The sequence below is a fragment of the Rhinopithecus roxellana genome, chromosome 17, assembly GCF_007565055.1.
Source record: "Rhinopithecus roxellana isolate Shanxi Qingling chromosome 17, ASM756505v1, whole genome shotgun sequence".
NCBI lineage: Eukaryota > Metazoa > Chordata > Mammalia > Primates > Cercopithecidae > Rhinopithecus > Rhinopithecus roxellana.
The window spans coordinates 5412495-5550944 of NC_044565.1; the positions used below are offsets into that span (position 1 = coordinate 5412495).

General features: G+C 58.2%; 2 protein-coding genes across 3 annotated transcripts; both read left to right on the forward strand.

The window, feature by feature from the left end:
* The first annotated feature begins 6677 nt into the window (after positions 1-6677).
* Positions 6678-109352, forward strand: ZC3H3 (zinc finger CCCH-type containing 3). Of its 2 annotated transcripts, none has more exons than XM_030921559.1 (12): positions 6678-6771; positions 8888-10205; positions 11753-11949; positions 39814-39967; positions 67976-68163; positions 75134-75179; positions 75257-75412; positions 75509-75578; positions 77989-78120; positions 106106-106290; positions 106858-107189; positions 108923-109352. In XM_030921559.1, the coding sequence occupies exons 1-12, from the start codon at positions 6684-6686 to the stop codon at positions 108952-108954; spliced, it is 2898 nt and encodes a 965-aa protein (XP_030777419.1). In that variant the 5' UTR covers positions 6678-6683; the 3' UTR covers positions 108955-109352. The 2 variants fall into 2 exon arrangements, with proteins under 2 accessions (XP_030777419.1, XP_010383806.2); XM_010385504.2 differs by having other exon boundaries at positions 75137-75179.
* Positions 109353-116883: 7531 nt separating this feature from the next.
* Positions 116884-119554, forward strand: MAFA (MAF bZIP transcription factor A). Its single transcript, XM_010385503.2, has one exon. It carries the CDS (start codon positions 117199-117201, stop codon positions 118261-118263), a length of 1065 nt encoding a protein of 354 aa, XP_010383805.2. The 5' UTR covers positions 116884-117198; the 3' UTR covers positions 118264-119554.
* Positions 119555-138450: the final 18896 nt, after the last annotated feature.

Sequence of the window (138450 nt, forward strand, 5' to 3'; positions counted from 1 at the left end):
CAACCTCCTGAGCTTAACCAATCCCCCCACCTCTGCCTCACTAGTAGCTGGGACTACAGGCATGCACCACCATGCCCAGCTGACTTTTGGTATTTTTTTTATAGAGACAGGGTTTCACTAGGTTACCCAGGTTGGTCTTGAACTCCTGGGCTCAAGTGATCTGCCTGTCTGGATCTCCCAAAGTGCTGGGATTCCAGGCAGGAGCCACCGTTCCTGGCCCAGCTGTCATCTTGCTGTGTTATCACATGGTGGATGTTACATATAAGTTTCGGTGCTACAAAAGAAATAGCACTCGACGCGGTGGCTCAAGCCTGTAATCCCAGCACTTTGGGAGGCTGAGACGGGTGGATCACGAGGTCAGGAGATCAAGACCATCCTGGCTAACCCGGTGAAACCCCGTCTCTACTAAAAAATACAAAAAACTAGCTGGGTGAGGTGGCGGGCGCCTGTAGTCCCAGCTACTCGGGAGGCTGAGGCAGGAGAATGGCATGAACCCAGGAGGCGGAGCTTGCAGTGAGCTGAGATCCGGCCACTGCACTCCAGCCCGGGTGACAGAGCGAGACTCCGTCTCAAAAAAAAAGAAAGAAAGAAATAGCACTCGAATATAAAATTTTCTTTTTTAATTCTCAGCAAGGCAAGGTAGTTCTATAGAAGGGTGCACCCTTACAGATGGAGCAATGGTGAGCATACACCTAGACAAGGGAGGCGAAGGGGTTCTTATCCCTGAGGCACGTGGCCCCTGCTGCTATGTCATTCTCCTGTTGGCTAGAGTTAGACCACACAGGCTAAACTAATTCCGATGGGCTAATTTAAAGAGAGTGATGAGGTGAGTGGTTTGGCTGGAAAAATGGTTATGACAGAGTAGGTAATTGGAATGAGTCAGGGTGGAGCAGGTGATCGGAATGAGTCAGGGTGGAGCAGGTAATCGGAATGAGTCAGGGTGGAGCAGATAATTGAAAAATGTTGCTTTATGAGGAAGTTAAGTTTAAAAGTAGAAGGCAAATAATTGAACATACTGACATATTGATTCTTTGAAAAGAAATTTCAAAGCACCCATATCTAACAGCAGAGAAAAGAGAGAGGTAGTCTCTGACTGCTTCTCTTTTTTTTTGAGATAAAGATCAGCTCTGTCACCCAGGCTGGAGTACAGTGGTATGATCTCGGCTCACTACAACCTTTGCCTCCCTGGTTCAAGCGATTCTCCTGCCTCAGCCTCACAGTAGCTGGGATTACAGGTACCCACCACCATGCCCGGCAATTTTTTTTTTTTTTTTTTTTGAGATGGAGTCTTGCTCTGTCGCCCAGGCTGGAGTGCAATGGCGCAATCTCAGCTCACTGCGAGCTCCACTTCCTGGATTCAAGTGATTCTCTTGCCTCAGTCTCCCAAATAGCTGGGACTACAGGCATGTGCCACTATGCCTGGCTAATTTTTGTATTTTGAATAGAGATGGGGTTTCACCATGTTGGCCAGGCTGGTCTTGAACTCCTGACCTCAGGTGATCCACCTGCCTTGGGCCTCCCAAAGTGCTGAGATTACATACAGGCGTGAGCCACTGCGCCCGGCCACACTGTCCGCTTTTTTTTCTTTTCTTTTTTTTTGAGAGAGAGTCTTGCTCTGTCACCCAGGCTGGAGTACAGTGACGCCATCTCAGCTCACTGCAACCTCTGCCTCCTGGGTCCAAGCGAGTCTCCTACCTCAGTCTCTCGAGTAGCTGGGACTAAAGGTGCGTGCCACCATACTTGGCTAATTTTTGTATTTTTAGTAGAGATAAGGTTTCACTATGTTGGCCAGGCTAGTCTCGAAGTCCTGACCTTGACCTTGTGATCTGCCCACCTCGGCCTCCCAAAGTGCAGGGATTACAGGTGTGAGCCACTGTGCCCAGCCTCTGTATTTTTTTTTTTTTTGAGATGGAGTTTCGCTCCTGTTGCCCAGGCTGGAGTGCAATGACGTGATCTCGGCTCACTGCAACCTCTGCCTCCTGGGTTCAAGCGATTCTCCTGCCTCAGCCTCCTGAGTAGCTGGGATTACAGGTGTGTGCCACCATGCCCAGCTAATTTTTTTGTATTTTTAGTAGAGATAGGGTTTCACCATGTTGGTCAGGCCGGTCGCGAACTCCTGACCTCATGATCCACCTGCTTCGGCCTCCCAAAGTGCTGGGATTACAGGTGTGAGCCACTGCGCCCGTCCTATCTGCTTCTTATAGGGCACTAGTCCCATTCACGAGGGCTCCACTCTCATGACCTAACCACCTTCTAGAGGCCCCACTTCCTGATACTATCACACTGACAGTTTGGATTTCAACAGATGAATTTAGCATGTGGGGGCGCAAACATTTCGTTCTCAATGCTCTGCATGTGTTGGGCATGGTCCAGCAGGCCATCCCCGGCTGTCACAAGGTAGTGGTCACAAGAGTCTCAAGGGAAACGAAACAGGGCTAGTCCACTGCACAAGTGCTCATCAAGCCTCCCGGTGGGAAATTTCATCCCATTCATTCTCAGAGTCCTCTCATGGTCACCCATGTCCTGGCACATAGGTCACTCCAGCGTCACCCACGGGCTTGTCTCCAGGCCACTCGCAGGCTGCCTGGAGGGATAGAGGCAGACACTCTAGTGAAATGATCAGCTGGGAGAGTTGCAGTGGGAGCGAAGGAAGAGGAGGGAGGAGGGAGGACAGACAGGACTGGGTGGTGCTTGGATGGAGTCTGCAAGGCAGCGGGAAGCAAAGATGGTTTCACATGGATTCCGCCTCTCCTAGATCCATCTGGGCTAGGTGGGACTCCTGGCTGGGGCTCCCATGGCCTGAGTCGGCCTGTTCTACTGCCTTGACTTCCCAGCCTCCATTCATTTGCCCTTCTGCTTGGGGAGCCAGCCCTCTCCAGCCAGCAAGCTGCCTTTGCCACTGCCACTGCAGAAGCCCTCACAGTGCCCATCACTGTATGTGGGGTGGAGTCACACTAGCCTGGCTAGTGCTGGCCTTAGGAGCAGGACAGAGGCAGGCTGGGTGGAGGCCATGGATCGCGTCCTTACCTACGTGCACAGGTGTCTCTTCAGAGGCACCATGCACGGGAGTCCTCTGCTTCACTGTTGCCATGTGTTTCATGTCTACGTATGTTAGAAACCTCGATATCTTATTTTTGCTGCAGCTCCTTGTGTTTTACAGAAAACAAAGAGAAAAAATTTTCATTTTCTTTTTTTTTTTTTTTTTTTGAGATGGAGTCTCACTCTGTCGCCCAGGCTGGAGTGCAGTGGCCGGATCTCAGCTCACTGCAAGCTCTGCCTCCCGGGTTTACGCCATTCTCCTGCCTCAGCCTCCTGAGTAGCTGGGACTACAGGCGCCTGCCACCGCGCCCAGCTAGTTTTTTGTATTTTTTAGTAGAGACGGGGTTTCACCGGGTGAGCCAGGATGGTCTTGATCTCCCGACCTCGTGATCTGCCCGTCTCGGCCTCCCAAAGTGCTGGGATTACAGGCTTGAGCCACTGCGCCCTGCCAAAACTTTTCATTTTCTAACACACTTCTCATTTCCTACACTCTTTCTTCTTGTAGATCTGAGTCTCCATATTGTATCCTCTTCAGCCTGAAGAAATTTCTTCTTTTATTTTTATTTTTTTGAGATAGAGTTTTACTCTTGTCGCCCAGGCTGGAGTGCAGTGGTGCCATCTTGGCTTACTGCAACCTCAGCTTCCCAGGTTCAAGTGATTCTCCTGCCTCAGCCTCCTGAGTAGCTGGGATTACAGGCACCCCCCACCGCATCCAGCTAATTTTTGTATTTTTAATAGAGACAGGGTTTCACCATGTTGGTCCGGCTGGTCTCAAACTCCTGACCTCAGGTGATCCACCCACCTCAGCCTCCCAAAGTGGTGGGATTACAGGTGTGAGCCACTGCAACCGGCCTGAAGAACTTTGTTTCTTTTCTTTTTTTTTTTTTTTTGAGACGGAGTCTCACTCTGTTGCCTAGGCTGGAGTGCAGTGGCGCGATCTTGGCTCACTGCAACCTTCGCCTCCCGGGTTCAAGCGATTCTCCTGTCTCAGCCTCCCAAGTGGCTGGGACTACGGGCATGTGCCACCACACCCAGCTAATTTTTTTGTATTTTTAGTAGATGGGGGTTTCACCATGTTGGTCAGGGTGGTCTTGAACTCCTTACCTCGTGATCCACCCGCCTTGGCCTCTCAAAGTGCTGGGATGACAGGTGTGAGCCACTGTGCCTGGTCCTGAAGAACTTTAACATTGCTTATTCCTTATTCATTGGTGTAAAATATATACAGCATAGAAGTTGTCATTTTAGCCTTTTTTTTTTTTTTTTTTTTTTTTGAGATGGAGTCTTGCTCTGTCTCCCAGGCTGGAGTGCAGTGGCACGATCTTGGCTCATTGCAACCTACGCCTCCCAGCTTCAAGCAATTCTCCTGCCTCAGCCTCCTGAGTAGCTGGGATTACAGGCACCTGCCACCATGCCCTGATAGTTTTTGTATTTTTAGTAGAGACGGGGTTTTGCCATGTTGGCCAGGCTTGTCTTGATCTCTTGACCTCGTGATCCGCCGTCTTGGCCACCCAAAGTCCAGAGTGCTGGGATTACAGGCTTGAGCCACCCTGCCCAGCCTAGCCTTTTTTGTTTGTTTTTATGAGATGGAGTCTCACTCTGTCGCCCAGGCTGGAGTGCAGTGGCGTGAACTTGGCTCACTGCAAGCTCCGCCTCCTGGGTTCACGCCAGTCTCCTGTCTCAGCCTCTTGAGTAACTGGGACTACAGGCGCCTGCCACAATGCCCGGCTAATTTTTGTATTTTTCGTAGAGACGGGGTTTCACCATGTTAGCCAGGGTGGTTTCCATCTCCTGGCCTCGTGATCTGCTCACCTTGGCCTCCCAAAGTGCTGCGATTACAGGTGTGAGCCACCGTGCCTGGCCCAGCCTAGCCATTTTAATGTGTATAATTCAGTGGCATTATTACCATCACAATTTTGTGTAACCATCACCACTACTTTCAAAACTTTTTCATCACTCCAAACAGAAACCCTATACCCATTAAGCAACACTTCTCCATTCCTCCTTATCCCAGCCACTGAACCTCTAATCTACCTTCTGTCTCTAGGAATCTGTATTCTAGATACTGCATGGAAGTGGAATCACACAAGATTTGTCTTTTTGTGACTGGCTTATTTTACAGAGCATAATGTTTTCAAGGTTTATCCATGGTGTATCCTGTGTTAGAATTTCCTTCCTTTTTATCTTTTCTTTCTTCTTTTTTTTGAGACAAAGTCTAGCTCTGTCGCCCAGGCTGGAGTGCAGTGGCTCGATCTTGGCTCACTGCAACCTCCGCCTCCCAGGTTCAAGTGATTCTCCTGCCTCAGCCTCCTGAGTAGCTGGGACTACAGATGCGCACTACCACGCCTGGCTAATTTTTTGTATTTTTAGCAGAGATGCGGTTTCACCATGTTGACCACGCTGGTCTCCAACTCCTGACCTCGTGATCCGCCTGCCTCAGCCTCCCAAAGTGCTAGGATTACAGGCGTGAGCCACCGCGCCCGGCCGAATTTCCTTCCTTTTTAAGGCTGAAAAATATTTCATTGTTTGTATGGACCACATTTTGTTTATCATTCCATCCACCATGGACACTCGGGTTGTTTGTCTTTTGGCTATTGTGAAAAATGCTGCAGTGAACATGGGGGCACACATATGTTTGAGTCTCTGATTTGCATTCTTTTGGGAATATAGCCAGAAGTAGGGTTGCTGGATCATACCGTAGTTCTGTTTTTGTTTTCTCCTTGAAAGGCAGATTGCCACATGCAGCGCCTCATTTGGATGTGTCTGGAATCTTGGAAGCTTGACTACCCTACATTCTCCTACAAATGGACCTTGAGAGCTTGTTTGGAGGTTCTAGCAGGGGAGCCCAACTTCTCTCTCGGGCATGGTCGTCCCCTTCCATTGAGCCGCAACTTTGGGAGGGAGGTACATGAAACAGTGAGGAAGGAAGGGGACACTGGCCTAGCCAGCCAGATCAGCCGAATCAACCCTGGCGATCAGTGGGATGACAGGTGTCGCAGCCAGATCGCCCTCATATCCGGTAGTTCAACTTTTAACCTTCAGTGGAATCTCCAGTTTTCTGCGGTGCTGCGCCATTTACATTCCCACCAACAGCGCACTTGTACATGTTTCTACTGACGAACCAAAAACTTTCATGTTTTCAGAGGTTCAACATGTCTATCCAAGGAAACTTGCTCTCCGATGTCTTCTCCTCTGGCCACAGTAAGAGATTTCACAGACCCTCGTGGGTCAAGAGTAACTGTTAACTGGACCTTCTCCCATGGGGTCCCCCCGTAGACCCCCAACTCTCAACTGGGGCGAAATGAAACGCAGGGACTGTGGGAAGGAACTGCGGTATGGGCTGGGAGGGCCTCAGGTCTCGCCCCTCGCCCAGTCTCCCAAGGGGACCCGATCCCGGACTGCACAAGCTGGGCCGCGCGGCCTCCCAGAGTCCGAACCGCCCCTTCCCAGTGGCAACCGGGCTACTTCCCGACGCTCACTAGTGACGTCCCCGCCTCGCTCTGCGCGTGCGCGGCTCCGCCTCTTCGCTGCCGTTGCCAGGGCGACGGCGGGTCGTCTGCGGCCGGCAGACATCCGGGCCTGCTCCCCGCGGCTCCGCCCCGGCCCGGCCCGCCCCGCCCCCCCAGCGGGAAAAAGGTCGCGTAGCGATGACGTCGCGGGGGCTTGGCCGGGCGTCGCGGACTTGGGAGATGGAGGAAAAGGAGATATTACGGCGGCAGATCCGTCTCCTGCAGGGTAGGTCCGTCCGGGGCCGGGACGCGAGTCCCCTTCTTTGCCCCTCACCTCGCGGCGGGTCTCTGTCCGCCTCGTCGAAGGGGTCGCTCACCGCCCTCGTGTTCCTGGTGGCGGCTGGGGTGGGGAACGGTAGGGTCTGCCAGGACTTGTGGGCCGGCTCAGGGCCCGGGTCAGTCCCCGGCTCCAGCTTTGTGGAGGGAGCGGTGCCGGCCCTGCAGGGGCTGCATAGGGTGGAGGCAGGGCTGTCGCTTAGTACCCCGCGGGAGGCGGTGGCCCTCCCCACCACCATGGTCTGGCGAGTCCCTCCGCGCCCGCTCTCGCTCCCCGCGCCCCACTGCGGGACTGGGACTGGTTCGTAGCTCATTTCGGCAGAGCAGGCTCCGGGCGCACGCGGGTTCCTTCCTTGACGCCCGTTTTGTTTTGTTTTGTTTTGTTTTTTGTTTTTTTGAGACAGAGTCTTGCTCTGTTACCCAGGCCGGGGTGCAGTGACGCTATCTCGGCTCACTGCAACCTCCGCATCCCGGGTTCAAGCGATTCTCCTGCCTCAGCCTCCCGAGTCGGTGGGATTACAGACATGCGCCACAATGCCCGGCTGATTTTTGTATTTTGAGTAGAGACGGGGTTTCACCATGTTGGCCAGGTTGGTCTCTAACTCGCGACCTCAGGTAATCCACCCACCTGGGCTTCCCAAACTGCTGGGATTACAGGCATGAGCCACCGCTCCCAGCCTCGACGCCCGGTTTTGATGCCCCGTTTCTCCAAACAGTCACACCTCCCTTGCCATTTCAGGTGCAGACTCAACAGGCTTCAGCTTCCACACTTAAACATTAAAAAACCCAAATTGGTGTTTCTAAACTTAAAAAAAAAAATCCATGTACGGACGCAATGGCCCACGTCTGTAATCCCAGCACTTTGGGAGGCCATGGCAGGAGGATGGCTTGAGCCCGGGAGTTTGAGACCATCCTGGGCAACATGACGAGACCCCGTCTCTACAGAAAAATTTTTAAAAATGAAATGGGCATGGTGGCTTGCGCCTGTAGTCCCAGCTACTCAGAGGTGGAAGGTTCACTTGTGCCCAGGAGGTTCTGGCTGCAGTGAGCTGTGATTGGGCCACCGCACTCCAGCCTGGGCAGCAGAGAAAAGCCACATCTCAAATACAAAGCCAAAACCAACCAAACAAAAAAACTAATAAAAATTAAAATTACTTTTTGCATTTACTCTCACAAAGGGAAGACTTAAGGATTGGGAAAGTGTGTATGGATAAGAGGCCAGGTGGACTGCCTCCCACTTGGGGACACTTCTTGGGCTCCCATCACACCTGCTCTGGGATGTCACCACGTCTGGACATGGCTTTCTGTGTCCCCAGGGGCAGGGCCTGTGGTGGGGGAGTGCTGATAACTGGGAGGCTGGCTGCTGCTGGTTTGCTGGTTGAGTCGGAGCATCCCTGGCTGCTGCTGCCCTTGCCTGTGTTCCTGGCCCTCCTGCACCGGGATAGCTATCCAGGGACTTATTTGGAAAGTCCTGTGATTGTGTCAGTTTACTGCAGTAAGACTCTAGCCCATTGCTCTCTCCTCTTCTGCAGGGAAGACTATGACATCTGGCAGGGCAATGGCCTCTGCTCCTAGTATTCTTTTTTCCTGTTAGGCATGGCGTCCTCAGGAGTGTCAGTTCTGTTACCCTTAGTGGAGTGACTCCTTTCCATCTGTAGGCCAGCCAGAGGGCCTGTGCGGCCGACTTGTCCCCTGTGATTCAAAAAGTGCAGAGGGGATCGTTGGGATTCTCTTCAGACTGAGTGATACTTTTCATCAAAGGACTGTGGACTCAGCAGACCAGCAAATAAGGGTTGTACCACATGGTTCATTTTTGTGTTAAGCAGGTGGAAGTAGGATTGAAGTGGAGCTGTTGGAGAAAAGGCTCATAGAAGTGACAGGCCCAGGTGATGCAGACTGAGTTGTCAGTGAGTCCCAGGTGCTGGGGGCTGTGCCTCTGGAAACCGGCAGGGGCTCAGAAGTGAGATGAGATCTGGGGGTATCTTGCCAGCTGATGCTCTTCCAGGGCAGTCATGATTGTTACGGTTACCCTCTGGCTAACTGAGCCTGTGGTTCTGTCTTCTCAGGTCTAATTGATGACTACAAAACCCTCCATGGCAATGCCTCAGCCCCTGGTACCCCAACAGCTTCTGGGTGGCAGCCACCCACTTACCACAGTGGCAGGGCCTTCAGTGCCCGCTACCCTCGTCCAAGCCGGAGGGGCTACTCCTCACACCATGGGCCTTCATGGCGCAAGAAATACTCCCTCGTGAACCGGCCCCCGGGACCCTCAGACCCACCTGCTGACCCTGCTGTGCGGCCGCTGCACGGGGCCCGGGGGGGCCAGGCTCCTGTCCCGCAGCAGCACATCCTTGGGAGACAGGTCCAGCTCAGTAAAGGTCAGAACGTGGTCATCAAAGTTAAACCACCATCAAAGTCTGGCTCTGCCGGTGCTTCAGGGGCCCAGCGGGGCTCTTTGGAAGAATATGAGGACACCCCCTGGAGTGACCAAAGGCCCCGGGAAGGTGAAGGTGAGCCCCCTCGGGGACAGCTGCAGCCCTCGAGACCAGCAAGAATCAGGGGGACCTGCAGTGTGGAAGATCCTCTTCTGGTCTGCCAGAAGGAGGCCAGTAAGCCCAGGGTGGTGAAATCAGTGGGCAGTGTGGGCGACAGCCCCCGGGAGCCCCGCCGGACAGTCAGTGAGAGCGTGATTGCCATCAAGGCGAGCTTCCCATCCTCCGCTCTGCCTCCACGCACTGGCGTGGCCCCGAGCCGGAAGCTGGGTTCTCATTCCGTGGCCAGCTGTGCTGCACAGCTCCTTGGGGACAGGAGAGTAGATGCTGGCCACGCAGATCAGCCAGTTCCGTCAGGCTCAGTGGTGGGCCCAGCCAGACTGGCCTCAGGACCCAGGCAGGCCCGGGAGGCCTCGCTAGTTGTGACCTGTCGAACTAACAAATTCCGGAAAAACAACTACAAATGGGTGGCTGCCTCCGCGAAGAGTCCCCGGGCTGCTCGGAGGGCCCTCAGTCCCAGAGTGGCTGCAGAGAATGTGTGCAAGGTCCCTGCTGGCACGGCAAACAAGGTGGAGAAGCCACAGCTCATAGCTGACCCAGAGCCCAAGCCCAGGAAGCCAGCCACATCCTCCAAGCCAGGTTCTGCCCCCAGCAAGTACAAGTGGAAGGCCTCCAGTCCCTCTGTCTCCTCCTCTTCCTCCTTCCGTTGGCAGTCAGAGGCTGGCAGCAAGGACCATGCCTCCCAGCTCTCCCCGGTCCTGTCTAGGTCCCCGCCAGGGGACAGACCAGCCGTAGGACTCAGTGGCTTGAAGCCCGTCTCTGGGGAGACCCTGCTCTCGGCTTACAAAGTGAAGAGCCGCACCAAGATCATCCGGAGGCGGGGCAGTACAAGGTGGGCATCTCGGCCGGCTGCGGTGGAGTGTGAGGGGCTGTGAGGAGGGTTTGTTTGGCACCCCTGATGGATCTGCTGAGCTCGGAGCTTTGCCTGCAGTTGGGTTCACATTTCCAGCAAGAAATGAGGCAGGAAGTGCTGCTGTGGTGGTTTGGGCTAGCCTGGGGCACAGACTTAGGGGGCAGGTTTCCCGTCCCTCACGCTGCTGGCAAGCCCATCCTTACTCCTGCTGGTGAGAGACGAGCAGCTTCCATTTCAGTTGCACAGAGTTCACAGAGTGAAGGCTTTGTGCCAGGCCAGGCGCAGGGGGAGTAGCTCCCAGGGACCAGCCCAGGGTCCATGTGTCCCCAGGGGGATGATGAGACAGTGAGAGCAGGTGTCTGCCCCTGGCCTGGAGCTGCCAGCCACAGGTCTGTGTTGGGAGGTGGACCAGGGCTCTGGGCCCTGCCAGGGGTGTCTGGTCTTTCCTTCCTGCCCTGTGTCTAGGGCTTGGGCTCCAGGAGACCTGGCCTTTGCTGGCCCCCAGGCTGAGGACTGCTCCAGCTGGGCTGATGGGCGGGGGCCAGGGGCTGCTGGTAGGCGGGAGCCTCCTTGGGCATTCCTGGCTTTGGGCTCTGTGGCCTGCCTCGCGGAGTGCTGAGGCTGCGGTTGGCCTCTGGTCCCAGGGCGAGCAGATTGGTGTTAGGTCCCAGCCCCCTTGGCCAGGCAGCCAGGCGGAGTCACTCGCTTGCTTGGCACACTTCTCTCCCAGCCTCCACCCTTGCGGACTTGTGATGAGACTCAGATTTGGTGTCATGGTGCAGTGCTTGGTCTGGGCTCAGGGACTCTATCAGCTTGGCAGCTAAGGTGGCGGCTGCACCTGCTGGGCAGAGGGTGGAGGTCCTGCCTTCGTCATCAGACACAGTGGCGCGCTGTCTCGGAAGGCACCTCCTCGCTGCGCACCCCTGCTGTCTGGTCTAGGTCGCTGGGTCGTGCAGCTCATTCTCTCTGGCCCTGGTCCCCCAGACAGGTGCTGTCTTGAGGCACGTGGGCACCTGGCTCCCACTCCTGGCTGTTTCTCGGTGGCAGCTCTGCTCTAAACCATGCTGGCAGCTCCCTCTGTCCAGGAAGTGTGGAGAGGGAGTGTGGAGAAGCTGCCCCTTACTGAGGGCTCGGAAGGCCACGTGGGGCCGGTGGCCGCTCTCCTCAGGGATGTTGGCTCTTCCCTTTGCCCCATGCTGGGCTCCTCTGGCCTGGGTAGATGGGGAAGGGGTGGACGTGTGTGGGGACAGAGCGCTGAGGCCCCTCTGTTCTCCCTGGGAGCATGGTAGCCTGCCCTAGTTCTGGGGTCATCTGGGATTGTGGATCCAAGCCTGCCGCCTCAGCCTGGCTGTGGAGGGTGGGCAGAGCTGCCAGGGGGTGAGGGAGGCAGGGTCCAGACAGGACCCGATGTGGCCGGGTCCTGGCCTTCAGGGGCTGCTCCCATGCTCCTCGGGTCCTGGTGACGAAGGGTAGGTAGGCAGAACCCCCAGGGCTTGTTGAGAGCTGCCTGTATTTTGTCTCCACAGCCTTCCTGGAGACAAGAAAAGCAGCCCCTCACCTGCCACCACCGCCAAGAGCCACCTCAGCCTCCGGCGGAGACAGGCCCTCCGGGGGAAGAGCAGCCCTGTCCTGAAGAAGACCCCCAACAAAGGCCTGGTACAGGTCACCACACACCGACTGTGCCGCCTGCCACCGAGCCGGGCCCACCTCCCCACCAAGGAAGGTATGCTGGGAGCAGGGGCGCTGGGTACTGGGGCTGGGCATGCTTGCACTGGATCTGCTGGCCTGTTAGGAGCCATGGGCACCTTCCCTGCCTCATGCTGTTAGAGGCCCTGGCTGGGAGGGCACTGCCTGGCAGACGGTGGTGGTGGGCTGGCGGGTAGAGGAGAGGGCCCGGGTGCTGCGCCCTGGAGTCTGGGTGTGGGATGTGCTGCTAGGCAGGCGCTGTGGCCTCTTCTGTGTGTCTCTTGGTATGGACCCAGCTGCGTCCCTCCTGAGGGAGGAGAGGGCGGCGGCTGCTGAGCCCTTAGACAGGGGTGAAGCCCTCACTTGTGCTGCACTGGGCACCCCCAGGCCTCTGCCTCCTCCAGGGCCCTTCTGTGCTTGGCTGGCTGGGGCTGCAGGTCTACCTGCTCTGCCCTTTCTGAGTGTCACATGGTACTGCGTGAGTGTTTTGAGTGGCCTGAAAGAATTGGTCTGGTCTCCCGCTGTACCACTCTGAGTGCACCCGGTCCCGCCTGGAGAGAAGTGGTCTGAGCTCCTGAGAGCTCCTGTGGTGGCCAGGGAAGGTCCTGTCCTGCAGAGAAGTGGTCTGAGCTCCTGTGGTGGCCGGGAAACGTCCCGGCCTGCAGGGAAGTGGTCTGAACCCCTGTGGCGGCTGGGGAAGGTCCCGGCCTGCAGAGAAGTGGTCTGAACCCCTGTGGCGGCTGGGGAAGGTCCCGGCCTGCAGGGAAGTGGTCTGAGCTCCTGTGGTGGCCGGGGAAGGTCCCGGCCTGCAGGGAAGTGGTCTGAGCCCCTGTGGCGGCTGGGGAAGGCCCCGGTCTGGAGATTGTGGGGTGTAGCCCCTTTGAGGTTGACCCCCACTGCGGTGATGGTGCCGACACACTGGGGGAGCAGCCTCCAGGCGGGCACGTGGTTGGGGGTATGTGGTGAGGGTCTAGAGCCCTTGGGTGTGGCACCCCCCAGACACTGTGGGGGTCGGCGTGGAGCCACGTTTGTCTGTGTGCACCTGGTCCCGTGCGACTCTGTGGCTCCCCTGGGCGCATTAGGGCAACGGCATCCTGAGCTTGTGTCTGTGACATCTGGAGAAGGTGGGATGTTGGGGATTGAGCAGGCTTGGACCTGGGCACTCCGACTGGGAACTGGTGCTCAGAAATCTAGCCAAGGCTGGCGCAGTTGCTCATGCCTGTAATCCCAGCTCCTTGGGAGGCCAAGGTGGGAGGATCACTTGAGGCCAGGAGTTTAAGACCAGCCTGGCCAACATGGCAAAACCCCGTCTCTACCAAAAATACAAAAATCAGCTGGGCATGGCGGCACATGCATGTAATTCCAGCTACTCGAGAGGCTGAGGCAGGAGAATTGCTCAAGCCTGGGAGGCTGCAGTGAGCTAAGATGGTGCCACTGCGCTCCAGCCTGGGCGACAGAACGAGACTCTCTCTCAAAGGAAACCCATTCAAGCATACTGTCATCTAGGGAGGCTTCAGAAGACCTTGGAAGGAGCTGAGCCTGGGCAGAGCTAAGAGTCATGTGGGGGCTGCCACGGGAGGGCAGGGCGTGTGGTCCCAGATGGAGGACTGAATGGGGCGATGCAGCCGGGTGTTGCAGCACGGGGAAGGGGGGGCAGGCGAAAGTGAGGCTGGGGGTGCTGGTCGGCTGTCCTCTATTAGCAGACACCTGCTGCATGCCAGGACACGTGGATTTCATCCTGGTGACAGAGAGCAAGCAGAGACCCATGTGGTCCCTGGTGACCACAGTGAGGTGGCCGGATGGGGGTTAGGTCGTGGGCTTGTCTGGGAGTGGATAGTAGGATTGGCTTGGACAGTTGGCAGTATCCCCTGGTCACCTGGGGAGGAGGGGTTGAGGAGGCGTCCAGCTCTGGGAGGCCAGGAGGGGCTGCTGAGCCCTAGGAGGCCAAGGCTTGCAGATGGCATGGTGGTTGGGGTGAGAGGCTCCCCACTGGGTGCAGGGTCAGCCCTGCTCACCTGGCCTGCTCCGTCTTCGGGCCTCTAGTAGAATGGGGCATAGGCAGGGGATGGGGGAGGCTGCTTCCTGCCGATGGGGCCTTGCTCGGCGCCCCCTGGACTCCTGCCAGGAGGAGTGTGGGCTTGGGAGGCCACCGGCTTCACCGGCTGACCGTTGCGGAGTGCACAGCTGAGGGCTGCTGCGGTCCTGTGTCTCTAGGGGGAAGGGTGTAATTGATCTCATCTGTTGTTGTTGTTTTAATGTTTTTAGAAACAGGGCCCTGCTTGCCTCCCCGGCTGGAGTACGGTGGTGCAATCACGGCTCACTGCAGCCTCAACCTCCTGGGCTCAGGTGACCCTGCTGAAAAGCTGGGACTGCAGGTACAGGTCACTATGTCTGGCTAATTTTTACTTTTTTTATAGGGACAGGGTCTTGCTTTGTTGCCTAGGCTGGTCTTGAACTCCTGGGCTCACGGGATCCTCCTGCCTTAGTCTCTTAAAGTGCTGGGATTACAGGTGTGAGCCACTGTGCCCAGCCAAACTCATAAAGACCAATGTGAAGCTGGGTGCGGTGGCTCACACCTGTAATCCCAGCACATTGGGAGGCTGAGGTGGGCAGATCACCTGAGGTCAGGCGTTCAAGACCAGCCTTGGCAACATGGCAAAACCCATCTCTACTAAAAATACAAAAATTAGCCAGGCATGGTGGCAAGCGCCTTAATCCCAGCCACTTGGGAGGCTGAGGGAGGAGAATCTCTTGAACCCAGGAGGCAGAGGTTGCATTGAGCAGAGATCTCCAGCCTGGGTGACAGAGTGACATTTTGTCTCAAAAAAAAAAAAGACCAGTGTGACAACTGCATAGAGGGAGAGGAGAGGGTCCTGTGTGAGGAAGGGGTGGGGGTGGGGAAGGCGTCCCCCTGACTTGCCCACCACTGGCCCATCTGGCAAGCACGGTTGAGTTACTGTGCCTGGCAGCCTGCTGGCTCCTAGGGATACTGCAGTGAAGGTGAAGGGAGGATGAGGCTGGAGCCGCCTTCCAGTGGTGGAGACAGGCAGCCACCGGAGTGCTTGTACATCAGCCAGAAAGGTGCTTCTGGCTGGAAAATGCCTTCTGAGGAGCAGGCAGGGGGATAGCACAGGACCAGCTACAGAGAGGTGGTCTGCGAGTGGGAGGGCTTCTCTGAGGAGGTGACCTGAGCAGAGAGGAGCGAATAGGGCTCAGCTCTGTAGGCTGAGATGGAGGTGGGAATGAGCTTACTGTGTTCTGGAGCACAAGGAGGCTGTGGGGCCGGTTCACCGTCTGGGAGTGTGGCTTGAAGGGGTTGGAGCCAGTGGGGCAGAGGGACCAGGTCCCGGGAAAGGGTCTTGTAGGCCATGGGAGGGAAAGGGGGGTTGGTTCTGGTTACGTTGGGAAGCCAGGGAGGGACAGGGGAGGACCCTGGGAGGGGAAGGTCCAGGGCCCCAGGGTGTCTGGTAGGCCTAAGCAGGCAGTGAGTCTGGAGGGCCTGTGTGCGAGGCTGTGGACGCCAGGCCAAGGAGCAGAGTCCACACGCTCTCAAGCGGGCAGGGAGCCCATGGAGATGTGTGCAGAGGTGAGACGCCGAGCCTGCATCTTGGCCTGGTCACTCAGGCAGCTGACCCCAGAGACAACCACCGCAAGACTCCAAGCTGGCCGCAGGGGAGATGGGCATGGCCGGGGCATCTGCTGAGGTGGGAGGCTGGGGCCCGGGAAGCTGGTGAGTGGCTCCCCGAGGCTCCCTCCTGCAAGGCCCACCATCTCCTTCCCTGCCTGCCGAAGAACTGAGGCTTGCCTGTCCTCAGCCTGGTCAGGTGGGCTTCTGGGCAGGGCCCAGCTTTGTTTGCAGTGCCCTGGTGAGCCAGTGAGCCCTTCCCGGGCCCTCCCTCAGCCCTCCTGTGTGGCCGAGGCCTCCATCGGCTGGGGCGGTTCCTGGATGCCGGGGTCGTGTGGGCTGTGGATGGGGCCGCCATGTGGGGCTGCTCCTTCATTTGGCTGTTTGGAGTTTTCTTTCCCCATTTTCTGCCCAGCAAAAGCTTCGTTCCAGCTCCACCTCTCCTCTTCAAGGAGAGGGCAGTGTCCCAGTGTCCAGGTGGGGACGACTGCCCTGTGGGCTTCTGCACTAGGGACGGGCTTCTGAAAGCTGCCAGGCAGCCCTGCTGCCCCCTCCCTCACCCGCCTCACTTCAGCCTTGCCATGCGGCCCAGTGGCCAGCAGAGGGCATGCTTGCCCCTCCTATCCCCTCCGTCCACCCTTTTTTGGTAATTGATCGCCTAATTTTCTCTTTATGTGAAAGAAAGCAGATATCAAGTAATTTGCAGCAATAACCTGCTAATGCTGGGCCAGTATCGAAACTCCCCTGTTCATTTCAAGTGGCAGATAAAACGCTAATACATAATTATCCTTGCAAATTGGATTATTTTAAATAACCAAAAGGCTACGGCCAGGAGAAAGCGATCCCATCTCCCCTGAGTTACTATTGCAGTGTAATTGCCGCGTTCAATCAATTTCCCTGGCATTAGAAATTCCATCACAATCAACATTAAGCTTTATTCATTGTGATGGCTAAGAGCCGGGCCATTTCTCCTCTTTTTCTTAACTGGCAAAATTAATCAGGGAAAAGATTTTAAACATTTACCCGTGCGAAAGAGGTCAGCCCTGCCACTATACTGCTCAGCAGATAAGGGGGCTAATAAAAAGAAAATTGAATTACTAATGATCACCAAGAACAGAGTATATAAAACCTGGCCATCGCCAGTTCAGGAAAAGGGAGAATCAATTTTCTTGGGACAAGGTGCGTTCATTTTTTATTTTGGCGCATATTATCAGCAATTTAATTTGAGAGGCATAAACAGGAGGAAACAGTTAGGGAATAATGAGCCTGGAGGTGTAAAGTGCCGCAGGATATATGCTGTACACAATTTATTTGGCACAACAGATAATCGCTTTAATTGAATTCAAAAGTGCATTGTTCAGCAGCAGCGTGGCGGCTCACGCCTGGGGACTGAGACTGTTAGGAAGGCTCCAGTCTGACTCCTCGGTGCCTTTCCTCCCCTCCCCTCCGAAGTCCTCTGGGCCTGGAGTCAGACCTCGGCTGGGGTGGGGCAGGGGATTCCTGGGTGTCTCTCCCTCTGCCGTCAGTGTGCCCCTTGCCTTTCATTTCTTCCTTTCCTTTTCTCCTGGGGATGGGTCTGTTGGCAGCTAGGGGATGAGAATGTGAGACACTGGCCGGGCGCCGAGGCTCATGCCTGGAATCCCAACACTTCGGGAGGCTGAGGCGGGTGATTACTTGAACCTAGGAGCTCAAGACCCGCCTGGGCAATGTGGCAAAACCCCATCTCTACAAAAAATGCAAGAATTACCTGGGCATGGTGCATGGTGGCACATGCATGGAATCCTAGCGACTCGGGAGGCTGAGGTGAGAGGTCTGGGAGGTTGAGGCTCTAGTGAGCCATGATTGCACCACTGCACACTGCAGCCTGGGTGATAGAATGAGACCCTGTCTCAAAAAAAAAAAAAAAGAAGAAGCTAGAAGACAGCCCCAGAAGGGCGGCCTGGGCGAGTAGCATTTGCTGGAGGCTGCAGTAGAGACCTGCCTGGGTTGATCTGTCTCTGGTGGACCGAAGCTCGAGACGGCATTTGGGCAGAAGAGGTGAAAACCTTTTCAGAGTCTGAAAATGGTGTCCTGTTTGCCACTCATGTAACTGTGGCAATTAGTGCTCTTGGTGTGCAGTGTTCACAGAACACACAGCTGAGCCCTGTGACCAGGCCCTCACTCTGGTGCGGGGGATGCGGGGCCAGCTTCGTGGTGCGTCCTCCTGGGGCCCGTCGCTGTGCTCGGCCACCCTGGGCTGACAGGCATGAGTCCCTAAGCCTAGTCGGCCTGCGCAGAGGGACGCTGTCCAGGCTGTACACTCCAGGCCAGGCCAGAGTGAGGGCCAGCTCTCCCACCCACCCCGCTGCGCCCAGGCTGAGGAGCTTCTTGGTGGCGGGAGGTGATGGAACTCCTACCAGCCACATGGAAGCGTCTGCTCTTTTATGCCAAGGAAAAGTCGTGGTAGGTGGGTAGGCAGTGGTTTTGTCATCTGCTGGGGTGGGAGAGCCCCCTCTGCTTCACCCACCCAGGATGGTGGATGCATGCCAGTGGCCTGCCCCCTTACCCCATGGCCTGGAATGAGCCCAAGGCCCTGCCTGGGAAGCAGCCGCCTTCTCAGACTTGTTGCCAGGGTGCTGGGTGAGGGTGTGGGCCTGACAGGTCCTGGGCACACCTGTGGTGGACAGAAAGGGCCTAGCTTACATGGTGGTCTCGTGTGGACAACCAGGCTGGGTCGAGGCCTGCTGGCTGCCCAGGCTTGGACAGGTGTCAGGCCAGGCATCTGCCTGTGGCCCAGAGCTTGCTGCACAAAAGGCGATTCCTACCCGTCCCTCAGTCCGCCGTGCCGGCCCCAGGGCGTGGAGGAACTGCTGTCAACATTCGCAGACGAGAAGTGGAGTCTCCACTCACCCCAGGTCCCTGGCAGAAAGGGCAGGCGTGGGTCTGGGACCCTCCTCTGGTGTCACCAGGTGCCAGGGCTGCCCCACCCAGGTGGGTCTTTTGAGGCCTGGATGCCCATTCCCTGAGTCCGAGTTTCTCCGAGGAAGTGCTCAGGGATGCCCCGCGGGAGCTGTTGGCCTCAGCCCCTCCCTGCCACCAGGTGGTTGTCGTGGCTTCCCCCAGCCCCAGAGCGGGACCCAGAGCGGGACCCGAGGGGCTGGGGTCCCTCAGGCACATGGGCTAGAGGGTGAGCATCCTGGGTCTCACCCTCTAGCCCTGGCAAAGCCAAAGGCAGCCTCCCCAGAGCCCTGGCCATCCGCCCAGTCCTTTGTGGGGCCTCCCCTGACTGTGGTGCGACATTTCCTTGAACGCTGCCTCCTAACTGCTGGCTCTCGGAAGGGCCTGCCTTGGCGGCTGTTCATGGGACCCCTCTGAGTCCTGGGGCCCTCCTGTGTCCTTGGGTCCTCCCTGTGCATGTGGCCATTTCTGTGTCGCCTCCCGGTACCTTGGAGAGGGGGTGGTTTGCCAGGCAGCCCTGGCATCAGAGGCCTGGGTGGGTTCTGCACCCGGCCCGTGCTGTGGCTTTGCACTGTTTGGCCACAGATGCTTACGGGGATGTCACTGAGCAGGCACCAGCTTGGGAGTGTGGTGGCTGGCCCCTCTGCCCCTCTGTTCCCAGCGGCTTCTCCCAGTGACCCCCGCAGCCTGTGGATTCCAGTGCATGGGAAAAACCCAACTGCTTTCTCTCGACTGGCCCTGCCCCCACCGAAGGCCGTAGCTCCAGCCAGGCCCAACCTCTGGCCAGGCTCCTCCCCCACCCTTAGGTGTGCACAGTTTGCTCCCCTCGTTCGGGAGTCTGTGCGGTGGGCCATGGGCCACCCTGCCAGGCCAGCTCCTCTAAGATTGCGTCCCAGCCGCCCCGCCACCGTGGGCATTCCTTCCTCCTGCCTCATGTTTTGTATTGCAGGAAATGCGGAATTAGTGTCCGTCCTGCCCGTAGGAAGGTGCTGTGGGCAGCACCCTGGCTGCTCTGCGTGCACTTGAGCCTCAGGCTGTGGCAGTTCCTGGTGTAGGTGAGGCGCCCCCCTCCCAGAGGACTGGACCTGGGCAGAAGGGAGGGCCTTGCTCCCTCAGAAGACCCCATGGGCAGGCCTTGAGCAGGAAGGCGGGGCAGTCACCATGCTTAGTGGGCAACCGAGGGGTGAGGGCCTGGCAGAGGGCTGCCCACCAGGAGGAAAAGCCACAGGGCTCCCTGCCCCGACACTGTCCTGCCCCCTTTGAGACTCATAGGCTGGTGGAGGTTGGCAGCGGCACTTGGAGGCCCAGTGAGCAAGTGGGCAGGGTGCCACCAGCCTCGAGCCCCGGCCTCCAGCAGAGGGGCTGGTTTCTGTGCCATCCGAGCTGTAACCTCCTCTGCCAGGCTGCTGGGAGGCCTTTCTGAGCGTGGTGGTCTCCCCCGGAGGCTGGCTATGGATGGGACGTGAGGCATTGGTGGAGCCCTGACCTGCCGCACAGAGCCTGAGAACAGAAGCTTGACCGTGGAGGGTGTCTGTCGCTGCCTGGCCCAGGCATGGGCGCTGGCCCCACAGCCCCTCGGCAGTGCCGCCTGGCTTCTGTGGTGAGCTGGCCGGGTCTGGGTCCCAGCCTTGTGGGGAGCTGGAGCGCTGTGGTCAGGAACAAGATGGCTCCCGTGCCCTGCGCAGAGACGAGTGGCGGCCCCCGAGGAGGCAGGAGCGCCCAGGGCCTGAGGTGCACCACAGGGTGGGTGCCAGGGTGGGCTTACTGTGTCTTGGCAGTGGGGGAGGGTGCCAGGGCCAGAGGGGCCGGAGACTCTCCCATGGCCCCAGCGAGAGTGAGGGGCAGGCACCCTGCCCCATGCTGCTAGGTACTGGGGAGCAGCCCTGTGTCCGGTGCTGGAGGCCTGAATCTTTGCTGGATGCCAGGAGGCAGGGTTATGAGCCCCCAGGCGTGATGCGGGCATGGCCTGGCGGGAGACTTTGGCCCTGTCTGTCCATTCTCCTTGCTGGTGCTCGGTTCCATATCTGTGAATGGGGTCGAGAGCGTTTGCCGTGGGGCTGAGCGTTTGCTGTGGGGCTGGGCATTCGCCGTGGGGCTGGGTGTTTGCTGTGGGGCTGGGTGTTTGCCGTGGGGCTGAGTGTTTGCCATGGGGCTGTTTGCTGTGGGGCTGGGTGTTTGCTGTGGGGCTGGGTGTTTGCCGTGGAGCTGTTTGCCGTGGGGCTGGGTGTTTGCCGTGGGGCTGGGTGTTTGCCGTGGGGCTGTTTGCCGTGGGGCTGGGTGTTTGCCGTGGGGCTGGGTGTTTGCCGTGGGGCTGGGTGTTTGCTGTGGGGCTGAGCGGTGCTTTCGGGTGCTGTGGCCCGGTGTGGTGTTCCAGCTGGGCTGCGCTAGCGGCCAGCCTTGCCCACCTGGGAGGCTCTGCCTGGCGCCTCTGGGGTATGTGATCCAGCATTGCTTGCTGTGTGCAGCGGGGCTGTTCGATTTTACTGTGGTGAACCCCGTGAAAGGGCATGAGAGCAGTTAGATCTGGAGTCCTGCTTTCATAAGGGAAAAAGAAAATGCTGAATTAGGCTTCAGGAAAGGCAGCCACAGCGATCCTTGAATCTTGCATAAATTATCAGGCATGCCGGAGGCCTCCAGTTTTGCGTGTGTTGTGGCTGTGCTAATTAATGACTCCACAGAACTGGCATGGGGTTGCGTGTGTGCCGTGGTGGTGCTGCACTGCACTGTGGGCGCAAAGCTGAAGACCTGGGCTGCCCGGGCAGGGTGGCGTTCTCAGGAGAGCCAGAACTCACACTGCTGTAGGACTCTGAGTCCCCAGACTGGGGACAGCTTGGGCTGGTCCTTTTGTTGAATGGATTGAGATAGTCCTCTTGTCCCTCTCCTCCCAGCCTAGGGCTGGCACGTCCCCCTAATCACGTGTCTTGTCAGACTTTGAATCAAGTGCAGGACACCCCGGGTGGGTCCCTCACCCTGGTGGCCTGTCTCAGGAGTCCACCAGGCAGTGGGTGTTGGGGTGCAGGACACAGGCTCTGTCGCCACCTGCCAACCCCAACCAGGCAGCCAGGGGCACGCTGCCAAGTGCTTGGGTGACTGGTGGGCATGGCACAGGGCCGTTCCAGTGGCCACCCCTGCTGGCCTGGTTCTCTGCCCACTCTGCTGGCGTGTGCTCGTCCTGTGGCCGGCCTCTGGGGTCTGTCTCCGGGCACAGCCAGCAGGGCTTATGCTGCTTGCCTCCTGGCGGTGTCTTTTCACCAGCTCTCGGTTCTCCCACTGGAGTAACGGGGGCATGGCTCTGCCAGCCTCAGCTGGCCTCCTGTTGAGGGGCTGGGGAGTGGGTGTGGCTCTGGGCACTGAGGCGGCTTTCCACCTGGGGACGAGTGTGGCCTGTGCCTTCTGGGATTTGGCCCCTTCTCCACATGGGGTCAGGATGTTGCTGGGCCCCTGTGTAGGCCCCTGCTGGGGCTGTAGCCTTCTGCGCCCCATCTGCTGCCCATAAGTGGCCCCTGCCAGCCTCCTCTGTCTCTCCACCTTGACCCTTGCCTGAGGGCACCTGCTGTGGTCCCACAGGTGGGTCGTGGCAAAGCTGGTTGTGGTCAGAGTCCATGTGGACTTGGGCATCGTCTGGGAACCCTGTGATCCCCACTGGTTGTTTCCCCTGCACCAAGTCTGATCATGTTCTGGGCGGGGTCCTGTGGGGAAGGAAGTCCTGGTTCCCCAAGGGGTCTCCTGCCCGGCACCAGCAGCAGTACTGGGAGAGGAAGTAGCCCCAGCCCAGTGTCTCCTGCCCACAGGCACCTGGTCTTCCTGCCACTCATCCTCCAGAGCTGGCCCTGCCCTTGCTCACTGGGCATCTGCTGAGCTCTGGGGCTATGTTGGGACCGTGACTGGTGGGCCAGCCCGGCGAGGCCCTGATGGCACGGGTGTGACTCTTGGCGGGAGGTGCTGGGCTCTTGCCTGATGGCAGACAGAGAATGTCCAGCCAGGGTCTCTCCAGGGCCTCTCCCACTGGACCCCCACTGAAGTCAGTGCCCTGTGTGGCCCCATTGGGGCAGCAGCCTGCATCCTAGCATGGGTTTCAGTGTGGCCCTGGGTGGACTTGAACTATGGTGGCTGTGGGGTTCTCCAGGTCCCCCACATCTTCAGCACCAGTGCCAGCACCCTGGGCTGTGGGCCAGCTGCAGGCTGATGCCACTGAAGCGGGGACAGTGCCAGGCCCTGGCAGAACGTCAGGCTTGGGGTTGTGTGGCAGGCGTGGCATCCAGATGGGTGGGGAGGCCTCCTGGGAGAGTGGTGCACAGGCACTGCCTGCCCCCGTGGCCTGGCCCATTCCCTGTCCTCCTGTCCCATCCTGTCCCTTGGTACAGATCTGCTGCAACCAATGGCCAGCTCTGGTCACTGCGTGTGTGCTGAGTGGCGGAATCCCAGCTGGCCAAGCTGTGCTTCCCGTAGAGAGGTGCATGGGAAGGCATAGCAGGAAGACCAGGGCTGTCTTTGGCACCCTTGATTGGAGCCCCCTCTTTCCAGGGCTAAGTCCGGTGACCTCAGTCTCTGGTCCGTGTCCTTATGGGAGCAGGGCGACATGCAAGGACCCCCCTCAGGATGGGCCCCAGGGACGCTCCTCGCCCGACTCCCAGCTGAGACCTCTTCTTTCCGTGCTCTGGGGTCCCTTGGGTGGCTCTGCCTTGGGAGGACACAGAGTCTCTGACCCAGCTGTTCTGGAAAGGGCTGGGCCGCATGTCTCTCTTCAGGGTTTCTAGATGGCCACGGGAATCCTGAAGAGGGACCGCGCCCATGCCCGTGCCTGCGCCACCTGCCACCCCTCAGGGCCCTCCTTTCTGGTCCGCTTGCCCGTGGCTGTCCAAGGCTGTGCCGACCCTGCTGTTAGGAGCTTTCACTCAGCAGGAGGCTGGCACTGTCACCAGCTCCTGGGGTAGCCTCAGGCCGGGCCGACCGCTGCTGGGAGGTGCCACCCAGGCCAGAAGAAGCCATGGCGAAGTGTGACTGTGCATGGCCTGGGCCTCGGGGCTCGCAGAGAGAGCAGATGGAATTCCAGAGAATTCTGTAGCTAGATAGGATGACCGTAAACTTAGCAGCTTCTAGACGTTAAGTGTCCAGTTGCCTGTTGGTTTGCTTGAGTGTGTGTTATGGAGCCCTGGTCTCGGAGCTCAGCCCTGGGGCCCCAGGCTCCCTCTGGTGCTTTTGATCCGGGGCTGGCCACGGTCTACACCCAGGCCAGGGACTGGCGTGGCACCTGGCATGGCACGTGTGCGGCTTCTGCCACTGGTCGGTCTGTGCAGCATGGCTCAGAGCTTGGGCTCGAGGCAGAGCGTGGCCGGCAGGTCCCCTGCTGTGGGGTTTTGTGTGCAGAAGCAGCAGCTGCCCTCCCTATTCCTCTTGTTCCCCCAGGGAGCTGAAGGCCAGGGCCAGGCAGCCACCAGTGCAGCACAGCGCAGCTCACTCCCCTTTGCCTGGAAGGTGCTGCCCAGTGCAGGTGTCATGTGTGTGCCTGGAGCTCACAGGGGCCAGTCTCCTCCCCCAGGGCCAGGGACCAGCTGCTGTTGGCCCCTTCCTTGACCCACCTTTGTGTGGCTTGCCTGCTGCTAGCGTGATGGGTTGGGGGCCCGGCTCTGAGGCCGCGGCCTCATGGCCCAGCTGGGGTTTCTTTGAGGCCGACGACTGGCGGTGAGCTCTGGGCCCTTCAGCCGGGTGTGTCTGAGCAACGCAGTCAGGCACGAAGTACCAAGACTGCCCCGCGCTTGCAGAGCATGGCTCCTTGCAGAGCATGGCGCATGTCGGGGCTCTGGGCCAAGGCTGCCCCGCGCTTGCAGAGCATGGCTCCTTGCAGAGCATGGCGCATGTCGGGGCTCTGGGCCAAGGCTGCCCCGCCTTGCAGAGCATGGCTCCTTGCAGAGCATGGCGCATGTCGGGGCTCTGAGCCAAGGCTGCCCCCCGCTTGCAGAGCACGGCTCCTTGCAGAGCATGGCACATGTCGGGGCTCTGGGAACCTTAGCCCAGACCCTCAGGAGCTCTCTCCTAGGGCCTGGTGTCATAGACTGTTTGGTCTCAGCAGTCATAGACTGCTGAAGTTGTGGGAAGGGCTGAGGGAGTGGGGATCAGAGCCCACTAGGGTCTGCTCTGTGCCAGCCATGTGGTTCCAGGGCCCATCCTGAAACAGGCTGTGGGCACCGCAGGGGCACTGTGCCCAGTGTCTCTCCCAGGCACACTTGCCCCTCCTGCCCATTGGGGGACGGGAGGCTGCCCAGGAGAGACAGACCACCTGGGAACACGGACTTCTCTTCCAGGACTGCGCTCATCCAGGACTGGCTAGCTCTGTCTGGGAGACTCCTGGCATCCAGGCAGTCCTCCAGGCTGCCCTCGGTGCTTGGCTGGCCTTGGGTACCCCGACATGGCCCTGTGGGGCCTGTAGTGAGACCGCGTCCTTCACCCACCCCCAGCCCATGCCAGCTCGCTCTCCGTCATCCCGCGGCCCTGCTCTGACTCAGTTGGCCCTGGAGTGTTGTGCTCACTCTGTTGCCCAGGCTGGAGTGCAGTGGCACGATCTCAGCTCATTGCAACCTCCGTCTCCTGGGTTCAAGAGATTCTCCCACCTCAGCCTCCTGAGTAGCTGGGATTACAGGCTCACGCCACCACGCCTGGCTAATTTTTGTGTTTTTAGTAGAGACAGGGTTTCACCATGTTGGCCAAGCTCGTCTTGAACTCCTGACCTCAGGTGATCCTCCAGCCTCGGCCTCCCAAAGTGCTGGGATTACAGGTGTGAGCCCCTGTGCCTGGCTTCCAGTACAGTTTTAATGAGGCGAAGGAAATAGGCCTATAGTCAGGTCAGGGAGTCTTCTGTGCTGTGCGGTGCTGCGGCCCACAGGGTTGTGTGTGGCCCATGCAAAGACCTGTCAGGAGCAGCATGACGTCTGCAGTGAGCAGCCAGGCTCTGCTGAGGCCACGGGTCATCAGTTCTATTTCAGAGGTAAACTTGGATACCGAGGGAAGGCTGGCAGAGGACCAGGTGTCAGGGGGCTCAACACTGGGCCACACATTTACAGGGTGACCAGTGGCAGAGGGACCCCAGAGACATACCTGGGCAGGCACACCCCTTCTAGTCTGACCCCTCCATAGAGGGCACTTTGTGGGGATCCCCTGAGCCCCCAGCAGGGAGAACTCCTGTGACAGCCGTGCCCACTGATGCTGGCTCTCCTTTCAATATGGGAGCCACCTCTGTGGCCAGAGGCTGGGGCTGCATGGGTGGGGTGGGGGGCTGGAGAACAGGAAAACCCTCCCTCCTGTTCCAGCACCTCTGAAAGATGCATGGGTGCTTGAGTTACGTTCTTCCTGGGGACCCCTTCTGGGGGCCTCAGGCTCTGAGAGCCCCAGACAGGTGCACTGGTGGGGGTGGGGCTGAGTCCTGGCCTCACGGCTGTGGGGTGGTGAGAATGAAGTAAGGTGGTGTGGGGAGGCTGCTTGGATGGGCTGGCCTCCCAGGAAGTCCTCCGTGCCTGTCCCACCTCCTGCCTGCCCTGGCGGGTGCCTGTGGATGGTTGCAAGTGTGGCTTGTTTCTGGGCCTTTTGAAAACATAAGTAGCAGATGCCCCGTGTACAGGAGGCCCGGAGCTGCTCCAGCCTGGGCTTCCTGCTCACAGCCAGTCCCCCTGCCTGCTGGGAGCTCCCCACAGGCGGACATAGTGCTGGGGGCAGGGCCTGCCCAGTGGGGCACCAGGACTTGAGGAGCCCTCAAGGCCTGGGAGGGGGTTCCAGTGGGTGGAGGGTGGGGTCAGTCCCTTCAGACTTCCGAGGCTGTGCCCACATATCACCACTTTCACGACCTGGGTCTTAGTGTGCTCAGTAGCCTCGTGACCTCGGGCCAGTGCCACCACCTGTGCCTCCGCCCTATGTCTCCAGCGTCCTTGCCTCGTCTCATTGAAGACCTCTTGGGAGGAGCCAGGCTGCCCCTGGGGTGGCTGTGGTTTTCTTGTTGAGAACCCTCTGGGCTGGGCAGGGGCTGTGGCAGGCCCGGGCTTGCCCCTCCCAGGGTCTGTTTCCCTGTCCCAGGCCAGCTCTTCGCAGCTGAGAGCCCTGTGGGCTGGGCAGGCCGTCTGCCTGTGTGGCTGTTAGTGTGTGTGGGAAACCTGCCACTGTGAAGCCTGATCCCCTCTCTGGGTAGACGGTCCAGAAACCCAGCCATGGGGGGTGTTGCTGGGTAGAGATCACGGTTCCCAGCCAGCAAGGCTGGAGGATGAGGGCAGGGAGGGGGCAGTTCCTGGCCTAGCTCCTGGGCGGGGGTGGGCCCTGGTGGGCGCCGTGAGCTGCCCTCAGTGGGAAATCAGATGTTCTGTCCCGTGGGGCAGAAGGACGCTGTGAGATTCAGCCCCACAGCCCTGTTACAGGGCGGTGCCAGCCGGCTGGGATCTGGGCACATCCCTGACCTGCACCCCGTGCTTCCCAGCCGGTTCCCACTGCGTGGGCCTGGGAGGACGAAGCAGCACTAGGGCTGTGTGGAGGCCCGGGGTGGGCAGCTGGCCATCGGCTCCACCCACCCAGGCCTTCCTGGTGGCCTGCAGCTGCCCCTCCCACCGCATGCAGGGCTGGAGTGGCCCGGGAAGGGTGCTCTTATCTCCTCCCAAGTCAGGGGAGCCTGCCCCCAACCTGCCCTCTCCCAGGAGACGTCAGTCCCCTGCCAAAGAGTTCTCAGCCTCTTTTTTGTTCTGTTGAGGAGGATACCCCACCTGCCTCTTCCTCATGGTGGCCCCTGGGAGCATTTTCATGATGCTGGCCATGCATCCAGGACTGGGGCTGCCTTGCAGAGCTCTGGGCACCCCCACTGCTCCTGCCTTCTGCCAGGGCTCCTCCTTGGGCCCTGAAGAAGCCTACCCAGCTCCATTGTGCCTTCGTGTGGGAAGGAGGTGGGTGGGGCGAGCAGTACTGTTTCAGTCCTGCCAGGCCTGGGGGGCGGCCCTAGGCAGGCTACGGAGTGGGTTGCGTCTGTTGGGATGGCATGGGGCTGGCGGTCTGGCTGCAGCTCCCCTGTGGCACCATCGGGCTCTGAGGTGCTGGGCCGTGGCTTCCCACACGGCAGGGCACCTCTGGACTGCGGGGGTGTTCTGCGTCCCCTGCAGTGCAGCCTTTGGGCCCATGATGAGTCCTGTGCATGGGATGGAGTGGTGGCCTTGGCTGCCCTGGGGTCTGGTCAGGTTATTGTCCCCAGGTGGCCTGCCCGTGGGGCCTGCGACTGTGAAAGGTGAGGTGGGCTGCTCGCCCCATGCTGCTGTGTGGGCCGCTGTGGCCCATGTGCACACACAGCATGGCATGCTCACCTGTCCTTCCCGTGGGTGCCAGTGTGAGCACACGTGCACACTGGTCAGATCTTGCCCGCCGCGTGGGGCTGCCTCCGTGCCCCCTGAGCCTCTGTTTCTGCAGCTGTGAGGTGGGGTGCTCAGGACTGGGGTAACGAGGCACGTGAGGCTTAGTCATTCTTAACCTTTGCGCTTCAAGACACATGAGCTCATCTTACCGAAAGATGAGCTCCCAACCCCAGGTCCTGCCCACTGCGCCACGGTCTGGGCCTGAAGGCTGGTGCTGGCCCCCGTGGTTCTCACCCACCCTGCCCCGTGCTCTCCCGGAAGGCTGGAGCCCCAGGGCATTGGCCAGGAGTCTAGTTAGGGGGAATGGAGCTGGTCGGGGACCTGTCTGCAGCCTGCCTCCTCAGCTCCTACCCTAACCCACATGCGGGGCCACTGCCTGCTGGCCCTGTGCCCCACTGCCCCCGGTCAGCCGTCAGCACACTCGCTGCTACCCCTCCCCCCCCCCTTCAGAGGGTCGGTGAGTCACCTTCCTGGGAGGCTGGCATCGTGCTCGCTGCACCCTGGCCTGGCCTTAGCCCCCATAGGGTCCTTTGCTCACTGTGCACTGGGGAGGCATCACCGGGAGGCAGGCATTGCCGCTGGGGCTGCACCCCGTGCTTGGGGATGGAGGATCCAGAGGAAAGGGGATGGGCTTCCCTCAAAGGCAATGGGCTGCCTGCCAGGCTGGTGCCACCCCAATCAAGGCCAGGGGAGCCTCTGTCCCTTGCCCCTGTGGCCCCCGTTGAGTCGGCTGAGGGCAGGAGCCCCTTGCTGCCTTCTCGGGGTCCCCAGTTGCACGTTTGTGTGTCCCAGAGGGAGCACAAGCTGTCGAGCCAGTGTCCCTGAGACTGCGATTGTGGCTCCCACGCACCATCTCCAGCCTTGGTGGGCCTGACCCCAATGCTGTGGCTGCCAAGACCAGCCCTGGAGGAGGCCCTCAGGGCACACCTGGTGCCTGGCACCCACGACCTCCCCTCTGCGGCCTGCCCACTGTCCCACAGCCATAGGAAAGGCCCGGAGTGGCCCAGAGGAGAGCAGCATGTGGCCGGGGAGTCCTGACAGCCTGCAGTTTCTGAGCTGGACACGCGGTTTCTCTCAGGGGCTGCTGCTTTCTGTAGAGGGTGTTGCCAGGACTCTCTCCAAAGAGTCTTTCTTGGGCTGTGCTCAGAGGAAGCAGAAGAGGATTCCTGAGAGAAGGCCGTGCCACATGGCGGAGCTGGGTCCTCGTGCCACCCGGCAGCCCTTGGCCCCAGATCTGTTCCACTGACCTTGGGATCCAACCAGGCCCAGCCATGTGAAGGTCAAGGGTGGGCTGGGAGGGAAGGGCTTGGGACTTCCTGGGTTAGGCTGAGGCTGTTTCCAGTCTGGCCTGCCCAGTGGAATCTCTGGGGTCCCCCCAGGCAGGAGCCTGACTCTGCGCTAGGCACCCTGGCTCTGGAGCTGCCTGCTGGCCCACAGCACCAGCCCCTCTTGCAGCACCAGGGCCATGGCGTTCATGCAGAAGGGCTGGGGGCCCTGGGGACCAGAAGACCTGAGGCTCTGCTGAGTGGCCGCCTCCAGGTCCAGTACCCTGAGACGTGGTGGCCAGGGCCTTGGGGCTTGGCCGTGCCTCGCCCAGAGCCTGGAGCTGCTGTCCTGGCCCAGAGCAGGTCTGTCCTCTGGGGGCTGCTCTTTTGCCCTCGAGTGTCTGGGTGCCCCCAGTAACTACGTGTGCAGGTGGGGCAGGGAGCACAGGTGGGTCTGGAGATTTGGGGAGGGAGCTCAGGTGCGGGGCAGGCAGGAGCTGGGGATCAAAGCAGAGACAAGGTGAAGAGGCGTTCTCAATCCAGTCAGAGCTCCCAGCCCTGGGAAGGGCCCGTCCCAGGTGCCTCTTATGGTGAGACGGGGAGCAGGTGAGCTGCAGGCCTGGGGTTCTGGGCACACAGGCTCTCTCCAGGCTGGCCGGGGCTGCAGGCCGGTGGGGAGAGCTTGGGGAACATCGTTCACAAAGCACGTGCCCTGGACCCCAGTCCCCTTCTTTGTGAAGTGGGGATGGAGCCTGGGTGCACGCCTGGCCGCACACACGTGGCCGGGCCCAGGCCCAGCTGTCTTTCGCTGCAGCCTGCATACCCTGAGCCTACCCCACCTGCTTGGAGCGTGACCTGGGGTACAGGCCCAGCTTGGTCCAGTTTCCTCCTGCTCCTCTGCACCCCTGCCCAAGGCCTGCGTTCACCCTTTTTGGGATCTCCCTTAGCTGCCTGCTGCACTGTCTCCTCCAGCTGTGGAGGGCAGGGAGGCCCCCTTTCTTCCCCTGCACCTGAGGCTAGGTAGAGCTGTGGGGAAGAGGGGAGGAAGCCCCACTCTCCATAATCTATAGCGACTGTCACAGAGCAAACTATTCTCATTTCATACAGGCGGGTCAGGTGCCGGCGTGCGATCGATGGCTCGCGCGCAATAATTACAGGAACTAGTAGCTTGTGTTGCTTGAGTGACTTTAAGAAGAGTAGGGTCTCAATCTTCCCTTTAATAGGGCTCTGACAGTCCGCGGCGGCGGCTTTGGTGGTGCTGCATCTTTGGCTGACAGTGTTGTCATTAAACACCAGGTAGTGTGGAACAACAGAGAGCACGGATCCCACATGGGGGGACCGGGCGGCTGACAGCGGTCATTTGTCATCACCGAGCTGCCCAAACTCAGACTGCACTGCGAACGGCTGCTTAGGGTGACTTATGGCCCTGTCGGGCTGCTGTTGTGATTTGATAATCCGTAAATGTTTGTCAAAGATGAATTCCCAGATCCCACGGGGCTGTGGCCCAGGGATGCGAGGCCAGGGCATGAAAGCTGAGGGGCCATTCTGTCATGTGGCCGGCCACGTGCTGCACCCACCTGGTGAAGTGCTGGGGCCCAGCCTCCAAGGCAGTCCTAGCAGGGCTCTCAGGAGGGGCCGGATGCGCCTGCTCCTCCTCTCTCAAGGCTGGAGTCCTCTGCCGTCTCTGTGGTGGGGTGAGCATGTGCATGACAGCGAGTGTGTGTGTGTGTGTGTGTGTGTGTGTGTGTATATATATGTATATGTGTGATTGCAAAGTTTCCTTTCGTGCTGACGAGGCTTTGAGGCAAGTTTTTCTGCCAACGTGGGATTCTGGCAGGGAGGGCCTAATGGCGGCAGCGAGCAGGTCTCTGTGCTCCACCCTGCTGAGCAGCCTCAGGGCGTGGGGCCAGAGGGTGTGAGGTTGCCCAGGACGACCCCAGCAGCCCCGTGGCCCTGCTCCCGGCCACCACCACACACAGGAGCTCCTGCCCTCCGTCTGCAGCGTTTGAGGTCCTGGGAGCCATCACGCACAAGAAAAGTGAAGTGATTTATTAGACTCATAAAAATTCATACTTTGTGGTTCCAGTCATCTCACATCTGAAGCTTGTTAGAGCACGGTCCTGGCAGCTCCCACCGCGCCAGCGTGGGGGCAGGGCACTCACCAGCCGCCCCCTGCCTCGGCTGCCATTGTGACACATTTAGACAAATGGACGGGCCTGAAGCACACGCAACCACGCAAGGGGAGGGCCGGCAGCGGTGGAGGGCCCAGCCGTGTCACCAGCATACTCCCCGAACCTGCAGGGCCTGGGCTGGAACCAGCAGGGATGGCTAGATGCCAGGGTGCTGAGTGTGGGTGGCCCCTGGGGCTGACTCCAGATGGGCAGTGAACCTGTGACAACACAGCCAGGGGTCTGCCCACATAGATGGTGGTCCGGGTGCGCAGGTGGAACGGCCAGTGTTTCCAGCCGTCTTGAGTGACACAGGTGGAGCGCCTGTGCAGGGGCAGGTGTTTCCAGCCATCTTGAATGACACAGGTGGAGCGCGTGTGCAGGCGGAGGGGGCCGGTGTTTCTAGCCGTCTTGAGTGACACAGGTGGAGTGCCTGTGCAGGGGCTGGTATTTCCATCCTTCTTGAGTGACAGGTGGAGCACCTGTGCAGGGGCCGCTGTTTCCAGCTGTCTTGAGTGACACAGGTGGAGCGCCGGTGGAGGGGGCTGGTGTTTCCAGGCTCCATCCCTTCCAAAGGCACCCGCAAAGGCTCCTTGGCCCAGCACCTGCCTGGCCCAGCTGTGCCATCTGTGGGCATCGTGGGCTGGTGTCTTCCTCTAGGCCTTGGCCACATTTCCACTGCCCTCAGCTATGGCTGGCATTGTGGGTTCTGTGTAGTGGCCAGGGGGGCAGAGGTACCTCCCTTCTCGTGATGGGGATGTTCTGCCTGACCTGGCCAGAATCAGGCAGGAGCCCTACCTGGATCTTTGCTTCCAAACAGTGGAGGAGCCTGGGAGGCCTGTTTGTGGGGAGAGGCTGAGCCTCCCGTGGTGCCCACTTTGATTCCACTTTTCCGCACAACTGCAGGGTCCCCACAGCCTACCAGTGCTGTCTGTGGGAAGCTGATGTCACGCATGACCAGCCGGGTTGTGCGCTCATCAGCACTAATCACTGCAGCCCCTCGCTGCGCCCCAGGAGCCCTGCCGATGACCCGCCTGGCTGGCGTGATGGAGGGCCGAGGCGTTGCAGGCCGGGGAGTGTGTGTGCGCCACAGGCTGGCTCCTTCCTGCCCTTCTCGGTGTCTAGGTGAGAAAAGCAGATGGGAACTGCCCATCTGTGGTCAGGGAAGAGAAGAGCAGAGGCTGGGCTTCTGGATCGGGGAGCGGGGCAGGAGCCCCGTGGCAGGCCTGGGCCCCAGGGACTGACCCTCATGTTTCTCAGAACCCAGCAGTAAGGACTGGTGAGTCCAGACAGTGGGTGCAGGGCATGGTAGGCTCCCTGAGCTCCCAGCATTCACTGAGGGGTGTGTCTACAGGATGGTGGGGGGCACTGGCCGGGCACAGGCCTCGTCCTGCGGGAGCAGACACCCAGGACCACAGTAGTTGCGGCGGCCGGGCCTAGCTGCACATGGGCCAGACAGGGAGGGGACTGAGGAGGGCAGAGAGAAGAAACAGACAAAAAACCAGGGAGGCTTTCCTATCCTGCCTTGGAGAGTGGCCTTGGAGAGTGGCCATGCAGCCCCTAACTTCACCAGGTGTCAGTAGAAATGAGGCTGTTGGTCCTGCAGATGGGTGCCCACAGGTGCACGTCCAGGCGGTGAGCCCAGCTCCTGGGTTGGGCCGCATTTGAGCTGCACAGCCTGGCTCAGCACGAAACTCAAGGGCCTGAGGGGAAGCGAGAGCTGGGTACAGGTTTGTGGGGTGAGCAACCCGGCCCTGTCCTGGCTGCTAGGGGTGAGAACCACAGGATCGGGAGTGACCATGCACGTGTGCTCACACCTGTGTGCATGCCCACCGCCCACCATATGCATGTCAGTCTCTGCGCGTGTGCTCCTGAGTGCACTTGTGTGTCCTGGCAGGATCAGGCTTGCTGTGTGGTGACACTAAGTGGACGCTGGCAGGCAGGCCTTGGGTGGGCCAGTGGCTCCAGGCCAGATCCACGGTAGATGCTGCAGACACTGGGGAGACAAGGGCCCGAGCCAGGGTGGGGTCTGCAGTGGCAACCCAGGTGGGAGTGGTGGGGACCCATGGCCTGAGGCTCCTGGGAGAGCAGGCAGTCTCCTGTGGACCTCATGGTGGCACTTGAGGGCCAGAGACCTCCTGTTTGACCTCACTGCCCCCTGCACATGGTGGACCTCGGGGAAGCCGCTCCTGATGGCCCCTGGGGTCTGCCCACCCTTCCTTAGAGGCCAGAACCTATGTCACCCCCAGTGTAGCGTTGGCCTCGCCACCTTCAGGACCTAGTGCGTGGAAGTGCTGGGGGTGAGCACCAGGCTACCAAGGTGGTGACCGTGCGGCCCCAGGGGACAACTCAGACTGGGCCAAACTTCAGAAAGGGCCGGTGGAGGGACCCTCGGTGGTCAGGCCCTGGTGAGCTTCGCTGGTTTCAGCTGCTCCACAGGCCTTCACCTTGGCAGGGCCACCCTGTCCACCCCCATCAGCCTTAGCAAAGGCTGTAGGAGCTGCCAGGCCCAGGTGCCTTCCAGGAGGTGCCCTGGACTAGTCCTGGGCTGTGCAGGGAAGGGCATCTGCACTCATGATGGGCAGAGCCTCCTGCCCCAGGAATAGCGAGAACTGTTACCTGAGCTGCCTTCAGCGAGAGACAGTTCTGCGAACGCTACCTCTGATTGGCTGCAGTAGCAGGCGCTGTGCCCCTACCAGGCCCGGGGGTCTGCACACCACTCAGACATACGTCACAGACATACGTCACAGTCTGAAATGCAAGAGCCTGGGGCTCTCGGGAACATGGGCCACATGCTGTGTTGGAGTTTTCATGGCTGTTTCTCCAAGAGCGCGATCAGCCGCTGTCAGGGACACTGCCTGACGGGACTCCATGAGCCTCCAGCGTGGGGCCTGGTGCTGGGTGTTCAGCAGCCTTGGTGGGGGCAGGATCACCTGCCAGCTGCAGCAGAGGAAATGGGGCCTCTGGGCTCACCTGCCCTGTCGGCTGGTCTGGAACTTGCCTGCCCCGTTCCCTGGGGCTCCCCCTGCTCCCCTGCCTTTGCCCCTCAGCAGTCTCCTAGCCAAGTTGGGAGGGGTGGGGGTGTGAGGGGCCTTTGAGCTGAACCTGCAGGGGTAGAAGGTGGGGCCTGCGCTTGGCAGGTGCTTCCTGAGGGCGGCGTGGTACCAGAGGCTGTGGAGCCAGCTGAGGCCGCGGGTGTGAGCATGGTGCCAGCCAGGCAGGAGTACAGGGTAGACCTGGCCCTGACTCCCAGTGCCCCCAGCTCTCCTCCCACACTCCCCGCCCCGACTTCCCCACAGTGCCTGGGCACCCCCTGCCCAGGCTGTCCCAGCCTCTTGCAGCCCCTACTCCTCTAGTCCTGGGCCTGTGCCCTGCTCTCTCCTTCTCAGGAACCCCAGGCTCTGCTCATTCCAGGCAGGCTTGGCTCTCCTGGAGGGGCACTTCCCGGGGTTCCGTGCGCCGCGTGGACGTCCCCGCGCCACTGAGCACTCTCCGTTGTAATCACAGCTCTAATTAGGCGATTAATCGTGGGAACTCTGCTCTCTGGGAGACGTTGCCTCGTCCCTGGCGCCCTCTTGCGGCTGTGGGGCTGAAGGCGCAACCCCCGAGCTCTGGGTTGGTCAGGCAGTGCCGGAGGGAGAGAGGAAGAGGCCTGGCCAGTGAGTGGGGCGGGGAGCGTGACTGGAGCTGTGTCGGGGGGCCTCGTGAACTCAGGTTTCTGGGAATGGCACAGGGCCTCCTGCCCTCTCTTTAGGCTGTGTCCTGCTTGGTTGTGGGACACTCAGAGCCCTACTGGAAGGTGCCATCCCTAGTCTGTGCTGCTGCCCGGCCCCTCCTGCCTCGTGCTCAGGGCACTGGGGCCAGAGACCTGGGCTGGCACAGAGTTGGCACCACCTCAAAAACTACAACAGGACTGGAAAGACACAGAACTAGGACACAGACACCAGGAGAAGTGGGTTTGCAGGCGTTTAAGCTGCCATTAGTCAGTGAAGGGCATAGGCAGTGTGGAGATGGTGAGGTGCCAGGGCAACTGTTGATAAAAAGCAGATCAGGTAATGTACAGAGAAGGTGGAATTGTCAGGAATTAGGGAGGGGGGGCCTGACTGGCTGGAATGCCCATGGCCCACAGCCATCCAATCACCCTGGGCAGCGCTGCAGCAGCCCCGGGGGCTGCACCTGGACTGGCCCTTCCCTGCTTGCTCTCCTTGCATGCAGGGTCTGGGCTGCCCCAGGCCTGTTCTGTGGGCCTGGCCCATTCTGGCTGCTCACTGCTGCCACTTCTCTCAGGAATGTGGTGTGGTGCGAGGTGTCTGGTGGGCAAGTCGACATCATCCCTTCATGGGCCCTACACCGTCCTGTCTGCTGCTGTGGGGGTGGCTATGGCCGATTCCAGCAAATTTTATGCCAGTCTTTGGCCTCCTGCTCAACTGTCCCCACTCCCCAGCTGGGTTGAAGCCTGCGGAGGCTTGGGGAAGGGGCTTCTAGAACCAGGGTACTTTCTTGGGCCAGCAGCCTGGCAGTGACAGTTTTGCTGTCTTTGCGCTGGGCCGGTCTGCACCAGGGCCCACTCTTGTGCCTGCTGTTTCTGGAGGCCTTGGTGCTCCCATCTCTGTAGCCTGCTGTGCATGAGGCCCAGGGGCTGGTGGATGCTGGCCTGGGGCCAGTCAGGGGCTTTCTGGGTCTCCACCTCAGTTGATGGGCGAGGCCCTGCCTGATGGAGTTGGTCCTGCTCCCATCGGCAGGCTGGGAGCTGGACAGACAGCTGGACAGCTCCCCGGGACACTCACTTTGGCCCTGGTGGGCTGCTGGACAGACAGCTGGACAGCTCCCCGGGACACTCACTTTGGCCCTGGTGGGCTGGACAGTGGAGTGGTGGAGCCGCCTTCTCTCCTGCTTGACAGCCTCAAACAGTTCTTTGCACAGAGTAGTAATTCTAGTTTCATCTTATTCATTAACCAATTGTGAAATTGGCAACTCATTTTCTTCCTAGTTATTTCCCTTTGAAGTTCCATAAAAATCTGAACTCTCCCTCAACTCCTGCTCCGCGTAAAACAGAGAAAGGCTGCAACCTCCATCTGATCAGATCAGCCATCTGTGTTGGAATCGTCCGAGGAGAGTGAGCTGGGTGGGCAGGGCCAGGCTCTGCAGGAGCAGATCATGCTGGGGGTGGGACCAGACTCCTGGACCCCTGATGGCCGGGCCTAGCCTCATCTGCCGCCATCCTGACGGTGCATCATTGGGCATGTGGTGCTTGGTACACAGGAGGGCTCTTGGGGTGCCTGAGGGCTGCCCCACCTGGCCCCTGGCCCGAGGTGGTGCCGTGTGCAAGAGCTCAAACCCTGCTGATGGATGGGCTCATATCCCATTCACATATGATGCCAGCAGTTTTTTTGTAGTTTGTCTTCCATTGCGGTAGTAAAGTTTTTAATTAGGAAAGCTAATGAGATCGATTAGTCATTAGGAGTGACCTCTTGATGGCGGGCGGAGAGGGCTGTGTGTGTGGGGCTGATAACGCGGGCCGGGGCATTGCCGGCAATAAAGGCGCAAGGGGCTCGACGTGCGCCGAGTGTGCCACGGGAATGCGTCACGTGGAGAAAAAAAATTACAGCCCTGGGAGTCTGTAATGAAGGGAATTAAACCAACATCCTATCTAAATAACATGATTATCTACACAAACCCCAGCCAGCCAGGAGGGATGGGCACCTGGGCCTGTGTCCTCAGGGAGGAGGGCAGAGGCCTGTTTCTGCCTGGGTCCTTCTTGGCCACAGAGCAGCGTCCTGCAGCCTCCCAAGCCTTGCCACCTGCCCACGCCATTGCTGCACACCCTGGGGAACAGGGCCCGGGAGGGACGCTTCCTTCCTGCAGCCCTGACTTTCTGGGTCTGTGTGCCTTTGCTCCTGCCAGCCGCTGGGGGCCCAGCTTGGAATTCATCTGCCACTACCCCTCTGTCCGGCTGTGCCCTGCCCGTCCTGGGTTGTCATGAGCTTGTCCGAGCTGCCCATCTGGGAATGACAGGGACTGCCCGTGGCCTGCAGGGCCAGGCTGTGGGGGACACGACCCTGCTGTGGGGGTGGGTTGCAGGCTAGAGCTCAGCTTGGGCCCACACTGGCTGCCGCCTTCCCACTGTGAGCCCCTCGAAGTGCCCCCACTCTGCTAGGGACTGTGGGAGAGGGGTCTATCTAGGTGACGTGCAGAACATACCTGCCCAGCCGGAGTAGGTTGTGACAAGAGGTTGGGGCCGCGTTATGACCGTGTGGTTTTCAGGAGGGGAAGTAACACACAGTACGGCAAAGAAGCCTGACCTGACTGTTGCCAGCACCGCGCGGGAGCGTGATCATGGTGCCGCCGCCTGCCAGGCCCTGCCTGCCCCAAGCTCCCCTCCTGGGCAGAAGTGTCCTAGAGTGCAGAGTCTGGTCCTGTGTGCAGTGGGGGCTGGGACTTCCTAGAGGACTTGGCATGTGCTGGACCTGGGAGGGAGGGCGAGCTGTGCTCCCCAAGGTTAGAGGTGGTTTTAGCCAAAGGGATGCTGTTCACTTGGCGACGGGGATGGAAATGGGCCAGGTCTGGGGGCTCCTGCGCTTAGAATTTGGGGAAAGAGGTTGATGAGGGGAACAAAAACCCCCAGGGCCTGAGTGTGGCCCAGTGTCCCTCCTGCCTTGCTTGGCCCTGCCTGGCCTCTGAGCAGGACTGCACCCTAGCTTTGTCGCACTGTGGCTCCAAGGGGGCCAGCATTGCCCCAGGCTCTACGTCCCAGAGCAGCAGGCATTGGGCGGCCTGGGAGGCTTGTGGGAAGCCGTGGTGGGAAGCAGGCTGCAGGCTGGCAAGTGGGTCACCTGGGCACTCTGGGGTTGGGGGTGGGCAGGTGGCAGCCCCGAGCCCTGGCCCCATGGCTGGCGGTGCTCCAGTGGGTGCCCTGACTGCCCAGGTGCCGAGGCTGGCCCCCAGCTTGGCCCAGGTGGGGCAGGAGCAGCTGGGCAGCCCATTGCTCTCCTCAGGCAGAAGCAGGGAGCCTGCAGCAGGGCTGGAAGGTGGGGAGGTCACCTCGGGGTAATTGATAACTTAAAGACTTCTTATGTTCTCCAGCGCTTAGTTGAAACAAGCTATTATTGATTTTTTTGCTGGTCTCTCTTTGCTTGTAAGACCTTGAAAATTCAATTGGCAGACTCTCTGATGTGGACTCGGGGGGGCTCTTGGGAAGGCTTTGATGCCGTGTTGGGGCCAAGTGTTCCTGAGTTGCTCCCGTGCAGGCTGACAGGTGCCTTGGTAGAGGCTGCAGCTTGGATGGTGCTGGGGAAACGCCGGAGGGAGGGGCTCTTTGCCGACATCTGGACAGGGCAGTGCGGGCAGGAGAGTGAGGGAGTCTGTGGAGAGATGGGCCAGAAGCGAGGCCTCCAGGAGGGACCCTGGCTGCTCAAGGTCCATTGTGTTTAGGGCTCTGGAAAAGAATTGGGGAAATGGTAACAGTTACTGGTCCTTTCCAAGGAGCAGGGTGCCTCGAGGGCTATTTGGCTGTGGGGGCCAAGAGGGTGTGTCCTGGGGCTTGGGGGCAGTCAGGGGCCCGTGCCCTGACTGGAAGGAGGTGAGGTCCCCTGGGCTGGGCTGGGCGGGGGCCTCCTGTGGGCGACCCTGAGTGGGGTGGAGGGGGGGCAGGAGCCTCCTGTGGGCGACCCTGAGTGGGGTGGAGGGGGCCGGGGGCCTCTTGCAGCAGCCCCTGAGCCTTGGGCTTCAAGGGGAGCTGTTGGGATGGCGGGCCTGCACCCACTACTGGGTTAGCTTTAATGATCGGGGCAGCCAGAGCTGTACACGGCAACCTGGGCAGCCAGAGCTGTACATGATGCAAGTTAGGCAATTAGATGCAACCCTCAAAGCTGTGGGTAAATTGCCAGCTATCAAGTGGAAGGGAACTCGGACAATAGATTCCTGTAAATTGCGTGAAACGTTCAGCAAGAAAAAAGCTGTTGTATCTATCACCCTGCAAAATGTTATGAAAACAGTGATTAAGTACATAAATCTGTCTGGGCATGGAGGTGAGGAGGTGCCGCTTGAGGAGGTGAGTGCTCCAGCAGCCCTCCCGTGTGCAGGGCACAGGCCAGGAGCCTCCCAACCCCCCACCTCTGGCTTGGGTGAGGTGGCCCATCTGCCTGCCTCACTGCCCTGCTGGGAGTCACTCAGCCACCTCAAGGCCGCCTGGTGCGGATACTGTCTAGGGGACTCCAAGGCATCCGCAGCTGCCAGGCCCCGGGCTTCTCCTGGTTTTCCTGTGGGCATTCCATTGCTTCTCCAGATGGCTAGGGGGTGTGAGGGGCCGGTGCCCACCTCTCCTAGGGGCTGCACTGGCTAGCTCCTGAAGCGTCGGCTGCCAGGCACCCTGGGGATATGTGTGCCACATGGGTTGAGAGTTTTATCCACGGGGTGATGGAGAGTCTTCAGGCTCTGGCGGAGGTGGTGGGCAGAGCTGGCTCTGTGGCAGCCTCTCTGACTCTGCCCTTGCCGACCTTCCCTGACCCATGTCTGTGCCCTGGGTTTTCTCTGCAGCATCCAGCCTGCATGCCGTGCAGACTCCGCCCACCAGCAAGGTGATCAAGACCCGCTACCGCATTGTCAAGAAGACGCCGGCCTCGCCTCTCAGCGCCCCGCCCTTCCCCCTGTCTCTGCCCTCCTGGCGGGCCCGGCGGCTCTCACTATCCAGGTAGGAAGGCTTCCTCTGGGCTCCTGCAGGCATGGGGACTGGGCTGTCTGGCCCTGCCCTGAGGGCTGCAGGGTAGAACCCGAGGGCCAGGGGGAGCTGAGCGCATCCCAGAACTGCTTGGCGTTTGGCTCGTTGGCTGGGGACCAGCCTGATTTTTCTGTGTCTTTAGCAATTTCTGCACCAAATACGAGGCCAGCCTGTGAATACCACATACACGTGAAGACGGACGTGCACACACCCGCACACACGCCCTGCTGTTCTCAGCAAGCCTATTAGCTGGTGAGGGCTCTGTGCCATGGAAGCTTCCGTGGCCCGGACAGTCAGGGCCCACGCCATGTGCTGACTGAGCATCTCTTAGGGAGAAGCTTCTGGTGGGAGAGGCTGGGCCTTCAGCGGCCTGTCTAGAAGCTGTCAATGTATGATTGTCAAGGTGGTGATGTGAGCTCCTCCTTGCCCTGCTGCTGGCTGCCTGCCTGTGGTCTGGCCCCCACTCGCACTCTAACCTTGATGCAGGCTGGGAGGGTGGCTCTGTCAGCGGGGATCGGCTTTTGCCTTCCTGGGGCCCCCACCCCAGGAGGCTTTGCCACCTGCTCAGTGGAGGTTGCTCAGTCTCTGGGCCTCAGGAGGCCTGGCCCTAGGGGATTGGCCCCTTCCTTTGCTGTGGTGGTGGTGCCTCATCTCCAGGATCGGGAGAGGGTGATAGCCCTGGCGGGAAGCAGACAGTGGCAGACCCCTCCCTCTGTCTTCTGACCCTCCCTGAGGGAGCCTGCTCCTGGGGGAGTGGCATGGGCCAGAGATGGTGGGCAGGGCCTCGGGGCGAGCAGCCATAGTCCAGGGAACGGCCACCCGCCATACCGTAGCTGTCTGGCGGTTCCCTGCTGCTGGCCAGAGGTTTCCAGGCCTGAGGCTAACTCCAGGGGATCCACCCACCAGTATGGGCAGCCCTATCTAGCTCTGTGGCCCTGTGGCATGTCAGCCAGCTGGCGAGCCCACCAGGCGGTGTCCTGCTGCCTCCCATATCACCCGGCCACACTCAGCTTGGCCCTGCTGCTGACTTTTCTGGAGGCAATAGCTGGAGTATATGTTAAATTAATTTTACTGCACTTTTTGTAATATTTTTGTTTTAAATAGATTTATAAGCATCTCGGGGGCTATTTCTACAAATTTATGAAGATAATTTTTATTCTCTCGATAAGGTTAAATTTACACCTGCTATTTCCATATTAATTCACATTGCTAAGTGGATCTAATTTTCTTCCGTTCTTCTATCTGTGAGCATGGCCTTTCCTAATGCAATTTCCCCCACACTAAATCACTGTGATCGGGAGTCATGATCGAGCTAAATTAACTTAAATTAATTTACTTAATAAGAGCCCCAGATCATCGGGAATGAGGTTCAGATTTATGGATTCTCTGCTCCTGCTCCCCGTCCTGTGGTCGTCGTCAGCCCGACGTCGAGGGTCCATCTCTCCCAGGGGTGCGGCCGGGGGCTGAGTGATGATTGTCCTCAGGGTGGACCCAGCAGGGCCTCTCCTTCGGGATTCTGAAGGCTGAGAAGGCCTCCGGTTTGGGTCCAGCTGGTCTGGGTCCTGTAGCTGGGCCTGCTCAGGAGGCCCTGATGGTGTTGTTGCACAGAAACGGGTGCCGGGGCCCTGGGGCTGAGGAGGCCGGGGGGAGAAGGAGGTGGCAGCCGGCCCAGCACCCAGGGCCTCCTGTGTGCCGTGTAGCTGAGAGCTGCGGGTCAGCTGAGAGGCTCCCTCCAAGCTCCCTGTTCTTCCAAAGCGAAGCCTGGCCAGCTCCCCTGCAGGGAGCGGCCGTTGCTCTCCGAGTGCCCTGGTGTAGGGGCTGGACCACAGGCATGGGTGGGTAGGAGGTGGAGTAGACCCCACCTTTGATGGATCAAGACCCCCAGCACCAGGAGCCTGAATTCAGCCCACCCCTGGTGGCCCTGGCTGTGGTTGGTGGCCATGAGCTCCAGGCCTCAGTGTCTTCTCTATGTGTGAAGGCCAGGCTGAGCCCACCCCAGGATGCATATGTGGCTAGGGAGGTGTGTGAGGGACCCTCCCCACTTTCCTGACCGCCTCAGCCCAGTCCTGTTCCACCCCTTGCCAGGTGTCTGGGACCCTTCGGGGCCTGAGCCCTGGGCTTGTGGGTGTGGGGATGCGGTGGGGAGAGTGTTGAGCTGAGGGGCACGACTCTTAGGAGACCTTGGGAAGAATGGCCACCAGCGGGCTGGGTCTTCCTTGCCCGGGGTCACCTGCGTCCTAGCATGGCTGCCTGGCCTGCTGTTGGCTGTACACATGCCTGGGCTCCGGGTTGTTGAGGCAGAAAGGGCCTGTCTGGGCCAGTGGCTGGTCTGGCCTGGCCCATGCGCCATCTCCCGTGCTCCATCAGAGCCAGGGCTGCCTGCATGTGACTGTACCCTCAGCCCTCCCTGGGCAGGCCCAGGCCACCATAGACTAAGGGCTGCCATGGAGAGAAAGAAGGCAGGCTGTCCTGCCATTTGGCTGGCTGGAGCCTGAGACCAGGGCTCTCCTTGGGCCCCAGCTCCCTCACCCATCCCTGGAGGGGCTGGCGGGCAGGCCCCAGCAGTCCTGGAAGCCATGGTGGTCACAGTTGGCAGGGGCTGGTGGACACGCGGGAGGGGAGGGAGGCAGGGTGGCTAGCTGCTGAGGGATAGCGCTGGTGTGGTGGTGTGGGATGCCCCTGGCCGGCCCCTCCTGTGATTGGAGATCTGGTCGCCCTGAGAGGAAGTCATGTGTATACTTGAGGCCTCTTCCCCTCAGCACCTCGGCATCTTTCTCTGTTGTTGAAGCAGACCCGTGAGTTCCGAGCGTGGAGCCAGGGGCTGCTCTCCACGAAGCCCCCAGCTCCTGGGAGATGGACGAGGCCAACAGCGCGCGGTGCTCTGGGAGGAGAGGGAACCGCTGGCAGAGACCCTGCAAAGGGACAGCAGTGGGGAGCGCAGCGAGGCCCAGGGGGCTCTGAGTGTCGAGGGAAGGCCCTGGGATGTGTGTGAAGGCCAGGCTGACCCCGCCCCAGGATGCACACGAAGATCCCAGGACTGCTGCTGGGAGTGGCTGAGCATCCTGGGCAGGGTGTGGTTGGGGGCAGCACAGTGCAGTGCGAACCTGACATCCTGTCCCTGCCAGCTTGTGCCATGGGAAATGGTAGGGTCTCTAGGCCCTGTCCTAAGCTGGAACCCCAAAGATGGAGGAGGGGGCAGGACCTCTGCCACCCCTGTCCTGAGAGGAATGGGACTGGACCCTGCCCAAGGTGGGGACAAGAAGCAGTAACACAGGCTTCCACAGTGAAGTTTGCACAGCTCTGCTGCTGACAACAGCCCTCACTTTGTCCTGTCTCTGTCCCTGTCTCTGGGACCTCCCCTCCCCTCTTTTCCCCTCCCCTCAGCTGTGATGCTCAGGGTGGGGACTGTACCGCCCTGAGGAGGCACCAGAGGGGGCCCCTCTTCTGGCCATGAGCCCCCAGGACCCCTCTGCAGCTCCTCTCAGCTTTCGGTTGGAGAGCCCCAGGCACTGAGCTATTGGCCCTAGCTCTGCCCTGGGCAGTGGGGAGGGCTCAGTGTGATTAGGCCTGTTCCCTCCTCTGGGAAGCTCTAGAAACTCCCCTTCCCTGCAGCCCGAGGGAGGGAGGGTGGGCAAGTGGGTGCCTGGCCTGAGCCTAGGCCTCTGCCCTGTCCCAGGGGGTGATTTGGTACACGCGACTTCTCTCTCCCTCTCCTAATTTAAGTAGAAAGTTACTGTCGGCCTGGTGGTCATGTTGGGTCCATGTGGACAGCATCGGGGCCCCCTGATGGCTGGGTTTGTAATAGGGGCTGGGGCCTCCCTGTCAGCGGCTTTCTCTGGGCCTGGACATGGAGGAGGCTGTGGGGAGATGGCTGGGTGCTGGAGGAGGCGGTGGTGGGGAGATGGCTGGGTGCTGGAGGAGGCGGTGGTGGGGAGATGGCTGGGTGCTGGAGGAGGCGGTGGTGGGGAGATGGCTGGGTGCTGGAGGAGGCGGTGGTGGGGAGATGGCTGGGTGCTGGAGGAGGCGGTGGTGGGGAGATGGCTGGGTGCTGGAGGAGGCGGTGGGGAGCCGGCTGGGTGCTGGAGGAGGCGGTGGGGAGATGGCTGGGTGCTGGAGGAGGTGGTGGTGGGGAGATGGCTGGGTGCTGGAGGAGGCGGTGGGGAGATGGCTGGGTGCTGGAGGAGGTGGTGGTGGGGAGATGGCTGGGTGCTGGAGGAGGTGGTGGGGAGATGGCTGGGTGCTGGAGGAGGTGGTGGTGGGGAGATGGCTGGGTGCTGGAGGAGGCGGTGGGGAGATGGCTGGGTGCTGGAGGAGGAGGCGGTGGAGAGATGGCTGGGTGTGGTGCCCGTCACATCTGCCCAGTACACAGGAAGGGGCTGTTGCTCTGGCCCGGGGACGCTGGGAGCTTACTGTACGGCTGCTTTAGGCGCGCCTTGGCCCTGCCACCGTGGTCCCTGAGAGCTGGCCCTGGCCAGCCCTTCCCTGGGCCCCAGGACTGCTGTCTTGAAGTGAAGCCTGTCCTGGGGGTGCCAGGCCGGGAGCCAGCCCAGAGGCTCAGAGGGCCTGGGACGCAGGGGTGCGAGGCAGAAGGTCAGTGAAGGGTTTTGGAGGAGCCACCCTGAAACCTCAGGCTGTGCTGCGGGGATTTAATTTTTTTGTTCTGAGATCTGTGGATTTGCCGGTGCCCTCGCCAGCTCCAGCAAGTTCATTAATCTGAACTGAAGCTGAAATGTGACTTATATCCCTACCTGCCTGTCACCTTTTTCTCTTTCCAAATTCATTGGACGTGAAAGTGCGAAATAAACAGAAGCCGCTGCGCGTAAGCAGATGAATCGGAGGCTTTTCCATCCTGACTACAAATGGGCCTGTCATGGGGCTGCCTCTCGCTGGGCTGCCTTATTTTATTTTATTTTATTTTGTGTCTGTGTGGTAAATCTTAAGTAATCTGTGCAGTTTTGACGAGGGTTAGGCCAGGATTTTGAAGGGCTCTGAAACGCTTCTCCAAAGTGACGCCTCATTAAAGAGGAATTCAGCCCGGGGAAGGGAGGGGTCCCCACCACAATGCTGCGCTCCCCATGGGTGTCTTCTTAATGAGCAGGTGTGCCTGCACAGCCTCCTGGAACACCAGCCGCCCTGCCCCGCCTCTTGCCAGTCTTCTGGTTTGGGCACTATCTTTGTCGGCTGGGGTCGTGTCACACGGTAGCACAGACTGGGGCTTCAGCAGACGCTGACTTCTCACAGTCCTGGGCCGGACGTTCGAGACCAGGGTGCTGGGCAGACTTGGTGTCTGGCGAAGGACTTCCTCCGGGTTTACAGACAGCTGTCTTCCCACGCATCCTCACATGGCCCAGAGAGAGGCAAGGAGAGCGTGGTGAGTGTGTGTGCACCCCGGGGTCTCTCATGAGGATGCTTGTCCCATCACGAGGGCCCCACCTCAGAACCATTTCACCTCATCACCCCTGAAGGCCCTGCGTCCTCACACCATCCCGCTGGGGCCAGGGCTTCAGCATCGGGTTTTGAGGGACACGAGCATTCAGTCCACAGCAGTGTTCTCGCCATCTTCTGATGTGCCCTGCAGGGTGTGCCAGTCAGAGGAACTTGGGATGAATCCTTATGTAAAACCAGCGCCCTGTGGCCAGGCATGATGGCTCACACCTGTAATCAGAGGAACTTGGGATGAATCCTTATGTAAAACCAGTGCCCTGTGGCCAGGCATGGTGGCTAACACCCATAATCCCAGCACTTTGGGAGGCTGAGGCAGGTGGACCGCTTGAGCCCTGGAGTTCAAGACCAGCTCAGGCAACATGGTGAGACCCCATCTCTACAAAAAGTACTAAAGTTAGCTGGGTGTGATGGCTTGTGCCTGTGGGTTCAACTACGTGGGAGGCTGAGGAGGCAGGAGGATCCCTTGAACCTAGGAGGTTGAGGCTGCAGTGAGTCATGATCATGCCACTGTACTCCATTCTGGGCGACAGAGCAAGACCCTGTCTCAAAAACAAAAACAAAAAACCCCAGCATTCCATCATGGCCCATCTCTGGAAACCCTGGTGTTGAATGTCTCCTCCAAACCTTATGTTGACATGTAACAGACATGGCCGGGTGCAGTGGCTCACCCCTATAATCCCATCACTTTGGGAGGCCGAGGTAGACAGATCACTTGAGGTCAGGAGCTCAAGACCAGCCTGGCCAACATGGTGAAACTCCGTCTCTACTAAAAATACAAAAAAATTAGCTCCTGGGCTTCCCTCACAGCCAGGAGCCTCTGTGGGGTCCTTCGGCGTTTGCAACCCTGGGCTTGGCAGTGGTCCTGGCCTGCAAAGGGCCGGGAAATGCGGCTTGCGTGGTTTCGGCAGCTCTCAGCCCCTTCTTGGGGGAGGCTCACGTTGGTGGCTTGTGTTTGAGCCATGGCTCTGCCTCTGCCCCGCCCTGTACCCCTCTGCCCCCGGTTCCCATCCCCCTTAGGCTGCTTGGTCCACACAGCAGTGTGGGGGCCAGTAGGTCCAAGGTGGTGAGTGGGCAGAACACGGGGTGACCCCCTCCAGTCGGGGAGGACAGGGCTGCGTGGCAGGAGGCTCATTGGGAGCACTGCTGCCTACCCTGTATGTCCTAGCACAGCTCTGGGGGCGGCCTGGAGCCACTACAGCCTCCACGGCCTTTCCTCACCTCCGTGGCAGGACAGCAGGCTGGGGAGGCAAGATGACTGGTGAGCGGGCCACACTCAGAGGCTGTGGGCTCAGGTCAGGGGGTCTGGGTGCAGGTGACCCTAAGTTCCGGGGTCTCCTGATTGCCCCCGAGCCAGGAGGGCAGGAAGGCTCTAGCACTGCAAGTTCTGAGAGAACCCAGCCTGACGAGGCTTCACACAGAGGGGTGGTGGTTTGGGTGGTGGTTTTTAACTGGGTAGGAGCCTTGAGTCTATTGGGTTTTGTGGGTGCTGTCACTCAGGCCAAGGTCTGGCTTCTTGACCTTCTTTCCAGGGTCCCCCAGGCAGGTGGCTGCAGCAGGCTGCATGACACAGCCCCTGCCTCAGTCCCCGGTGCGCGGCCCAGGTGGTTCCTGCCTTTCTCTGCCTTTCTCCTTGGCTCCTTCACTCGCATTTGCTCACCTGGTGTGTTGAGGGCCTGCCCTGTGTCTGGCCCTGCCTTCATGGAAGCTGTGGCACCATGGGGACTTAGGGACAGGCTTTTTGGGGCCTCTTTGTAGCTATGGTGCCTGCCAGGCAGAGAGGGGACTCTCTTGGGGAAGGAAGCAGCTGGCACAGCACTGGGGAGCCCCAGAAAGCCCTGTGGGAGGCACAGCGTGTTCAAGTGCAGAGACTTGGCCAGGCCTTGAGCTGCTGGCAGCCCAGGTAACACACGTGGCCGTACCAGACAGCCATGTAGTGATGGCCCTGGTTCAGCTTCTGTGTGGGGCTGCTGGTCAGCAGGTGTGAAATCTGTGTCCAGGCTTGCCCTGGCCCCTGGCTACCCAGGGCCCTCCTGACCACAGCAGTTCGTCTGTGCCCTGCCTTCCCCAGGACTCCACTAAGACCTCGGCCTATAGATGGCTGCAGTCAGCACCAAAAGACCACAGCTGCCAGGATGGGGCAGGGGCAGGCGGTGCTGCTCCTCGGCTGGTGCCTGTCAGAGGCGGGATTGCTCTGTAGCTCATGGCCCATGTGGACCCCAGGATGCCCTCCTGGCTTTATGGCTACACCTTTGGGGGCAGCTTCCTCCTGCTGCCCACCCAGCTGCAGGGATGAGGTGGCTGTGACTGGTAGCGGGGTTGGGGGGGATTAGGAAGGCGGTGCTGCTTGATGGACAGGTGGGTGCAGAAGCCTTGAGGCTGGCCTGGATGCTGAGTCTCCTGTCCTGGCTGTTCTGGGAACCCCTGGGAGGGAGGAGAGTAGCTGTGTGGCTCCTGGGCTCTCTCCTCTTTCCTCTCCTAATTAGCTTCTTGCGTTTAATTTTTTAGGATAACTTTTTATGTTGATACACTTTTACACTTACGGAAGTTGCAGAAATACCACCCAGGACTCCCTTACCGAAACTCACCAGTTGTTTATATGATATTTCATCGCATTTGCAGTATTGCTTTCTCTTCCTTTGTAGACGAGCTTTTGCACAGAAGTGGGAACCTTGGTGCCCCTGGAGCCTGGTGCTTTGGGATGTCTCTGTGACCACGTGCAATTCTCCAGTGCAGGAAGGGCTGGGAGTCTGGACAAGAGAGGCCAGCTGTTTTGTGACCCTTCCACTGGGCTTATCTGATGTCTTTTTGTGATAAGATGCAGATTTACCATTTTGGCGGGAAAGCCATGGCAGCACTGGTGTGGCCTCAGGCTGCCTGGCATAGCGGTGTTGGCCTGACCACTGGGTTTATATCATCCGGCAGTTTCTCTGCGGAGCACGTTACTTTGGGCGATTGTTGGGGAGAAGCGTGAGGACTGAGGGAGCATCCCGTTTCTTACTGGACTTCTGTCCACTCATTCAAGATGTTGGGCTCACTTTCCCACCTCTCCTTCCATCCTGTGAGCGGTGGCTTTCTCTGGCCCCTTTGCCCTGCATCATTGTTGATTGGCTTTAGCGGTGTGGACTCAGGAGTCCTACTCCACTTGATGGGCTGTGATCTGCTCTGTGATTTTCCTCCCCTTGATGGGCTGTGATCTGTTTTGTGTGATTTTGGTTCTCACTTGGTCGCAGCCTTGGCTGGTGGAAGCCACTTGAGGCTGGCCTGTGTCCCTTTGATGTGTCCTCTCATTCCTGGGCACGTCCTCACGTTCTGCACGGCAGGTGCTCCAGGCTCACCCTGGAGTCAGCTGTTTCTCTGCAGAACCCCGGCTCCTTGGGGTGCAGTGGCTCTCGGCCCGCCTTGGCCAAGAATCGCACAGCCACAGGTGTCGGTGGTGTTAAGGTCCTGGCCTGGGGGCGCACGCTGCTGCCCTCTTGAGTCAGAACAAGGGCATTGAGTGTCTGCTGCCACTCCCGTGCACACCCTCACCCTGACAGCATGAGTTCCACTCCACCTCTGCTGGTTCACTCAGCCTTCCCTCATTCCGTGTTCCTGACTCTTCTCCAGCCAGGAGACAGCTGCCGCATCACTCTCTCAGTCTGTCTGCTCATTTGCTCAGGCCTAGCACACAAGTTCCAGTACTATTAACAGATACCACGGAGCAAAGCAGGGCTGCTAACTAGGGGTCCACATTTGTTCACAGTTCTTTTCTAGGTAGAATTTACATACAGTGGGAAGTATAAATCTAACAGTCTATGCGTTCTAACAAATGAATCACCAGGTGCATTACAGGCTTGCACCTGTGATCACAGCACTTTGGGAGGCTGAGACAGGAGGATAGCTGAGCCTGCAAGTTCAAGACCAGCTTGGGTGACGTAGTGAGATGTCTGTTTCTACAGTTTAAAAAATAAAAAAAACAAAGAAAAGAAAAATTAGCCAGGCATGGTGGCATGCATCTGTACGCCAGCTACTCAGGGGGCTGAGTCAGGAGGATCGCTTGAGCCCAGGAGATCGAGGTTACAGTGAGCCATGATTGACATTGCACTCCAGCCTAGGCAAAAAAGTGAGACTCTGTCTCAGAAACAACAACAGAAACCCCAAAACGCATGCACCTCTGCAGCACATCCCTCGTTGAGATAAAGAACATCGCCATTACTCTTCTCTGTCCTCTTCCTGGTAGAGGCCTCCACCCCCAGAGGTAGCCCCAGCTCTGATCCTCCCACTGTGGATTATCTGCCTGCTCTGGAGCATCCTGTGGTCTGAGTCTCTCACTGTGGACTAACTGCCTGCTCTGGAGCATCCTGTGGTCTGAGTCTCTCACTGTGGATTATCTGCCTGCTCTGGAGCATCCTGTGGTCTGAGTCTCTCACTGTGGACTAACTGCCTGCTCTGGAGCATCCTGTCGTCTGAGTCTCTCACTGTGGACTAACTGCCTGCTCTGGAGCATCCTGTGGTCTGAGTCTCTCACTGTGGACTAACTGCCTGCTCTGGAGCATCCTGTGGTCTGAGTCTCTCACTGTGGACTAACTGCCTGCTCTGGAGCTTCTGTAAATGGAGTCGGATGTTCTTGCATTGCTTCCAGCTTGGCCCACTCGCTTGGCACCTGATTCAGGCTCGTGTCATGGCTGGCTTCACAGTGCACTTCCCGTCTTTGCCAGGGAGCCTTCCTTTCTTGTTCCACACTTTATTAATTTTACTTGAGTCACTTGCAGTTTGGGGTGATTGTGAATAAAGCCTGCTGAGTCCTTGTGCAGCTCTTTCTGTACACCTGTGTTTCCATGACTGTTGCACGTGGGATCGCTGGGACGTAAGACATCTGCTGACTTGATGTGAAGTCACAAAACTGCCTTCCAGCGTGTCGCGACCCCTTCTGTTCCCCTCAGACGTGGTGTTGTCGGCTTTTTAATCTGCATTCTCACGTGTGTGGCCTCTCACTGTGGTTTTAATGGGCATTTCCCTGATGTCCAGTGATGTTGAGTACTTACTCGGGCTAACGTAAGGTCGTTGGTTGTCCTCCTGTCTGAAAGATCTGCTCAGGCCGTTTGCCTGTTTGTGACCCATATTCTGGCTCCTCATTCTTGACTGCAGGAGGCCCCCTTCCCCACCTCGCTGAGCCGGCCTCACCCCGTGGAATGAGGCCTTTGTTCCTGCCCAGGGTCTCAGGGTGAGTGCGGGGGCTCCTGGCCCTCTGGGGGCCATGTTCCTGTGCTCCCATCCCATGCCCGCAGCACCCCCATCCCCCGACCTGCCGCTTCCCTCCTGTCCCGGCTGGCCCTCACTCTGGGCTCTGCCAGCGCTGCTGTGCTTGGAAGCCCTGACCTTCCCAGGCCTTGTGTGAACCTGTTTGCAGGGGTGGTCACAGGCTCCTGCACTGTGGGGTGGGGTCCTGTGCTCACCCCTCAGGGGGTCATCTGCTGGAGCCCCGTTCTCCGTTCTCCACACTGGCAGGCGTTTGTGCTTTTCCCATCCAGCGCCTGGAGCCTGGTCAGAGGGAGGGCTGGCGGGCTGCCACCGATCCCGTTGCCTGAGCTTCTCATTCACGCGCTCAGATGCTCTGGAATTTGAGAAAACTGGTAAAGAAATCAAAGCAGGAAGTTCGGCCTGAGGGTGTCAGGGAGTCTCTGCTGGAGCTGGAGGGTCCAGGGCGTTCTGGGCCTCTGTGTGGGATGTGGGTGGACACCAGGCATGGTCAGCCTGTGGGGTCTTGGGGCCCATCCTGGCCCTGGGGAGGCCTGTGGGGACGGCCCCCAGAGCTCCCCTTCCCCTCCCCTCCCCAGGCTTTCCCACGTGCTGCTGAGGCAGGACTCCGGCAGGTTTTTTAGAATTTTATTTTATGGGAACAGGCGGTTACAGCTCCCCAAGTGCTGTAAAAGTTAATGTGATGGCCTCCCTGTGCCTGTGCTCATTTTTATAATTTTTTATTTTATGAAACAGGACAGGGAGCTTAGTGACTTATTACTATTCATTTCGTTTCAATGCAGTAAATATTGATTCAGTTGGGGGTTTTCAATTTAAACCACTCGGCGATTATATAAAATATTACTGGCCTCTGAAATTATGCTTACCGATCCCTTCGGCTGCTCATTAAGGGAGGAGTGCAATTTTTAGATCCCTTTTGCCTTCATCATTCTAATAAATGGGCTGAGATACGGTTTTGCACGGAAGGTGCCACAGAAGCTGCTAGCAGGGGCTTGACAGCATGGATGCAACTCTTAATTTGGAAGTCGTCTCGAAGTGTGCTGTGGTTATTTATTTATTTCTCTGTTTGTTTGAGGCAGGCAGGCCTTTCGGCTTTGTGAGTGGAGTCCTTGGCAGTGCCTGTGGCAGCAGGGCTGAGCTGGCATCCCCCCGAGCCTGCATACCTGCCACCTTCTCCAGGTGTGGCTGAGGGCCAGACCCCTCTTGCAGCCTTGGCCTTGGTGGTTTGGGGCAGGGAAGAGGGAGGAGAGCCAGTCTGCCAGGGCCTGAGCTAGCCTGCATCCACACCGAGGCTGAGATGTCCCTGAGGGACACCTCTGATCCTCTGGGACTTTTTCCGGACAAAGGGAGAGGGACTTTTTCCTGGACATCTTAGACCGTAGGCAGGGCAGATCTGGATCAGGACACAGGACCCTGAGGAGGGAGCCCCTAGGCCAGGACACAGGACCCTGAAGAGGGAGCCCCTGGGCCAGGACACAGGACCCTGAGGAGGGAGCCCCTGGGCCAGGACACAGGACCCTGAAGAGGGAGCCCCTGGAACCGGGGTGCCTTCTTCCTTTGCTGTTCTGACCAGCAGGAAGTGCGTGTGGTCAGGTGCCCACACAGGTGTAGGTGCAAGGTAAGGCCCTCCCCAGGCCCCTCTGGCATCAGTCCCTTGGGAGCTGAGCATCAAGCCGGCAGTGGCTCTGGGTCCAGGTCTGTTTGCTGGCTCCATTCCTGTCCCCACAGGTGGACAGCTCTTCGCAGTGAGCTCAGGATGGTCCTGTGGTCTGTGCTGCAGAGGGTCAGGGCCAGTGTGTCCTGGACTGAGGGTCCAGATGGTGGAGGATAAGGCGGGCTGGGGCACTGGGAATGGCCCGATGCTGAGGCCCCGGTGGGAGGAGGGAGGTGGCCGCCACCGGATCCCCCTTACTGGGCCAGTCCGTGGTGTGTGTCCCCTGACTGTGGTGTTTTCAGTGGGTGGCTGGTGAGGAGGGGGCGCCTGGAGGCCACCAAGGCCAGCACATTCCTCCCCCACCCCAGGCTCTGCCACCTGACCTGGGCCTGCTGGTCCCTGCATCCTTGTGCCTCTTAGGCCTCCACCCTCTGGTCCCATGCATGTCTGTCTTTTCCTTATTGTTTCTCCTCCCCGCCCCGTCTGCACGCATGTGTCCGGCTCTCTGTAGTGTGCCCTCTTTCTGCTTTCACTCCTTCTCTGCTCCCTCCCCTGGGGTGCAAGCCACGTTCAGGGGCTGCACCTGGTGCACCAGGTGGAGGCAACACCCCATGGGGTAGGCTGTGAGAAACAGGGTGGCCGAGGGCTTCCCAGCAAAGTGGGAGGCCAAGAGGAGTAGGTGCTGTGAGTGAAGTCCAAGCCAGGCCCAGGGCCGAGGGTGTCCTGTGCCCACAGGACTGAGGGAGTCACGCCCTGTTCTGCTCCTTCTCTAGGGCCCACCCTGCACCCGGCCCCACAGCCCTGCACGGCCTCTGCCTCCCCTACCCCGGGGGGCAGCTCCGCTCAGTCCACCCCATCCCTGCTGTGAGAGCATGGCCTGCTGGGCAATGGCGGCAGAGGGACCTGTGAGTCCAGGAGAAGGGGGTCCTCTCTGTACCACTGTGACCAATGCATGGTTCCAGGCTGGGCTGGCCTGAGGAGCTGGTGATGGGGCATGTGCCCCGAGCCATGTGTGGCACGCTGTGTCTCCAGCCGTGGGGCTCAAGGTGCTGCTTTGCCCTTTCGGGCTGGCTCCTGTTGCGTTCATACGGGTGTGAGCCTCGCCCAGCCGTTGTGGGCAAACCCTTGGGACAGGATGCAGGAGCTCCCTGGTGAGATGCTGCTGCCACCTCGGCAGAACTGCAGGCCACAGCATGGTTCCCTGTGGGCCAGCAGTGGCATCGAAGGGACAGGCTGCAGGGAGTGTCTGGCGACAAATCTGGAGGGAGCATTCTTTCAGTTTACACAAGGACCTTCTGGGACGGAGCTCAAGGGCCCCCGGGGTTTCCTGTGGCATCCGTGGAATTCCCCTCAGCCTGTGGAGGGCAGAGCCCCCCGTGCCTGGGCCCTCCTGTGCCGTGTGCCCAGCCGTGGACATGTGTGTCTCTACCAGTTGGTGCCTGGGCTCCCTGGAGGGAGGGGCAAGCATGAGCATTTCTGGAAACTGAAAAACCACCCCTGACAGGAAGAAATAAAATGTCCTTGTCACCCGGCGCTACCTGGGTGCCTTACACAGTTAAACGCCATTTTTTTTTTTTTTTTTTTGAGACGGAGTCTCACTCTGTCGCCCAGGCTGGAGTGCAGTGGCGCGATCTCGGCTCACTGCAAACTCCGCCTCCTGGGTTCACGCCATTCTCCTGCCCCAGCCTCCGAGTAGCTGGGACTACAGGCGCCCGCCACCACGCCCGGCTAATTTTTTGTATTTTTTAGTAGAGACGGGGTTTCACCGTGTTAGCCAGGATGGTCTCGATCTCCTGACCTCGTGATCCGCCCGCCTCGGCCTCCCAAAATGCTGGGATTACAGGCATGAGCCACTGCGCCCGGCCTAAACGCCATTTTGAATACCACTTTACTTTGTTTTTAGAGGTGGTCGTAAAGTATTTACATAGTCCACGTTTGTTCGTTAGTTTGTTTATTTATTTATTTATTTTGAGATGGACTCTTGCCTAGGCCGGAGTGCAATGGCGTGATCTCGGCTCACCGCAGGCTCTGCTTCCTGGGCTCAAGCAGTTCTCCCGCCTCAGCCTCCGGAGTAGCTGGGATTACAGGCGCTCACCACCAGACTCACAGCTAATTTTTGAATTTTTAGTAGAGACAGGGTTTCACCATGTTGGCCAGGCTGGTTTCAAACTCCTGACCTCAAGTGATCCGCCAGCCTTGGCCTCCCAAAGTGCTGGGATTACAGGCGTGAGCCACTGCACTCGGCCATCAGTATCTTATTTAATTCCTCCAGTATATCAATCCTCCAGCCATATCTCACCCCAAACATGATTAACGTCTCAGGGCTGGGCTGAGTATCTGGCAGATGGACAGGGGTGGCGCGGTGCACTCAGGACCTGGGGACCCTTCCAGAACAGGCGCTGTGGTAGCTGTGGCATCTGCCTACCTCGTCCCAGGGCCCCACTGGGGAGGAGGGTGGCAGCAGGTTCTCTGGACTGGGCCTGGGTGGCCACTGCAGTTGGCATGTGGACAGTGCCTGACAGAGGACTGAGGCCCCCACAGGGGACAGGAGTGCTCAGGAGAGCTGGGCCTGTTGGGGGTGGGAGTCCTTAGCCTGGCTGCCCCCAACCCTGGCCTCCCTACCTCCTTTCTATTGTATTACTATGTGGGGCCTCAGAGATGGGACTGTGGGTGAGACTCCCGCAGGGTCCAGGCCCCGGGGGGCCTTTCAGCTGCTGAGCACCATGCAGCCCACCCACCTGCTGGGGAGGCTCCCACCTTCCTCATGGCCCCCTTCCCCAACCACCTCCACGGTCCCCAGCACCTGCTAGGGCCCTGTGTGTCAGGTGCCTGCTGGGCGTGGCTTAGGAGCCACGGGTGTCTAAGGGTGTTTCCCTGGAACCGTGTGGCCTGGAGTGTGGGTGGGGGCTGCAGTTCCAGAGACGCGTGGCTCAGGGACAGGCCCTGGGACCACGGCGGGTAGGATGCACCCAGCACTTTCCTGACTTTCCTGCAAGTCAGCAAGCGTCCCGCTGCCCCGCCCACTCCCCAGAGTCAGGCACGGTTTAATTTGCGGTTGGATGTCTGCTAAGATTGCGTCCACTTTCCAAGTCAGCACTTAATTGGCAAGGCGCTTGATTTAACAGCGTGGGAGCCTCCACCGGAAAAATGGCTTGAATAAATCACTGCCTGACGCCAGAAAATAGATATAATCTCAGCATTAACTACATTAATAGTAGCAGGAGCCGAATTAAGAAAGCCATAAAGCATTGGCGGGTGGACATAAATTATGGCCCAGCTCAGTATCCTCAATGCTCTGGCTTGCGCGGGGCGGTCCTGGGGCGGGACAGGGGCGAGGTGCCCCCATGCCTGCGGAGGCTGCTTCCCGCCGGTCCCTCCTCTGGCTGGGGCGGTGGGCGGGGCCAGGCGGTGGTGGGCGGGGCTCCGTGGCCCAGCCGCGGTGGGAGGGCGCATCCCCCCAAAGGTTGGCTGAGGAGCCCCAGCTCCCTCCTTTCCATTGGCTGCGCGTTCTCCAGGACTCCACCACCCCACCCTACCCAGCTTCTTGGAGCCAGGCCCTGGCTGAGCTCTTCCCACCTAGAGTGTCCCCTGCCCAGTGGGTACCAGCAGTCATGGGGAGTGGCAGAGCAAGGAGACGATTCAGTTAGGGCACAGGTACCAGACCCAGCTCAAACCTTTCTCTGGTGTCTGCAGCCTAGAAGGCACCCTGCAGGCAATGACATTTGACTAGCCAGGTAATCACAAGCTGATCCCCACCCAGGCCCCACCTCACTCCTCTCATTGCTGGTCTTAGGCCCTCCCCAGAGAAGTGCCTTCATCCGGATGAACAGTCCTGGGGGTCAGGGCTGCCACCGGCTTGGGGGACAAAGGGGGTATGGACCGCTGGCCCTCCTGGGCCTCATCAGCGTCAGCAGCCATGAGCAGAAACGTGGACAGCAGGGCAGACGAGGGTGCCATCCAGGCTTAACTTTAATTCTTGGTCAAGTTCAACATGGTTTGTGGTCCCTTGTTCACTTGTCTCCAGCTGGCTTGTTTCTTATGGATTCATGGAACTCCGAGTGTTCAGGAGGGTCGCCTTGGTCATTTTCCTCACTTTGAATTTCGTGAGGATGTTTGCAGAAGTTTTTACTTTTCTGTGCACCTAAATCTGTCAGTTTCTTGAGATTTCATGTGTTGATGTGCTTACAACAGCCTTTCTTAAGATGGCATGAGTTCTGGAAGCTTCCCTCCGGCCTTTCCCACTCATGTCTACCCCACGAGCACCTGCTCTTCTGCTCGCTGCCTACCTCAATTGGCTTTGCCTGTTCTGAGCTTCGTGGCGATGGGGTCGTGGAGCAGTGCTGTTCTGTGTGTGAGCTTCGTGATGGTGGGGTCATGTAGCCGATGCCGTTCTGTGTCTGATTTCTTTTGTTCATCACTTTTCGTGGACTGAATTGTGTCCCCCACCAAATTCACAGATTGAAACCCTAACCCCCAGTGTGACTGCATTTGGGGATGGGGTCTTCAAACAGGTAATTGAGGTTAAATGGGATTATACATGTTTGGCCCTGAGCCACTAGGACTAATGTCCTGACAAGAATAAAAAGTGCCACCAGGGGCACATGCCCAGAGGAAAAGCCATGGGAGGACAGTGCAAGCCAGGAAGGGAGATCCCACCGGAAAGCAACCTTGCCAGCGCCTCAGTGTGGCGCCCCAGCCTTGTGAGAAAGTGTGTTTCTGTTGTTGAAGCCGCCCAGTGCAGAGCATTCTATGAAAGCAGCCAGGCAGTCGTAGGCGCCCACGTTTGTCACTCTGCTGCAGTGCCACGCATGGCGGGAACTCGTTCTTTTTCCCTGCTGTGTGGTGTTCTGTGATACGGATACACCATGTGTGTCCATCTTGCGGTTGATGGGTGGGTATCTGGGGTCTCTCCCATCCTTGCCAGTTATGAAGCTGCTGTCTTGGGCGTGTCTCTGGGTGCCTGGTAGCCCTTGTTTCTGTGGAGTTGCTGCCTCAGAGGGTGATGGACACTGAGCTTTGGAAGCTGAGGCCAGAGCATATCCCACATAGCTGCCCCAGCCTGCCAGCAGCAGCATGTGAACGTTGCGGCTGGCCGGTGGCCTTGCCAGGATTCGCAGGCCCATGTCTCCTGTGCTCGCCGTGCTGGGGGGTGTGGGGCCTCATGCCCATCCTGCTGGCTGGCATTGCTGGGCATCTTTTTCTTCACTCAGGTCTCGTGGTGGTGCCCTTCTGTAAAGGGCCTCTTTGGGTGTTGGCCTGTTTGTGTGTGGTTTGCCTTTTGGCTGATCTGTGGGAGTTCGTTTTTGTGTGGATGTCTTCCGCCCCACACGTCTGCTTACAGCCGAGGGCCTGCTCTTCCACGGCGTCTGGTTTTCAGCCTTTTGTGAGTAGTGCTCTTTGTGTCCTGTTTAAGAAATATTTGTCTACCCCACATTCATGTTTTCTTCTAGAAGCTTGGCTATTTTAGCTTTTACATTTTAAGCCTGAGGCTTCTTGAATTAATTTTTACTTGTGGTCTGAGGCAGGGGCCAAAGTCCTTTTGTCTCCCCATGGAGACACATGTATTGAAATGAGGCCCTGACCCACTCAGGTGCAGGGTGCCCACGTCACTCGGGTGAGCAGATGTATGGGCTGTTCCCAGACTCTCCATCCTCACTGTTGACCCACTTGTTTGTGCCCTTCATTATTCCGGAATGCTTACTCTTCCAGATCACCTTAGAAACACTGGATTGGGTGCTCGACCTCACCAGGGTTAGGGTTAGACCAGCCTCCAAATCATAGATTTGCATTTTCTTCTTCTTATGATTTTAGCCACACACACAAGCACCTCATATCCCCGGCCCCGCCTACCTCCCTCCTGTTCTCAGCACCCGGGAGACCCATGCTCCATAACTTCCACATGCTGGCCAGGCACACCTGCTGTAGAAGTTTTCCTAAGTTACTTTATAGTTTTTCTGGCTTTTCTTCTTTGTGTGTTCCAGCTGGTGTTTGCCGGTGTCTTGCAAGGCTTTTGGTTTTCACACATCTTTGCTTCATAATCGGTTCTGGTTACCCCTCTGAAGTGAGTGGTTTTATTGTGGGTTTTCCGTGGTTTTTGCAGATACCACTGTCCTTGGGAGGGCCGCACGAAGTTTGCTGAAGTTACCCCCGCTTTCCAGGGAGCGGAGCTGGATTGGCTGTGTGGTCTTCGGAGGGGCTGTCCCAGAGTCTGGGAGTGGGGGGATGTCTGCTGTGGGTCTCTTTAGACAGCAGTGACCTGAGGGGCCCTTGAGGGCCTAGGCAGGATTCCTGGCCAGCCTGCCCCTCAGTAGCTGGCACAGGCAGAGTGGGTCCTGGGCCGATGACCCAGCTCAAAGGGTGGCACAGGTGCAAAGGGTCGTGGACCCGCCAAGGACGGCTGCACCCGGCCTCCCGGTGCCTCTGCCGGACGAGCTGAACTCGGCACTCCGGAGCGGGGCTGTGAAGTCCCACTAATGCTTCTTTTTTTGCAGCTGACATACAAAACACCAGTAGCTTCAGCTGAAATGGATTTTTAAAAGTGTCATTTTGTGGAGAATTTTACTTTCCATCTTGTTGTTTATTAGGCTCTTAAAGGGAAAGCTTGTAATGCATCCATTGATCGAAATACCAATTGCATAGATGTGAGCACATAAAATATATAAAATAGTCCCAGCCCCTCATAATGGACCACGGCGTTTGTAACAGAGGCAGTGTAATTAGTACTGCCCCCTGCCACCCAGCCAGGCTGCAGAGGCGCCCCCGAGTCCTTCTTATTCATTACTGGAGTGAGAGGGGGCAGGGGTGGCCCTCGGAAAGAGCAGTGCCCGGTGAGGAGGTCCTCAGGTGGCACAGCAGAGCCTCTGCTCCACTAGCCAGCCCAGGGGCCCAGGGAGCCGGCCCTGCTCAGCCTCAGCTGGACCAGCCGCACTCAAGGCTGTCACTGTCCTCATGGGGTCCCCAAACAAGGCTGCTCTCCCCAAGGCTACATGGCTCTTTCCCCTCATGGCGCCTCTGGTGCAGGGGTTTGAGCTCCCACCCAGGCCTATAACCCTGCCTGCCTGCTGGAGGTGTATCCTGGAAAACTGAGCAGCTGGCCGGTCTCTGCAGGCCCCCGTACTGGGACGTAGATGCTGTGCGGGTGACAGAGGGAGACTGGAGAGCCCATCTGGCCATGGCGCCGGAGCCCCTGCTGAACAGCAGCTACTGCCCCAGGAGCTGGTGTGGGCCCCATGGTCTGGGTCTAGGGGTTTGGAGGACGGGGGCCCGACTGGTGAGGAGTAAGTTAGAAGAGGATCCTTTCTGTACGATCAGGTGGCCGTAGCCATCGTGAGGTCTGCGTGGCCACTACGTAGTCAGATTTCAGCCCTGGCAGCCACGCGCCCTTGGACACTTAGCCCTGCCCCTGAGATCGAGGGGGCAGAGTCCAGGAGCCGGGAGCCCGCCTAGCACCGCTACTGCATGTCTCTGCTCTGGCCTGCACGCCCCTCCCTGCCGGCCCAGCTTGGGCCTCTCCCCTGAGGGACTCTTCCTCCTCTAGAACCCAGGACATTCTGTGAGTGCCTGTCCAGTAGATCCACCTCTCCTGCATTGCCCCAGCCTGACGGGGCTGGGCCTCTCCAGGTGAGGACCCCATGTAGCCTGGTCAACCCACTTAGGGGCTACAGCAGCTCAGCACCAGGAGAAGCCGTGAGGGAGGCTTCCAGCTAGCCCCACACGTGCACACCCATGGGCGCACACGCATGCTCGCCTCCCGAGCCAGCACTGTGATGGGGGCGTCAGCGTTTCCAGTGGAAAGCCCCACTTAAGCAGTTTAGTGCCTGTCACGGCGCGGCTCTGCCTGACCTACTTGGGGATTCGCTGCGGCGCCGCCTCCCCCGGCCGCTCCTGTTCTGCTGACTTTGCACTCCCTGCTCGGGCTTCAAGCTTCGAAAAATTGTGCTCCATTTCCTGAAAAATGCTTCCCTGGTTGTTTTCTCTGTGTCCCAACTGGCCTGCCTGTCTACTGCATGTCGCCACTGGTCTGGGCGACCTGGCCGGGGGCTGCTGGGTCCCCGGTCCACACACGGACACAACCCCAGCCAAGGAGGCCCTGAGGTCGTGTCCCCCTGGCCCAGTGCTTGCTCCTGTGGTCCTGCCTCTTCAGGCTGCAAGGGCCAGGCCAAGACCTCGCTCAGCCCTTGACCTCTCCTGCCGTCATCATACTTGTGTCCCCGAGGGTCTTTCCACGTCTGCATGTTGCACGTCCCGGTGTCCCCTCCGTAGCAGCCTGGTCATCACCCCGGGGAGACAGGGACAGCCTGGCCCTTCTCGGAGCTCTCAGGGCATGTGTTCTGACCCTGCCTCCCTCCTTGAGCCCCGCTTCTCCCTTGGTTCTCAGAGAGCCCATCTTGCCCCAGCCCGCATTCCCAACGCCTGGCCCTTGCTGCCTGAGCCCACTCGCTGCATATGCTGACCAAGCCGTGGCAGCCACCTCCCTGCCACAGGTCTCCTTCCTGAGTGTCTGTAACTGACCAGGGCCTCCTGACCCTTCCCCACCCCACGCTCCTCCTAAGAGGTCCTGGGAGCCCCACGGTGACACACACTTGGGTGTGTTCTTGCAACACACATTTACAGAGCCCCCTGCGTGCCCCGCACATCCGCAGGGCCAGGGGCGCAGCAGTGGTCTCTGCAGATACAACCCCTGTGCTCAGCTTCCCCAGTAATGTGACATCTGCACTTGGCCTCAGGCCTGCCCTGGGATCTGGACAGAGGGACAGCATGTGCAAAGACCTGGCGCCAGGAGGGAGCATGGTGCTTTCCAGAAACCAGAACTTCCCAGGGGAACAGGAGTTCTAGGCTGGAGGGAGGCTGCATGGGAGCTGTGGCCAGCAGGACCTGAGTGCCTGGCCCTGCAGGGCCTTCTGACTTGGTCATCTTGAGAACAAGGGGACCCACTACAGGGTCTTGACAGGGACTTGATCGGATGTGCAGTGTTCAAACCAACCTGCAGGGTGGGGTGGGTGCAGCCCCCCCTTTCAGCTGTGAACCAGGGTGGAGACCTAGCTGGCTCAGTGCGGGCCTGGGGCTCTGCGTGGTGTGTGCAGGGCCTGGCCATTGTCTCAAAGTGAGGCTTCTGTCAGTGGTGAGGCGGAGGGCCCTGGGCAGGGGGTCCGAGTGGAGGCTGATGAGGCCCCTCATGGGGAGAACTGCCGACCGACACTGGCTGCGGGGCCTGGCTGTGGGAGCAGGAAGGCCAGCTGGGGCTGGCTTGTGTTTAACAGACAAGACTGGAGCTGGATTGGCAGCAGCAGGAGGTGCGGGGTGACAACATGAGGGTCCTGGAGGGTCCCCACCGTCCCTCTCAGCCTTCAGTTTCCCTTCCAGGGTCTGATGTCCCCTCGCCGGCTCCACCCTGTGGTAGCGCTTGGCAAGAAGAAAACTTCAAACCCCAGCCCTCGCTGCTGCGGAGCCACTGGCAAGTCTGGAGGGTCTGGGAGCGACTCTCCCCTCTGCTGGCCTCGCCTCCCCTGCTCCTGGTCACTTGTCTATTCCCAGGTCTTCTCCTCAAGCACAGACACAACCTCATGGAGTTCTCAGGGGCTTATGTGGGGTGGGATGTCACTGAGGCTGGCATGGGAACTTTGGGAGGGTGGGGAGGGAAGGATGCTGAGGGGCTGCTGTGGGGAAGGAGCCCTTGGTTCCTGTCAGCGGCTGTCCTCCAGATGAGGGTCTGTGGTCCCACTGTGGTCTGTGTCAGCCTTTGTGCAGCCACTGGTCACACCACTGGGCCCGGGAGCTGGGTTGGGAGGACGCTCCGGAGAGGCCCGGCCTTCCCAGGGCTGCCTGCAGTCTGGCCTAGGCCTCGAAGCCCTGGCTACATGACCCGAGGCCTTGGAAGACCCCCCTGTTGAACAAGCCACAGAGCCTCAGGGAGGGTGTCCTGGGAAGCATGTGTCTGAAGGTGCTCTGGTACTAGGCAATTGGAAGACATAGCTTCCGGGCTTAAAAGCTGCCTGGCTGTGGCCTGGACCCTTGGTGCCACCAGTGTGTGTCCGGTCAGGGCATCCTGGGGACTGGGCTGCTTCCCGGGTCTCTAGGGTGGAAGAGGCCTCCCCCTGTCCCCTCACCAACTGTGCCTGAGTCAAGAGAGCAGGCCCCTCCCTTAGCCTTCCCACCATGCCAGTGTGCCAGTCACACTGACTGCCAGGCCCAGCAGTTTCTGATTGGTCTCGGAGCTGGGTCCCGTGGCATGGAGATACCGCAGGCAGCGCCCATGGCAGGGAGCAGGGTTTGAAAGGGCCCGGGTGCTCAGAGGGCTGGACTTGCCCAAGGAGCTGCATTGGTTTGTCAAGTGTGTTTCTGCTGAGCTGGGGCTTCTGCTGGGAGCGCAAGTGCTGAGGCTATCACCCTGGGGGCAGGCAGTGCACAGGGTCTGCTGGATGTGCGTGCACTGCCCTGACTGCGAGGCCACTGATCTGGTCCACGTGTGTGTGCGCATCTGTGCCCAGGAGCAATGACGTGGCCTGCACGGCGCATGCGACACGGCAAGGGGGCTGCTCTGACCTGCCACGGGCAGTGCCCTCAGGAAGCGGGTAGAGCATGGGTGTCAAGGGTTGGTCCTCAAAGTCCTTGCGTCGACCACTCGGCAGCAGTGGCCCAGGCCGGGGCTTGCAGGCCTGGAGGCCTGGCACCTGGCAGGCTATGCGTGGGCATGCCTTGTGGATGCCGGCAGGGGATGCACCAGGTTTGCCCTTGGGTTTTCAGGGAAACCAGGACCTCAGAGCAAGCTTCTCTTCCATCTTGCCCAGGCCCCCAGCACCACTGAAGTCCGGGGGACAGGCGAGAGGAATCCCTGAGGGTCGAGGGTCAGAGGTCCACCCGGCCCCCACTGTTGCTACCTGTGCCTAGCGGCGCTGGCAGCACTCAGCAAGACCGAGGGGCCCAGGCTGAGGCAGGACGGGGGCTTTCAGAGACAGAAGGGCCTGGACTCAGCCCTCTGGGCGCCCGCGGTGCCCCTCGCCAGCCTGGACAGCCTCTGGCCTGGAAGTTTCCGGCTACTCCTAAAGCAGTACTGCACAGACAGCTTCTTTATACACCTACTTTTGTGGTGCGTGTGTCTTTCTCCCCATTACCGCTGCTTTTCATTTAAAATGTTATCTCCCCCTCCTGGCCTTTGTGCCCCCCCAGGGGGGAGAGGGGAGGCCCAGCCTCGCCCTGGTGTAGTCAAGGTTATGGTGATAAATCCTGGGGCATTGTCACTTCTATTCGGAGTAAATTGGCTGGCCGCTTTCGGGCTGAAGGAAAGATAATTTGCTGTAGTATTTCAAATGGATTAGAAATGGATTTGAAGGGAAAGTTCATGCCTCCCATTACAAAGGCGAGAAAGAAGACTATCTTAAGGCACTGTTCCCTCCCTGGCCTTCATTATCCACGCTTAATACCTTTCCTATTTTCCAGCGTTAATGAAATTTCCTGGCGGCGTGGGCCTGCCGGACGGATGGGAGAGGCCTTTAGATCTGCAGCTCCCGTTGCAGAAAAGGAATTACAGAGCCTTGCCGTGAGGGCAGACGCGCACTCCGGGTCCTTGGCCCTGCTATTATCTCATTAATTTCATCCCCTTTCTCAATGCAGTTCGTTTCCAAAGGCCGTCCTCTCCATTAGGGTCACAATTTACTGGAGTGCTGTGACACCCACAGCCATGAAAAGCTACAAGGTCCTCACCCCACACCCTCCCAGCACCCTCTTGCTGCAGGTTCCAAAGCCAGCCAGGCAGCCAGGGCGAGGGCAGGGGTGAGGGCAACCCCAGACAACTCTCCGTCGCCCGCCAACCTGCGCAGGCCCGAGGTTCTGCCACAGCATCTTCCCAGGATTCAGCTTCTCGGAATGAGGCTGCTGGGCTAGGTGTGCTGAGCACCGGGAAGCACCCTCTCCCATTCCCAGGAGGCCCTGGGCTCCGAGGTGGTGGTGGGCAGTTGGGGGCTGGAAACATTCCCAAGCATGAAGAGCGGGCACAGAGTCCGGGACGGCTCGGCAGGGGCTGCGGCGTCTCCATTCCACCCAGATCCACGAACGTTGGTGTTTTTTAGGAGGGAGGAGAAGGGGACAAGCTAATTGTTCGTGTTCATCCATAAGAATGAGCGGGGGCGGCTGGGCGCAGTGGCTCACACCTGTAGTCTCAGCACTTTGGGAGGCCAAGGCAGGTGGGCCACCTGAGGTGAGGAGTGCAAGACCAGCTTGGCCAATGGGGTGAAACCCCGTCTCTACTAAAAATACAAAAATTAGCCGGGCGTGTTGACACACGCCTGTAATCCCAGACACTCTGGAGGCTGAGGCAGGAGAATCTCTTGAACCCAGGAGGCGGAGGTTGCAGTGAGCCGAGTTCGCACCATTGCACTCTAGCCTGGGTCACAAGAGCGAAACTCCGTCTCAAAAAATAAAAATAAAAAAAAAAATGATCAGGGGCATGGCCAGACCAAGCTCCTGAGATAGAGCTGAGGGGCAGCCCTGGTGGGTGGGGTGGTCCTGGAAGCTTCCAGTGCCTCCTGACCCCCAGAGGCCCTGCTGCTTCTGCCCCACCGGCCCTTCCCTGGGCCTGGCCAGCTGTGGCTGCCCCTGGGGGAGGGGAGCAGGTGCTGCAGGCCCGGGCCTCGCCCTCCCTCCAGGTGCCTTTGGAGAGCTGCACAGTCAGTGGGTGGTGGCCCGTCCCCATGTGAGCCTCAGTCAGGGGGACACTACCATAGATGAGTCCTCGCGTGCCTGGGTTCTGGGCCTCCCTCCCAGCCATCCCCTCAGGGTGTCCTGGCTGGACCCAGGCGGAGCTGAGTTGGCTCTGCTGCCTGCATGTGCCTCCTGCTTTGTGGCGGCCGGCGTTGAACCCATCCTGTGCTGTGGGTGGAGCCGAGCATGCAGGAGTGGGTGCTTCCCGTGAGAGTGCAGCCTTACCATCTATTCACTGGAGCCTGTGGGGAGGCAGGGAGCTGGGGGCTCCTGGGAGCAAGTCCAGGCTGGCCCTGAGCGGCCTTTCTGGGGCAAGGACCACAGTTAGCTCTGGCCCCAGTTGTATGATGGCCAAGAGGCTCTGTGAGTGGCTGGTGCTGCAGTTGGGGGTGCACCCTGGCCACCAGCCCCCTCACCCTCCCAATGCTGCCCCAGCCCTGGGCTGGCGTATGAAGGAGCAGCTGGCTGTGGGCGGTGAGACTCCTCAGGCCTGTGGGTACTGTGGGGCTGGTGCAGGGCCCTGGGCTCAGCCTGACTGTGGGATTTGGGGTCAAGCTGAGTGTCCCCTAGACGGTGGCTGTAGCTCCTGTGGAAGGTCAGAACCTGCCTGTGAGCCCCTGGGACTGACGGGGTTCTCCAACCGAGAGGCTGGTGCAGGAGGTTCTGCCTGGCCTGGCCCTCCCTTCAGGCCTTGTGCCAGGATAAGCTGAAGGTATGGGCCATGCACCTGCTGGGCCTGCAGGCACCCGGAGGCCAGGGCTGCACCGGGACCCCAGGATCTGATGAGAGCCTGGAGGTCTGAATCTGGCCGGCAGGATGCCTACCCTCCACCCTTCTGGTCCAGACAGTGCCCGGCCAGGGGTTGGGGAGCAGCTGGAGTGTGCAGGGCGCAGACAGGATGGGTGGGAGGTGGGGCCAGCAGACCACTCAGCACTGCCAGGCCCCTTGGTGGGCTCTTTCCCGCCAAGATTGGTGTTTGTGAACTAGAATTTTAATTAAAGGAAACTGGGTTAAGTGCTCTGGCCGCAGTGCTTGTACTTACACTGCAGCTCCAATCCCTGGCGCCAGGCTCTCTCTGCTCCCGTTCTCTCTAATGGGCCCTTGGAGGCCCCCGGCTGCTGAGAATTACCCCAGCTTGCAGGCAGAGGGACCGAGGCCCGGAGGGGTTGTGGGGCTGAGCGGTGGGGATGGCGGCTGAACCCAACAGCGGGGCTGCTCCGTCCCCAGTACCACCAGGTCTGTTGGCTCCTCGTGGGTAGCTTTGACGGATATGCTGCCGTCCCCCTTCACCTGCCCCATCCAGCCAGACAAGCGAGCCCCACCTTCGTGCTTGCTATAGGTCTGAGTCTAGGGGGCGCCCCACCCTGGCCCAGACCAGCTGGAAAAGGGTCTCCTGCAGCTGTGGGAGAGTTGGGAGGCTCGGGTATTCCACAGCAGAGGCCTGTGCAGCTGCAGGGCCATGGGGACCGGTGTGGCATGGAGAGCGTAGAGCAGGGGCACAGCCCTGTGCCAGGCCTGAGCTGCCCGCCCTCGCCTCCCACTTGACTGGTCCCTTTGCCGCCTGTGTATCCATGGCTGCCCAAAAACGTCTTGCCCACATTTGCTGCCCAGATTTGCTGGGGGCACGGTATCCACCTCAGGGGTCATGGCATCCTAAGCAGAATGTGAGCCCATGTGGAATGAAGCTCAATTTGCATGAGCTAATCACTGCTGAAATGCACCCTGGCATCCCCGTGCCCTGCAGAGGCCTATGTCAAGCCCTGAGACCCCCACTTTGGGGGCTGCTTGCCCGCGGGTCCGCAGGGCTGTGGGTGTGGCTGGCAGCTGCAGGGAGGTGCCTCTGGAGTGCAGCTCAGGCCCCTCCTGTCTTACTCTGCCCCTTGGCTTCCCGGAGGCTGTGGAGTATCTGGCAGGAGTGGGGGCTGCCAGGGCTCAGGGTCTGTTGGCCTAGGTCTCCTCCTCTAGCCAGGGTCATCTGCTCAGCTAACTCCAGGGGCTGTCACGGCCTCTTCAGCCCTTGGACTTGCATATCCTTCAACCTGCCTGGCCAGGGGTCTGTGAGGCTGTCGCTGTGCACTCTCAGTGCAGGGCTCTCTGAGCTGTGGATGAAGGGGAGGCAGGACAGGGTGGAGCTGACCCTATGATGTCTGTGGTCCTGAAGGCTAGGGTGGTGTGTGCCGGGGCCGCTTTGGTAGAAATAGCCCCAGCCTTGAAGCAGACTCAAGGGAGCCTCAGCCCAGGTACCAAGGGCCAGGTGTGCTTCTCACCAGCACGTGGACACCTGCAGCCCCTCTGCCCTGCAGCCCCAGGGACCCTTACCCCGCAGTGCACAGCCAGTTGGCCAGGGCGGGGTGGTTTTGTCCACGGGAGAGGCGTGCACTGAAGGACACTGCTCCCTCACCGTGGCTCTTAGGGGCTCAGGAGTTCCCAGCCTCGTGGGTGGGGTCGGGGGCGCCACTCCCTGGGATTCCTTGTCAGTGTTCCCTGATGACGGCCAAAGTGTCCCTGAGGTGGGGGTCGGGGGCCAGAGGGGGACAGAAGTCTCTTGGCAGCTGGGCCAGTGGCCGGTGGTCAGCGCAGCTGGAGCGTGTGCCCGCCGCAGGGTCACCGCAGCTGGAGCGTGTGCCCGCCGCAGGGTCACCGCAGCTGGAGCGTGTGCCCGCCGCAGGGTCACCGCAGCTGGAGCGTGTGCCCGCCGCAGGGTCAGCGCAGCTGGAGCGTGTGCCCGCCGCAGGGTCACCGCAGCTGGAGCGTGTGCCCGCCGCAGGGTCACCGCAGCTGGAGCGTGTGCCCGCCGCAGGGTCAGCGCAGCTGGAGCGTGTGCCCGCCGCAGGTGCTGCTCCCTGTCCCCCTCGGGAGGCCAGGCCTGGGCTCGGCCTCTGGCACTGACCATCAGAGCTGTCGTTCGTCCTGGGGCCAGGTTTGATGGGCATTTCCTGTCTCTGCAGGTCCCTGGTGCTGAACCGCCTGCGTCCAATTGCCAGCGGGGGTGGGAAAGCCCAACCGGGCTCCCCTCGGTGGCGGAGCAAAGGGTACCGCTGCATCGGAGGGGTCCTGTACAAAGTATCTGCCAACAAACTCTCCAAGACCTCCGGCCAGCCCGGCGATGCGGGCAGCAGGCCGCTTCTCCGCACAGGTGAGAGGTGAGGGCGGGGCGCTGGGAGGTGACACCGTCCGGCCAGTGTGTGGTGGGCACTGCAGGCCAGACCCCCAACCTCCAACATGCTGTGGCTACTCTGGGCCTTGGCTCACGCCCCTGTCTCAGGGAGGAGGTCAGGGGCCTCATGCTCCTGGGGAGCCAGTCCAAACAAGCACTTCCCAAGTGGGTCACCTCCCAGCCTGGGAGTTAATTTCACTCTTCCATACACCCAGCGCCTTCATACCCATCCCTAGTGAGACTGACAGGGCAGCCGGAGAATGGAGGGTGCCAGGAGGCCTTTCTCTGGCATCCCCCGGGAAGGGCTCTGGAGTGGTGCCCGGTTCGTGTGACTGAGTGGCCCCTGATTTTCTGTGGGGTAGGGGAGAGTTGCTCACAAGCACTGTGTTTCGCTTTTGGAAAAAGGATGAGGCCAGGTACGGTAAACACGCCCGGGCGAGCGCACACCTGGGGCCGCGGTGCCCGTAATCGCATTGGCGACGCCTCGACAACTGTGTCTGGAGGCAGCCGGCGCCGCCACCTCACGCCCTCCCAGCCCAGGGAAACAGGCTCAGGAGAAGGAAATGCTTTGGATTCGCTTATCCTACAAATTAACTAGAAAAATATTTTGGTTTCAGTCCAATTTTACCCTTTCTTGTCCATCAAAAAAAAAAGGGTGGGGGAGATTGCAGGCGGTGTTGGGATTGCAGAGGCTGGGCCCTGCTGGCCCCCCGACCTGCCTGGGGCCTAGAGGGAGAACAGGTTCAGCCCTGGAGGAGGTGGACTCCGAGGGCAGGGTCTGTGGGGGTCAGAGGAGAGGCGGGAAGCGTCCTTCCCTGGAAGCCAGCCTCACTGGCCACCCTGCCTGACTGTGTTCCTAGTGTTCATCTCTGGGCTCCAGGGGCTTCCAGGCTGTTTCCTGGGCAGGGTCGCTGGGAGCAGCATGGGGGCCCTGGCACCTGCTTCACAGGGCTCTGAGCCACACTGTGTCTGGCCAGTGCCCCTGACCATGCCTGCAGGCTAGTGGCTGGGGCTGTGGGGGCCTGGTGAACTGGGCGGGAATAAGTCCTCACTTGCTGAGAATCTGGTGAGAAGCCCTGGGTCCCTTCCTGGGCACTGTGTCACTCCTGTGTGTGCCTCCGCTTCCCCACCCGTACCTTGAGGGACTGGGCCGTGTGATTTGTGTGTGTGGCCTCATCTCTGCTACACCCCAGGTGCTCAGTGCAGGAGCTGGCTGAGAACATGGGGGCCTTGGTGAGGCTCCGCCCCTGGGGGATGCTGCCGTGGGTTGGGGGATAGGCCCTCCTGTCACCCAGCAGGGCCTTCTCTGGTTACCTCTGACCCTCTGACTCTGGAGCTTTGTGGCATGTGGGGCCCTACACACAGCTGTTTGTATCATGGAGGGCAGGGAACTCGGGCTCATCTCCAACAGTCATTCCCTCAGTGAAGTATAAGCCCCTGGCTAGTCTCTGGCACAGCAGGTCCCAGGTGCCCGCGGCCATCCACCCACTACCAGCCTTGTGGGCCAACAGGGAGCCTGAGCAGTGGAGCTCCCGGGGCCGGCAACAGGCGCTCTGAGGACGTCGTGCTTGACCCCCCAGGGACAAAGCCATGAGGTGCCTCTCTGCTCATGCCGGGTGGTCCCATCTTCCCCCTGGGCCTCCTTGGCAGAGGCCAAGCCCCACGTTGGCTGGCACTGTCCTGAGAGCACTGACCCGGCAGGCACAGTCCTGGCACTGGCTTTCCTCTCTGGTCCTGAAGGCAGTGGGCAGAGCATCCGAGCTGATCCCTCTGCCCAGGGAAGGGTGCCCCGAGCCCTCACCTGCCTGCCTGGGTGGGAGGGTGCCCTGCACCTCCCACGGATGCTGCCTCTGACATCCCTAGTGCAGGGGGAGGCGTGGGCTGAACACACGTGAAGATTCCTAGGGCCCACAGGCGTAGATTCCTAGACTCGTGTCCAGTCAGGCGGTCAGGGAGGCCTTTCTCATGAGCTGAAAACTGAGAGAAGCTCAGAAGGGACAGGAGCAGCAAGAGCATCCCTAGATGACCATGCAGAGGCCTGGGCGGGAGCGTGCAGCGGTGTGAGACACTGCAGGACCCCGTGCACAGCCAGCAGGGAGATGAGATGGGTTGGGGGCAGGCAGGGTCTGCCTGGCACCGCTGCACCCCCATTCAGAAAGCTCCTGGTAATCATGATAATAGCATTGACTGAGGTTGATGGTTAAGTGGCCAAGACAGCAGCCATGGAGACCATGATGTACCGATGTCCCCAAGAGCCCCGGGCGGCCAGGATAGGCGGCTGAGGCTGCTCCTGGCAGTCAGTCTGCAGGCCCTGCCCTGCTCTGCGGAAGCCGGAGCCAGGGAGGGGATGCTTGCTGCGCTTTCCAGAGCCAGAGTCCATCCCAGGGACCCACCCACTCAGGGAATGGCCCCCACTACAGCAGCTGCATCCCACTCCCTGCACAGTGCCGAGGCTGGCCCCACCTCTTCACCCCAGGTCACGGTGTGTCCTTGGGACTCTCCCCGTACCGTGCATCTGTGGGACCCATGGAGGGGCTTGTGGCTTGGGTCTGTCTCCCTGCACCGGGGTCCTTGGGTCGCCGGGATCCTGTGGCCCACTTGTATTGGGCTGGGTGGGCCTGTTGAGGGAGGTGCACCTGCCACCCCGGCTCCTCCCATCCCTCAGCGTCCATGAGATGCCTGTGGCAGGCAGCAGGTTTGCACGTGGCCCCTTCAGACACGGTGCCCACCACCGAATGGCCCAGGGTCTGAGCTTTGAGGAGAAGGAGTGTATAGCCCTGGCCTGCTCAGCAGTGGGGAGGGGAGGGAGGGGCTGCCACACTCCTCCCTGGGAGGCTGCGACACTCCTGTGTCTCCCCCTCGGTGCCAAGTGCTGAGCTCCGCAGAAGCTTGCCTTGCCATTTACACACATGGCAGAGCCCCGGCGAGCGCAGAGCCCCTGACATCACCACACTGCGAACAGTCTATCCTGGCCACCTTTGCTGACTGGCCCCTGCCTCTGCTGTCCTTTCCCTTGCCCCAGAGCCATCAGAGAGCCAGTCTGGTTCCCCCAGCCCTTCTGGGGCGCATCTCACCCCGTGCACCAGCAGCAACCCAGAGCTCCCTCATTCGGCCTCAGCAACACAAGCAAGGAGGGTCTGGTGCACAGAGGCCGGTGGCAGGCAGGGGTCCTGGGGCCTCCTTCCTCCCACCCCTGCCCCTGGGGAGGCCCCCCCTTCCATCAAGTAGGGCTGCGGCCTCTGGTGTCCTGCTGGCCAGCCTTGGTGGCGACTGTGGCAGTCCTGGGGCTCTGCAGAGCCCAGTGAGGCCGCACCTGCCCTTTGGGTTGACAGCCAAGGCCACAGCTCCAGCTGCCTGGGCCCCCACCAGCCCCGCCTCGCCATGAGGAAGGTAGATGGCTCCCAGCTGTGGGATACCGCTGACCAGCCCACTTAAGAGGAATAATAATTAAAGAAATAAATTTGCTCCCCTGGTGTCAGCAGAAATTTGACTTCAACAAGAAAGTGCAGCCTCTTGGAAGGGGTGGGGGTGGTTGTCCTGGCTGAGCCCCCTAGGCTCTGGGCCCATGACGGCAGAGGACAGTGTGGCTTCAACCCCCAGCTTCCGCACTCCGTGAAGCCGAGCCCTCCCTTCCCAGCCCACCTGCCACCTGAAGGGCTGAGCTCCAGGGCCCCTCCCCACATACTCCTGTGTAGGCCCCCAATGAACATGGCCCATATATGGCCACCAAGAGCCTGACGGTCCCTGTGATGGGGCAGAGGCCCCAGACTCTGGCCACAGGGCTGGCCTTGGCTTGTTCTGTGTCCCCCAAGCCCCCAGGCACCTGTGGTTGTGGCCCTCCCTGCTGCGGGCCAGCTGCTGTGTGTTCCTGGCACGTCCGGCCTCTGCACCTCCCCTGCTCGTCACCTGCCCTCCCTCCCTGGGGTGACAAAGGCCCTGTCTGAGAGCCCCCGCCCCACATTGCCTCTCCTGGGGTGCCCTCTGCTGCTGGCCGCCTTCTCCCAAGGGTGCAGTTTCCATGTACCAGATGGACGTGCCCTGGAGGGCCTGGTGGGCATGCTATATGCAGACCAGGGCTTGGCGCGGCCCTGCCTGACTTCCTGGGAGAGGGCTGGCCTGGGAATTGGGGCTGCCTGCGTGTACCGCTCATCATGGATATTGTCCCTTGGGCCAGGCAGCAGCTGTCCAGTGGGTGCTGGCTGGAGCAGGGACTGGAGGTGCTGAGGAACCTCTGACTGCAGGGCCCCCACCCCGCTTGCCTTACAGGGCCTGACATCCAGCGGTGCCCAGAGGAGCCTGGCCCAGAGCCGGCACTGGGGCACCGAGCAAGGGGTGGGGCTGGCGGGAGCCGAGTCTATTCTGGGAAGATCCTGGGGAAGTGAAAGTTCTCTGGAATGCACGGCGCCTTCTGCTGTTGAGTTGCTGGGGGTTATTCAGTTGAACTTTTTAGCACCTCTCAGGCAGCCCCTGCCTCTTTTCCAGCCAGCTATTTTATGTGCATTTTTTAACACTGCAAAGCATTTGAAAAAGTGCCTCTTGTTCTTGTCAGAACTCCTGTCGTGAGCCTCACACTGGGACTTTTTTTTTTTTTGAGACGGAGTTTTGCTCTTGTAGCCCAGGCTGGAGTGCGATGGCGCGATCTCGGCTCACAGCAACCTCCGCCTCCCGGGTTCAAGCCATTCTCCTGCCTCAGCCTGCGGAGCAGCTGGGATTACAGACATGTGCCACCACACCCAGCTAATTTTGTATTTTCAGTAGAGATGGGATTTCTCCATGTTGGTCATGGCTGGTTTCGAACTCTGGACCTCAGGTGATCTGCCTGCCTCGGCCTCCCAAAGTGCTGGGATTACAGGGATGAGCCACCGTGCCTGGCCGACACACTGGCATGTTTTTTAAATAGCACAAAGTGGAAAGGGAAGTATCCCCCCCCCCCCGCTGCACCCTGTCATGTGCCAGGTGGGCATGTGATGCCGGCATGTCCCTGGCTGGGAGCAGATGGCGTCACAGTGTTACCGGCAGCCTGGGCGAGAGCCTGGGAACCAGCAGTGCCGACAGGCCGCCGCATTGCCGCGTCCCTCACCACACAGTCTGGCAGGTGCGAGGACATGCCCGTGCTGCCTGGACAGGACCCTGCTGCCCACCCGGGGACGAAGGGTCCCAGCCTGAGAACAGGGGCTGCCCTGAGCTCCCCCCCCACATTGGTCCCCCCTGCACCAAGACCCTCGTCACCCTCCCTTTGCCCTTGGCCTCCCCACACCCTGCAGGTTTCTACTTTCCTCGGTGCCTCCTTTCCTGCCCCCAGGCACCATTACTAGCTCCTGCTTCTGCACCCGCAGGGCTCACTTGCCACTCAGCTCTGGAGCTGCCCTTTTGAAACTTGAGATGGTCTGAGAGTGGGGACAGTAGGCAGGGCCCCTGAGGGCGAAGGGCAGCAGCACCATTGACCCCAGCCAGGGAGCACTGGGCTGGATACAAAGCACAAAGCGAGGAGTGTGGGGGGCTCCAGCCTGAGGGTGCAAAGGGGCAGTAGGCTTGGGTCCTCAGGTGGGAGCCTGCGGCTGCTGGGCCATCTGGGGAGTGAGGACGAGGCTGCTCTCCAGTGCTCAGAGTGGGGCAGGGCTGGCTATTTGGGGCTGGGCAGCTTTGGGACATCCCTTTTTAAAGCAGAATGGCTTTGTCGCCACCTCAGGTCCCCAGAATTTCTGAGTGATGTCACCTCTGCCTCTTAACTGCAGTGTCCATTTCAGCATTTGCCCTGGAGGAAATTGGATCTGGTCTGGGCAGGATTATGCGCGTATTTGAGGAACCCAGGAAAGCCGCCCTCAGCAGGCTCGCCCTGCCCTGCCCACCCCATGATCCTGGGTGACCTCTGTCTGTAGAAGGCAGGCAGGGCTGTGTCACTGGAGCAGACCCTCCTCCTCCAGGTAGCACCCCCTCCCCGCCTCATCCCCTTGGCTCTGAGGCCTCACAGCACTCGGCCATGTGCAGTCCCAAAGTCCATTCCCTTCCTGCCACCGCCGCCCTCTCAGGCCATGGTGTGCAGTTTCAGAAAGGCTGGGGTGGTCCTTATGCTCAGGGTTTTGAGGAGTATCTGATGAGGCACCTCTAAAATTTAGAGTAACAGGCACTAGCCGGGATCTGCTAGGGCCAGCCCAGGGCCTCAGGGACAGGTGCCCTTCCCCCAGGAGCCCACAGCTGCAGTGGGCAGCTGGGCAGACGCCTCCGCCGAGCGGGCTGTGTCCCCACACCTTCTCTGCTGCATTTCTTTAGTTTTACAGTCCTCTAAAAATCAGAAACCGTTCTTGCTCCTAAAAGGCCAGACCATGTGTGCCCCATGGGCCATATTCACGCCCTGGTCTAAGTGACCCTGCAGGTCCCCCATAAGCCCCAGCCCAGGCTCTGGCAGAGGGAGGTGCTGCTGTTAGCAGCTGTTCTGTTTACAGGGCAGCTTCCTGGGTGGCAGGGGCTGAGGAGAGAGCCAGGAGCAGTGTCCATTGGCCAGTCACTGCCTCGGCCCAGGATGGGCACCCAGGGACATGAGGAAGCCAGCAGGGGGGTTCCGGCCAGCAGAGTGTGGCCCTGGGGAGCCTGACCAGGGAGGCCGCAGGGACAGGTGGGCGGCTCTGGCCCACGTGTCCAGGCCCTCCGAGGGTGCTGCCTGGCTTTGCTGGCTCTGAGGGCAGGGACAGGAACCCTTCCTGGACCCTGCCCTGGAGAAGAGCCAGACACAGGGCCCAGCAGCTCCCCACTCTCAGGTGCTGTGTCCCCAGAGGGGCCTGGCAGGGCCCAGGGCGTCACTGTGGGGAGGGGAGCTCTGGGCAGTTTCCTGGAGGGAGGCTTTGCCTGAGCCGAGGGCTGGGACCCCTGAGGGCCTTGACTAAGGGGGTTAGCAGGGAAAGGGCCTGCAGGCAAGGCTGTGGCCTGCTATGACCCGTGCCTCTCTCCCCAGCAGGCCGGCTGGATCCTGCAGGCAGCTGTAGCCGTTCCCTGGCCAGGTACTGCCTTCGGGCTGGGCAGTGGGTGGGGCTCCCTACTTGCCTTCGGGCTCACACACCTCTCTCCCTGTCTGCAGCCGGGCCGTGCAGCGCCTGGCCATCATCCGGCAGGCACGGCAGCGGAGGGAGAAGAGGAAGGAGTACTGCATGTACTATAACCGCTTCGGCAGGTGCAACCGTGGCGAGCGCTGCCCTTACATCCACGACCCTGAGAAGGTGGCCGTGTGCACCAGGTGCCCTCCTGCCCTCGCCTGGGGGAGGTTCTGTGCTGGGCCCTGCCCGTGGTCCCTGCTGGCCCTTCCTCACACCCTTTCCTCCTGGTGCTGCAGGTTTGTCCGGGGCACCTGCAAGAAAACGGATGGGACCTGCCCCTTCTCCCACCATGTGTCCAAGGAGAAGGTGAGTGTAGCGCTGGTGGCCCTGTTCCCATGCACCTTTCTCTGGGGCCTCGGCCGCCTGGCCTCTGGGCAGATGGTGCCCACAGCTTTCCCTGGGCTTGGGACATGCAGATCCCTGCCCTGGCGTCCTTAAAGTCTGCTGTACCGCCTCTACCCCACTGTAGGTTTTGCAGCTGGGCTACCTCTTCCCAGGAAAGCAGCACTGATAGGGTCCCCGCTCACCATGCACAGGGGTCTCTTTTCCCTTCTCCTGACAGCACCAGGCCTTACCAGATCCCCAGGCCCCCCTTACACATGCCTGGGGGAAGGCGGTCCCACAGGTGCCCCTGTAGACCCAGGGCTGAGGCCTCAGGGTCTCTTCAGACTGAGGTTGGCAGGAGCGGGGAAGCTGTATGTGAGGGGCTGGGTGGGGAGGCTGCCTGGGCAGAAGGCAGGAGGGAGGGCTGGAGGGGAAACAGCTGGACTCCTGGCGCATGCGTTGTCCCCGCCTAAAACCCCACAGACTTGCTTGGAGCCAAGGTGGGCCCCTGCTGGGAAGAAGCAAGAGCGCCCCGGGGCTGGGGTCAGGGGTCAGTGCTGGGGCTGGGGTCAGGGGTCAGCCCCGGGGCTGGGGTCAGGGGTCAGTGCTGGCGGAGACACGTGGAGCTCTTGTGCCCTGGACTCAGCCACGGTGTGGCCACAGCATGCGAGTGGAGTGAGGGCTGCCTCGGGTGAGGGAGGCGGTGTTGGGCAGGGGTGCTGCTGCCGCAACAGCTTTTCCCCTTGAGGAACTTGAAAAGAATCAGCGTTTTTCTCCCTAATAGAGCTTCGGAACTCTGTTGTGAGCAATTTGGAAATTCACGTCGAGTTTTGGGTTCATTAGCTCCCAGCTCCAAAGCCGGAGCACATTCCAAGCTGTCTAATGTGGACGCCCCGCACCAGTGCCCTGAATTAATGTTATTGTTATTTGTGTGGACGTGGCGGGGTGCAAACAAGGTTAATTGAAATGAGAATGCAGTTTCCTCTTGATAACAGCCCCGCTCTGACAGCCAGGAGGAGCTCCGTTTGCTGTAGAGTTGGCTTTATCATCCCTTTTTATTAGAGCTAATTTGGGCTCTATATCAAAAACCACATTAAGGGAATTGTCTACAGCCCACCACCACCAGCCCCAAACGGGCCCCCAGCCCCTCTCCCCTCTGCGGCTGCAGTTAAAAGACAATTAGAAATAAACTCCCGCTCGTTAAATCACCCTTTGTTTCTTTGCCTTTTCCCTCCCTCCCTCTCAGCCCTGGCCGCTGGCTCTGGACCCCTTCTTCCCTCCTTGGCCTTAGACAAGTTCCTCTCCCATCCCCAACCTTGCCCCAGAAAAGTGACTTTTTAAAGCCTCTGGATCTGCCCAGATCCCCCAGGGCTCCTCAGGCCCCAGCAGCTCTGAGCAGGCTGGAAAGGGGAGGGGGACGGGGGTAGTGGGAGCCGGGAGGGTAGTCTGACCCAGGAGGGAGCAAGGCCCTGGGAGGGGAGTGGGAATAGCCTGGGGCAAGGCTGGAGACCCCGGGGTGCTGGCAGGGGCTCTGTGGGGGCTCCATGCTGAGACCAGACGGTGACATCTTTGTTCTGGACACCCAGGCAGCCCAGGAGGAGCCCGTGGTGGCCCACAAGGGGCAGGGAGATGTCTCCTGGAGACGGCAAGAGACCCCCTGCTTCCCTCCCTGGGTGGCCCTAGCCCAGCCATTGCTCCTCAGGCCTGAGGTTCCCCCAAATGGGAGGAAAGTTGCGTTGCTTCCCTCTCCCAGCCCAGTGGTGATAACAAGCACTGACTGTGGCCAGCGGCCCTGTGCTGGGGAGGAGGACGCTGCTGGACCCCTCCTGCTGACAGCCTCGGCCTCCACAGTGCTGGCCTGCAGCCAGTGCCACGCCAGGCCTGCTTTCAGGTGGCTCCTGCCCACCTAGAGCCCAGGGACACTGCCTGTGGCCCACAGGTCAGGTGCCTGGAGAGCCCTCTGTTGGGTGCTGGCCTGTGGCTTGTCTTCCCACCTAGACACTGGTCCCCATGGCCTGAGAGGCTCCAAGGGTAGCCCTGACCACAGGCTAGTGGTTGGGAGCCCTGGCTGCCATCTTGCCCTGGACGGTGGGCAGGCTCAGAACAGGTGAGGGACTCAGAGGAGGGTGCCCCTGAGGCTGAGCCACAGGGCTGCTCCATGCCTCCTCTGGACAGAGTGAGGCCAGGGGTGTGGCTCACCTGGGAAGGCCGGGGCCCACTTCTGAGCAGCAGCCTCCCTGCCCTGCGGGTCCTGGTGGCTGCCCTTCCTGCCTGCTGGTGCCGTCGTGTCCATTTCTCTCTCGAGCGGGGCCGTAGGAGGGTCCCCAAGCCACCATCTGTGGGCCCTGGAGGGTGGCCGCCTGCTGGCCCTCACTGCTGGCCCTCCCCGCAGATGCCGGTGTGCTCCTACTTCCTGAAGGGCATCTGCAGCAACAGCAACTGTCCCTACAGCCACGTGTACGTGTCCCGCAAGGCTGAGGTCTGCAGCGACTTCCTCAAAGGCTACTGCCCCCTGGGTGCAAAGGTGAGGGGTCCGTGGGGGCTCGAGTGGGCGGGGTTCCTGTGGTTTGGTCGTCCTCTGTTCACTCCCGGGTGCCTGCCGTGGCTGGATGGCCCTTCTGCAGCCCTGAGGTGGTCAGTGTCATCACGTCCACCTCACAGGTGACTGAGAGAGGTCCAGCAACTTTCCCGGGGTTGCACAGCACCAGCACATGGTGGGGTTTGAACTGTGGGAGGGTGAGGCGCAGAGGACCTAGACTTACAGGTGCAGCACGGGTAGCCTGGAAGCTGGCCCCCCATGGTAGGGGTGTGGCGGCTGGGCCGGAGCAGCTCCTGGAATGTTGCTGGGGATGGCAGTGTGGTGAAGGGGATATTGGAGGCCAGGGGGCCGGCAGGGCTATAGGTGGATGTGGGGCCAGCAGCTTCCACAGGAAGGCTGTGGGTGGATGGGACACTCCCACCCAGCCTGGGGCAGAGGGGTGGGCTGGGCAGAGCCGAGGGGGCCGCCTGAGCCGCGGCTGGCGAGGCTGGGGTGAGGTGGCACTGGAGCTCATTGTGGGGCACGACTGCTGGGTGGGGAATTGGGGACCTGGGCTGCAAGTGTCACCTGCAGCTGATGGTTCCGGCTCCCCTCTTCCTGGGGGCGTGACTGACTCCTGCGTTGCGGAGGCGCTCACAGGCTCACCTGTCTGGGAAATTCCCGGCAGTGGAGCCAGCTCCTCCCCTCTGCCACAGCCTGCCCTCCTGGCTTCACCAGGACTCCCCGCCCCAAGCCATGTAGCCTTAGCATCCCCAGTGGGCCTGGTCCCAGGTACAGCCCCCTCTCCCCCAGCCTCTCATGCCTGTTTCTCTCGCTGCCTGGGGGCTCCTGCCCCTGACCTAGGGCTGGTGGCTGAGGGTGGGGAGGGGCCGGAGTTGGGGGACCTGCAGATGCTCCTTGTCCCTGGCATCTTGAGAGGGAGCCCTGGGGCTTGCAGCCATGGCTCACTGCCCCTGGATCCTCACACTTCTGAGTGTTGGCGCTGCCTCAGGGTCTGCAACCCCCGTGAAGCCGAGAATACCAGGCACCCCAAGAACCCTTTCCCAGCCCACCGCAAGGACACCAGACCCTAGGCTCTCCTGCCCCTCCCTTGCTGGGTTCCCCTGTGGGGTGCTGTAGAAGCTGGGCCACACACGCCTTCCTGTGCACAGCGCTCTGTGGTGGGCCGGGCCCTTCCCAGCGTCCTCTCCCTCATCCTCAGTCCTCACAGCCACTGCCCAGGAGGAGCCAGCCCTCAGCTCCTCCTGCTGCCAGGGCCAACCTGAAACCTGGCAGGGAATCCCCTCCAGGGAGGTAGGGCCTGGCCAAGGCAGCCCCAGACCCTGTGGGGGCAGTGGCAGGATCCCCATGGAGGCCATGGCTGATTATTGTAAAATGTTTCCATTTAAATGAAAATATCAAAGTGATATTTAGGTCCTGCTTCTATTAGTGGAAGTGCTTACTGCTGCCTTTCCGTTTGTCCGCGCCGCGGCGCCCGCATGATGGATAGCAGCTTGTAATTATATATGGGAAAGCGCTGAGCCGGCCAGATCCAGTGGGGACAGGCGGCAGTCCGGGCCTGCGAGGGTTAATTTTATTCTCTAAATAATGTGAAAAGTGCTGAATCGTCACCTTGCGCCTGAAGTAGAAGTCCTCAAATGGGCCCCAGAGAGTTCATAATATTCCACTGAATCAAGTGAAATTGTTAACCTTGCTTCATAAAGCGATGGCTTGTTAAAGAGCCACATTCCCTTTCCTTGTGAATAATTTAGGCTGGGAGTAAATCTCCGCTCTTTCCCCTTTTGGGGGGCCACGGCTGTGCCTCGGGGGTCAGCCTCTGCCAGATGCTGCCTGTCCTGGATATCAGGACGGGGATGACTTCAGACTGCCTGTTTGTGCACACCTGCGGGGTCTGCCGCGTCCTGCCACATCCTCCCTGGTAGACGTCCCTGTCTGGGTGCAGCGCTGTTTTCCTCCCTTGCTCCATCCTTGTCAAAGGGATCTCCCCAGCTGATAACGTTTTGCTGGGGGGAGACTTTGAGACTAGAAAACCTCACCTTCTCCCCTTAGTCTTAATAGCCAAACGTGTCTATCTGCTGTCAAATTCTGATCCGCTGCCTGCGTCCTTGAACGGAAGAGTTTTCCCTCCTCCGTGCTCACTGCTCGCCTGTTTGTCCACGGGTGTGTCCGGCTGGGTCCATTGCCATCCCCTTTCAATACTCACGCTGCCCTGCCAGGGCTCCTGCCCTTGTGATGTGCCTGACAACTTCTACACCCTTCCTTGCTTTCTGGCACCCAGATGCTCCCAGCACCCGGCGGCTCTGGGACAGCCGCTCCTGGCTCCTTGTGGGTGTGTTTAAGACTCAGGGTCTGGGCCAGGCCTGTAATCCCAACACTTTGGGAGGCTGAGGCAGGTGGATCACCTGAAGTCAGGAGTTTGAAACCAGCTTGGCCAACATCAGGAAACCCCATCTCTACTAAAAATACAAAAAATTAGCTGGTTGTGGTGGCAAATGCCTGTAATCCCAGCTACTCGGGAGGCTGAGGCAGGAGAATTGCTGGAACCCGGGAGGTGGAGGTTGCAGTGAGCTGAGATTGCGCCATTGCACTCTAGCTTGGGCGACAAGAGTGAAACTCCATCTCAAAAAAAAAAAAAAAAAAAAAAAAAAGATTCTGGGTCTAGGTACTGCTCCTGGTGGCTCTGGATGGGACAGCTGCTCCTGCTCCTGGTGGCTCTGGGTGGGGCAGCTGCTCCTGCTCCTGGTGGCTCTGGGTAGGACAGCTGCTCCTGCAGCACCCTGGTTCCTTCTGGGTGTTTGGGACTCAGGATCTGGGCGCTGCGTGTGCTTGTTGCAGCTGGGGTGTTGGCTGCTGCCAGCGCCCCCAGTGCACAGGGCTGGGAAGCATCGTATGCACATGTGCAGGGGTGACAGTGACTCCGTCCCCACCTCCGCGTTGAGAGCTCCTCCACACCTTGGCCGTCCTGCATCTGCAGCTCCTGCTCCGTGAGCCTCCATGCTGTTTTCTCCATGCCCTGTGTGTGGTTGGTGCCTGTCTGCAGGGAGCTGCCGAGAGAGGGAGGACCCTGGCTGAGTCTTGGGTTTCAGCTCCCCAGTGCGAGCTGAGAGTTGAGACACCTGGGATTCCCCTCACGCACACCCTGCCTTCATCCTCCAGGCTTGAGGGGTTCCTGTGTCCTCTGGACAGCGCCTTCCTTGGTTTTGGTCACATACAGCGCTTCTCTGTTGGTCACCCTTGCCTTTGCCAGTGCTGCTTTGTTAGGCTGAATCCTTTGTCCTTTATGAGGCAGGGTCCTGACATCCTTTGCCCTGTCATTTGTGCTCGGGAGTCTTGTTTAGGACCAGTCTCCACCCACGGTCACAGAGTGCCTCCTGCATCGCCTGCTGCTGGCTCAAGAGGCACCTGTGTGTGTAGCTTGTCCCTGCGCAGTTACTTCCTCCTCTGGCCTCAATCTCCTTTTATATACAATCGGGATAATGGCACTGCCTATCTCAGAGGGGCATGGTGACTCTTCAGGGGGTCACAGTGGGCCTGGCAGCATCCTGGGTGGCCCCTGGCATGGGGAGGCCTCCCTACAAGTTGGCTGCTGTTCGCTGTTCTTTATTTTCGTGTTGTGTGAGGTGGGGCCCCACTTAGTTTTTCTTCATGTCATGGGTGCTTTCCCCTCAACAGTGGTCTAACTCTTAGATTTGTGGTGTCAGCTTAAAAAAACAAACGAACAGCTTTATTGAAGTACAATTTCCCTCCCACATGATTCCTCTGCTCTAGGTCTGTGGTTCTGTGGGTTTGAGTAAACTCAGAGTCGTACAGCCGCACCACAACGCAGCTTTCCATCGTTTTCATTGCCCCCCAGAATTCCCTCAGCTCTTTTCGTCATCAGTCCCAGCCCTGCCTTCCTCCCACCCCGGCCTCTAACACTCATCCACTTCTGTCTCTGTAAGTTTCTTTTGTGGGCCTTTCGTGTAACTGGAATTGTACAGTACACGGTCATTTGGCATCTTTGATTTTGCATCATGTTTGGAAGTCTGTCCTGCAGCACCTCAGCGCTGCACCCCTTTTTATTACAGAGGCAAGCCACTGCAGAGACTCGCCACACTTTGTCCGTTCATGAGCTGGGGACATTTGAGTGGTTTCCAGTTGGGGACTATCGTGAATAATGCTGCCTCGAACGTCTGCGCACAAGCCTTCGTGTGGCCGATGCTTTTGCTTCTCTTGGGTAGACACCTAGGAGTGAAATTGCAGGGTCATAGGGTCACTCTGGGTTAACAGCCTCCTGTTTTCTAAAAAAACGTCTTCACTGTTTGACACTCCTGCCAGTAGCGAGCAAGGCTTTCGCGTGTTTACTTCCTCGCTAGCTCTTGGTGTCTGCCTTTCTGGCACAGCCGTTCTGGTGGGCGTGGCCATACCCTGGGGTTTGGGCTTGTATTTCCCTGATGGCCTGGGCGCGCGAGCACCTGGGTGCTTATGGGCCATTCCTGTCTTTTTTGAAAAACAGCTTTATTGAGATATAATTCACATACCACGTAATTCACCCATTTTAGTGTATAATTCAGTGGCTTTTGGTATACTTTTTAATGGTGGTAAAATATATTTAACATAAATTTTGACCATTTTTAAGTGTCAAAATGGCACTTAGTTCAATAGCGTTAACTACGTTCACAACACTGTAGAAACATTCCAAAATGTTTTCCTCACCCCTGACAGAAACGCTGAGTATTCAGCAACGACTCTCCACTCCCCGCTTCCCAAACCCTAGTTAGACACTAGCTAGTTACCTCAGTGGAGTCGCCTCCTCTAGCTGTGTCCTCTGAGTGGGTCGCACGTTCCATCCTTTGGTGTCTGGCGTCTTTCACTCGGCGTCATGTTTCCAGGGTTCACAGGTGTGGCACCTTCCTTTCTTATGGCAGAGTAACCTTACGTTGTGTGTGCGCTGTGTTTTGTTGGTTCCTTCATGTGTTGGTGGGTGTGTGGCTGCTGTAACTAGTGCTGTAGCGATCGCAGTGACTCCTTCATGTGTTGGTGGGTGTGTGGCTGCTGTAACTAGTGCTGTAGCGATCGCAGTGACTCCTTCATGTGTTGGTGGGTGTGTGGCTGCTGTAACTAGTGCTGTAGCGATCGCAGTGACTCCTTCATGTGTTGGTGGGTGTGTGGCTGCTGTAACTAGTGCTGTAGCGATCGCAGTGACTCCTTCATGTGTTGGTGGGTGTGTGGCTGCTGTAACTAGTGCTGTAGCGATCGCAGTGACTCCTTCATGTGTTGGTGGGTGTGTGGCTGCTGTAACTAGTGCTGTAGCGATCGCAGTGACTCCTTCATGTGTTGGTGGGTGTGTGGCTGCTGTAACTAGTGCTGTAGCGATCGCAGTGACTCCTTCATGTGTTGGTGGGTGTGTGGCTGCTGTAACTAGTGCTGTAGCGATCGCAGTGACTCCTTCATGTGTTGGTGGGTGTGTGGCTGCTGTAACTAGTGCTGTAGCGATCGTAGTGATTCCTTCATGTGTTGGTGGGTGTGTGGCTGCTGTAACTAGTGCTGTAGCGATTGTAGTGATTCCTTCATGTGTTGGTGGGTGTGTGGCTGCTGTAACTAGTGCTGTAGCGATTATAGTGATTCCTGACCGGCAGGGATCTGTTGGAGTCCCTGCTTTCACTTCCTTTGGGTGTATATGGAGGAGTGGAATTGCTGGAGTCCGAGTAATTCTGTGTTTAGCTTTTTGAGGAGTCGCCAAACTGTTTTCTCTTGTGGCTGCACCATTCTACATTCCCAGCAACAGCACACAGGCTCGGGTTTCTGCATATCCTCCCCACCACTTGTTGTGGTTGAATTTGTTTATTCTTTTTTTTTTTTTTTTTTTTTTTTTTTTGTGGATTCTTTAGGGTTTTCTTACAGTCATCAGCAAACAGATAATTTTACTTCCTCCTTTTCAATTTGGATGCCTTTTTTTTTTTTTGAGACACAGTCTCACTCTGTCACCCGGGCTGGAGTGCAATGGCACTATCTTGGCTCACTGCAACCTCTGCCTCCCAGGTTCAAGTGATTCTCCTGCCTCAGCCTCCCAAGCAGCTGGGACTACAGGTACATGCGCCACCAAACCCAGCTACTTTTTGTATTTTTAGTAGAGACAGAGTTTCACCATGGGGCCAAACTCCATGGTCTCAAACTCCTGACCTCAGATGATCTGCCTGCCTCGGCCTCCCGAAGTGCTGGGATTATAGGCGTGAGCCACCGCGCCCGGCCTCTGGCTAGAACTTTTAATACTGTGTTGAACTAAGATGGCATCCTTGTCTTTTTCCTCATCTTAGAAGAAAAGCTTTCAGTTTTCACCATCGAATATGACATTAGCTTTTATGTGTAGTGTTTCCCACACTGAGGAAGTTGCCTTCTGTCCTATTTATTGTGTGTGTGTGTGTGTGTGTTTTTAATCATGAAATGGTGTTGAATTTTGTCAGGTCTTTTTCTACATTAATTGAAATGATCTTGTGGTCTTTTTCCTTTGTTCTGTTAAGGTGGCCAGCGCATGACTCTGACCATATTGAATCACAGTCAGTCACAGTCTCATTAATTGATTTTTGTGTATGAAACCATCCTTGCATCTGGGAATAAGTTCCACTTGGTTATGATGTGTAATCCTTTTTTTGGTTTTTTTTTGAAATAGAGTTTTGCTCGTGTTGTCCAGGCTGGAGTGCACTGGTGCGATCTTGGCGCACTGCAACCTCCGCCTCCTGGGTTGGAGCAGTTTTCCTGCCTCAGCCTCATGAGTAGCTGGGATTTCAGGCGCGCGCTGCTGCCAGGCCCAGCTAATTTTTGTATTTTTAGTAAAGATGAGGGTTTCGCCATGTTGGCGAGGCTAGTCTCAAACTCCTGACCTCGGGTGATCAGCCCACCTCGGCCTCCCGAAGTGCTGGGATTATAGGCGTGAGCCACTGCACCCGGCCCTTGATGTGTGATCCTTTTAATGTGCTGCTGAATATTTTGCTGAGGATTTTTGCATCAATATTCATAAAATATATTGGTTGATAGTTTCCTTTTCTTTTAGTGTCTTTGTCTGGTTTTGTTATCAGGGTAATACTGGCCTCACAAAATGAATTAGGAAATGTTTCCTTCTCTTAAACATTTTGTCAGAGTTTGAGAACACTTGGTGTTGGTTCTTCTTTTAATTGTTTTAGTAGAAGTCACCAGTGAAGCCGTCTGGTCCTGTGCTTTTCTGTTTGTTTTCTTTTTTCTTCTTCTTCTTTTTTTTTTTTTTTTGGAGACGGAGTCTTGCTCTGTCACCCAGGCTGGAGTGCAGTGGCTGGATCTCGGCTCACTGCAAGCTCTGCCTCCCGGGTTCATGCCATTCTCCTGCCTCAGCCTCTGGAGTAGCTGGGACTACAGGCGCCCGCTACCTCGCCCGGCTAGTTTTTTGTGTTTTTCAGTAGAGACGGGGTTTCACCGTGTTAGCCAGGATGGTCTCGATCTCCTGACCTCGTGATCCACCCGTCTCAGCCTCCCAAAGTGCTGGGATTACAGGCTTGAGCCACCGCGCCCGGCCTCCCTTCCTCCCTTTCTCCCTTCCTCCTTCCTCCTTCCTCCTTCCTCCTTCCTCCTTCCTCCTTCCTCCTTCCTCCTTCCTCCTTCCTCCTTCCCTCCCTCCCTCCCTCCCTCCCTCCCTCCCTCCCTCCCTCCCTCCCTCCCTCCCTCCCTCCTTCCTTCCTTCCTTCCTTCCTTCCTTCCTTCCTTCCTTCCTTCCTTCCTTCCTTCTTCCTTTTCTTTTCTTTCTTTCTTTTCCTTGAAGAACAAGGTCTCGCTATATTGCCCAGGCAGGTCTCGAACTCCTGGGCTCAAGTGATCCTCCCACCTCTGCCTCCTTCAGTGCTGGGGTTGCAGGCGTAAGCCACTGTGCCAGCTGTGTCCTGGGCTTTTCTTTGTTGGGAGAGTTTTGATTACTGACTCCATCTCCTTGCTGCTCCTAGTCAGATTTTATACTCTTCAGTCAGTTTTGGGGGATTGTGTATTTCTAGGAACTGGTTCATTTCATCTAAGTTGTCAATTTTATGTGTGTATAATTGTTTGAAATATTTAATAATTGTCCTTTTGTTTTTGTTTGTTTGTTTGTTTGTTTGTTTGTTTGTTTGTTTTGAGACGGAGTCTCGCTGTGTCGCCCAGGCTGGAGTGCAGTGGCGCCATCTCGGCTCACTGCAAGCTCCGCCTCCCGGGTTCCCGCCATTCTCCCGCCTCAGCCTCCGAGTAGCTGGGACTACAGGCGCCCGCCACCGCGCCCGGCTAGTTTTTTGTATTTTTAGTAGAGACGGGGTTTCACCGTGTTAGCCAGGAGGGTCTCGATCTCCTGACCTCGTGATCCACCCGCCTCGGCCTCCCAAAGTGCTGGGATTACAGGCTTGAGCCACCGCGCCCGGCCAATAATTGTCCTTTTGATGTCTGAAGAATCTGTAGTGATACTGGAAATTTCATTTCTGTTACTGGAAGTTCGTGACTTCTTTTTTTCATTGTTTTACTAGAGGTTTGTCAATTTATTGATCTTTTCAAAGTACCAGTTCTTTATTTTACTGATTTTTCTCCATTGGTTTTCTGTTTTCGATTTCATTGGGCTTTCTGCTCTTATTATTTCTTTTTTTTTTTTTTTTTTTTTTTTTGAGACGGAGTCTCGCTCTGTCGCCCAGGCTGGAGTGCAGTGGCCGGATCTCAGCTCACTGCAAGCTCCGCCTCCCGGGTTCACGCCATTCTCCTGCCTCAGCCTCCCGAGTAGCTGGGACTACAGGCGCCCGCCAGGTCGCCCGGCTAGTTTTTTGTATTTTTAGTAGAGACGGGGTTTCACCATGTTAGCCAGGATGGTCTCGATCTCCTGACCTCGTGATCCGCCCGTCTCGGCCTCCCAAAGTGCTGGGATTACAGGCTTGAGCCACCGCGCCCGGCCCTGCTCTTATTATTTCTTTCTTTGCTTACTTGTGGTCTATTTTTACTGTTTTTTTCCCTCTACATTCTTGAAATGGGAGCTTAGATTATTGATTTGAATAATTTGAATATTTTGCCTTTTTTCTGAGATAGGGTCTCACTCTCATCCAGGCTGGAGTACAGCGTTGCAATCATGGCTCACTACAGCCTCAACCTCCTGGGCTCAAGCAATCCTCCTGCCTCAGCCTCCTGAGTAGCTGGGACTACAGGTGCATATCACCATACCCGATTAATTTTTTTAATTTTCTGTAAGACAGGGTCTTGCTGTGTCACCCAGGCTGGTCTCAAACTCCTGGCCTCAAGCAATCTTCCCACCTCAGCCTCCCAAGTAGCGGGGACTACAGGTGCATGCCACCACGCCTGGCTAACTTTTGTATTTTTTATAGGGATGAGGTCTCGCTGTGTTGCCCAGGTTGGTCTCAAGCCCCTGAGCTTAAGCAATCCATCCACCTCAGCCTCCCAAAGTGCTGGGATTATAGGTATGAGCCACCAAGCACAGCTCCTGTGAGTTTTTTGTTTGTTTTATTTCCCTTAAGATTTTCCCTTTGCCCTATGGATTATTTGGTAAAAGGCAAAAGAGTCATATGATCTGAAGAGAAACCAGAGTATTGCCTGTAGATTATTTAGAAGTGTGTTATTAAGCTTCCAAGTGTTTTGAGATTTTCCTGTTACCTTTCTTTCATTGATTTCTAGTTTGATCTATGTTGATTAAAATCATACAGATTTTAATTCTAAGTTTCTCACGTTTGTTTTATGGCCGAGGATATGGTCTTCCTTGGTATATGTTCCATATGTACTTGAAAAAAGGTGCGTATTCCGCTGTTGTTGGTGCTCTATAAATGTCTAATAGATCTTGCTAGTTAAAGGTGTTTTTGAGTTCTTCCTTGACGATTTTCGGTCTGGTGTTCAGTTGTTGAGAGAGGTATTCAAGTCTCTAACTATAATTGTGGATTTGTCTAGTTCTCCTTTCATAGCTATCAGTTATTGCTTCGTGTATTTTACAGCTTTTCTGTTTGGTGCATATACATTAGAATTGCTGTGCATTCTTTTTGTTGTTGTTTGTTTAGAGAGACCGGGTCTCGCTTTGTTGCCCAGGCTGGAGCTCAGTGGCACAATCGCAGTTCACTGAGCTCTGGCGATCCTCCCACCTCAGCCTACTGAGTAGCTAGGACTACAGGCATGCACCACCATGCCTGGCTACCTTTTAAATTTTTTTGTAGAAATGGGGTCTTGCTATGTTGCTCAGGCTAGTCTTGAACTCCTGACCTCAAATGGTCCTCCTTGGCCTCCCAGAGTGCTGGGATTACAGGTGTGGCCCTACTATGCATTCTTGATAGATTTACTCTTTTATTTTTATATCATGTTTCTGTCTCTAGTGATTTTCTTTGCTTTGAAGTCATCTTTTTCTGATATTAATGTAGCCACACCTGTTTTCTTTGAATCAAGTTTTCGTAAGCCTTTTTTTCTCTTTTTACTTTAAATGTATCTGTGTGTCATATTGAAGTGACTTTCTTGTAGACAGCAGATAGTTCAATCATGTTTTAAAATTCACTCTGCCAATCTCTGTCTTTTAGTTGATATATTTAGGACATTTACATTTAATGTGATTTTTGCTATATTAGGGCTTAAGTGTATCATTTGATTTATTTTGTTTTCTATTAGTTCTTTTTTTCCCTATGGGTTTTTTTCTCTTGCCTTCCTATGGGTTACTTGAACACTTTTTAGAATTTTTATTTGATTTACTTATAGTGTTTTTTTCAGTATAGATCTTCATTCAGTAGTCTTCCCTTCTCTGTAGGGGATGCATTCCAAGATCCCTCATGGATACCTGAACCCGTGGGTGTCATGGAACCCGATTCCATCATTTGGAACATGTTTCTATTATCTTCCACCCACAAATCAAATGCCTTTTAAAATCTTTTTTTTTTTTTTTTTTGAGACAGAGTCTCGCTCTGTCGCCCAGACTGGAGTGCGGTAGTGCGATCTTGGCTCACTGCAACCTCCGCCACCTGGATTCAAGCAATTCTTCTGCCTCAGCTTCCTGAGTAGCTGGGTTTATAGGCGTGTACCACCATGCCTGAGTAATTTTTATATTTTTAATAGAGACGGGGTTTCACCATGTTGGCCAGGCTGGTCTTGAACTCCTGACCTCAAATGATCCACCTGCGTCGGTCTCCCGAAGAGCTGGGATTACAGGCATGAGCCACCATGCCCAGCCGCCTTTTTAAATAACTAAACGTTTATCACACACTGTACCCCTAACTTTTGCAGTTTGCAGTGTAACAAAAATTCGCATTAATTTCTTTTTCTTTCTTCATAATTTCTTTTCTTTTTTTTTTTTGAGACGGAGTCTCGCTCTGTCGCCCAGGCTGGAGTGCAGTGGCTGGATCTCAGCTCACTGCAAGCTCCGCCTCCCAGGTTTACGCCATTCTCCTGCCTCAGCCTCCCAAGTAGCTGGGACTACAGGCGCCCGCCACCTCGCCTGGTTAGTTTTTTGTATGTTTTAGTAGAGACGGGGTTTCACCGGGTTAGCCAGGATGTTCTTGATCTCCTGACCTCGTGATCTGCCCGTCTCGGCCTCCCAAAGTGCTGCGATTACAGGCTTGAGCCACCGTGCCTGGCCTCTTTCTTCATCATTTCATGGGTGGAAGATTCATTCTTACTGTAGATTTCAGCAACCTCAGAATATTATGTTATTATTATTTATTATTATTATGTTTTTGAGGCAGTCTCACTCTGTTACCTAGGCTGGAGTGCAGTGCAGTGGCACGACCTCTGTCCACTGCAACCTCCACCTTCCAGGTTCAAGCGATTCTCTTGCTTCAGCCTCCCAAGTGCCTGGGATTACAGGCACTTGCCACCACGCCTGGCTGATTTTTGTATTTTTATTTTTATTATATTTTTTAGATGAAGTCTAGCTCTGTCACCCACAGTGGAGTGCAGTGGCACGATCCTGGCTCACTGCACCCTCCATCTCCCGGATTCAAGTGATTCTCCTTTTTCAGCCACCTGAGTGGCTGGGATTACAGACGCTCGCCACCATGCCCAGCTAATTTTTGTATTTTTAGTAGAGATGGGGTTTTACTGTGTTGGCCAGGCTGATCTCGAACTCCTGATCTCCTGATCCACCCGCCTTGGCCTCCCAAAGTGCAGGGATTATAGGCGTGAGCCACCATGCCCAGCCTATTTTTTTTTTCTTAAGTCAAGAACTTTCACCTTTTTACCTAAAGGAAGCATTTTACAGCTTCTCTTATCCAAATTGTTAGCATCACGATACTGTTGCGCTTTGGGGCCATTTTTTTTGTGAAAATAAGGGTTACCTGGACACAAGTGCTGCAGTACCACAAGAGTTAGTGTGACGAGGGAGGCAGCCACTAAGTGACTAATGTTAGGTCGTGTATACAGTGTGGAAAAAGGAATGATTTGTGTCCTGGGCAGGACAGAACGTGACAGCACAAGATTTCATCACACTACTCAGAATAGCATGCAGTTAAATATTTATGAATTGCTGGCCAGGCGTGGTGGCTCATGCCTGTAATCCCAGCATTTTGGGAGGCCAAGGCGGGTGGATCACGAGGTCAAGAGATCGAGACCATCCTGGCTAACACAGCGAAACCCTGTCTCTACTAAAAATACAAAAAAAATTAGCTGGGCGTGGTGGCGGGCACCTGTAGTCCCAGCTACTTGGAAGGCTGAGGCAGAAGAATGGCGTGAACCCGGGAGGCGGAGCTTGTAGTGAGCCGAGATCGCGCCACTGCACTCCAGCCTGGGTGACAGTGTGAGACTCCATCTAAAAAAAAAAAAAATTATGAATTGTTGACTGGGCACGGTGGCTCACACCTGTAATCCCAGCACTTTGGAAGGCTGAGGAGGGCAGATCACCTATGATCGGAAGTTCAAGACCAGCCTGGTCAACATGGTGAAACCCTGTCTCTACTAAAGTTACAAAAAAAAAAAAAAATTAGCTGGATGTGGTGGTGGGCACCTGTAATCCCAGCTACTTGGGAGGCTGAGGAAGGAGAATTGCTTGAACCTGGGAGGTGGAGGTTGCAGTGAGCTGAGATCACACCACTATACTCCAGCCTGGGCCACAGGAGTGAAACTCCATCTGAAAAAAAGAAAAAAAAACCTATGAATTGTTTACTTCTGGAGTTTTCCATTTAATATGTTTGGACCAACAGTTGACTTCAGGTAACTGAAACTGCAGAGTGAAACAGTGGAAAAGGGAGGCCCACCATATAGCTGTTGTAGTGCTTACCCTGGGTATTATATTTTATTTGGATGACTGATCCACGTCCACTGGTGGTGCCGTTTTGCCAGTTTGAGTGAAGTGTGGAAACCCTACTTTCCCTCATCTCCCTTAACCTCCCCTTTTATAACCGTCTGGAATACTTCCTCTACAGAAGTTAGAACCACAACAGACACAGTTATGATTTTTACTTCAATCATCAAACATAATTTAGAAAACTGGGGAAGAGGCTGGGCGCGGTGGCTCAAGCCTGTAATCCCAGCACTTTGGGAGGCCGAGACGGGCGGATCACGAGGTCAGGAGATCGAGACCATCCTGGCAAACACGGTGAAACCCCGTCTCTACTAAAAAAATACAAAAAACTAGCCGGGCGAGGTGGCGGGCGCCTGTAGTCCCAGCTACTCGGGAGGCTGAGGCAGGAGAATGGCGTGAACCCGGGAGACGGAGTTTGCAGTGAGCCAAGATCGCGCCACTGCACTCCAGCCTGGGCGACAGAGCGAGACTCTGTCTCAAAAAAAAAAAAAAAAAGAAAACTGGGGAAGAGATGGAAAGCCTGGTATGTTTATCTGTGTTTTTGCTTATCTTGTGCTTTATTCCTTCCTTTTGTTCCAAGCCTTTTTCTTGTGTTTCCTTTTTGTTTGGAGAACTTTAACTACTTTTTAGGGTAAGATTGGTGGTGACATTGTTTTTCTTCATCAGAGAATGTCTTGAGCTCCCCTTTATTCCGGAAGAATAATTCACTGGATATGGGATTCTGTGTTGACAGTTCTTTCTGTTGAGCTTGAAAAATGTTACGCTTCTTCCTTATGTCCTCCATGGTGTCTGGTTAGAAATCCACTGTTGTTTGAATTTTTCCCCTGTAGGTAAAATGTGGTTTCTGTGGGGTGCCGTGACTTGTGCCTGTAATCCCAACATTTTGAGAGAACCAGGTGGGCAAATTGCTTGAGCCCAAGAGTTTGAGATTAGCCTGGTCAACATGGCAAAACCCCATCTCTTAAAAAAAAAAAAAAAAAAAAAAGTTTAGCCACACATGGTGGCATGTGCCTGTGGTTCCAGCTACTCAGGTGGCTGAGTTGGGAGGATTGCTTGAGCCCTGGAGGTTGAGGCTGCAGTGATCTATGATTGTACCACTAGGCAATAGAGTGAGACCCTGTCTCAAAAAAGCAAACATAATGTAGTTTCTCTCTGGCTGCTTTGAAGATTATTTCTTCGTCTTTAACTTTCACTGTCTGACTGTAGTGTATTCTGGGGTAGATGTCGTTGGTCTATCCTGTTGGAGGTTTGCTCAGCTTCCTGAATCTATAGGCTTATGTGTTTTACCAAATTGGTCAAGTTTGTATTATTTCTTTGAGTTATTTTTCCTCTGTTTCTGCATCTCTAGTTACATGAATGTTAGGTCTTCTGTTGTGGTCCAAAGGTCCCCAAGGCTCTGTTCATTTTTTAAACCTTATTTTCTTTCTTTTGTTCAGATGGGTTAATTTTTGTTATTCTGTCTTCCAGTTCTCTGTCTCTTCCATTCAGCTGTTGAGCCATACACTGAGTTTTTTATTTCAGTTATTGTATTTTTAGTTCTAAAATTTTCATTTGGTTCTACTACATCTTCTTTTTCTCTGTTGTTACTTTCTATTTCTTCTTTTGTTTCCAGCGTGTTTGTGTTGCATGTAGAAGTGTCTTTGCGATGCTATTCTGTCTTTATGAAATAATTCTCACGCCCTGTCCGTCAGCATTGGCACTGCCCCTCTTCACCGAGCTCGGAGCCTCCCTTGTTCTTAGTGTGAGCTGCCACTTTCTGTGGGAGCCTAGTCATGCTGGCTGTTTGGTGGAGGTGCTGCCTCCTTCTTGCCAGCTAGGAGTGGAAACCAGCTCCCTGCACTTGGCCTCATTGACACTGTGGAGGGTGGCGTGGAAAACAGACCTTCCATGAACCTTCCGTCCCTGCTTTGGGGGAAGGAGTTCCGCAGTGCCTCTCCCACATGGCCTCCACTGACTCTGTGGGAGGGATGGAGAAGGGGTGAACGTCCTGGCTTTTCACCACCCTGGCAAGCAGGGCAAGGGTCTCCTGGCCAGGGTTGAGTCCGGGCTCCCTCCTCAGCCTTTGCTGGTCTGGCTGGTGGTGCAGTGGTTTCTGGGTGTTGGCTGAAATAGGGTGGCTGTTGCCCGAGAGTTTCTGTCTTGCTGGGCTGCCCTTCGTCTGTACCTATGGGCGCTTCTGGGCTGTGGCTTCCTTGACTCTAAGTCTTGGATAGGGACAGGAAGCAGTCCAATGGAGCCTGCCACCAATCGTACCCCCATCCCTAGCCGTTATCCCTCTCCACAGCCAGAGGTGACTTGGGTTTGTTACGGTGGCACTTAGTGGGAAGTACAGGGATGGTACGATGGTACTTTGGGTCTGTCTTCCCAGCAATGCAAGGTTCTTTTTTCTTTCCTTTTTTTTTGAGACGGAGTCTGGCTCTGTCGCCCAGGCTGGAGTGCGGTGGCGGGATCTCAGCTCACTGCAAGCTCCGCCTCCCGGGTTTACGCCATTCTCCTGCCTCCGCCTCCCAAGTAGCTGGGACTACAGGCGCCCACCACCGCGCCCGGCTAGTTTTTTGTATTTTTTTTTTTTTTTTTTTTTTTTTAGTAGAGACAGGGTTTCACTGTGTTAGCCAGGTTGGTCTCGATCTTCTGACCTCGTGATCCGCCCATCTCGGCCTCCCAAAGGGCTGGGATTACAGGCTTGAGCCACCGCGCCCGGCGCATCTAGAGTTTTTTCGTCTGTGTTTAATCTGTGTTCCTCACTTGTCTCTGGGAACAGCCTTGCTAGGGCATGTCTATCTTATCGCCCTGTTCAGATGACCAGCTTCTGGTTTTGCTAGTGTTCTTTATCGCTTGTTCCTTTTGTTTTTCTTTGACTTCTGTCATTGTTCTTTATCATTTCCCTCCTGCTTTAGGCTTTCCCCGGGCTCCTTTCTTCCTTCCTGCCTTCTGCTCTGGGACCACCTGTTCCTGTGTCCGTAGGTTTTGGGTTCTGGCTGATGTGCTTTGAGCTCCTGGCCTCCCTCTCAGGAGCCCCTCCCTGCTGTCCGTGTGAGCACCCGCGGTCCCCCACACCAGCCCCACAGGCCTTCTCTGGTGGTTTGTTCACTGGTCAGGGTCTGGTGGAAAGCATCCAGTCACTTACTGTGTTTAATAAACTTGTTATTATTTTAGATTTACCAAAAGGTTGCAGACATATCAGAGAGAGTTCCCATATACCCTCAGCCAGCCTCCCCTGCCAGGAGCGTCCTGCAGATCCACAGCCAGCAGTGTGATGTGGTTTGACCTATGTCCCTGCCCAAATCTCACGTCGAATTATCGTCCCTGATGTTGGAGTTGGGGCCTGGTGGGAGGTGATTGGATCATGGGGATGGTTTCTGACAGTTTAGCACCATCCCCCAAGTGCTATTTTTGTGATGGAGTGTTCACAAGATCTGGCTGTTTGAAAGTGTGGAGCACCTCCTCCCTCTCTCAACCTCCTGCTCCAGCCCCCTCTCTCGACCTGCTTGGCCACATGAAGTGCCTCGTCTCCCCTTCATCTTCTGCCACGATTGGAAGCTCCTTGAGGCCTCCCCAGAAGCAGATGTTGCCATGCTTCCTGTGCAGCCTGTGAACTGTGAGCCAGGGAAACCTCTTATCTTTATAAATTACCCTGTCTCGACTGGGTGCAGTGGCTCACACCTGTAATCCTAGCACTTTGGAAGGCAGAGGTGGGCAGATCACTTGAGGCCAGGAGTTCAAGAGCAGCCTGGTCAACATGGCCAAACCCCATCTCTACTGAAAATAGAAAAATTAGCTGGGCACAGTGGTACATGCCTGTAATCCCAGCTACTTGGGAGGCTGAGGCATGAGAATCAGTCAAACCTGGAGGTGGAGGTTGCAGGGAGCCGAGATTGGGCTATTGCACTCCAGCGTGGGCAGTAGAGTAAGACACTGGTCTCAATGAAGAAATGAATTACCCAGTCTGAGGTATTTATTTACAGCAATGCGAGAGTGGACTAATATGGAAAGTTGGTACTGAGGAGTGAGGCATTGCTATACAGATACCTGAAAATGTGGAAACAGCTTTGGAACTGGGTAACCCACAGAGGTTGGAAGAGTGTGGAGGGCTCAGAAGAAGACAGGAAGATGAAGAGAGTTTTGAACTTTCTAGAGACTTGTTAAATTGTTGTGACCAAAATGCTCAGAGTGATATGGACAGTGAAGTCCAGGCTGAGGAGGTCTCAGGTGGAGATGAGGAACTTGTTGGGAACTGGAGCAAAGGTTACTTTTGTTGTGCGCTAGCAAAGAGGCCGGCTGCACTGTGCTCCTGCCGTGGGGGTCTGTGGGACTTCGAACTGGAGAATGATTATTTAGGCTATCTGGGGGAAATTTCGTGGGTTTGGTTTTGTTTTGTTTTTCTGAGATGGAGTCTTGCTCTGTCACCCGGGGTGGAGTGCAGTGGTGCAGTCTCTGCCTCCCAGGTTCAACCAGTTCTCCTGCCTCAGCCTCCCAAGTAGCTGGGGTTACAGGCATGTACCACCATGCCCGGCTAATGTTTGTATTTTAGTAGAGACGGGGTTTCACCATGTTGACCAGGCTGGTCTTGAACCCCTGACCTTAGGTGATCCACCTGTTTTGGCCTCCCAAAGTGCTGAGATTACAGACATGAGCCACCATGCACAGCCAATCTGGTAGAAGTTTCTAAGCAGCAAAGTGGTCAAGGTGTAGCCTGACTGCTTCTGACATTCTGCACTCATATGTGTGAGCAAATAAATGACCTCAAGCTGGAATTTATATTTAAAAGGGAAATAGAGTTTGGAAATTTTGCAGCCTGGCCAGGTAGTAGAAAAGAAAAGCCCATTTTCTGGGGAGGAATTCAGGCAGGCTATAGAAATTTGTGTGACTAAAAGGAAGGCAAGTGCTAATAGCCAAGACAATGGGGAGAAAGCCTCAAAGGCATTTCAGAGACCTTCATGTCAGACCCTCCCATCACTGGCGTGAGGCCCAGGAGGACTAAATGGTTTCCTGGCCCTGGCCCCACTGCCCTGCACAGCCCCAGGATCTGGCTCCCTGCATCCAGCCATTCCAGTCCCAGTTGTGGCTCAAAGGGGCCAAGGTACAGCTCTGGCGACTGCTTCAGGGAGTGCAAATGAGCTTCAGTAGCTTCCACGTGGTGGTGACCCTGGTGGCTTCCACATGGCGGTGACCCTGGTGGCTTCCACGTGGTGGTGAGCCTACAGGTACTCAGAGTGCAGGAGCTGAGGTTTGGGAGTCTCTGCATAGATTTCAGAGGATATGTGGAAAAGCCTGTATATCCAGGCAGAAGCCTGCTGCAGGGGTCGAGCCCCTCACAGAGAACCTCTGCTAGGACAATTTGGAGGGGAAATGTGGGGTTGGAGCCCCCACACAGAGTCTCCACTGGGGCACTGTTTAGTGGAGCTGTGAGAAGAGGGCCACTGTCCTCCAGACCCTGGAATGGTAGATCCACTGACAGCTTGCACCATGCACCTGGAAAAGCTGCAGGCACTCAATGCTGGCCCTTGAAAGCAGTTGTCGGGGCTCAACCCTGCAGAGCCATGGTGGCAGAGCTGACTGAGGCCTTGGGAGCCCACCCCTGGCATCACTGTGCCCTGGATGTGGAATGTAGAGTCAAAGGAAGTGATTTTGGAGCTTTAAGATTTAATGACTGCCCTCCCGGGTTTTGGTCTTGCATAAGGCCTATAGCCCCTTTCTTTTGGCTGATTTCTCTCTTTTGAAATGGGAGTATTTACCCAATACCTATGCCTCCATTGTATCTTGGAAGTCACTAACTTGTTTTGATTTTATGGGCTCAGAGGTAGAAAGGACTTGCCTTGTCTCTCTTTTTTTTTAGACAGAGTTTTGCTCTTGTTGCCCAGGCTGGAGTGCAGTGGCGCTATCTTGGCTCACCACAACCTCTGCCTCCCAGGTTCAAGCGATTCTCCTGCCTCAGCCTCCTTAGTAGCTGGGATTACAGGCATGCAACACCATGCCTGGCTAATTTTTTCTTTTTTTTTTTAAGATGGAGTTTTGCTCTTGTTGTCCAGGCTGGAGCGCAATGGCACTATCTCAGCTTACCGCAACCCCCGCCTCCCGGGTTTGAGCAATTCTCCTGCTTCAGCCTCCCGAGTAGCTAGGATTACAGGCATGCACCACCACACCCGGGTAATTTTGTAGTTTTAGTAGAGACAGGGTTTCTCCATGTTGTCCAGACTGGTCTCGAACTCCTTACCTCAGGCAGTCCACCCACCTTGGCCTCCCAAAGTGCTGGGAGGCTTGAGCCACTATGCCCGGCCATCCCTGCCGGTTTCTAATGGCTCATCACCATCCTGCAGGTACTGTTCTTGTGATAGGGTTCTCATAACATCTGGTCAGTTAAAAGTCTGTAGCATCTCCCCGCACTCTCTCGTCTTCCTGCTCGGCCATGTGAAGTGCCTCGCTCCCACTTCGCCTTCTGCCATGACTGGAAGCTTCCTGGGGCCTCCCCAGAAGCAGATGCTGCCGTGCGTCCTGTACAGCCTGTGAACTGTGAGCCAGGGAAACCTTCTTTCTTTAGACATTGCCCAGTCTCGGGTGTGTCTTTACAGCAGTGTGAGAGTGGACTCACGTACCCTCTTGCTGTCGGAACTAAGACGTCCACTTGGGTGCGGTGTCACTGTCAGCTCAGCTCCAGACCTTACTGGGATTTCTTCCGTTTTCCCTGGTACTGTTTTCTGTTCTAAGACACTACAGTCCATGCTCACTGACTCTGGAGTGCAGGGGAGAGTGAGAAAGAAGGAGAGGGTGGATAAAAGTGTCTGTGGAATGCGTCCTCCAAGGTGGCTGGTGGTGGTAGAGGGGCCGCTTTGATTTTGGATAATGAGAAGGAAACTGGCAACTCTTCTGGGGACAAAGGGTGTGTCGCAGCCATCAGAGGTGCTGCTGGCCTTGGGGTTAGGGCCTTGCCCCCAGGATGTTGTGGTAGGACCGGGGCCTCTCAGGCCCTAAGCTGAACCAGCACGAGTGTTGAGGGAGCTGCTGTGGCCAAGCCAGCTGGGGAAATCAGCCTGCTCTTGGCCAAGGAAGAGAGCGCCTTGGAGTCTGGCCCAGTCCCTGCGCCCCTCATGTCAGCTCCACAGGCACAGGCTGGGAGGGTCTCCCTGTGGACCATGCTCCCGGGGCCAGGCTGGCTTGGGGAGGAGGTGACCTGGTACCTGGGAGATTCACCCAAGGCTCTCCACTCTCTTGGTGCTGGTAGAAAAGGCAGATGACCAATTAGTTATCTGAAGACAGTTCTCCCGTTGCAGACCCCAGTCCAGGCCCCAGAGGGCCCCCCGTGGGAAGCAGTACCTCAGTGCATGGCCAGGCAGTGTGGACATTGGCTTAGCTGGAAACAGCCTACCCAGGCCACCTGGCCTGTCACACTCGGCAGCTTGGACGGGCCTCCAAGCTTTCTGTGAAGGCTGGGTTCAACCTGTTTTTACTTTCCGACCATTTGAAGTATTAAAAGCTGTCTGATATTCTAAATTGGCATTTCTCTGATGTAAACTGAGGTGGAAGACCTTGTCCTGTGTTTCTAAGGCCTGTGTGCCTTCTCTTCTGGAAAATACCTGGAGTCTTTTTGGTGAGGGTGATCATGGGTGTTTTCTGTTGGGTCGTTTGATTCTTCCTGACTCAGAGGGAATTTATAAACGTAAACATAAAAATATATATAATGTCCTGGACTTTAATCTGTTAGTCACATGTCTTCGCCGTTTGTGGTTTATCTTTGCATTTCTTTGTGACGTGTTGAAAATCGGAAGTTATTGATTTGAACGGACATAGTTTTATCGCTTTCTTTACATTTTGCGCCCTTAGTGTCTTGAATAAGAAATCTTTCTCTTCACCAGATTGTGCTCAGTTGCCTCTAAATATTTTGTTGTCTTTACTTTTGACTTTGAGACTTTCATCCAGCTGGAGGTGATTTTCTTGTGTGGTGTGTGCGGTGAGGTCCACTTTCATTTTGCCACGGCGCCTGGCATGGAAAAGCCTGTTGTTTCCAGCGGGTGTGCGGTGCAGCCCTCCCTCCTGTGGTCAGGTCTGCATGGATGCGGGCTCTGCTTCTGGCTCTCTGTTTGTTCATTGGTCAGTTTGTCCCTGAGCCAAACCATACTCTGAATTATTTGAGCTTCATAATAATAAAGCAAGTTCTTTCACCTTGTTCTTTTTTAGAACCAGTTTCAGCTATTCTTAACCATTCTTCTCCCAGAAATACCTTTTAGATGATTATTGTCAGGTTAAAAAAAAGTTGGAATTTTGATTGGGATTGTCTTGAATCTGTAGCTCAGTTTGATGGAAATGGGCATCTGTTCCCAGAGCAGTGAGCCTCCAACCTGTGGGGATGGTGTCTGTACTTCTTCAGTTAGACCCTCCCTTTTAACGTCTTTTTTTTTTTTTTTTTAAAGACTGGATGTCACCGTGTCACCCAGGCTGGGTGCATTGTTGTGATGATAGGTCACTGCAGCCTCCAACTCCTGGGCTCAAGTAATCCTCCTGCCTCAGCCTCTCAAGTAGCAGGGATTATAGGCACATGCCATGACACCTGGCTAATTTTTTTTAAATCTTTTGTAGAAACAAGGTCTTGTTCTGTTGCCCAGGCTGATTTCGAACTCCTGGCCTCAAGCAATCCCCCCACCCTCCCACCCTGGCCTCCTACCTTTAATGTGTTTTAATAAAGTTATCATCTTTTTTTTTTTTTTTTTTTTTTTTTTTTTTTTTTTTAAAGACAGAGTTTCACTCTTGTTGTCCAGGCTGGACTACAATGGTGCAGTCTTGGCTCACTGCAGCCTCCACCTCCTGGGTTCAAGCAATTCTCCTGCCTCAGTCTCCTGAGTAGCTGGGATTACAGGCACACGCCACTATGCCTGGCTAATTTTGTGTTTTTAGTAGAGATAGGGTTTCCCCATGTTGGTCAGGCTGGTCTCGAACTCCCGACTTCAGGTGATCTGCCTGCCTCGGCCTCCCAAAGTGTTGGGATTACAGGCGTGAGCCACTGCGCCCAGCCTTTGATTAGGTTTTGTTAGATTTATTCCTAGTACTTTTATTACTATAAATAAAATGCATTCCCATGTAGCATTTTAATTGAAGTCTGGAAATGTGGCTAAAAGTCTGTCTTATTTTTTGAGACAGGGTCTTGCCTCACCCACGCTGGAGTGCAGTGGCCCTTTGAGGCTTACTACAGCGTCAGACTTCTGGGCTCAAGTGATCCTCAGCCTCCCAATGGTCTTTGTAGACAGCCTGTTGGAGTCTCATGGCACAAGAAGATTAAAACAGTGTCTCCAATTTTAATAAATTTTTGCAATAAAAAAAAAATGTTTATTTTAAAATATTCATTGGTGTGTAGAAATATAATTTTATGTGGATTTTCTCTCCAGCAACTTTGCTGAACTATATTAGTAATTAGTTTATAGATTCTCTTGCATTTTTCTGTATAAACAATTATGTCATTTGCAAATAATGACTTTTTTCTTCTTCTTCTTTTGAGTCCAAACAAGTTTTCTTTATTTTTCTTGTCTTCCTGCACTGGATAGGACCCTAGTACAATATTGACTGGTGGGCTTCCAACCTTTCCGCTTGACATGTGGTGCTTTCTGGGAGTTATCTTTTAAAAAACCCTGTATATCAGGCTAAGGAAGTTACCTTCAATCACTAATTTGCTAAATGTTTCTCTTTTAAAAACTGTGAATTGATGTTGAATTTTATTAAATACTTCTTTCATATCTATGAGGTGATCATATGATTCTTCTCTTTTAACCTGTTAATGTGCTAAATTTTGTTCACTGATTTTCTAATATTAAACCAACCTTGCATTCCTGAGATGAATCCAACTTGGTCCTTGATATGTTCGTGTTTTTACACATTGCAAGACTCTTGTTTATAATTGGTGTAGGACTTTTACATTCTTTTCATGAGTGATAATGGCCTAAATGTTTTTTTCTCATAGAGTCCTGGTCAGATTTGGTTTCAAGATAATTCTGGCCCCATAAGCTGAGCAGTATTCTGTGTTTTTCTGCACGGTGGACTTGTTCATGGAAGACTGGAATTGTACATATGGAGTATTTGGTAGAACTACAAGTAAAGGCCAGGTGCGGTGGCTCACACCTGTAATCCCAGCACTTTGGGAGGCCGAGGCGGGCGGATCACGAGGTCAGGAGATCAAGACCGTCCTGGCCATCACAGTAAAACCCTATCTCTACTAAAAATACAAAAAGGTAGCCAGGCGAGGTGGTGGGCGCCTGTAGTCCCAGCTACTGGGGAGGCTGAGGCAGGAGAATGGCGGGAACCCGGGAGGCAGAGCTTGCAGTGCAGTGAGCCGAGATCGCACCCCTGCACTCCAGCCTGGGTGGCAGAGCGAGACTCCGTCTCAAAAAAAAAAGAACTACAAGTAAAACCCTTTGGGTTGGAGCTTTACTTTTTAACTACTGATTCCGATTTCTTCATAGTTATAGAAATACTTGGATTTATTTTTCTTATCAGTTTTTCTAGAATTTGTCAACTCAGTGGTGTTTTGAAACATACTGGCGTGGCGCTTGTCATCGCAGCGTGCGGCATCTTTCATCGTCTGCAGCATCTTTAGTTACACGCTTGGTGTTCCCAACATTGTGTGCATCTTCCTTCGCTTTGTTTCCTGATCAATCCTATTGGATAAACTGATTACTGTTTTCAAAGAACCAACTTTTAACTCTCTTGGTTTTAATTCCTGTTTTGTTTTTCTTTCCCTCTGCGTTCAGTTTATTTGCTGTTTTCCCCCTAACTTTTTTTTTTTTGTTTTGTTTTGTTTTGTTTTTTTGAGACGGAGTCTCGCTCTGTCCCCCAGGCTGGAGTGCAGTGGCTGGATCTCGGCTCACTGCAAGCTCCGCCTCCTGGGTTCCCGCCATTCTCCTGCCTCAGCCTCCCGAGTAGCTGGGACCACAGGCGCCTGCCACCTCGCCTGGCTAGTTTTTTGTATTTTTTAGTAGAGACGGGGTTTCACCGGGTTAGCCAGGATGGTCTCGATCTCCTGACCTTGTGATCCACCCATCTCGGCCTCCCAAAGTGCTGGGATTACAGGCTTGAGCCACCGCGCCCGGCCACCCCCTAACTTTTAAGCTAGATCTTCTGTTGTGATATAAGCATTGAAGCCTATGTGTTTTCCTTGAAGCCCTGCTTTTGCTGTTCCGCAGATGCTGATACATTTCCAGATCTCTGGAGAGTTTTCTGGAGGTTTTGTTTGGTTGGTTTGTGTTTTTCATTAGTGAACATTGAAGACTAAGTGAACATGAGATGAAAGTCTCAGGCCTTTGACATTTAAGATTCATTTCATGTCCAGCGTGTTTCCTTGTATGTTTCCTTCCATCATTTTACTTTCTTCATCGCTCCTAGGTAATTTCAAAAAGTTCTTTTTTTTTTTTTTTTGAGATGGAGTCTGGAGTGCAGTGGTGCAATCTTGGCTCACTGTAACCTCCACCACCCAGGTTCAAGCGATTCTCCTGCCTCAGCCTCCCAAGTATCTTGGACTACAGGTGCACGCCACCACACCCAGCTAATTTTTGTATTTTTAGTAGAGACAGGGTTTCTCCATGTTGGCCAGGCTGCTCTCAATTTCCTGACCTCAAGTGATCCACCTGCCTTGGCTCCCAAAGTGCTGGAATTACAGGCGTGAGCCACTGTGCCGGGCCTCAGAAAGTTCTTTTTGATCCTATATTTGGTTGTGTTCTGCAGGAGGGTTCTGACCGGCGCTGTCCAGCACAAACATGTATGAGTCATATGTGAATTTCAGCTTTTCTTACAGCCACCTTTAAAAGGTTAAAAAAGCAGATGAAATCATATGTTTTATTTAACCCATCCTATCAAAAATTTCAACGTGTCATCAAGGAAAAAGAAACATGTATTTTACATTATTTTGTTCCTACTAAGTCTGAGCCCTGGCACATGGTTTACACCAACACCCACACCTCAGCTCACACTGGCTGTGTGGCAGGTGCCCTCTGGCCATCTCAGCCGGGCACTCTGTGTCCAGTGTTGCCCACCAGCCGTTGCTGGGGCTGTAGGTACATCTGATAAAATGCACCCGCAGCCTTGGCGACGCCTGCCGTCCTGCCCCTTTGTGAACCATGGACCTGCGTGCCCCCACGCCCGTCCCAGTGCCGCATGGGATGTCTGTGCTGCTGGCAGGGCTTTCCTTGTCAGGCACAGCCACTGCCCCCACCCCCCAGGAGGCTTTGCTCCCCTAGGCACCTGAAGCCTGCTCTGCTGCAGGACCGAGTATCTCTCCAGCTGCAGGCCCCTGAGGAGCCTCTGGGTCTCTGGGCCCCACAGCACTGCCAGGCCCTGTGTAGAGGGACTCAGACTCCGTGTCGCAGGAATGAATGAGTGAGTGAGTGAGGGTGTGAGCAGTGACCTGAGCCTGGCTTCCACCTGGGGGTATGGCGGAGGCCACACCACAGGATCCAGGGAGGGTAGGGGGACAGTGCAGGGAAGGTAGGGGGATCAGTGCAGGGAAGGTAGGGGGGACAGTGCAGGGAGGGTAGGGGGACAGTGCAGGGAAGGTAGGGGGGACAGTGCAGGGAACGTAGGGGGGAGAGTGCAGGGAGGGTTGGGGCTGCAGTGCTGGGAGGGTGTGGGGTGCAGTGCGGGGAGGGGAGGGGGACAGTGTGGGGAGGGTAGGGGGAGAGTGCGGGGAGGGGAGGAGAACAGTGCGGGGAGGGTAGGGGGAGAGTGTAGGGGGTGCAGTGCGGGGAGGGTAGGGGGCGCAGTGCGGGGAGGGTACGGGGAGAGTGTAGGGGGTACAGTGCGGGGAGGGGAGGAGAACAGTGCGGGGAGGGTAGGGGGCGCAGTGCGGGGAGGGTAGGGGGGGAGTGTAGGGGGTGCAGTGCGGGGAGGGTGGGAGAGTGTAGGGGGCACAGTACGGGGAGGGTAGGGGGCGCAGTGCAGGGAGGGTAGGGGGAGAGTGTAGGGGGTGCAGTGCGGGGAGGGTAGGGGGCGCAGTGCGGGGAGGGTAGGGGGAGAGTGTAGGGGGTGCAGTGCGGGGAGGGTAGGGGGCGCAGTGCGGGGAGGGTACGGGGAGAGTGTAGGGGGTACAGTGCAGGGAGGGGAGGAGAACAGTGCGGGGAGGGTAGGGGGCGCAGTGCGGGGAGGGTAGGGGGAGAGTGTAGGGGGTGCAGTGCAGGGAGGGTGGGGGAGTGTAGGGGGTGCAGTGCGGGGAGGGTGGGGGAGAGTGTAGGGGGTGCAGTGCAGGGAGGGTGGGAGAGTGTAGGGGGCACAGTACGGGGAGGGTAGGGGGCGCAGTGCAGGGAGGGTAGGGGGAGAGTGTAGGGGGTGCAGTGCGGGGAGGGTGGGGAGAGTGTAGGGGTGCAGTGCGGGGAGGGTAGGGGAGAGTGTAGGGGGTGCAGTGTGGGGAGGGTAGGGGGAGAGTGTAGGGGGTGCAGTGCGGGGAGGGTAGGGGGTGCAGTGTGTGGAGGGTAGGGGGAGAGTGTAGGGGGTGCAGTGTGGGGAGGGTAGGGGGAGAGTGTAGGGGGTGCAGTGCGGGGAGGGTAGGGGAGAGTGTAGGGGGTGCAGTGTGGGGATGGTAGGGGGTGCAGTGCGGGGAGGGTAGGGGGAGAGTGTAGGGGGTGCAGTGTGGGGATGGTAGGGGGTGCAGTGCGGGGAGGGTAGGGGGAGAGTGTAGGGGGTGCAGTGCGGGGAGGGTAGGGGGCGCAGTGCGGGGAGGGGAGAGGACAGTGCAGGGCCCGGTTCTGAGCAGGTGCTCACGGCCAGCCCCAGGTACAGGAGCAGCACCTGGGATCCCAGATTCTTAGGTCAGGTGCCCGGCAAGGGACCGTGTGGCTGGGAGGATGTGAGCTCGAGGCCGTGGCCCCACGAGCTGGGAGCCTCCAGCCTCTCTGCTGCCGCCACAGGTTTGAGTTTCACTCTTGGTGGGTCAGGCAGGGAGCTTGTCACAGTTTGCATTGGGGACGCCTGTCGCCTAGTCCCATGAAGAGCAGTTTGGGTGCCCCATGCAGTAGGCTCTGCAGGGGGAGGGGGAGGGCACCCTCCCTGAAAGGCCTTGGGCATGAGAGAGGCAGGCAGCTGGGCTGCAGAGCAGAGCCTGGGAGGGGTGGGCAGAGGAAGGGCAGGCTGGGCGCCCTGTTCCACAGGCCGGGCTGGGCCGCTGGGGCCTTGGGCCGCCTCTTTGTGTTTCCCTGTGGGCCTGGTAGGAGAGCCGGGGCCATGTTGCTGCCCAGAGCACCTGCTGGCTGGCACACCCCCTGCCCCGTGGGTATAATTAGCGCTGTGACAGGTGCTAGGGATCGTGTGCCCAGCCCAGCCCTGACCCAGTGCGGCCTGGCCTTGGCTGACCTGCCCCGCCCTCCCTTGGCCCAGCCCAAGACCCCCAGGTCTGTAGCCACACCCACCTTCCCAGGCTCCCTCTGTGCTGCCAGGATGGGTGGGCTGGGGTCTGGCAGAGGCAGCGGGTGGGCAGAGCCCTGAGCCGTGGCCTGGCTGCAGGTTCTGGGAGTCCGCAGGCTGGCCCAGCCCTGCCCTGCTCTCAGTCTGTGCCCAGGGCTTGCAGTTGCTGAGGGCCTCTTATGGGTGGGTGAGGGCCCAGGTGGAACCTCTCTGGCCTGGTGGCCTCAGCCTTCCAAGAGGAAGCCTTTGCCCCAAGACTTGGACAGAGCCTATGGGGCCCCGTGGTCACTCAGGGGGCCTGGCCTGGCCCTCCTTGCCCTCCCCGTGCAGTGCCACAGCCTCCGGCCCACCCACCCGCACCCCTTCTCTCTGCAGTGCAAGAAGAAACACACGCTGCTGTGCCCTGACTTTGGCCGCAGAGGGGCGTGTCCCCGCGGTGCCCAGTGCCAGCTGCTCCACCGCACCCAGAAACGCCACAGTCGGCGGGCAGCCACGTCCCCCGCCCCAGGGCCCAGCGACGCAGCTGCCAGGAGCAGGGCCTCGGCCAGCCACGGGCCCAGGTGATGGGGTAGTGGGCACTGTCCATGTGAGCCTGGGTGGCCCCTCCCTGTCCAGGGAGATGCTCAGGGCCCTCTGGTTGAGCCCCCCCAACTCCAGCTCTTTGGGCCTCAGACCCAGAAATCCCAATCCAAGGCTGGGGATCACATGACCTCCAGAGATTCCCCTACCCCACTTTCAAGTCTGGACAGAGCCAAGGGCATCCCTGGCTGATGGAGGAAGGTGGGGCTTCACAGAGACCTGCTCACTGGGAGAGAGTGGGAGGCCCAGCCCCGGGAGGAGTCTGGGGGCTCCCTCATCCAGCCCACCTGCTATGTAGGTGTGAGAGTCCCATGGAGACCAGGAAGCCAAGGCCCTGGACGTGAGGGGCAGGCTTGTTGTGGAGCTGGGGCCCTCTCCACACCCAGCCTCTCCTTGCAGCCAAGGACCAGGCTTGACCTGTGCCTCCAGCTCATCCTGAGACCACAGGGGGCCACGGGAGCAGGAAGCAGCCAAGAGCATGGGCAGCCTGTTGCTGGGATCCCAGCCTGTCACCCCACTTCACACGTCTGCCCCCTCCTTCCCTGCAGGAAGCCCTCGGCAGCCCAGCGCCCCACCAGGCAGACGCCCAACTCCCCTGCCCTCACTGCAGCTGCGCTGGCTGCACTTCCCCGCTCCCCAGGGGGGTCAGCCTCTCCCTCATCCTTGAAGGCTTCCTCCTCCTCCTCTTGTTCCTCCTCCTCCTCATCCCCTCCCGCTTCCTTGGACCACGAGGCGCCATCTCTCCAGGAGGCCGCCTTAGCAGCGGCACACTCCAACAGGCTCTGCAAGCTGCCTTCCTTCATCTCCCTGCAGTCCTCACCGAGCCCAGGAGCCCAACCCAGGGTCCGGGCCCCCAGGGCCCCCCTCACCAAGGACTCAGGTAGGCAGCATGATCTGGCTCAAGCACAGGGGAGTTTTAAATGCCCACCTCAGACCACCACGTCAGAATCTCCAGGTGGGGCCTGGGTGAGTCCCACAGGCGCCAGGAGTGCACTTGCCAGCCCTGGGGCAGGGCCAGCCAAGGTGCGAGTGTAGCAGTGGCCGCTGCGCAGTCTGCCCCAGCTGAGGGCTGATTTAATTAGAAAGCACCCATTTCTGTTAATTTGTTCTGGAAGATCACCACCCACTCCGGAGAGAACAGATGTTCCCTCTCCCCCGATGAGCATTTGGGGCTTGGTAAATGGCTCCACTCAGCCTTGTTTAGGAGAGAAAAGAGGATTTTATGGCTGCAAACGACCCTTTCTGTAAACATTTTACAGCTCTCCGCGCGTTTGAGTGACGATAAACCCCACGCAGCTCGGCGGGCTGCAAATTTGCGACCATACGGCTATCATTTTATTGTCATATTTCACGGTCGTAACGTTAATGGAAGATGCTTGCTGCAGCCTTCTCCAACAGCTCCGCTGAGCACGCTCAAACGCCTGCCTCGGAGGGGCCGCCTCCTGTTCGCAGCCTTCACATCAGGGGCATGGAACCGTGGCCAGACCCTCTGCCCCACGAGACCTGGGCACCCGCTCCCTCCTTCTGGGTGGGACTCTCTGGGTTGGGGGAGCAGATGGGGCCCCGAGGCAGCCACTATTTTTTTTTTTTTTTTTTTTTAAAGATCAGGAACCTAGCAGCCAGTTCCAGAGCCAGTGGAAGTGGGCAGGGTGCTGAGGGGTCCAGTGTGCAGCTTGGGTGGGGCCCGGGAAAGGCTGCAGAAACCTCCCCTGCCTGGCCATGACCAGGAGCTCCAGCAGGTGGAAGTGCCTGGGACAGTCTCTGGGCAGGAAGCTGGAGCTGCTACTGGAGCGGCCACCGCAGGGGCAGGCTGACAGGGCAGAGCCTGTGTAGTCTGTAGCCTGGGCCCTGGCTGCTGGGCCCGACTCAACTGTGCGTGGGTGAGCGGGCTCATCAGCCCTGAAGAGGGGCACCTGGGCAGGGCCAGTCCTGTGGGCAGCTACACGGAGGCATCTCTATTCAGCGGGCCGCCGCAGTGCCTGTCAGGTGGTCTGGAGATCTGGGGAGGGAGGAGAGGCGCTGACACCGTGTGTGAACATTCATGGGGCAGGAGCCCCTGGGCTTCCCCACTGTGGGGAACTGCTCCCTCCTACACTGCCTGCCTCCAGGCCCTGCCCGCCTCACGCTGGGGCCTCTGCTCTGCTCCTGCCCCTCCCCGCCACAGCTCGTGTGCACCCCGACTTTCCACATGGAAGGTGCATCGTGGCCGCCTCCCGTGTCTGGCAGCCTCACTGAGCGTGCAGGGTTGTGTGGTGCTGTGTGCGCCGGTACTGATGGCTCACCCTGTAGACTTTGGGGCCGGGACTGCGGCCGCCCAAGAAGACCCTTGGACTGTAGGCAGAAGCCTCACTTGGCCTCATAGACGGAGCATGCACCACGGCTAGACAGCCACAGAGGCTCACCAGGACCCGTTGGCAGCAGGGGGCAGCAGCTGAAGCCTGTGGCCTGACTGTGCTCTTCTCTCTAGAACTCGGGGGGATGTCTCTGCAGACCCTGCCGTGTGTGTTTAGGCTGACAGAACTCCCCATCCTGAGCCCCTGACCAGGAGCTTTGCAGGCTGGGGAGGTTCTTCCAGGGGCTTCCTGGCCCCTAACGTTTGCCCTCTCTGCATAGGGAAACCTCTGCACATCAAACCGCGTCTGTGAGGACCCCAGGGACCGGCCTGCACCTACCTCGGACCCTCATCCTTGGAGAGGAAAGAGGCTCTGTCTGCCACTCTGTCCCAGAGGAGGGCCGCCCGCCACCATGCCTCACCGGGGGCCACAGGGACACTGCTCTGCCTGCCTGGCCCTCAACCTTCCATGACCAGTGTGTGCCCGGGGCCTGGTCTTCCTCCCCCAAGCCAGGCCCCTGTCCCCACCCCACCGCCCTCCAGGGTGCCAGGCAGGGCTGGCCTCCAGGCCTGTCCCCGACTGTCATTGGCAACAGTGGCCCTGCAGCCCCCCCAGCCCTCCTCACCCAGGTCTTCGGCCCAGTGAAGAGGCCACTGGCCGGGCCTCCCAGGCAGGTGTTTTATGTTCAGCAATAAAGGTTCTATCCATAACTGGTTGGCTTGTCCTGACTGTTGCCACGCCACTGCCAGGTGGAAAGCACCGCTCCTCTGGGCAGGAGTGTGGGGCCCCTTTCCTACCTCCCAGGAGGGTTCAGAAGTCAGGAGCTTCTCCTTGGACCTGGGCAGCACCATCTGGGGTGGGGAAGGCCTAGGGGGCGCTCTGGGGCCCCAGGTGCAACAGGCTGGAGCCATGGTGGGCGAGGCAGCTCAGCCAGCTCCCAGCTCCCCCGCTCTTCATGGGTACCCGTGCTGGAGGGGCCTGGCCAGGAGGCCTGGCTGAGGTTGTGTCAGGGACCCTGGACTGGGAGAGGCAAGGCTTGGAGGGGCACAGGCTCCCCTAGGCACCCGTTCCCACCTTCCCTCACCTCCAGAGAAATGGGGGGTTGCCCCAGGGGAGGCAGGCCAGCAACGCCTTCAGGGGCCCCACAGTGCAGCCTGGAGTCAGATGCATGAGCCTTGTGCCCTCTGCCTGCCTGGGCTTCGGGTGGGTGGTAGTGCCACTGCCCAGCCCACACCCCACGGGGCCCCTTGGTCTGGTCCACACTTGGGCGGGGAGAATGCTCCACCCCCCGAGGTCCTGGACTCCACCCTGGAGTAGAGTGTCCTGACGTTAGCATCAGAGGGGACGAGGTGCGAGGCTGGTGAGATGGTTCTACCAGGGCACGTGCTGGGTGACATGGCAGCAGTTTCCGGTTCTCTCCATGGTGGTCATTGCTGTGACCTCTACCCTGAGCCCCTGGGACCCAGCCTGTGGCCTTGGCCCTGTTGTAGCCAGATTGGGTGGGATGGCGAATTCTGGAAGCCAGAGCTGTGGGCGGGGTGTACCCAGCTGGCTTCTGTCCCCTCCAGCACTGGCCCAGCTCACCCAGACCCAGGTGTTCATAGGGGCTCGTTTCCTTGTTCGGGACCCCAGATTTGAGGGTGGGCACCGGGTAGACATGAGGCAGCCAGATCCTCTAACTTCACTTCGTGCCACCAGCAAGTGTCTGCTGCAGGCCCAGTGGGCAGCTGGACCCGCCCATGGGTGCCACTGCCTTCAGCCACGCTGGGGCTGGCACACGGCCCTGAAACGTGAAATGTCCGTGGGTGGTGGGGAATAGGCGCCCTGTCCACCCAGCACCTGTCTGGGACCGTTAGCGCTGCCATCTGACACACGGCATGGCCACTTGCAGGCCTGGGGCACTGCTCGTGGGCAAGGGGTGTGACAGCAGTTCAGCGCCAGGTCCACTGTCCCCAAATGCAGCCCCCACCCAGGAGCAGCCAGCAGGAAGGCTCAGAAAAGGCTGGCCACTGCCTTCGGGGTGCCACCATGGTGGCCCAATACCCCACCTGGGGACCTTGTGCAGCCTGGGCTCTGCCTGGTCACAAGTCCCTGCGTTTCCCCTGCATGAAGTGTGCCCATTTGGTCACATGAGGCCCCTCATGCCAAGGGGCAGCTGGCAGCAGACCAGTGACTGCCAGGGCACCTGGCCAAGCGACCCGGGAGGCTGGGACTAGGAGAGTGACTGCCCCTGCATTGACCATGGCCCCGGCTGAGGACAGCCTGGTGGAATGTCCCCTGCTGGGGTGGTCAGCACAGGGAAGGCTTCCTGAGGAGAGGGGTGCGTAGCCCTGCACCCAAGCCCGTGCGTGCAGCAGAGTGGTGTGTACTGGGGCAGCCGGAGGGAAACCCCACAGCGGAAGCACACGGCACCCTGGGGGGTCCTCAGAGCCCTGGTGGGGCATGGCCAGGTCCCAGGCAGGTGATGCCCCCACCCAGCGCCAAGCAGACGGGTTTTAGGGCTGTTGCCTCGTCTGAGGGAGATGTGATGGCCACAGAGGTGGGAGCCGTGGGCAGAGTCCAGGGCCACTGCGGGAGCTGGATGGGCGAGCGGGCCGGGGGCAGCAGTGACTTCAGAGTGTGGCTCTGTGCCCCGTGTGCCTGGAGGGGTGCCGGCTGGGCAATCAGATGCTGGCCTGGAGTCCCCTGGGGGCTGGGAGGTGACCGAAGGGTGAGTGTCTGGGGGTCAGCCGGGAGTGCCCGCACCTTCCTGGCCTAAGCCTGTGCCCATCCTGCCTCTGGATGACCCTGCCTCGCTTAGCGCCCAGCAGCATGGGAGCTCAGAGGGCAGGGAGTTGGGCGTGTGGTGGCTGAGTGAGCGCCCTGACTGGCACCTGGCATACAGTAGGCGCACCATCCGTGCTTGAGTAGAGGCACAAGGAAGGGGCGGAGCAGCGACAGGCTGAGGAGGGACTCTCAGGAGGCCCTGGGCTTGTTTTTTGGTTGTTTTGTTCTTAAATGCAAACAAGCCCCTGCATGGAGGAGGGGCGCCCGGACAGCAGGAGCAGGGTGGGGGTGGAGGCAGCCCCAGCAGCCCCCTATCCCAGAAGACACAGAGCCTCTGTCTGCGGGACAGAGAAGGTTCTGTCTCCTGTGATCACTTCCACCCAGCAAACGCAGGCACCGGGGGTGTGGGGGTTCTCCCACCTAAATAAATGCCTCCAAAATGACACTCCAGACCCCACGCGAGGCTCGACGCAGTTCCGAGCACTTACCCTTGGGGCGGCAGGGTGAGGTTCAGGAGGCCCACGCATGGCCTGGCAGGGTCAGCTCAGCCCTCCTGTGCCCTGTGCTATGGCAGGGGTGGAGGAGCTGTGCCGGGACAGTCCCCTCAGGCCCCTTCCTGCCGTCAAATGGATGAGCTCAGGGCCCCAGCAGACAGCAGACTGCGTGGGGTCCCATGGTTTACAGCAGAGAGGGCTGTGGGGGTCAGGTGGTGAGCACCCCAACCTCCCTGTCCCTCCTCGTACCAGGTTTCCCTCCACCCAGAGCCCTCTGGGGACCCATGATGACCTCCTGGACCCTACACCAGCCCCCATGGGCTCTGATCTTGACCCAGCCACCCTGGGCCCTTCCGGCCCCTCCCAGGCAGTGGCTCTGGGCTCCCTGCTCCCTGGCCTGAAGGGCTGGCCCCTCCATCTGCTCAGGTGTCCGTGAAGCCCCACCAACCCCACTAACCCAGAACTCCCCATCTAGCCAACCTTCTACTTTCTCACAAACGTGTGGGAGACAGGCCCTGAGGAGGCCTCATGACCCCCCCCCAGTGTTCCCACCTTTGGGGGGCCCCTTTCCTCCAACAGACTCGTGGAGGGTGGCCGGGTGCTGCAGCTGTGATCACAGCACCTTACCCCCAGCTGACAGCCTCTCCCTGCTGGCCCGAGGCGTCAGGGCCTGTGCTGGGGCCACACCTGGTGAGGAGCTCAGGGTGGCCTCCAGCCTCCAGCCAGCAAGAAGCCAGTCCTCAGCTCTACAGATTTGAGGAAATAATTCTGCCCACAGCCTGACGGTGCCTGGTAGCAGAGTCCTCCTTGTCCCATGTTGAGACTGTAGCCCGGCCACCTCCTAGACTGCACCCTGGACAGGGGCCCCAGCTAAGCCCTGCCTGGATGCTTGGCCCACAGAAGCCACGAGACCATAAATGTGTGTAAAGTTACTAAACGTGTGGTAATTTGTGAGACAGCAATAGAAGGCAAATCCACTATCATTTTACTATTATTATTATTATTATTATTATTATTGTTTGAGACAGAATCTTGCTCTGTTGCCAAGGCTAAAGTGCAGTGGCGTGATCTCAGCTCACTGCAACCTCCGCCTCCCGAGTTCAAGTGATTCTCCTGCCTCAGCTTCCCAAGTAGTTGGGACCACAGGTGTGCACCACCATGCCCGGCTAATTTTTGTATTTTTTTTTTTTTTTTTTTTTTTGAGGCGGAGTCTCGCTCTGTCGCCCGGACTGGAGTGCAGTGGCCGGATCTCAGCTCACTGCAAGCTCCGCCTCCCGGGTTTACGCCATTCTCCTGCCTCAGCCTCCCGAGGAGCTGGGACTACAGGGGCCCGCCACCTCGCCCGGCTAGGTTTTTGTATTTTTTTTAGTAGAGACGGGGTTTCACCGTGTTAGCCAGGATGGATTTTTGTATTTTTTAAGTAGAGACAGGGTCTTGCCATGTTGGCCAGGCTGGTCTGGAAATCCTGACCTCGTGATCTGCCTACTTCGGCCTCCCAAAGTGCTGGGATTACAGGCGTGAGCCGCTGTGGCCGGCCTCATTTTACTTATTATTTTTATGGCTGATTTTCTGTTGTCTGAGGCCCACTCGGCAGACTGTATTTTCCAAAAACACTGCAACAGTGCATCTCAGCCCACAGGCCCCTTCCTCACATGACCTACACAGGCAGTGTCCGTGCCCCTGCCCAGGGGGTGGCCGACCTCTGCACACCAGGACCACCAGCATGGTGCAGCGGCTTCTGAGGCACGTGCATCCCTCCATCTTTCTCTCTTGGATGCACACACTGGGAACCAGCAGCCATGCTGTAAGGAAGCCCAACCAACTGCGGGGAGCAGCCCTGTGGAGGTGTCATAAGCAGCTGTTGTGGCCAACAGCTGTCACCATCTGCCAGGCCTGGGTGTGAAGACCCTGCCCAATGGCACCATCCATCAGCTGACCCGTCACCCCAACCCTCAAGTCCTCCCAGCTGTCAGGACCAGAGGAAAGCTGTGCCCCTATTCCCAGGACACATCTGCCCCTTACAGAGCCCATGGATAAAATAATGCTGCCTTGTGCCATCAAGCTCCAGGGGACTTCTCAACAAGCGACCCTGGCCACCTCCCAGATGGGATGTGCCCCTAGGCAGGCTGGCTGACGTACACTAGGTGCTCAAGAGAAGCCTGCTGGGTGCATTGAGTTACCCAGCCACACAGACGGCCCCTGTGGAATTCTGTGAGGACCAAATGCTGAAAGTTTGGAGGGTGTGAGAAGCCCTTGGGTTGGGAGACTGGCGGGAAGGGAGAGCGCTTCTGGGAGCCCAGGGAACAGCCATGCACGGGTGAATTCTAGGGAGCCATCCTGGCTTGGTGGTGATAGCACCGAGCCTCGAGGACGGCTTGGCAGGCTTGGGGTAGGTGGGTTAGGGCCGATCTTTGAGGCCACCCCAGCCTCCACCACCTTCTCCCACCTCTCAGAGCAAGATGAGGCACTTAGGCTTCCTGTGAGTGGTGGCAGGATGGGGGTGCCACCGAGTCCAAGCATGGCTGTGGGGTCAGCGTCCCTCAGCCTGCAGTCATAGCTGTGACCCCTGGGAGGGTTCCCATTGCGACAGCCTGGGGTCAGGCACCTCCTTCATTCCCACGGGTGTGCCGGAGTCTCCTGGGCTGGCGACCAAAAACCTTCCCCTGGTTTACTTGGCCTGGCAGGAGCCGCAGTGCGATGGGTGGGGGGGTCCGGTGGGGGCAGTGAGGACACAGCACAATGCAAACACTCTCTCTCTCTTTCTTTTCTTTTCTTTTTTTTTTTTTTGAGACAGAGTCTCGCTCTGCCCCGAGGCTGGAGTGCAGTGGCCAGATCTCAGCTCACTGCAAGCTCCGCCTCCCGGGTTCACGCCATTCTCCTGCCTCAGCCTCCCGAGTAGCTGGGACTACAGGCGCCCACCACCACGCCCGGCTAATTTTTTTGTATTTTTAGTAGAGACGGGGTTTCACCGTGTTAGCCAGGATGGTTTCGATCTCCTGACCTCGTGATTCGCCCGTCTCGGCCTCCCAAAGTGCTGGGATTACAGGCTTGAGCCACCGCGCCCGGCCGCAAACACTCTCTCTTTCCTCCTCAACTCCCTTTCCAGTGTGCCCCAGGGCCGCCAGGGTGTGGTGCCCAGAAATGCTGCTAAACCCTTGGAGGGGCCGTGGAAGGGCCCTCTAGCCCCAAGGCGTCTTGCGGGGCTGCAGGTACAGATAACCTCGACTACCTACCACCAGCTCTACTGCTCAGTAGCATCCTCCCTTCCCGGGCCTCCCACTCCATGCAGGGAGGAGGAAACCCCACACCCTGGCTGGCTGACCACTCATGTGGTCTCAAGTCCAGGTACCTGGTGTGGGGACCTGGCTCTGCTGCCCACTTCATTTCTTCATCTATAGAAGGCTCATGAGACTGGGAGGGTGGTTGTGAGGCCACCAACCTGCAACACTGGCTGCAGCATCGAGTCCTGAATGAGCTGAAACGGGTGGGGAGCTCAGAGTCTCCTCTGGGACAGGGTCGGGGGACAGGGGTCCCTGCAGGTGGGTCCTCATGCTGTCCTTGGCCCTGCCTTGCAGGGAGGAAGGCCTGGTCTTCCCAAATCTGCAGTCCCAGCTCTGCCCAGAGGAGTGGGAGGGCCCAGGGGAGGGCCAGGGACACCCGGAGACACCTTAGGAAGCAGGTGTTCAGTCCTCACTGCACGACCCTCTTGTTAGAAAACAATCGATCTTTGTAGAGGGAAGGAGGTGAGGGCCTGGCACTAAATCGGTGGCGCTGTGACCAGGCCTCCCCATGGCCTCTGCGCAACTTATTCCAGGCTTTTTTTCTCTACAAAGGTGGTTACATTTTAGACTTATTTTTTTAATTGTTGAAGTCATAGAACAGCGATGGAGAGAATTTAGAGCAAAACCAATAGGCCCACTTCGGGTCACCGGCCTTGTGATTCTTGGGGCATCCCCTCCCATCACCCGAGGCTCGCTCGCTGGCGTCGGGGACCTGGGGTCACAGGCCCATTGCCCATCGTCGCCTCCCTTGCCCCGTGAACTAGAGCTGTCTCCTCTCAACAGGTGCACGGCCGCCAGGTGGAAATCCCCGCCTCCCTGCCTCAGTTACCCCCATCCCACTCCAAGCCCAGCAAGGCGCCTCCAGCCCCGCCGGGCGCAAAACTGGGTGGTGGGCGGCTTGGACCGGGATTCCTAACGCCCAGAGGGGCCGCCAGCCCGTGGGCCCCGCCCCCGCCGCTCGCACCCACCCGAGTCGTCCCGCGACCCCCACAGTCCTGCGCCCTCCCCGGCCCCCCACACGCCAGCCCTACGTCCCCGGCCCCTCACGCCGTCCCCCACGCGAGTGTGCCCCTCCGCCCGCCCGGTGCGTCCCGGCGCCCGGAGGTGCCGGCAACTTTGTTGATCAAATTCCTGAACGCGCCTGAGCCGCGGGCTAAATATAACCCGCTTAGCGAGCCACGCTCTGCCGGGCCGCGCGGTGTCACCCGTGTCCAGAGGCCCGGAGTTCCCGCCGCTGCCGCCGCCGCTAGCGGAGCTGCCTCCGGCCCCGAGGCCGGGCCGCGAACCCAGGGGGTCGAGGGGGCGCCCCGCCGCGTGGCCCGAAGCGGACGAGGGCCCGAGGGGATCCCCGGGCGCGGCCCCGTCTGCTTCTCCGGACTCTCCGGCCGTCGGGTCTGGGAGCTGAGGCCCCTGGGGATCGCAGTTGCCCCCTGCGACCGCGCGCCCTCTGCCCGTGCAGTGCGCCGTGGTGGCCACCAGAGGCCCTGCCCTCTCCTCTCGCCAGCGGCCCGTCCCCACCCCTTCCCACAGCTGTTTCCCGCAGGAGATTGACAGCTGGGCGCTGAGTTGCCATGGGGATAAGCAAATGAGGGCGGCGGGGCTGGGGCTCCGATTGGCCCGGGGGCGCGCGCCCCTCCTGGGGAGGCGGGCCCAGGCGCCCGTCTCTATAAAGGGGCGCGCGCAGCTTCGCGTTTAGCCGTGGGAGGCGGGGCCGGCCGGCGGCGCGGTTGGGGCGCGGGAGCGGGCCCGGAGCAGCCCCAGGCGGCGGGCGCGGGGAGAGGAGGCGGCGCGGGCCCGGGATCGACCGAGACACCCGGCCAGCGGCGCCCCTAGCGCGCCGTCCCGGAGTTGACCACGTGAAACTTTTCACTGCGCCCCTCGGCGCCGCCGCCCCGTGCCGGCGCCCCCCCGCCCCCGCCGGGACCGCAGCCCGCGGGGAGCAGGGGGGGGAGAGGCCCGCGGCTCCCCCCCCTCGCGCCGCCCGTCGGGGCGCGGCCGGGCGCGGGCCCCGGGCGATGGCCGCGGAGCTGGCGATGGGCCCCGAGCTGCCCAGCAGCCCGCTGGCCATCGAGTACGTCAACGACTTCGACCTGATGAAGTTCGAGGTGAAGAAGGAGCCGCCCGAGGCCGAACGCTTCTGCCACCGCCTGCCTCCCGGCTCGCTGTCCTCGACGCCACTCAGCACGCCCTGCTCCTCCGTGCCCTCCTCGCCCAGCTTCTGTGCGCCCAGCCCGGGCACCGGCGGCGGCGGCGCCGCAGGGGGCGGCGGCGGTGCGTCTCAGGCCGGGGGCGCCCCCGGACCGCCGAGTGGGGGCCCCGGCGCCGTCGGGGGCACCTCGGGGAAGCCGGCGCTGGAGGATCTGTACTGGATGAGCGGCTACCAGCACCACCTCAACCCCGAGGCGCTCAACCTGACGCCCGAGGACGCGGTGGAGGCGCTCATCGGCAGCGGCCACCACGGCGCGCACCACGGCGCGCACCACCCGGCGGCCGCCGCGGCCTACGAGGCTTTCCGCGGCCCGGGCTTCGCGGGCGGCGGCGGCGCGGACGACATGGGCGCCGGGCACCACCACGGCGCGCACCACGCAGCCCACCACCACCATGCCGCCCACCACCACCACCACCACCACCACCACCATGGCGGCGCGGGCCACGGCGGCGGCGGCGCGGGCCACCACGTGCGCCTGGAGGAGCGCTTCTCCGACGACCAGCTGGTGTCCATGTCGGTGCGCGAGCTGAACCGGCAGCTCCGCGGCTTCAGCAAGGAGGAGGTCATCCGGCTCAAGCAGAAGCGGCGCACGCTCAAGAACCGCGGCTACGCGCAGTCCTGCCGTTTCAAGCGGGTGCAGCAGCGGCACATTCTGGAGAGCGAGAAGTGCCAACTCCAGAGCCAGGTGGAGCAGCTGAAGCTGGAGGTGGGGCGCCTGGCCAAAGAGCGGGACCTGTACAAGGAGAAATACGAGAAGCTGGCGGGCCGGGGCGGCCCCGGGGGCGCGGGCGGGGCCGGTTTCCCGCGGGAGCCTTCGCCGCCGCAGGCCGGTCCCGGCGGGGCCAAGGGCGCTCCCGACTTCTTCCTGTAGGCGCCGGACCCCGAGCCCGCGCCGCTATCGCCCGGACAAGTTCGCGCAGGCCTCGCAGGGCCTCGGCTCGGACTCCGCGGTCCAGGACGTGGACGCCAGGCCCGGCCCGGCCGTGCTGGCCCCGCTGCCAAGTCTGCGGGCGCGGGGTTGGAGGCCCCTTCGCTCCCGGCCCCCGTTCGTGCGCGTCGGCCTGAGTCGCCGTCCTGAGGTTGCGCGGAGAACGGTGATTTCCAAGGAAACTTGAGCCAGGTCTAACTTCTTTCCAAGCGTCCACTTGTACATATGTCGAACGTGGTTTTCCGTTCCCACCTTCGCCCTGCCAGCCGAGAGGGGCCGCGCTGCCGTCCCTTTCCGGGTAGCCCCTGCCTGCCCCCGCCCTCCTCCGTTCTCTTCTCAGCCTCCATTTCCTTGCCTTTTTTAACTTCCCCTCCCCCTTTTAAAATCGGTCTTATTTTCGAAGTATTTATCTTTATTATGCTTGGTGATTAGAAAAGAAAACCTTGGAGGAAGCCCCTTCCGTCCCCAGCCGGGGTCCACCCTCAGTCGCGAGTCGCAGCATGAGTCGCTCGCCAGGAGGGGCCCTGCCCCTGCCTGCCCCCTCCCCGCTTGCCCCCGACCCTGCTACCGGCGTTCCCTGGAGGTCGAAACCAGGGACGTCACCTGTGCTGTGTCCAGGCCTGCTGTCCTATGCTCAACGGTGGGGGGAGGGGGGTGGGTCCTGTGCTCAGCCGGGTGGGGCTGGCCCGGACCCCGAGCTGTTGTCTCTCTATGCACCAGAACATATCTATGACTCCTGGGGAAATATATCTTATTTTAACCTTCAAGAGAAGTGAAAGAAAAAAGTAATGCACAGTATTTCTAGCAGAAAAAAAATTTTTTTTTTAAGAGGAGGCTTGGGCCAGAGCCTCCTGGCATGAGGCGGGTGGAGAAAGTGTTTTTATTTTAATTTAAATTGTGTTTCGTTTTGTTTGTGGAATCTTTCTTTAACACTTCATCGCTTTTTGGACTAGCTGGGAGAGAGGGTGAGGAGGCGGGCGCTCCCAGCCTACGCTCCCGGCCCTGTAGGCTGGGCCAGGCGCCTGGGGGATCTGCGCGGTTTTCCGGGGCCCTCAGGGCCATCACTGGGATTCCAGCCGGTCCACACCCCTCCCCTGAGCACTCGGAGCGGAAGGTGCGCCCACTTGTTGAAAGTTTTGTTGTGTAGTTGGTTTTCGTTGAGTTCTTTTTTCATTTGCTACGAAACTGAGAAAAAGAAAAAATACACAAAATAAATCCGTTTAGATCCAAGTCACTGCAGCCTGGCTGTTCGTCGGTGGCTTTCAGTTTTGCTGTGTTTCTCCCTGAATCGAAGGAAGAGGACGGCCCTGCATTGGACTTTGTGCTGGCCCTGGGTGACGGATGGGCCCTGGGTGACTGATGGGCCCTGGGTGACGGCAGAACCAGGGAGAAACTGAGCAGCGAGGCACTGTCAGCCGGCCCTCACCCTGCAGACCTGTGCCCTCTGCGTCTGCCCTTGGTGAGGAAAGGCCGAGGGGCTTTTGGGGAGAGTCACTGAGGCAGGCTGCGGGTGCGGGGCAGCAGGTGTCCTTGGTGGGATGCCCCGCTGCATCCTGGTGGCCAGAACTGTCCCCAGCCCTCGGAGTCCGCCCGTCTCCCACCTGAAGGCGCAGCCTGCCCTCGTTCCTCTGAAGGGCTGGCTGGGCATGGGCTGGGAGCACCGGGAAGGAGGCAGCACCCCAGAAATCTCATCCCCAGGGCGGCTGCAGGACGTGTGGTTGATGGTTCCCTCCCTTCACTGCTGGAGGAGAGGCAGGCGAGGGTCCGTGATTTGCAAATTTGGAGAGAGGGCTTCTGGCCTGCAAGGGCTCCCCAGGCTCGCCTTTCTTGGGAGGGGGCTGTGCTGCTTTTCAGTTGGGGGTAAGCAGAGGTTCTTTCTGGGGACGGGACGGAATTCTCTGTGAGTGAGTCTCCTGAGTTTGTTTTAATCGTTTCAAGCGGAGAGACCTGGAGGAAGGCGAGTCCCCGTCAGTCCCTGCCACCTCCCCCTTTGCTTTCGGGTCTCTGTGGGAGTTCAAGCAGAATCCCAGCAGGGGAGCTGGCCGTGAAGGCATCTCTGTGGAGGAATATGCTGGTGGGAATTAAAGAAGTGTGGGGCGGAAGATGGAATTGAAGAGACTACGCCGGCAGGGACAGTCGGGTTCCAGCCAGCCTTGGGTGGCTCAGCCACCCGGCCCGGGCCTTCGCTCACAGAGGCCACCTCTCCCCAAGGAGGGGTGGGGAGCCTGCCTTGGGCACATTCTCGGACGGGAATCTGCTGGCTCATTTTTCGTAGTCCGAAGTTGTAAAGAGCAGAGGACATGGGACACCTTAGTTTTCACCATCGCCGCCCCCAGGAGCCCTTTACACAGAGCCTTTCTCCTGGCCGAGAAAGTACAGGACCCAGCGACTTCTGGAAGCCCGGATCAGAGGTGGCCTTTTTGGGGTGGGAGCGGAGGGCAGGGAGCTGTGTCACTCTCCCTGCCCCCTACCCCCACCCTAGGCGCCTGGGAGCCCCGCACTCAGGGGCCAGAACTGGGCCTCCCGGTGCACAGGGCCTGCTGGAGGCTTGCTGGGTTTGAGACTTAGAGGAACCCCGCTGCGGCGTGTGCCCGGGCTGCCACCGGATCCAGCCTTCTCCGCAGCGTGCCTGGGCTGCCACCGGATCCAGCCTTCTCCGCAGCGTGCCTGGGCTGCCACCGGATCCAGCCTTCTCCGCAGCGTGGCAGGGCCTGAGCCGTGGAGACTTAGCAGCTGCTGCTGCTGGAGTCAGTTCACTTTCCTATTTTCTATTTTCTCTCCCCTTTTTCTTTCTCCTCTCATCTGTCCCCCTCCCCGCCCCCCACCACACACAAGGTGGAGCAGGCAGGTGAGCACCGGGACTGCTTATTCCTGTGTTCCGAGACAGAGCTTTTCTGAAAACCGTTTTGGGGGACCCGTGAACCCCCGTGGGAAGATGACCATGTGTTGAAAGCACCTTTGGCTGCAGTTGCACCTGTGCCCACCCACACAGCACAGGCCTGGACCAGCGGCACACACCTGACCCAGACGCTGTGCAGCTTGCAGGGCTGGCTGGAGGCCTCCGTGTGACCCTTCCATCGGTCGGGAGGGCCTGCTGCAGCCAGGCCTGGCTGGGGCTGGCAGCAGGGGAGGGTGGGCAGCTCTGGGGTTCCTGGCTGAGGGAGGTTGTGTGGCCACGAATCGGAGAATTAGATCCCTCAGCTCCTCCTCACTGGGCCTGGGGCCCTGGAGGGCAGCAGAGCTGGAGTCGCCAACGGCACTCGTGACCATGTGTGTCCCTTGTGTGCAAGGCAGCACCAAGATGCCTGGGGCTGAGGGGAGCTGGAGGGCCTCTGGAAGGAGCGACCACACCATCCTCAGCTCAGCTCCTGGTACCCTAGCCCCTGACCCATCCTGGAAGAGCAGCTGACCCCACCTCTACCTGGATGTCCCCAGAGGTCAGAGATGGTGCCTGACCTGGATGCCCCTGCACCCCCCCACTGCCATCACCGGGAGCCAGAGCAGGGATTCCTGGCACTTTGAAGGTGCCATCCTCTGCCTTCCTGGAGGAGGCTGCCTGGGCCCAGAGGGTAGGGCTTATCTCCCACACACCCCGGCCACCACCCCACCCACCCCACTTGCCCACTGGGGGCCCACAGCAGGGACCCAGGTGACAGCCCTGGCCCAAGAGCTCCTGAGGGAGACACCAACCCCAGTGTCCTGTGTGTGACATTCAGCCCCCGCGTGAGCTCTAGGAGAGGGGGAGCCTGCATATGACACTTGGCCCCCGTGTGAGCCCTGGGAGAGGGGAAAGCTGGGGCCTGAGGCTGCCTGGAACAGGGACGGCACAGCATGAGGACCTTGTGTTCCTGGGGCAGCTCAGATATGTGGCCCCAGGAGTTGTGTCCCACCTCCCACCAGTGGGAGGTGTCTCTTCCAGACAGCGGGGAAAGGCTGAAGGGGCGGGGTTAAGGCCCTGGGCCTGGGTGGACACTCGTGACACACGCTGGACACACGTGCCCAGGAGCACTGGCCACACTCGCCCCCCACTCGCCTGTGCCCAGCAGCCCACCTGGACGGGCATTGGCCTCCTGCCTTAAGCCCCCCTCAACCACACGCAGGGCTTGGACTGGGGGTGCTCACAGGAGAAGGCCAGGGCCTTCACCGCCTTCCCCTGCAATTCCCAGGCGCTGGGCCAGGTGTGGCCCTGTATGCGCCCCCTACTGCCCCCCAGCACGTCACAGTGGGTGGCTGTCGGCAGGGCCCCTCCCCAGCCTCCTATAGAGCCGGCTCTGAGATGAGGGCCAGGACAAAGCTGAGGTGTCCTCTACCGCAGCCCGAGCGCAAGGGTGGGTATGCTGTGGCACATGAACACACGCATGCATACAGCCCAGCATGTGAGAGTAGACGCACGCACACACAGACTCTACACACCCAGACACACAACAGCAGACACACCCGTGGCCCTGCGTACACGCACGTGTGCACCTGGCCAGCACACATGAGGGTGGAGTTACACCCAGATGTACGCATGTGGACCTACCAGCCCCACACGCAAACCAACCTCTTGGTTTTGTCTGGGCCGGTCCTCCATGCTGAGTCCCACCTGGCCACAGTGGGCTCTGATATGGGCCTCTCCAGTGAAGTGTGGTCCTCAGCCATTGTCTGCTCAGTTCAGCCCAGCCCAGCCCACCCAGTCCGGGAGGAGGGATCCTGGCCCTGCCCTGCCCCGGCTGCCAGGACCTCTCTCCGAGCCCTGGTCCTTGGAGTCACCATGAGGGCCCAGATGCCCTCCAGGATGGAGGCCTCATCCTCCACTGCCAGGTGCTGAAGGCTCCTAGGACCATGCCCTCTTCCAGGGACGGATGTGGGTGCAAGGCCCAGCCACTCGCTGGTTGGAACCATCACTAACCAGCCCAGCCAATCGTGGGGGAGCTGAAGGCTCCATTTGCTCAGCGGGGACTTGGCTCAGCTCTGGAGGGCCCTGAAGGGGCCTGTCCAACAGATACGCCTGTGCAGGTCACGGTGTCACCAAGGGACCTGGCCCAGGGCCAGCGCTGTGACCTTCCACTGATACGGTATGGCTGGGAGCCTGGGGGCCCAACACCCCCACCCTGGGCCCGGAGGAAGGGCAAAGCCATCCCTGGCCCAGGGCCTGGGGACTTGGAACAGGGTGGGTGTCAGGAAGAACCTGGCCTTCTCCCGAGGGGACCTTGGTCTCCCCACCTGCCAGCCACTCTGGGAAGCAGATACTCAGGGACTCTGAGTCAGCCACAGAGGTGATGGGCTGACATTTGGAGAACAGGAAAGGGCCACCAGCCCTGGGGGGTCCACACTCTCCCCTGCCCAGCCCCCACTCCTCCCTGCTGCCCTCACGGCTGAACCAGCCCTGTCTCTGCCATCCCCGGGCCTTGGTGCCTGGTCAGCAGTTCCCAGTCACGGAGTCCAGCCAAGGGCTGGGGAGGCCCAGCAAGGGTGTGGGGCAGGGTCTAAGTGCCCCTGCTGTCCCAGATGCAAGCCCAGCCTGGCCCCACCCTCACAGGGGCCCACCTCCCTAAGGCTGAGGGTCCTGGCAGCTTGTGGGGGGCAGCAAAGGCTGAGGCGAAGGCGAGGGCCCAGGTGGTCAGGGAGAGTGTGGATGGGATGGACCTGGGAGGGGTGTGGAAAATCAGGGTGTGAGGTGGATGCAGGTTCTGTGCTCAACCTTGATGGTGTGACCCCTGGGGGTGCGCGGGAAGGGGCAGCACAGGGTGGACTTTCGGGGTGCAGTATGTGGGTCAGCAGGGAGAGCCCGAGGCTGTGGGATGAGCTGGAGCGGGTGGAGGCCTGTGGGGTCTAGGCTGAGCCTGGCTCCTAGCGGGTCTCGAGGTGGGGGCAGGCAGCTCCGACAGAAGTACCCTCCAGGGTCCCTGAGAGGAGGCATTCAGATCCCTGGGCTCCCCGGGAGAGGGTGGCGGCCGGGGGACCCTGAATTAGGGAGTCTGGGGCAGCAGGGGAGGCTGGCAAGGCAGGGGCAGCCAGGGCCCGGTAAACGGGACCAGCGCTGAGGACTCGGAAGTTGTGGAGGAGGAGGCAGGACCTGGGAAAGGGTCGAGGCAGGAGGCTGGTCCAGGAGGAGGGGAAATTGCTTCCTCACCTGGGAGGCAGAGGAGGTGGGGGATGGGGAAGGAAGTGCACCCCGAATCAGGAGATGGCAGGAAGGTGGGAGCAGCTCGGACCCCATACCCTCGACCCCCACACAGTCGGCAGTTCGCACCGGGAGCAGTGACAGAGTCATTTGCGGCTGGCGGGCTCAGCGCCTGCCTAATTTGCAGTGACACCGCTCAGCTGCCTAGGGCTCCAGCTGTCACAGCCAATTAGCCCCAGGCTGGGGAGGAGCGCTGGGCGGGGCAGGCGTGAAGGGGTCAGCGAAGGAGGCTGTGGGAGTCGCAGGAAGGGTAGGCATAGGAGGGGGCCTGTGGCCTTCAGGCCTGGCCCACCCCCCCAGGCACCCCAACCCGGCTGTGGAGAGCAAGAGGTGGGGCACCCCCCAACAGCAGCCCACGAGGCCTGAGGCCCCTCAGCTGCAGCCCCTGCTGCCCCTTTCAGCCCTGGCGTTCCCCTGAGCCTTGCCACCTCCTCCATGCTGGCCTCTGGAACTCCAGTGCCCTTGACGCCTGGCACCCGAGTTAGGTGTCCCAAGGGCAGCTGGGATCAGTTCTAGCCTGGAGGATAATTCCTTTCCACACTCAGGCCGCTGCCTTCCCAGACGGAGCCACCTCGGTCCCTGACTTGCATCTGTGGTCCAGCCCTTCCCTCCCATGTGGCGGGCTCCGCCCTGGGGCCTCCCTGCCTCCACTGCACCTCCCAGCACCCCCTCAGCCTGGTCTAGCTCACAGGGGACGGCCCCTTTCCCTCCCTCCCACCCAGTCCTCAGAGGCTGACACAGGAAGGTATCTGGAACATGCCAGGCACCAGCCCTGTGGGCCCTGATCGCCTCCCGGGAGCAGTCTGGGAGCAGCAGTGAGGGTGCAGGCAGGGTACTGGGCACAGAGGAGCCCCAGGCCACCGGCGGGGCCCCGTGGGACTATAAGGGACGCTGGCTCCTCTGTGAAGGAGGGTCCCGGAGCCCCTTCTCCTGCAGCACCCTTGCTCCCGTCTCCTGGCTGGGACCCAGGTGTCTGGTCACCTTCCCCAGAGGGGTGGGTCTCAGGGACAAGCCGTGTCCTCCAGGAAGCCACATGCCCTGGGTGGCCCCACTCTAGCCGCAGCCTCTGCCCAGCTCTTGGTACAGATGCCCCAGGGGAGCTGATGCCCTGGGGGAGGGGCATAGCCCATGGCTCCTCTGGGACAAGGGAGTTTCAAACACAGGGACCCAGGCTGGGCCCACCCCACCCCGCCCACCCAGCCCCAGCTTCTCCCTGCAGCCTCTGGTCTCCTGTCTTCAACCCCAAGGCTGCCCCTCCACACGAGAAGCTGCCCGTGGCTGTCCCGGCCCTCTAGCCCACACTCCTGAGGGATCTGCCTGCCCCCCACCCCCAGCCTCAGCACTTCTGGTGTGCTGCTCCTCAAAGGAAGCGCTCTGCCAACCCCACAGCCCGCTTCGTCCTGGAGCACGGAGCACGGCTTGTCTGTCCCAGTGTTAGGCAGCTGGCCGGCCTCGGCCCCAGCTCCACCCTCTCTACTGGGGCCCTGCCGTTTCCCCGGCTCCCTGGCCGGGGATTTCCTGCCTATTTGCTGCAGTGCTGGGGAGGGGCTGTGCTCTGCCGGGTGGGGCACTGATGGTGCAGCAGAGGTGTCAGGAGGCGGCACTTCTACACACGCATCGCGGTGTGTGAGATGCTCGGGCTGGGGCGCGGCAGGACACAGAGCAGCAGCGCTGGGACCGTTACCCCAGTGGGGTGGCGCGGGCGTCCCAGTCCTGGGCAGCATGAGGCTCAGGTATGGAAAGAGAGACGGGAAGATGAATTGCATGCTGCAGAGTAAGCCAGAGGGTAGCCAGGAAATCAGGAGAGGAAAAGGGCGGGAAGGGAGGGGGAAGAGCCCGCCTGGCCTCCAGGAGGCCCTGCCAGCCAGTAGGTGGCTGGGCCTGTGTGTAGAAAGTGGGGGCTGGAGCGGCTGCAGGGAAGCATCCATGAGATGGGGGCAGGGAGGGCGGTGAGGAACTGGGGACAGATCCTGGGGCCACTGTGGGGGCAGCAGGGGCCCCTGCTTCTGTATAGAGGATCGTGGGGGACACAGGCTGGAGCTGCCACAGTCCAGGGAGGTGGCTGGCCAGGCCCACTGAGACCCTCAGTTTCTTCTTCACTTTTCTGCCCTGTAGTTTCAGACAAGCTCAGAGCCCCGTTTTCTCAACTGTGAAATGGAAATTGTAATAATAGAACCTGCCTTCCTGTGCTTTCTTGAAGATTAAATGGGCCAAGGTGGTATAGCCTCGGCAGGGGCGGGGCACATGCAGGGCCGTGGGCCCAGCCCCTCACCCTTCGGTTCCTGCTGGATGATGGTTCCCTGCAGAAATGGTTCCTCACCCACCATCTCTGCCTGCTGGGTCCTGGGGGTGTTGCATGGGGGACAGGATACTCTGTCTGCCTCATGCCCTATCTGGGCCTGCTGCCCCTATGGAAAAGCAGGAGGCCAGCACGGGTGCCTCCGAAGGGCAGCCCCACACTGCATCTGAGGGTGCTTGGTGCACCGCCCTGGAACCACCATACCTGAGAGCTCAGGAGGTGCGGGTGGTGCAGAGGGCTCGTGTGGGGGTGGTGAGTCTGGAAAGGCCTGGTCCCCTCCCTACCTTGTCCAGGCCTCTTCTCTGGAGCAGGGTGGGGGCTGCTATCACCTTGGAGGCAGGTTAGGCGGTGGGGCGTAGGTGGAGACGGGGCCCTGGACCTCATCACTGGCCTTGTTAGGTCAGGTGGGCACCTTCCCAGCTTCCCTGCCCAATCACCAGGCCATCCACGCCATGGTGGCAGAGGGGCTGGACTGGAGTAGGCCTGACCTCTGCCCCTCCCCAGCTGGAGGTAGCGTGGGGCAATCTCTTTGGTCTCAATCACCTCATCTGTAAAAAGACACTGAGTTCTCCCTACCTCCTCCCATCTGGCATCCACACAGGGGCCTCATGAGGAGTAAAGAAAGGAGTCTGTTCCGTAAGCCCTGCATCAATCTGAGAGGGCTTCTTGGAAGAGGGGACTCTGTTCCGAGGGGAGGGCGTGCAGTGGGATGTGCCTCTCCAGGTGCACTGGGGTGGGATTTACAGGGGTGCCCCCAATCCAAGACCAGAGATGTCTTGGCCACATCAGTGGGGCTTGCAGAGGGGCGGGGGGAAGAGAGCTTGGCTCCTGGAAGGAGGGGAGCAGGGAAGGAGCAGGCATGGGAGGGGCGCCCAGAGCCGCCATCCATGGGGAGTCCCCAGCTCAGCCCAGCTCTGCTCCCAGAAGCCTTTTCTCCCACTACTCAGCAGCAGTGCGCTGCCCGTCTCTGCAGTCCCCACTCCTCTCCTCCTCAAACCCCTCACCCGCTGGGTCTGTCCCCTCACCCTCCCTTCCACAGCCCTGCCCAGAAGGTAAAACCCAGCCCTGCCCAGACCTGTGCACTAGGGACAGAACAGCCCCAACTCCTCCTACTTTCTGCTGAGTTTGGGGAGCTGACTTAATCTGAGTTCAGAAACTCTGGGGCCCTGGACAGGGCGCTTAGGGCCACGTTGAGGTTACGATCAGGAAGGTATGACCTTCAGCATTCTCCAAAAGATAATTATTTCTGCAGGAATTCATGTGACAAGCCCAGACACACTCCTGGCTCCCTCTGTCTAGCACTCTTTAGCCATTAAATCTTACCCACCCACATACACGTAAATAACATTTAAAACGCACTATATAATAACGAAAACAAAATCTGTTGTCTAATCAGTCTTACCTGGAAAGACCTTTATGGAAAATTCCAGGGCCAGGCTGAGCTGCTGCCCACACCCACAGGCTAGCAGAATCCCAGAGGGACAGTGTGGGGGCGGGAGGGCCACATGGACCCCTTCCTTCCCCGGGACCTCCTTTCTTGGTGACAGGGAGAAGGAGGAAGGTGAGGAGGCTTCCCCACCATGAGTCTCGGACCGAGAGCTGTGCCCTCATTCACCGTCGGAACTTCTGACCTGAGGCACCTTTAGACGCAATAATATTAATACCTTAACTGCAAAACTCTGCAACTCACAGAGAGATGTAAGTACAGGTAACAAAGAGCTAAAGGAACAGTGACTCCAGAAAATTCAATGGAAATTTAATTTCTGTGTTGTAGAAGTCCAGAATCTGATGGCCCAGGTCGGCCGTGGTGACTGACTTCACAGAACACTCTAGATTCAGGCCCTTTTCATCATGGCCTATACTCCCAGGGTCTCCTGGCCCAAAATGTCAGCTTCCACTCCAACCGTCACATCTGCAGTTCAGGATGGAGGAAGGTGAAAGAGGTAAAAACAAAAGGAGCATATGAGGTAGTGGGTGGATGAACAGACAGACAGCTGGAGTGGTGATGAGGAAGACAGCAGGATGGGTAGGAACAGGGGAGGATAGTGGTTGGATGGAAGGATATATGGATGGTTGATGGTGGGTGAATAAATGGTGTGTAGATGGGTGAACAGGTGGCATGCACCTGTAGTCCCAGCTACACATGAGGCTGAGGTGAGAGGATTGCCTGAGCCTGGGAGGTCTGGGATGCAGTGAGCTGTGATCACACTGCTGCACTCCAGCCTGAGTGACAGAGTGAGACCTTATCTCAAAAACAAAACAAAACAAAAAAAACTCACAATACTTTTAGCTTAAAAATATTCCGTATTTACATTATCATGACTACATAAGGATTGTTCTTGCGTGAACGAAGTTATATACTATAATTAAATGCTCTTTCTTGAGCAACCTCTTTGTTTTTCCTGGAGTTAAAAATTGCCTCCTGGTTTTCCTTTGTTTGGTTTTCTATGTCAATAACAAATTCTTCCTAAATGCTCTAATCATTTTAGAAATCTCTCGTGACATGGCTTCCACACAGAAACTTGCATTGTGTAATCTAGGAAGGCCATTTTCCCTGGATACCTTTCAGCAGGAACCATCCAGTTTCCTGCTGCTGCTGGACTGGCTGCTCTCCAGGCCTGCAGGCCCCTCCTGCCTCTACTGTGTTGGCACCCCCTTCTCTTTCTTGGTTGACTACTCCTTGTAGGGAGCATCCTTCCGATACTTTTTCAGAAGAGATGCATGGGAGAGAAGTGTTTTGAGATTTAAGAAATCTAAGTGTCATTAGTATTTCCTCACACTAGACAGATAGTTTGGCTGGGTATAGAATTTGCTGTTGGGAGTCTTCCTCAGCATCCGTAAGGTACTTTGTCTTTGAGCTTCTGTGTGGCTACTGGAAGTCCAGTTCCATCTTTATTACTAATCCGTGATATGTGTGGAGGCTAAAGTAACATACCGTGGAAGCTAATCCACCCTGCTGACTTCTGACTAACACTGGTTCCAGGAATGCTCTGAGATTTTCAGTTTATCTGTTGTTCCTTGCATAAGAGCATACACTGTAAGTCCTGCCTTTCGATCAACACCTTCCCATTCCCTCCGAAGCACATGTACCCTTTCCCTATGGTATGTAACCCCTGGGTCTGGGGAGTTACGGTGTGGAGAGCTACATGTTTTATGGCTATCCAAGACCACTCTTCTGTTCATAAGATCCCCCATAAAACACACTAACAACAAGCTGAACTCGTCTGCCTCCTCCTTCGGTTTCTCAGCTCCTTCTGCATTTGGGGGCTGCTTTGCCTCTTTATGAGACAGTATGTGGCTGGGCATGGTGGCTCATGCCTGTATTCTCAGCTCTTTTGGAGGCCAAGGTGGGAGTGTCACTTGAGTCTGGGAGTTTGAGACCAGCCTGGCTGCAGCCTGAGCAACATAGTGAGACCCTCATCCATACAAAAAAATTAAAAAATTAGCTGGGCACAGTGGTGCTTGCTTGTAGTCCCAGCTACTCAGGAGGCTGAGGTGGGAGGATTGCTTGAGCCCAGGAGTTAGAGGCTGCAGTGAGCTATGATGACACCGCTGCACTGCAGCCTGGGCAACAGAGCAAGACCCTGATTCAAAAAAAAAAAAAAAAGAATTCCCTTTATCCTTAAAAAAAAAGAAAGAGAGACAGAGAGACACATGTGACTGTTTTTTTCCCTCTCCGGAAGTTTTTTGTGGTTCCTTGGCCCCAGTGGCCTACAATTCCACAGTGATGCACCAGTGTCACTTGCATTGTGCTGGACTTGGGTGAGCCTTGCTGTAGGGCCTATGCCTTGTTATTCTGGGTGCTGGTCTCAGTTCAGTTCTTTGATCATTGATCCCCCACCTTTTTCTCTCTCTTTCTGACTCCTTTTGGAAGTTGGACCTCCTGGATCAATTCTGCATTTTTCTAATATTTCCTTCCTGCCTTCTCTCTCTCTCTTTTTTTTCAGATAGGATCTCACTGTGTCACTTAGGCTAGAGTGCAGTGGCGCAATCTGGACTCACTGCAACCTCCACTCACTGCAACCTCTGCCTCCCAGGTTCAAGCGATCCTCCAACCTCAGCCTTCCGAGTACAAGCATGCCCCATGCCCTCCCATGCCCAGCTAATGTTTGTATTTTTAGTAGAGTCAGGGTTTCACCATGTTGCCCAGTCTGGTCTCGAACTCCTGAGTTCAGGTGATCTGCCTGCCTTGGCCTCCCCAAGTGCTGGGATTACAGGTGTGAGCCACCGCGCCCGGCCATCTCTCTGTATTTGTTGTTTTGTGTTTTAGTTCTGCCAGTGAATACGTTTTCCTATTGAGCTTTCTCTTGTTCTCTGATTGCATGAGTGTTACCGCTCTCACTCTCTCACTCTAACTTCATCCTGTTCTTGTTCACCTTTATTATTGGGATAAGAGTGTGGCCTCTGAGGCCAACCTGCCTGGCAGAATCCTGGCTCCGTCACTCCTAGCTGTTGACTCTGGGGAGGTGGATGTGGCCTTCTGTGCCTCAGTTCTCTCATAAGAGTGGCACTGACCACCTGGGTTCACCATGAGTATTGAATCGGCTGGCACGTCCAAGGGTCGCGGCTGTGCTTAGCTCACTGGGAGCGTCTCTGGGCACTGCTGCCGTTGTTACAGTTCTCACTGGACTCCATGGGTCTCCCTGGCTCTGTTGCAACTGTTCCACACTCGGGGCTCTTCTCACCTGCCTGCTGGTGCTCAGCTGATCATGAGTGAGTGAGGCCTGGCATTCTGGTGCCCTGGCAGAGGGTGGCAGAAGGTGGCAGAAGGTGGCAGAGGGTGGCAGAGGGAGGGTGGCGGTGGTCTTGTTGGCAGATGGGCCTTTCTGTAGAGGACCAGGCAATGGGGAATCTATCATTTGCAGAGGCTGGTCTTCTTCCTCTGGCCATTGAGTTTTTCAGAGAAGGCTCCTCTGCTCTCCTGCCTGGGGGGCTAATGGGCTGCTGGTGTCATTGCTAAGAGGAGGAGGGGCAGGCGGCTGAGCTTGGCTTGTGATGGTCACTCAATCTCCTGTCTTCAGTGAGCGCCTCATGCCCCCCTCCCAGTGAGCCTGGTCCCAGGCGCAGTTTCCCCAAGGATCCCCCATGGCTGGAAGAGGCCACAGGGAGGGGCCTAATGGCTCTGACAGATGCCCACCCGGGCCCAGCTGAGCCTCTGGCTCACCATCTGCTCCACTCTGCCAAGATAGGCACCCCAGCCACGGAGCACTTTGCCACCTCTTCCCTCCCCGATGGCTGCTGCTCCACTCCCATTCTCTCTTTCCTGCAGACGACACCTCCCTCTTCCTCCTCTGTCATTTTGGTGATGTTTGGGAGAGGCTTGTGCTCCAGAGGCCACGTCTAGTGGAGCCTGGTTCCCAGGATTTAAAGGGCCTCAAGCTCAGGGCAGGTTGAACCAAGACCCCTCCTACTCCAGGGCCTTCCCTTGGGGGGCTGACAGTGGAGGGGGGCCGGGGAGGGCGCAGAGGCTAACTCAAGGGAGGCCTAAGCCACCCAAGCTGGACTAAAGCCAGGTTTGGGAGGGGTCAGTGGAGCCCCCAACAGTGGGCAGAGGCAGGTCCGACTCCACCCATGGCACCCGCTTCTCCTGCACTGCTGGGTTCCAGGGTCATGCCTTGGCTCCCAGCCTGCCAGGTCCTTCGTGGCCCCAGGCAGTGGGCAGGGAGGTGAGGTCAGTGAAGAGGGGCCACTGCCTCTCCACCCCTTGTCTCCATTAAGGGGAAAATGAGAGAATAAGCACTTTTCTTTCTTCGTTTCCCCCGCTGTCTGCTAATATCATATTGATGATAATTTCTCTTTAATGGGCTATTTGCAGTAATTATGATACACTGAGAGAGTAATTATATCTGACTCCAAGCACCCACCGTGGCTGGGGGGCACATGGCCTTCTGCCCTCTCAGCTGGGGCAGCTCTACCCTTTGCCTAGGACCAACCGCCTGCCCAAGGCCCCCCCCGGTGCCAGGGTCCTCCTGGGCTTTGCCATCCAGGAAACGCAGCCTTCAGAGGCCAAGACTCCAGGCTCTCAGCCTCCCAGAGCTGATGGGGCCTCTTTCCCAGGCTGAGGGACCCCAAGCGGCACCCCATCAGAGCTAAGATGAAGCTGTATACCCAGGACACAGCACTCCATCCCCCTCCTGGGGGGCAGCTCCAGGCTTCCATCTGGGTCTGACTTGGGCACCCAGATTCCCCAAAGGACTCTGAGGTCCTCATCACAGCTAGCCCCCGGGGCCTGCTGGCTTCACAGGGCAAGCCCTGTGGCCTTTGTCTCTATTGGGACATGAGTGCTCCTGGGCAGGGACTTTCCTGCCTCGATCTGGCTGCATGGAGTGCCTGGCACACAACACGAGTGCCACAGATATTTGTTAAATGAAGGCAGAAATCTTGAAGAACGTTCACCCAGGCTGGCAGCCTCAGTCACAGCAGGGTTATACCGCGTGGACACCTGAGGGGCCTACTCTTCAGCCGCATTTGTTAGGGACCCACAGGGACCAGCTGTCTGCACCACTCAACACCTCGGAGGTGTGGACCCGGCAGCCCCCAGGCCCCACCCAGGGCTTGGGCCTCCTCCCAGTCCTGCCACTTTCTCTTTGCAGTGCCCACATTTGCCACCCAGGCCCCAGGCTCAGTTGGACAGAGAGCGCTGGGGTCCCCAACAATAATTGGGCCTTTCTCTGTTCCTGGGACACCCCAGCCCATGTAGAGGCCAGAGGCCATCCAGAGGGTGATGTCAGGCCCAGGTCTCAGGAGATACAGGAACTCCAGAGTCTTTGATGAGGACCCCGACCCCACTAAATGTCCTCCCAGGTCTCTGGGACCCCTGAAATCCACAGGCCTGCCCTGCCCTTGCTTAACAAGGGGACCATCCTTCAGACACTCACCAGGCTGTGTTCAGGATAGAAGCTACTAGAGCCAGGCAGGGCCCTCATGGAAGGATCAGCTGTGTCTACACCGCCCTCAGTCCCAGCCATATGGTCCCAAGAGCCTCTTGGCTCTATCACCACTATCATCACCATGACCACCGCCACCATGACCACCACCACCATCATCATCACCAGCATCTTCATCACCAACACTATCATCACCAACACCACCACAAGCACCACGACCATCACCACCATCACCATGACCACCACCACCATCACCACCACCATCACAACCACCACCAACACAACCACCATCATCACCACCATCATCACCAACAGCATCATCACCAACACCACCACAACCACCATGATCATCACCACCATCAACATCACCACCACCACCACCATGACCACCACCACCGCCATCATCACCACCACCACCACCACCACCACCAACACCACCACCACCATCACCACCACCATCACCATCATCACTACCATCACCACCAACACCACCACAACCACCATGACCATCACCACCACCATCACCATGACCACCACCACCATCACCACCACCATCACCATGACCACCACCACCATCATCATCATCACAACCACCACCAACACAACCACCACGACCACCACCACCACGACCACCACCACCACCACCATTGGCATTATCATCTACCATCACCACCACTACCACCATAACCACCATCATCACCATCACCTCCACCACCACCATCACATCATTATCATAACCACCGTGACCATCGTCATCATAATTACCATCACTACCACCATCATTACTACCACCAGCACTAGCATCACCACCACCACCATCACCACCATCACCACCATCACCAACACCATCACCATCACCATCACCATCATCATCACAATCACCATCACTACCACCATCATTATTACCACCAGCACTATTATGATCACCACCACTGTCACCACCATTACCACCACCACCATCACACCACTACCAGCATCATCACCATCACTACCACCATCATCATCACTACCAGCACCATTACCACTATCACCATTATCACCATCATCACCATCTCCACCACCACCATCATTACCACCACCACCACAACCATCACCATCAATACCATCATTGCCATCACCACTACTACCACCACTATCATTGTCACCATCACTACCAACATCATCACCATCACAACCATCATTTCCACCACCACCACCAACACTACCATTATCACCACCATCATCACCACCACCACCATCACCATTACCACTGACATCACTGTCACCACCACCACCATCTCTACCACCATCATCATCACTATTACTGCCATCACCATCACTACCATCACCATCATCATCACTATTACCACTACCATCACTGCCATCATCATAACTATCACCAGCACTACCAGCAGCATCACCACTACCACCACTGCCATCACCATCATCATTTTCATCGTCATCATCACCACCACCACCATCTCCACCATCATCACTGCCCAATTTACCATCAGTTCCTACTTGGACCAGAGCCTTGCTAGTTGCATGATCTGTTGGCAGATAAGACACAACCTCTTGACATTCTGAGAAAAAGTAAAGGTCAAGCCTGAGCAACATAGTTAGACCCTCTCTCTACACAAAATAAACAGTATTAGCTGGGCATGGTGGTGTGTACCTGTAGTCAGTCCTAGCTACTTGGGGGGCTGAGGGGAAGATCGCTTGAGCCCAGGGGGTCAGTCTACAGTGAACTGTGATTGCGCCACTGCACTCCAGCCTGGGGAACAGAAGGAGACACCATTTTTAAAAAAGGACTATTTTTGCCCATGAAGTGGTAAATAAGGTGGTGTCTCCAGGGCTGAAGTTGTCCAAGAGGGACTTGCTCCAGACCACTTGCACCTGGCCAGGGACTTGCACCTGGCCAGTGAGGAAGAACATTTGCTAAATTGAACAGCATGGCCAACAGGTCCAGAGTGCAGCAGGAGGAGAGCATTCCTGAGGTCACTGTCAGCCCAACAGAGGCCTACAAAGAGAAGCTGACTTGGATACATCTGCTCCAGGCCCCAGGAGCAAAGGGCTGGGAAGCGGTGTGGCCTCCACTTGGAGGCACCAGGCCATGAACCCACCCTGCCTGGACCCCTTCAGGTAACTGCAGTCTGAGGGCAAGAGGCAGGTACAGGTGGAAGTCAGAGGCCAGAGGTGTGGAGTGGGGAGGACTCCCTCCCAGGGACCTGGGGGAGCTGAGCACAGGATATGGGGACCCCTGTAGATGCTCAGGGTGGGGGTCTTCCCGCCTGCCTCCCTACCCCTCCGCTCACCCTGCCCCGCATCAGGAAGCAGGGCTGCGGGCCACAGTCTCCTCATATGTCTTTTCTGGTCAATAAACCCTGGTTCCTGGGGCTGGGGGAGCTGATGGCGCTGCCTGCCCCCACTGGTACACTCTGTCATAATTAAGCGCATGCAGCCTAACTAATTGAGTGGTCAGGATGCTAATTAGTGACTTTATTGAGACTGGAGGAGGGTGAAGGGCAACCTGGCACCAAGCCCCCCTCCCCAGCCTGGATGGCTCTGTTCTCTGCATTCCCAGGAACCAGCCCCCACCCCTCACCCGGGCCCCCACCCTCACCCTGGCCCTCGTCCGGCCCCTGTGCCCTCACCTCTGCCTCCTGTTACCCTCAGCCCCAGCTTCTGGCTGTGATGTCTGCACCTCTGGCCTGGGCCCCCGGGCCCTGCCCCTCCTCCCAGCCCTAACCTGACCCCCAACTTTGATGGTCCCGAATCTCCCTGGTTCTGGCCACGGCCTGTGGCCTCTCTCATCCTTCTGTGACTCTCAGGCCTGGTCACCCCTCCCTGTGCTGGGCTCTCTCTTCTGTCACACACCCCTCAGCCTCCCTGCCCAAGGACAGCCGAGCATCCTGGGGGCTGGGCCTCAGGCCCTCTCCGGGCAGCCTGCTGGGGCAGAGTGTGTCCTGGAGCCCCAGCCGCTGGCCCTGCCCAGGCTCTGCCCCGAGCACAGCACACTCACTCCTCACCACAGTGTCCTGGCCCCATCTGTGACCCCCGGCCTCTCCAAGCAGCCACAGGTCCACGGGGACCTGAACATGGCATCAGGTGAGAGGCAGGTGAGCATGTCCAGACCCCCACATCCTGGGAGCCCTTCTCCTCTGAGCGGCCCGTCCCCAACAGGCTCCTGGGGCAAGGAGAGGGGCTGGGGGTGGGAAGGCTGATGGAGGGAAGCCTGGGGATAGGTGGGGAGCCTGGGGTTTGGGGACTGTCCTGAGAGACCTCCTGCCAGTCTCGTCCAGCCCACCAGCCCGGGTCTCCATCCCAGCCAGGCCCTGGTCACTAGGGCGGCAGTGGGACCACACCCTTTGTTCCCTGGAGGAGAGGCGAGGGGCCCTGTAGGTTGGCCACATGCTTGCTGAGCCTCAGTGACCTTGGCTCTAAGGTGGGTGCTGATGACAGACGTGTCTGCTGCGGGGTGGGAGGAGCAGGTGACGGGCTCATTCGGGTGAGGCAGGCCTGGTCCCCATCCTGGCTGCTCTGCCTGAGGCGCTCTGGGAGAGCAGAGGGGGCTCCAGAGGCCGGAACCACCTGAGGAACTTGCTGGGGCTGGAGGGATCCCAGTGCAGAGGCGGGCACGACAGGGCGGGGCAGGGGCCGGGAAGGGAAAGGGTGGGCGGGGAGTGGGCAGGGGCCGATGAGGGAGGGGCGGGACCGGGAAGGGGTGGGGCCGAGGCAGGAGGGGCGGAGCCGGAAAGGGGCGGGGCAGATGGGGCAGAGGCCGTGGCAGGGAAGGGGCCTGGCGGGGACCAGGGCTAGGCGGGATGGGCTGGTGCTTGAACCCGATCTTAGCCCTAGGAGAAGGTCCAACGGGTGGGCTCCTCGCAGAGGGCAGGACACCCACCTCCCCGTGCACCTGCTTCTTCTCCGGTTTCCCGCCCCCTAGCAGCATTCCAGGACCCAAGGGTGTCACTGGGACGGGGAGGCAGGGACTGAGCCTGGGTTTGGGGACATCGGGACGGGGGAGGAGCTGGCGCTCCTGCCAGGCCGGGAGCCCGTGGCCTGGCGCGGTTCCACGACCGACAGATGGCAGCGGGCTTGGGGGGTAGGAGTGCGCAGGGCGGAGTCGTCAGATAGCGCCGCCTGGGGCTGCCCCCGCCCACCGCGAGGAAGCAAGCTGGGGACCCGGGCTCTGCGCATCTGGAGGGGCCAAGTGCCCGCTGCGCCGCGCGGATGGCAGGAGAGGTGACACACCCACTGCCACCGCCGGTGTCCGGGGCTGCCCCGACGTGGCGGGTGGGGCAGGAGCACCGCGCGCGGGCACAGCTGTCTCCCCGCAGTTGCCAGGCTAGGGGGGCCCCAGGCCGCCAGTGCACATGCGCGGGATCTGCTCCTGTGGGGTACAGGGGGGACAACAGCCAGGGCGGGCGAGGGGGAGGCAAGAGCAGAGGCGAGAAATGTGGGCACAGGGTGAGAAGCCTGGGACCTCCTGAGAGGGTGAGGACAAGGCCTACTCCCCACGAACACCCTCATGTGGTCTGAGCTTCCGGTGGCCCACTGAACCATCAGCCACTGAGCTCTCCTTGTCAGGAGTCCTGAGGCCCCTTACCATGGAGACCTCAACTGAGCACCCAGGAGGACGATGCCCTGCAGGGAAAGATGGTTTGGGTTGGGCCTGGGGAGTCCCTGCCAAGAGGGTTCCCTGGGAAGGGTCAGTGGTACAGCCTGGTAGACTGGGCCCGAGCCAGGCAGTCTTTCGAGGAGGACTCCTCACTCAGCGAGGGACCAGCACTGAGTGA

Coding starts and splice junctions, on each gene's coding strand:
- MAFA (XM_010385503.2), top strand. CDS start 117,199: ATGGCCGCGGAGCTGGCGATGGGCCCCGAGCTGCCCAGCAGCCCGCTG.
- ZC3H3 (XM_030921559.1), top strand. CDS start 6,684: ATGACGTCGCGGGGGCTTGGCCGGGCGTCGCGGACTTGGGAGATGGAG. Junction 68,164..75,133: donor CAGGCCGCTTCTCCGCACAG/GTGAGAGGTGAG, acceptor CTCTCTCCCCAG/CAGGCCGGCTGGATCCTGCA. Junction 106,291..106,857: donor TCGGCCAGCCACGGGCCCAG/GTGATGGGGTAG, acceptor CCTTCCCTGCAG/GAAGCCCTCGGCAGCCCAGC.